This window comes from Aythya marila (assembly GCF_965140915.1).
Source record: "Aythya marila genome assembly, chromosome: 4".
Classification (NCBI taxonomy): Eukaryota; Metazoa; Chordata; class Aves; order Anseriformes; family Anatidae; genus Aythya; species Aythya marila.
The window spans coordinates 54,735,781-54,879,959 of record NC_139045.1 but is presented as its reverse complement, the minus strand read 5'-3'; positions in this window follow the sequence as shown (position 1 = coordinate 54,879,959).

Here is a 144,179-nt window from a genome sequence, read left to right as displayed (position 1 = left end):
GCTTTTCTACAGTGTCCCTCGATATACATGTTATGATTCAATTTTTATTTCTGTTATTTTATCTCTTTAGGACATCTGGCTTATGCTCTGAATACACTCTGGGAGTTTCTATTACTATTCTTGTTTCTTCAGTGAGTGATCTTCAGCTTTACTGATTGCACACCATCAAAATCTTGTTTTGAGAACTATTCTTCTCATTTTGGCTTTTCTGTGGTATTCTTCCAGTACCTTAGTGTTTTGTAAACATTACTTGATTTATCTTTATAAGACTTCTGTGAAGTAAGGTATTATCTACCTGCAGAGGAAATGGCAAGTACTCAACAATTCTACAAATTGTTGCATGTGGGTTTTCAAGTTCAGAGTTCAGGGAAAGGAAGACAAATTGACTAGAAATCTTTGTCATACATGATTTGTCATACAAGATTTGTATCATACAAGAACTTTGTCATAAGTGCTAGTACAGCATCCAGTTCTCAGGCTATTTACATCTATGAGGTCAGCCCACAGCTTTATTCATCTTTATTCTTTAACTTCGTCTTTCAAAATCCTGGTATAAATTTGGCTCTGTTCATAAACAAAGAAATGTTTTAGATCACGTGATTAAAAACTGTATTATAGTGCTAATTTAAAGAGGACGTAATTAAAACTTGCCAAGAAACTTAGATGCTGGCATTTCCAAGCCTTTGATTATATGTCTCTATAATCTCCATTTCTTTTTCATATAATCCTCAATTTCATAACCTTTATTATGCTCATGTCCAAATACTACTTAATTAATTATAAAGTAATATTTCAAAATAAGATGAACCGTTTCTCTTATGACAGAAATAGTCAAAATGTAACATAAATGAAGAGAAATTTTATAGATGTTAACAAACTTCATCAAAGCACAAATAATATATTTTATTAGAATAAATGAAAAAGATGCAGGCATTGATACTGTGAGGATTGGCATTGTAAGAAGTCATTAGTATTGTAAATATTTTTGATCTATTCCCTCAGCTGATTAAAAAGCAGCACGTTTATAATACTCATCATTGTTGAAACATGTCTCATCTATTTAGGCTGGTATAACTGCTCTATTCAGTTAAACCACCCCTCAGTTTGTACGTATTTATGATTATTATTCAAAGTGAAAAATAGTCACCTCTGCTCCCCAAAGGTCTCTTCTGAAGCAGTGAAATAGGCAAGGTAGGGGAAGGGATGGATGGAGAGTTATGACAGAGATGGCAGCACTGAAGAGAAATAGTATGTGCCACCAATTGCTCATCTTTCTCCTTTATGTATGGCACTATGTATACTGAGGTCTTCTATTTATAAGCTCTAACAAACATAGTTTCAAGTGGTACAAAACTTTACTCAACAAACTGATGGACCATTATTTTAGAAGGAAAAACAAGGTGTATGAGAAACTCTCATCCTTTTATGTACACAGAGGAATGAACTGGAAATTTAAAGTCACTATATATTTTTCATAATTGTTGGTGATTTGCCTGCACTAAAAATTGTGCCAGGCCAGTTCTAAGTTCATGTTCAATGGAATATTTAAAAATTATTTGACCTAACACTTCTCCTTTTTAGGGTCAATGAAGCTTTCACTATTAACTTTAACAGGAACAGGTTTAGGGCTTTAGAAATTCCTGCATGAGAAGTTGCACAGGAAAACTGCCTGAAGAGTTTAAGAACCTACTGTTACAAATGATGCAACACCTGGGACAAAACAATAGGATGAATTTAATGATGTTCATGAAAGTAGAAAGAGGAATGACATAACTTTTTAACTAAGCAAGGCTTTTCCTGAAATATGACTTGATTATGTATTTATTTATGTATACATTTTTAATGTTGTATGTTGCATATAAATCAAATGTAGAATGATGAGTGAAGCAAAGTACTTTTGTTACTCATCTCTTAAAAATGCTGGAGGACACTGCTGGAGACTGCTTGTTTTGACATTTTAATTCAAGAAGTTTTGGAATTGTCAACCATATAGCCAATGAGGTACAAAGACACTTCTTAAAGAAATTGGCATACTCTCGAAAGCTAAGCCATTTCTTTATAAAATGGAACATTTAGGTCTGAACAGTAAGTAAAAACATTTTTCTGGTGAAAAATGTCAGTGTTACATGCATTATATACACGGAAGTATACATGTTAAAAATCATACAATGATTAGATTTTTTTTTTTGTAGAGTGCTATAAAATCACAAAATGCATTTTGTATGGTTAGAGCACTTGCTAATAATTATATTAAAATATTTTTTGTTCATTAACAAACTGAATCCTTAATAAAACACTGACAAAACAAAACCTAGCTTTGAAACTTGGCCTATATTCAGCGAACAGAATACCCTTTGGCATCTACATGAGATATGTCATGATTAAAGATAAAAATAATTCAAGGCATTGATTTCATTGGTTAAAACTATTGAGTGGAACAGTTTTATTACTGATGGATCACAAGAATATACATTTACAGATGGATTTTTCTGCTGGGTTCAGTCTTTCTTCTTTCTCCCCTAGGGCTCCAGAGGCACCAGCATCCATGCGTAAAGAGATGGACAAGAGTCCATCTCTTTCATGCAAAGATAACAATACACAGTAAAATGCACAGTGTATGTGAACAGATGGTGAAAGACATTAAGTATCCTTGAGTGCTTAATTACTAGGAAGTTCTAAATACCATACTATCTTTGCTTTCTTCAGTTAATCACAAGTTCCCCTGTTTTTTTTTTCACTGTATCAATTATTTCCTAACAAGGATTTTTATTTTCATCCAATTTTCCTCTTCTGCTTTGTTACCCTGTTTTCCTAGATAATTACCTTAATGATTGATGCTTAATTTATAACTGTTTCTAGTGTTTCTGTAAAAGGATTTGGCAATTAATTTTCCAATTATTAATGACTCCAGATGCACATAACCTTTATAAAAATATATACAATGGCACAGGGAAAGATGCTATCAAAGAATAACAAATCAGAAAATTTAAATGAAGCTGAATAAACTAGGGATGCTTTTTGAGAGGATAACTTCTGTTTAAAGCTCTGGACTTGAAGTCATTCTATAAATTGCTATAAATTATCTTATCCTATTTAAGTTACAGAAGCAACAGAAAAAAATATATTACCATATGCATAAACCAAATTTTCATAAGTAGTAAGTGTATCCCCATAGCTTACTATTCTGTTTTACAGTGATAGAAAGTGAAACAAGTCATTTGAACGTAACTCATACTTGTTTATTAGCCTTTTGGTTTACAAAAGAATTAATATTATATTTAATACACTAATTAATACATTAAAGATATTTTTGTTACCAGAAAAAATGTCTCGATAATGAGGAATATATCAACTGAACACAATAATCTTTACTGTGTTCTTCAAAGTTCATATGTAATAGTTGTTTTTGCTAATAGTTTTGCTTGTTTTTTGTTGGTGGTGTTTTGTTTGTTTGTTTGTTTTTGACATTTCCATGAATGGATTTATGTCATTTACATGTATAAACCATCCAGCAATCACTTATAAAATTTACACTTGTTTCCCAAACAACTTTTTCAGAGTAAAAATTGACATCATAGAGTTAATGCCCACCTCAGGTTTAATTAATGCATCATGCTCCAAGTTTGTATAAAAATATTTTCAGTAATCTACAGAAAGGAGACACCATAACATAAGAACCAACATTGAAACAAATTATTTTGTATCCTATTTGACAACTTGCTGCTGCATAACATTATCTCACATGACCTGTTAGGGCCTCTCAACAGCATAAAACCTACTGATAGAAGTTTTAGTTTTCAGTTATTTTATATTCCTCTATATTCTGAAAATTATACCAGCACAGAAGCATGACAATAAGTAAAGGACAAAATAAATAAATAAATGGATAAATAGATAGAGCATTCATTTTATAAAACAAAACCAACAAACAAAGCATATCTTAAAAGTCTTAAAAATATATTAAAAAGAAAAAAAAAGTTTTTTACAAAAAAAAAAAAAAAAGAAAAAGAAAAGAAAACAAAACAACAACAACAACAACATAGTTCAGGAGCCTTAACATTATTCTTCTGAAAGATTAAAAGATTAGCATGTTTAGAAGCAAACATATCAAATTCTTCAAGGTAGAGTCTATGCTTTTATTGGTATCTTCAGTAGTGTTTCAACTATAGCACAAATATGGCAGCAGCATTACAATTGCAATATATATTGCAATATATATTGTATATATATAATTTTACAGGAAATTTAATTCACAATGGTAATAACATGTATAATGCCATTAATATATAAATAAATCTCAAATTGTCAGTTCACTTTCTTTTCAAACAGTTGATATAGAGTTTGGAAACCTAAAAATAAATCCCCAAAATTTTAACTCAAAGTTTGCATATATTTGTATATAATTTGAAGTGTCTGCAGAAAGAAATGATTTTACACTATTTGCAAACACTTCTACTTTTAAGAATACAGTAAGTTTTCGGTTCAACATTTTAAACAAAATTAAAAAGAAAAAAAATTTGCTCCCAAGGAATAGGAAAAATATGTGCAATGAAGTTGCAATTCCAGCATCTGAATTGGAAACACTAGCTTTGCTCATTTTTTTCCACTTTCCAAGCACATAAGCTTTTGTGCAATAGCCATTTATTCCTGGCATTCTAGTTTCGTATATTGTCAGAGAGAGACAGAGGATAGATAGTGGAAGTGGAAGTAACTATAATTGCCCTTATTCATAAAAAGAAATTAAATATCTGCTTTGTTCTAAAGAGGGTCTTATTTCTTCATTAAATATACATGTGAAGATCTTTATACATTTTAGAACAGTCTGAAATGAATTATTATAGTCCTTAAAAAAATTGATGATGATTATTAAAAGATTTGATTTGATGATTGATGTTTATTAAAAGATTTGTGAACAGTTTGGTATGTGAAATGATATGTGCCATGATGAAACTTTATTGTGTTATGTGTCTTTCATAGATTTGAAATACATGATTTGTATTTCTATCAGTATAAGATTTTTCTTTTGTATCCTTTTAATCAATGGATATAAACATTGGGGATGTAATTCCAAAGAGAGGCACTTTTCTGCCAAGGCAAGACCTCAAGGGTGTATCTCATTGTTTTTATGAACACTTGTAGTTTTTAATCAGTAACTTTAACACTAACAGAGTTATGATACAGCTTGTATTTTCTCAGATAAAATTTCACATGCTGTCTTTTTTATTATCTTTTTTATTAAACTACAGCGAAGGGTAAATCTAGTTGTGTTCTCCAAAAAGTATATTAGTCAACAATCAAAGAAGTCCGTATACCCTTTGCAACTCTCTACACAGCCATTCATATGCAATAGTAATGGATAAATAAGTAGAACTCCAGATGTAGAGATGTGTCCTGCAAAATGCTCTGTCCTAGGCATCATTCTGATAGACTGAAAGGAAGAATGAAACTGTTCCATTCACAGGACAAAATTGTTAAATAAAGAACTCTGGGATAAATTAATGGTAATAAACATAAAACAGACAAACTTAGAGATTTAATTTGTAGATGTACAGGTGTGAATCATAACCACTACAACTTTTACTAAGAGACATATGTTGTGCTATTTCATACATGAAGGTTTTATTTAATTGAAAGAGAAAACTCTTCATAGCTGCATTTCAGAGAAAGTGCTAGAGGAAAAAAAATAAAATCCTTAGAGAGACTCATATCAACTCTTAAAAGTCTTATCACTTACACAGAAGGTTGACAGGAGATTTCTGTTATACAAAGAAGCCTTTCTACTCAGAGAAATGCATAATATAATCAGGATAGAATTCAGTGTTATTTGATGTTGAATATGTTGAGATAATGAATTTTTAAGAATCTGTGCAAAAAGTCTTGGGTAAATACAATAAGTAAATTCCTTTTATAACTATATTACTTCTTCTGGTCAGGTAGCATCACTTTCAAGGTTAGACACAAGGAAACTCAATTGGTTGAAACAGTTCATCTACAGTTCATCTACATCAGTTCATCATCAGTTACTCAGTTCATCTACATCAACATCATTAAGTAACGCAGTATAATACAAGCAGACCATATTGTTTCTCAGGATCTGATGTGCATACTTTGTCTTTTTAATGCGGATTCTTTTGAATTCTTTGAAGAGAAACACACCTTTAATTACATTTAATCTAAAAAGAATCCAGATCCTGTTCTGTGATAGCTCCATGTGGCTAACTAAATAAGAGTCTATGAAGATAATTGGGAGATTTTCTTTAAAGGCACGTTTCAGATCATTCTGTTCATGTGGGCATAACTGAGTACTTGCACTGTGGAGGCTGATACTGTCCTAACTGATCAGGGTATGGGTGAAGACAGGGAAACTATATAACTATGATCATGCCTAGTAATGCTTTTAAGATACAGTGTATAGTGGTTTGGTCAAATTAACTGTTTTTTTGCAGCTGTTTCCTATAACGGTCAGCGACTGCACATCTAGAGCCTTTTCTTTCATGATGAAAAAAAAAAAAAAAAAAAAAAAAAAAAAGAAGAGAAAAAGAAGAGAAGGAGAATTAACTAAAGTACTGAGAGGCAGTAACATCTATTTCTGTGGAGGAAAAGATGAACAAATATGTATATGCAATAGCATACAAAGTGGTTTATCAAGAGTATTGTAATAATTAACAAACTCTTACCACTAAATATAAGGCAATTAAATAGAGACTTAAATACTCTGAAGGTAATGTCATATAACATAAAAGTAACAGGATAATATCAGTCACCACTGATATTGAGTGAGTAATTTTGTTCTATCTAATATTTGTAAACAAATGTGGAGCATGCAATAAGTAAATATGTGATTTGTTACTATGAAAGCATGAAAAGTGCAACATGAAACATCTTTTTTTACCTTCTTGTTCAAGAGTGTTATTTTACAATAGTTCATCTATATTCTTTAATTATAATCTCATAATAATGCATAACCAGAAAGTACAAGTGCTTTATATATAGCAGCAAAACATGCATCTATTTGAAAAACTCACTTTCTTGAGATTCTGAATATCAATACATTATATGTAATGAATGTATGAATGAATAAATGACAGTATAAAAGAATAATGAATTAAAAGAAAACAGCAAGAATATGTCATAGATTGCTATGGGGACTTAATGGGCTATCTCTGCTGTAGAAAAAAAAAAAAAAAAAAAAAAAAAAAGCATTACCTATTGGATATGTATAAATATAAATATAAATTCTTGAAGAAATGTGAGTAAAATAAATTAAATCTGTCACACAATGATGTTGTTCTCTATTTGTATTTCTCTGGGGCTACAGATTATTACTAGGAGTTCTGTTGTATGGATACTATTCAAGCACAAAAGAAAAACAACTTCTGCCCCTAGGAGTATGAAGTCCAATAAAACAAACAAACAAACAACACCAAAAACAACAATTTATGTGGTTGTAAATGAACAACAAAAGAAAAGAAGAAACAATACTTTTCTTCTGACAGAAGTCACAGAGCATCAATATGAACAGCTGTAAAGCTTGTGAAGACAGCATGTCCAAGAAAAATCTTGAGGAGGATGTTGTAAGAAATGGAGAGGAATTTCTTTTTGATTGTTCCTAGAAAAAGAGGTAGCTTGGGAGAAAAAAAAAATTAAAAAAAAAAATCTTGTTTGAAATATGTTCAGCTCATCAGTGGCACATGGAAACATAAGCCAAAGATTTACTTAATTCAATTGCTTGGTTTAATCACTTAATCATATTTTGCAAGTGTTTGGCTCTATATCAAAGGCCAGATTTTAATGTCTGAATTTACACAACACCAATATTCCTCAGGAAGAAAATAAATGTCAAAACTCTGGAGACAGTTGTAAAACAACTTGAGAAGAAAAAATATTTAAGATGAATTGGCTCCAGAGAAATTCTAAAAACAACTATGCTTCTGATATGAAAGGGATGCTGAGAAATGTTTCCACTTCAAAAAATCTTTCTTTTCTACAGAACACACATTTTCTACTCTAGAAGAGTTTCTCACTCATAAAAATAAAGGAGAAAAAAAAAAAAAAAAAAAGGTTCAGCCTAAATTTATGTTTCAACTAAAATAAATTAGACATATGGAGCATAAGTAATATTCTATCATGATGGAGATAACTATTAAAAAGTTATGCAAAAAGTTATGACAGATAACATGTTTTGTAGGTTTTCTAGAGAGTTGTTCTTATAGATTTTTGTATATGTATGTGTTTTGTATATGTACAAAACTTAAAAAATTCTTAAACTATTGTCTGCTGTAGGAAAATGGTAAGAATTGTAAGCTTTATTTTCTATTTGCTTATTTGCCTGTTTCATAAGGCTTGTAGAGAGATGAGAGATTCATGTAACTCAAGCAGCAACAGTGTAGTTACAGCATTCACTCAAATATCACAGTAAGACAGGGATATTAACACTATTAATCTTGATAAATTACCTAGGCTAAATATTCAAGACCCATCTTGAATATATTTAATTTTTTACCTACTAAACAAATTATATTACATGTACCATTTTTCACTTCTGTGACATAGTCTCATCCAACAGCAATGAGTGAATTTCTTTTGGAGTGTATATAACACTCATTATATAGTATTGATATATTAGATATATCAATACTATTCACCATCTATTTATAAATATTACTTAAATAAAATTAAAATTAAAAATAAAATGCAAAGGAAAAAAAATACTGAGCCTCTTTCAGAGAGGATTTAAAACAAAACAAAACAAACAAACAAACAAACAAACAAAAAACACACATTCCTGTCAGCCAGAGTATTACTGAGTGATTTTTGTATGGCTCTTTTCCAAATGAGTTTGATCATAGCCATGATCAATTTTGCAGAACAAGCAAAACCACTAAAATATTCATTTACTAGTTTTACTCAAGGCAATCTTTTACCCTGCATATTACAAATGTGAATTCACATGGTTTTCTCCAAGTGAAAAGTTGCTTTTTCCTTCTGGCAAAAACTATTTGCTTAGCAAAATGATTAGCTTTGATGTCCACTTGCTAGCAACTACCAATATTGACTAGGCCATTGGAATACAAAATAAATAATCAGTTAGCTTTTAAGGAAAATTTGGTATTATGGCTGGTAATACTTCCTCTCCTTATTTCCTCCCCAAAAGCAAATAAGCCAAGCATTACAATTGCCCCTGGTCTTTCCTTAAGTAAGCTGCACAGTTTGTGACCTATATTTTAATCAAGCCATTTGTCAAAATCTTATTGAATTATGCTTAATGTGCCTTTCTTTTTCTTCATTAAACACAGAACTTATTAAGATCTTGGTCAAAACACTAAGTTTCATGCTTCCATCTGGAATTTCCAAGAACTCCTCTTTTCTTCAGGTATGGACCTGATTGCACATGTATTTAGCTCTGAAATCAAGACTGTTTAAAATTTTAGAGATAGGCACATCTGCTGAATCACGGCCCCAAATAATTTAATTTATTACAATTTTAATTGTTTCACTTCACTGTCTTAAATCTACTACAAAAATCTTGTTGCCACGCGCTTCAGCACCATAGTTTCTCCTCAAAACTAAGAAAATATGAGTATGTAAAGTGATTTTCAGAATTTTAACTCTAGAATCCTATTGTGTTTGAAAATTTTTATTGTAGTATAAGCTACCTATTGTGTTATACACTATACATGTATAAATCATCCCCAATTGAAAAAGCAAGTGCAGTCAATTTTGCATAACTGCTTTTCAAAGCCAATTCTATTCTATTGATATCCTGGTCCTCCAGGTAGCTGAATACTCAAGGCAGTCTCTATCTTGTTAGGCTTAGCTATACAGTTTTCTATCCTTTGTGCCTTCAAAACTTCTAATCATATTTCAAATACTGTATAAAAACTTCAGAAACTCCATCATTTCATAGAATGTTTAATTTTAGCAAGAACTTCCACTGGCTATGTCCTTGTAAATTTTTCAGGCTATTTTCAATCCCAAACTAGGAAAAAGATTACTGAATCACACAAATATTCAAATGAAGGCACAACTGAAGGACAGAAGACTACATTTAAGAAACAGGATGGAGAAGTAAGGTATAAGAAATTAGGGTACCATGATAGGCAAGGAAGCAATGAGTAATCTGCAATTCATAGATAGGCAGAAGATGATACAAGGGCAAACAATAACATAATATGACAGGTAGGGAATGAACAGAGTGTTACCACATTCAGGAGAAAGAGGAATCAAAAGGATGAAATTGCATGAGTATCTGCTAAGTCATGAATGTGTCAGCACTCTGAAGGCAATAAGCATACCTGAACAAGTTGGGATGTGAAACACAGATGTAAGAAGTTTTTTGTTTGTTCGCTTGCTTGCTTTTATTTGGATTTGATTGTTTGTCTTGATTGAATGACAAAGATGGTGAAAACTAAGAAAGATTCATTTTCTCATTCTAGTGCTGGATTTTTTTCACGTGAGTGAAACTCAGATTTAACTTTTTCTTTCTTTCTTAAGTTTATTATGATTTATGTACTATTTAATTAATAAACCTCCATATTCTTGATCAATGATACATAACTGACACATTCTGGTAATCTTCTTTTCCAATACTACTGTTAAATAGTGCACTAGAAGAATTTAGTTTTATTCAGTACTTTATGCAAGCCTCCTGTGCCTTTTTGATAGATGTAGCTGCAAGGTGTAAGTAGGTCTAAAATTATTTAGATCCAATTACCTGTGCATTGGGAGCCACTTATTTTAAATTAGGAGATTCTGTTTCATCACATCCCTAATATATTGCAAGAATATTACACTAGCAAGATCAAAGACTGTTAGGAAGTTAGGTAAGAAATAACTCAAATAATGAGCAAAGCTTGGAGCTTCTATGTTCCATCCTTCAGTCTTGACTGAAATAAAATTGAGCTTCTCTTTTGATGGTAGGAACAGATTCTCAGCCACCGAGGGAAAAAATAAAAAAATTAAAAAAATAATATTTTTTGAAGGCATGTAAAATAAATGAGATAATTCAGAAAATAAAGCAAAAACAATAGACTTCTTTCAGGTTAAAGAATATATTTACAGATAACAATATCAGAAGCATAGGTAAGCTCAAACTGTATTACTTTAACAGACACTATACAAAGAAAAATGGAACAGTCTTTGCCCCAGAAATACAACATTTTACAATGTAATGTACTTCGAAATTAGATATATAAAATTATATGGCAGTGACAAGATCATGCAGCAGGCCAAAATTAAGGCCTACTGAATTGAAAAAATAGAAGCACACTAAAAAGAAAAATAAATATTAGCATGTGTTTGACTTAAATCAAAACATTAGTACTCAATAATGTAATAATCACTATATAAGCATTCTGTAACATGATAACCGCTAACCAGTGATAACTCAGTGTTAAGTAATAATAAACTATTATTATATAATACATTGTTTTTGTAGACAATAAAAACTAGAAGTAAACTATAAGTTTATATTATTAAATTTGGAATGTTCTATATGTTAATCTAATGAAAATGAAACAAACAAGAAAAAAAAAAAAAAAAAAAAAAAAAAGAAAGAAAGAAAAAGAAAAAAGAAACGAGGAGGACCAAGGATAATTAGAGTTAGTTAAAGACTTAGCTCTGCCACTGACTTTTACTTAGGGAACTATGCATCTAGCTCAGAGCTCTCCAAAATCTTCAACAGTACTGCAGAACAACATACAGATAGCACTAATGATGATTACATTGGTTATCTTTCCCACATCATATAACTCAAAGTGTCAGTACTGTTACTGTATGTAACAAATTACTTTAGGAAGTAGTAGTAAAGACAGTAGATTAAATTTCAGTATGATATAGCAACTGGTGGCCCTGTTCACAGAGAGCATGTTATTAGAAGCTAACAAAACAAAACCCAAATCATAGCGACTCATGCTTTTTATTAGCCCAGGTTACATTAAGGTGGCATACTGGTGCAGTCTATCTGCTGTTTTCACCTACAGATTTTGTCTTAACACACTTTGTTAAAGACTTATTGGTGTTATTAGTGTAATAGCTTCATAGATAACTGAATTGAATTCACTATTTACCTATAGGAATTTCAAAAACTGTAGTAGCAGTTCCATCAGTCACCATCTTACATACTCCTTTATTTGTTTGCTCTGTAACAGAATGAAAATTCCCATAGTGAAAGTAGATTCACATAGGATTAAATTTCTACTTGCTCCATGTTAAATTTCTACTTGTTCCTTGATGTTTTCATGTGCATTGCTAATTTTACCTCAGAGATTTCTCTTTCACTTTCAAGTGTTTCTGAAGTCACTGACACCTAAGGCCAGCTAATGAACATGTTCTTTACATTACTGTAGATACTATTACCAACTATATCTGTGAGATTTACATACAATTCAGTCCTGGCATACAAAAGAGTTTCAAAATGACAAACAAACGCATTCAACATTCATTCTTATGTTTAAATTAGATTAGTATTACATACTAATATACACACAGATGTTGATATGATTACATGGATGTACGTATGTAAATACATACGATGCATATGTACACGTCTATTCATGTATTAAAATGCATTTATGTATTAAAATACATGAATAGAGACGTGTTTCTATAATACATTTCAGAAATCTATTAAAAGTCATTATATTGTTACTAGCATATGTTACTAGTGGGCAAATATATATATACATACATGTAAGGAATGTAGGAGAAGATTATACAAGATACATATTTTGTGAAAAATAAAATTGATAAACCAGTATAGCTTAGAGTGATCTATATCAGTCTTCTCTGATGGAGTAGCTGTTTATTATTTGTATGCTTAAATAATGCTTAAATAATGAGATATAAATGTATTTTGTATCTTTTCTTTGACTTCAAGCTATTAATGCTGATACTGCTTCAGTCTTGCTGTGATAGTTTTTTTAATTGCCTTATAAACTATTTAAAAAATAACAAAACAAACAAAACAAGTGGTGTCTTTCTATAGTAGTAGTCATGTTATTGTCTGCTGGCTTGAACTGAAGAAAAAAACATGACTGAAGATGCCTAGAATGAATTTTAAGTATTTGTGCTTCAGAATAAGATAAAAACCGACTTCATGTCCTGCTTTCTCATCAAAAGTCAGAACTAATATTCAGAAGTCAGTGTGAACTTTGTCATGCTTTTTCTGTTTCTTTAATATCTCTTTCTTGTGTACAAAATTAAAAAAAAAAAAATAAAAATATTACTGGAGTATCGACATGGAGGAAAGACTATATTTTGAAATTAATTAAACTGTCTTTGTAAGATTTTTGTTCCCCAAACTCCAAGGTCCAATAACTTGGGAACCTGTAAGTTTATTCCTTTGTCCTGGGTCTCTGATCAACTACATTATATATATTTCAGTTCATATTTGGGCTGTCCTTCAGAGTGAACCCAACTATCACAAAGATAAAGTTTGCTGAGGTTGAGGGAAGGTTATCGAGGAACGTATTAAATCTGAACAGATTTGTGAATGAGTTTTCATCACTTTTTATGCTTTTTCCCTCAGTTCTGTCCTTCAACCCAAACCAAAAGGCTTTGTAAGCTCAGATATCTCCATATTCACTTGTGATAAACCAGGCTATCTTTTCCTCAATCCTAATACTACATCTCTACATAGTTGTATGGGAAGTGAGCATGAAGCAACAAAAAGTAATAATAACCAGAAATACAATGAATCTGTGGGAACATCAGTTTTGACAGTGATGAGTATCTAAAAACACTATTCTTCAGAAACAGCTTCTGAAAATGTTTACTTGTTATGAAATAGCTAACATTTTGAGCTAAACACAGATATTCACATTTCATAGTTCTGGACACTCTCGTTTGGGTTTTCCAAAATCTTCTAACAAAATTTCAAAAGAGTGATGACAGAGGCAATTACAATGTTAGCTAAGCTGTGAATTCTGCAGGGGAGAGAATATATATATATATGTATTTATATAAATATATATATAATAACATTTCTGGCAATAATTATATGCATCTTATATATATGTTAGATTAAAAAAAATATGAAATCACATTTTGTAATACTTTTATTAATGTTTTAGAAAAAGCTACAATGCTTTTTGAACTTTATGAACATCATGAATTTTACAAGGTATGCTAAAAGTATTATGATTTGGGAGTCTGAAACTGTAATCTTATTGCATCACAGAATACTTTCAAATGGTATATATGAAACTTGATGTGTAAAGTTCATAACTTTGGGCAGAAATATTCCTCAGAAATGACTAAACTTAATAAAATAGAATAATATTATCTAAAAATATGAAAAGGCTCATTATCTCCAAAAAGTCCAGCATTGAAATTCTTAATATAGTATGAAGTAATGAAATCAATTGTATATTATAATATAGATCTCAGAAATGGTTATATAAGCTTGGTTCCCCTATCAAATGATATTATAAACACAGAAATAATTACACTAGTATTCAAAGATTCTAGAGATGACCTAGATACTGATGAATTCGTTTTAGGCCTGTGACAAGGGATTCACATTAACTTTAAAGCATTTCAACACAAAATTGCCTAGCTACAACTGTGCTTTAGCATGTGCTATTCTGTAGCAGGTAACTCAGACTGGGAATATGGACAACATATATCATTTAGGTGAAAAGTTTCTTTTTAAAATTATGCATTATTTTATTCACAACATAGAAATGTATTCTCTAAATAGTTTCAAATGTATTATCCATTGCAAATATTTTATATTTGGGGATATGAATGAACCAGAATTGGAAAGCACTGTGCAGCCAAATAACTTCCTTTTCATTACACTGAAAATTTCAGAAGCACAAATTCTTTCTTTCAAGATGTACTAGCCCAAACTAGCCCAATCTTTTATGCTATGTATCTATATTTGTCTATATATAAATATCTTGTACCAAAAACTTTAAAATATAAGAATTCTGCCTTTTTGTATGCATGAAAGGATGACATTTTGTTGGAGAGAAACATTCAAAATATAAAAACACCATTCTCCATGAGTTGTGGAAGTGGTACATTTCTGTCTGTGCAGGGTGACCCTATGGCAAACAGAATTTGAGAAGGTCTCAGGAATGACACAGAATGCAGACGGAAAACAAACAAACAAGTAAACAAACTAACCAAATACAAACAAACAAAAAACTAATAAGAAAATTCAGACTTGTAATCATATTATATACAGTTCTGGTCATCACGAGAATGATAAGTTAAAACAGGAAGTTAGAAATGATAAAAAATGGATTATGAAATAGGAAGCAGGATGTTGATAGCTATCTAGGAGTTTTCATCTGAAAAGAAAATGGAAAGAGATGAATAAGAAGTAAGTATACACAAACAGAATTAATGAATCTTACAAAATTAGAAAAATAATCCTTCAGAGAAATTTTCAATTACCAGGCTAAAAGAAACAAAATTTATTTCTTTAATATACAATTGTAGAATTCGTTGCTGCTGGATATGAAAGGCCTAGCATATCAATGAATTCCACAGGAATTAGACAGTTTTTACAATGAAAGTCCATTAATAGCTATTCAAACAGAAAGCTATAATCCCTATAGATGAAATTATCACAGAATCACAGAATCACAGAATCACAGAATTTCTAGGTTGGAAGAGACCTCAAGATCATCGAGTCCAACCTCTGACCTAATGCTAACAGTCCCCACTAAACCATATCCCTAAGCTCTACATCTAAACGTCTTTTAAAGATTTCCAGGGATGGTGACTCCACCACTTCCCTGGCAGCCTGTTCCAATGTCTAACAACCCTTTCGGTAAAGAAGTTCTTCCTAAGATCCAACCTAAAACTACCCTGGCGCAACTTAAGCCCATTCCCCCTCATCCTGTCACCAGGCACATGGGAGAATAGACCAACCCCCACCTCACTACAGCCTCCTTTAAGGTATCTGTAAAGAGCGATAAGGTCACCCCTGAGCCTCCTTTTCTCCAGGCTGAACAAGCCCAGCTTCCTCAGCTGCTCCTCATAGGACTTGTTCTCCAGGCCCCTCACCAGCTTCATCGCCCTTCTCTGGACCCGCTCAAGCACCTCGATGTCCTTCTTGTAGTGAGGAGCCCAAAACTGAACACAGTACTCAAGGTGCGGCCTCACCAGAGCCAAATACAGGGGGACAATCACCTCCCTAGCCCTGCTGGTCACACTGTTTCTTATGCAAGACAGGATGCTGTTGGCCTTCTTGGCCACCCGAGCACACTGCTGGCTCATATTCAGCCAACTATTAACCAATGCTCGCAGGTCTTTCTCTGCCAGGCAGCTCTCCAACCACTCATCTCCCAGCCTGTAGCTCTGCTTGGGTTTATTGTGCCCCAGGTGCAGGACCCGGCACTTGGCCTTGTTAAACTTCATGCAGTTGACCTCAGCCCATCGGTGCAGCCTATCCAGATCCTTCTGCAGAGCCTTCCTACCCTCAAGCAGATTGACACACGCGCATAGCTTGGTGTCATCTGCAAACTTACTGAGGGTGCAGTCAATGCCCTCGTCCAGATCATTGATGAAGATATTAAAGAGGACTGGCCCCAGCACCAAGCCCTGGGGAACGCCACTAGTGACTGGCCTCCAACTGGACTTGACTCCATTTACCACGACTCTTTGGGCCCCATTATTAATATGTAGATTGCAAGAACATAGAAAGATACATTATGGAGAATATGTTTGCCATGAACTTCTACTCTTTTTGTTAAGTGGCAATATTCTCAGGGAAGTAAGATTCTCTAAGTGAGACTCTCTAGCTGAGCTTTCCCTTTCAGCTGAACTATAAGGACACTTACCATTTTAGAATGGCTCTGAAACAATGTTATTTAGTTTTATATTCATGATATATGACACCCAAGGATGACATTATGAGTTTTACTAATATTGTTTTTGGTATGTGACGATGACCATTTTTGGTTTATGAGTTAATATTAAAGAAACATCACACAGACATAACAAAAATAAAAATCTTAAGGTTATTTTAGGACTTAGAAGGACTTACCAGTAAAACCATGATTTAAAAAATACTGGGTTTTGACTCTTAAGCTTCAAAATATCTGTTCTGGTTATCTTTTAATGATCTACAATGACATCCTGTATTGTCTGTTTTACCTAGTTAAGGATGGGCTGCCAATAGCTCTTACAGACACAAATTTGTTTCAGACATTCATTAAGTCATTTATCTTACATTTTCTTTGTTTGTCTTCCTGTCTGGTACCTAGCAACTTTCACAAAGGAGTTCTGAAGTTTAAAGTGACTGTGAAAATTTAATGGTTTTCAATATTACATTGCATACTACTATCACAAATTTGAAGAATGTAAATTAAGATAGAACTTCAGAAAGACATGTCCCCTTTTTTCTTTTTTTTTTCTTTTTTTTTTTTCCTTTTTTTTTTTTTTTCTGTGATGTAGATTGCAAGGCAAAATTTATCTACTTTTGACATATTGCTTTTTATCTGCTTACTGGCATTATATTATTTACTTATATAATGGGTTGAGTTATTCTGTGTTTTTTTATTCCTCTTCCTGATCTGAGTTATGTGATAAATAAGTGTAAGTAATAAATCTTGTAGCTTGTAATGAAATAAGTAGTTTTCTTTCATAAAATTTAGCTGTGGTTTTGCTACATTTTCTGTTGTTTTATTTTTTAAAGTTAGATTTTCCCATTTTGACCTTTTATTTTCCCATTATCTTTTTTAAGGGTATGTGGAAAGTGAGAGCATCTGGCTCATTAAGTTACCTCTTAAAAGACTATTCTGTACAAAAGAAACAACAAAACCAAGGAAATTGATAAATTAAACACATGGACACACAGAAATTAATGATGAGGTGATAATAGAAACAATAAGAACTGAACACTTCAGCCACTGACTGATAGGTTATTAAAGGAACTACTAGACAAAGCCTTGAACAGGACCACTCTGATGTTTTATCTGATAAAAAGTGGGAATTATTATTGAAATATAATGGAATAGATGAGAGTGCTCAGGGAATTGTGAGATTACTGAATATCAGAAAGGGTACACAGGATTAGGTATGGGATGCTTAGGGAAAGGATCTAAGGTGGGGTAGGTCAGGGTGGATTGGGGAGGATAAAGGATGGGAAAATGGAGAGAGGACATAAAGCAGCCCTTTGCATGTAAGCAGATGTTGGTCAATACACTTGCTTGACTGAGCCTTGTGTTTGATACCTAGAGACTACCCAATCTTTTTCTTAACTATGTTTTATTTGTTTGTTTGTTTGCTTGTTTGTTTTTCTTTTCATTGCAATCCCTGTGCTGTGCATGAGTCCTGCAAGGTCTAAGTTCGAGCAACTGGAGAAGAGTTTGTGGGTCACAGGGCCTGTGACTCTGAGTCAGGTAGGGTATATTTGGTATATGTATACATTTTAGAGATCTGAATGCCAAAAACTGGAAAGACTTGGACATGTTTATATTTCCTCAGTGACAGTATTTTGTGCATGTATGTGCATCTTTAGCTCACTAGTAAAATTCAGGCTGACCTAACCAGCAAATAGGAGGAAACCTACATACCAGGGAGGGGAGCCCAGGCATCCCTAGTCAAAGTCAAGGGATATGTGAATGCAAGTGTGTTTGAGAAATGAGAATAAGGGTGTATGTTTATAGTAGTCTACTTTGGTCTTGATCCAGGTGGACAGGAACCAGGCTCACATGTTTCATGTGAGTTCTGGTGTTGTGTGGCACCATGTGTGTGTTTTATACTAGACATAAAACACTTGCTAAGTTAATATATCTTACTAAGTTACTGGCCTAAAAAAATACATTTTAGCAAGCTCCATAAACTAAAAATTGTGGGAAGTACAATTTAATGTTTTTTAATGTATTTTCCTTATATTGTCATGCAGAAAACAGAATCCTCTGATATACTGATTATTTTAGCATTCAGTAATTACACTTTTAAAAATAATGTCTTTATTATTTTTTTTTCTACAGGAAATAATCAAAATCTTCTTGTACTTTTCCCCCTAAACATACAGGCATATAAACATATTTACTTCACATTATTTAATCAGTCTTATCACACCTGTCTCTAAGTACGGACATGTATCTGTCTTGAATGACAAAGCTGCATTTCTATGGCCCACCAATTTTCTACAGAACTGCCTGGTCCTTAGAATAAGCAAAGAAAAACAACTTAAAAACAAAAACAAAACAAACAAAAAAAAAAAAAACCTGACTGAGCCACTTTCTCAGTATAAATTATTTCAGCACCATTTAAAGTCATTGGCAATAAAATAATTCATCCTAATTGATCTTTTTTTTTCTTTTTTTTTTTTTTACAGACTCTTATTTTATATTAATATAATAAATACATATATATAATGATCCATTGCAACATTTTTTTTCTCCTATTGAACAGTAAAAGGTTGCTAGAGATCACCTCCAAAAGTTTATATATGCATTTCCTCTTCAAAAAATGTGTTTTCATATTATCAGATGAGCTGGAAATGCATTTGTTTTCAAGCAAAATTAGATAAGCTTCCAGCTCTCCAGGCCAGAAATGGAAATTTGGGACAGACCAGATTTTGTCTTTCTTAAAAATTTCATAGCTGGAAAAAAGGGGACAAAAGAGGACGAGAAGGGGAAAAAAAAGTCCTGTATAATAAGACAGTTTTGTTCTTTGCAAGTTTTATTATTGTCATTTTATAATGTATTTAGGAGGTTTTTACTAAGTTAGGCAGAAGAGAGGGGGATAGGGGACCTCATCACTGTCTACAGCTTCCTCACAAGGGGGAGTGGAGAGGCAGGTGACCCGTTCTCTGTAAACACCAGTGATAGGACCCGTGGAAATGGTGTTAAGCTGAGGCAGGGGAAGTTTAGGCTGGACATCAGGAAGAGGTTCTTCACTGAGAGGGCTGTTGCACACAGGCTCCCCAGGGATTTAGTCACTGCACCAAGCCTGTCTGAATTTAAAATGCTATTGGACTGTGCACTTAGTCACATGGTCTAAACTTTTGGGCAGACCTATGTGGTGCCAGGAGTTGGACTTAATGATCCTTATGGGTCCCTTCCAACTCAGGATATTCTATGATTCTATGTAAAGATATTGAAACACTCTCAAGACTGAAGATAGTGAGTCAAAAGTATTATGACAGAAAACACATTTATGGAGGTGAAAAGCAACACACTCTGAAAGAGTGTTTGTTCATGATCTTAGTGCAATCAGATATATGCAACAAAAGCTATCCTAAGTTTTCAATTCTCCTTCTCAGACTTAATTACTTTTAATGACTGACAATTGTTTTCAAATTAGCCTTCAAGAAACTGTGTTAAATGAAATCTTTTTGCCCAAGTAGATACCTTGCATAAATACTATATAATTGAGCTGTTAATTATACTTGTAGTGATTATTATTGAAGAAATTGTAATAATGTGCATGATGGAGTCAAATAAGGATCATTATATTTAAATAAGTCTATTTGACAATAATTAATAATTACAATAAAATAATTGTCTTAAAATTGGCATAATTTCAAACTGATGCTCTTTAATTTAAATGAAAAAAAAAAAGTACTCCTTTTATCCCAAGATATAACCAAATATGCAATTTTTATTGTTATTTAATTAATTACAGGTGTAAAACTGCCAAACACTAAAAACGAAATAAAACAAAACAAAGAAAAAGTAATTTAATTATAATTTTAGAAAGTAAATTCACATTGTGTTACTTACAGCTTCTGCAACCTAATTTAATTGAGGATAGCTTCAGGTCCACAAGCAGGAATGTACTGAGTTCAAAATTATGGTATACAAATCTCAACCAGGAAAAAATACAGGCATTCTTTTCAAACTATTGATGAGAAATTTTATTCAGCTACTCTTAAACTCAGCATCCATATAGGGAAGAATATCCACAAGAAGTTAAAGTAAAAGAACCTTTTTGCCTCTTTGCCTCGTTGTTTCATCATACTATGTATAGCTTCAGTCCTCAAGTGTTCAAATATGACAAAAATTCCAAAAGTTTGCCCTACACTACCCTATGCACACAGAATTTCTGAAGTTTTTTTTCAGTTCCTCAACTCTAGCACATTAATCTGAATTTTGACCCTTCTGTAAACCTTGGAAAAGATTACAGGAAGCTGTGTCAGATTTAATCTCCACACCTTTGCTACAGAAATCTATCTTATATATAATCATGAAAACTAAAACATGAAAAGCTACACATATCAAAATTATTCTAAATCAATCTGCTATGTAATATTTAGCATAGAAGCAAAAAAAAAAAGTGCTATTTCTACACTTTATAAAACATTTTATCCTTTCTTTTCATATAAATTGAAGATAATTTAAAAAATAGAAAAGAAAAAGAAAGAGAGAAGAGAGAAGAAGGTGGTTTGAAATTAAGGAATTATCAGTGAAAATATTCAAACATTTTATTGTGAAAACTTATGTACTTGTAAAATATTTCATCATTCCCCAAAATAAAATAATGAATTTAAATTTGTTGAAATGTTTAAAAATTAAATTATTTTCAATATTTCCCTAATTTTTCTTGAAAGTATACAGAATAAATACTGATGTTTGCAGTATAAAATCTTGATCCCTTTTTTATTTTCACATTCCTGGCTCAAATATGTATATATGTCTATACATCTGTGTATACATATATATATATGTATACAGAGAGATACACACATAGATTTATACCTACATATATAACTCATATTTATCAACACGAAAACACATGTCATTATGAGTCTCTTTTTCACTAGAAAAACATAGCAGTAGAGAATGGAAAATCAAACCGGAATTATTTGAAGGCACATACTAAAACATAAATGCAATCTAATACCTTACTTACCAGATTCTTTTCATTTATTTATTTATTGAGAGATATTAGAGAATTTGCATTTGAAACAAAGAAAAAATATTTTCCTATTTATTTTTTTCAGCAACTCTTTGATCTTTGATATGAATTTACAACTTGAGGTTTGCAGAAATTGTTAAACAAGTATACTATCCAGTTTATTTTGGATATCAAAAATACTTACATGTCAGCAGATTTATTTTTTTTTTCCCATGTTAAATGTTAAATGTTAAATGAATAAGGCTGGCAACAATTTATTTTAGCAACAGTGGTTCGAAACACTAATAAATTTTGGATTTTCTATTTAAAAAAAAAAAAAAAAAAAAAAAAAAAAAGATTCTTTCACCTTACAGAAAGCTAAATTGTTCTATAGTTTAATTAAATAGGAACAAAGATCAAACCTGATTTTATACCTGTGTATGCTCTGCTTTGCATGTCAGTTTTCTCATAAAAGAAATTGCAGTTGAGGAATGCCACTAAATGATGTGCTTTTCAACTTGCTTGTGAATTGGAATATCTAGACAATTCCACATTTTATTCTCTGCTTTAATATACTGACCTATAGCAAGAAGCATAACTGACTGAGCAGTGTTAGAAGGCAATGTTTCGTATATTACATGCAGTCACATTGCTTCTTATTTCATTATTACCAGTGGAAAAAAAAAATAATAACATATATATATATAGGCAGTTCTAACTTAAAGTCTTTCAACACATAACAGCTTCATTTCTTGAATGAGTTCATAGATTATTCAAAAGTATATCTTGTATTATAGACTTTTATAGGATTACCAAAGGAATAAGCAATATGTTTTTTGAATGTATGTGAATCTAAATTCCTAAATTCCTAATTACCCTAAATTCTACCATTTTTTCATCATCATTATCACTCCCATCTGTCTCATTCTTTGTGTTCTCTTCCCCCACTCTGTGCACACTTAAAGGAAATTCTCTTCAGAATTCTCTCTAAGAGGTACAGCTCTACCTCTTATTAGATTTCCTGGCACTCTTGTAGTAAAGGACATGAACATATTACAAAAAGCATCAACAGACCCCAGTTAGAACATAAGAAATTCTCATGTTCTAACTCTTATGAGTACATATTCAGAGAAACCTTTTCTCCCTGATGGAGATCTAACACTGGAACAAGTTGCTCAAAGAAACTGTGGGAAGTTTGGGGATCTCCTTTTTTGAAGGTGCTCATATCTCACCTATATCTCACCCTGAGCAACCTGTTCCATCTATACCTAGTCTTAGAAGGAGGTTAGGTTATATGATTTCCACATCTCCCTTTTAAACACAAAACATTCTGTGATTCTATGACTAATAATAATAATAATAAATCCTCCTTGGTTTTTGTTCTTGCTATTTCAAGCTTTTGTCTAGATGTTTTCTGCATTCAGTAAAATCAGGGAGTTTGTCACTACTACAAAACAACATTATTTTTTGCTTCTCAGTTATTAGATTATCTTGATTCCAAGTGACTACTGTTTTCTCAGTGTATTTATCCCACACTGTCATATGACTACACAATATACAATAACTTCTCACTGATACATCTCTAGATGTAAACAAAAACTATCCTGTCTGAGCTTATCCTTCAATATTACATTCATTCTTCACTTTCAAACATCTCTTGAAAATCTAGCTCTGTTCCTATTAGATTCCTATCAGCATCGGCAAGCGCAAGGAACAAAGGATTTCAAATTCAGGAACAAAATGAAGGCAAACTGTTTAAAGCAATTTTAAAAAGAGAATGAAAGAAAAAAAAAGGATATAGTTATACCTTTTAAACAGGATAATGTTGTTGTCAGAGATTTTTCCCCCAACTTTTTGGTTATTTAAAAAAATTGGATATTTGAATTCCTGAAGGCTGATCACACCAGAAAAGACTGACTCAAAGAAGGTGTTGAGTTCCTCTCCTATTTCCATGTCCTTTATAGCAGGACAATGTTTTCCTTAGTCTTCCTTTTGCCATTGATGTACTTGTCAAATCCTGTTTGCTTTCTTTCATTTTCCTCACCAAATTCAACACCAGGTGAGATATATCTTTCCTAACACCAACTCTGCAAGATCAAACAGCAACTCTATACTCCTTCTATACTCCTTCTGGGTCATCTGACCCTGCTTCCACCCCTTGTATGCTTTGTATGTCTTATTTAAGTCAGAAGCTCCATGCTCATCCCTGCAGGCCTCCTGACGTCTTTGCTTGAATTCAAGTCATATTCTTCAAATGCCTGACAAATTTCATTCACAGCACAAGCTCTAGGAAAACTGAACTATACACTCACACAAAATGATAAACAAACAAACCAAGAAAAAACAAGTGACTGGAAAGTATTACAGTCAAAGATTTATCAGATTCAGTTAGCTGTCCATGTAACAAGTAGAACAGTCAGTAATTATAGCTTAGAAATAATGCCTCATTAATTTTCAGGAAACTGGTGAAAAACAAAACAAAACAAAACAAAACAAAAATACTATTCTTAAAATATTAAAATAATAATAATAATAATAATAATAATAAAGACATAAGCTGACTAGGTAATTCTTTTGATTGCTTTTGTTAAACTAATGTTAGAAGGGTTTCTTTAGCCTTTTTTTTTTTTAATTTTTCATGACATGGAAACATGGACTTGTATATAAAAACTCATTGTCATTGTTCACAAATTTTCTATCACTGCTATATTTTTTTCTCAGCTGTTGATTTCAGACTTGCTTATTTTTATTTTCTACTATGAATTGGCAGTACAAACTCCTTGGCACAAAAGCAGAAGAGCACTTAATGAAATTTATGCTAACAAGGTTTAGATTCGTGTGCAAAATGTTTAACATGTATATGAGGCGGATTCCGTTATTAAAGTAAATATGGTCTCTCAGTTAATTGAGTTAATTGTTCTTTTTTTTCTTTTTCTTTTTTCCAATCTAAGAGTTAGGGACATAGTCAGACTACATAAGGTCAATATTATTGTAGTAAACAGACAGTAGTAATTTAGATTATTAGCCACTTAACTGTAATAGAACTGTTTGTTCTTATTTGGTTACACATTCCACTGGATAAAACACATTGATTTATTATTCTCTCATGAGACTCTTGAATTAGGCATACAGGTACAGAATATGTAAAATTCTTTTAAACTCAGTCATAACATCAAAAAGGCTAGCAAGGCCACATACTAAACAGATGAAACAAGCTCCTGTAATTAATCCACAAAAAAATTTAACTACACACACACATACACACACGTTCACATGCATATACACACCCCCACTCCCGGAGCATTTGATGGTAATTTTCAACTCTCATTCATATCTGTTTTAGTCAACTGTTCTCTCAGTTTTGGATTTCCTTTTCACACAAACTGCACACTCACAATAGTCTCTTATATGCTCTTTTTAGTAAGGTCAGTTTTCCAATCATCAAATGAAGATCATGATTAAAAATGATCTGATTCTTATATCTACTAGCAGTGAAATGGTTATTTTGGATTTAATTAGCTCTTATGTCTTCCATATCATGGCATAACATTTTATGTGAACAATTACTTTACAGGTAGACAAGTGCAGGAGGACTATTCCCTTTTCCTTCTTTTTTCCCCCATGGTTAGACTTCTCTGCATTTTCCCCATATATAAACTTATAGGCCTACCACTGCAGCAATAGCACCGTACATATAGTGCTATGTACATATGGTGCAGCCAAGCCAGTAAAAGGAATGAGGGCTGACCTCAGATTTTGGCACTAACAGCCACGATGTGTGACTGTGGGTTTTTGCTCATCTAGACATTCTACCAATAGTCCTTTCACTGCTGTACAATGTAGAAGAAAAAGGAGAAATAGGACAAGCACCAGGTAGAAGGAAGAAACTGGGAAAAGCAAGGAATTCATATTAATATTTACCTTTATTAATAAGAGTTGAGAAAACCTACAAATTATGTTGTAAGATAAGTCAAAAAAAAAAACAACCAACCAACCACCACCTCCAACAACAACTAAATTGCATTCAGTTATTGATTTCCCTTTCATGAAAAGTCATGTCAGGATGATATTATGCCACTCTGATATAAAGTGATATGACACGAATATGTTATATTTCAGTTTTTTAATTGGCAGAATAAAGACAGAATAAAGTGAAGAAAATTGTCTCAGTGCATTTATTTTGGTAAAATTTTCTAACAATTTATCTTTGAAAAATGTTGGCTTATTATTTTAAAGCAGACAGCTTCAGAATAGTAAGTTTTCTAATAAAATTGATTCACTTTTTCCAGAACAAAATCTCATTATCTTGTTCCCTGATTTGAAAGTATCTTTTTGCAATTGCAGGAAAATAGAAGTTATTGGGGGAATAGAAGTATATTAGGGGAATTGATTGGTAATATTGGTAATAAAATATTGATAATAGTGGGATTGATTGGTAAATAAGATGTTTATACTATTAAATGACATTTGAACGTTTAATTTGTAACCTACACCTCCAAGGGTGGAACAAGTTTTCAGCCATGTTTTCAGAAATGCAAAAAAAATATATTAACTTTGGCTGGAACTAGGTGTCCCTTCTCCTCTGGGAACAAGTACAATGGAATTTTTCCAGAGTTTGTTTCTAAATAAAGCCGACACAATAAATATAAACCTCCTCCTCACATCCAACTCCCATCCCAAATATTTTCCCTTCTGCTTTCAAAAACAGGTTTCTTATGCTAGTACTTACAAACACGTAACTATCCAAGAAGTGGCAAAAAGAATGTTACCGAACATAAACAATATAAACATTTATTAATTTCAAACACTTTTACTCAAGAGTAGCTTCTGAATGACTTCAAACAGAGATTTAAGTACAGAAAAAATCTAGAGGACTAGTAACAATCACTTTTCAAGTATTAGGGAGACAAAGAACATTGGACAAAGGTCAGCATTTCAAAATAGGCTACATTTTTTGTCCTGTAATTCAAAAACCATTTCATAAATTGTCTTCAGACTTTCACCTTCCACTTTCCCTGCTTATAAAATGTTAGGAAAAAGAAAATCAGACTGTGTATTTGGAGGGAGTAGGCTTATAATAACACTGGCTGTATGCAAGCAATTCAAAATTTAAACTGCAGATAATATATCTTTTTAAAACACCTAAGGAATTATACATTGTGTGTTCAGGCTTATGCTTCTACATGTTGAAGAGATTTGTTGTTTTTTTTATTTTTTTCAATGCAGTCTTTCTTTATGGGTTGTTAACTGGCATGTAGTTGGTGAATGTTGTTAACAATTCCCACTTTAATGTAAGACTTTACATGCATAGAAGAACGTTAAGTTCCACTCAACCTAGTACAGCAAAAAGCTTTATGATATCTAAATCTTTTTTTTTTTTTTCTATATTAAGCTGATCACTGACTAGTGCAAAGCTGTGTATACGATCAAACTTTAACTTTCCAGAAATTAATTTAAGTTGATATCATTTCTTAAATATTTTTCGTTTCATGGTCTGTCATTGCCATATTAGTATACTGGCAGAAATACTGGTGTGAAGGTGGCACAAGCTGGAAAATGCAAACTAAACAGTTGTCTGTGAATACCCCAAATACAAAACAGTGTGAAGGAATCAGAAACCCACAAAACAAAACAAAACAAAACAAAACAAAACTATCATCTAGTGAAATTAGATCTTAAGGAATATGATTTTCACGTTCTGAAGAGTATGTGGGTATTTATTTCACTCAGGTGAGAAACATCTAAACTTGTCATTCATTGTTCATCATTCTATTTGGAAAAGTCTTTTTCAAATATTGTTCTAATGCATCTTTGCAAACTATAAACATGAAGCTATTTAGAAATTGACAAAATGTTTAAGACATAAAAATTTTCTGAATAAAATAATTCCTGTTTCTGAAGTTTCATAATCCATTTTCTATGAACACAAAACAGTTACAGGGGGGAAAAAATGAAATAAAAAAAATTGTTCCAAATTCTTATTAGTATATATTTGTTTGTTATTTCTTTTCAGAAAACTGCCTCACAGAATCACAGAAGTCTTTAGGTTGGAAGGGATCTCTGGAGATAATCTATTCCAACCCCCTGCTTAAGCAGGGTCACCTAGAGCATGTTGCACAGGATTACATCCAAGTGGATTTTGAATATCTCTAGATAAGGAGACTTCATAACCTCTCTGGGCAACCTGTTGCAGTGCTCTGTCACCCTCACAGTTGAGTTTTTCCTCACATTCACATGCAACTTGCTGTGTTTCAGTTTGTGACTGTTGCCTCTTGTCCTGTGCCATGCACTGGCCCCATGCTGTTGACACCCTTCTTTAAGATATTTCTGTACATTGATAAGACCCCCTTGCAGCCTTCTCTTCTCCAGCTAAAGAAGCCTCATATGAGCCTGAGTCTTTCCTCATATGAGACACTCCAGTCCCCTAATCATCTTCAAAGCTCTCCACTGGACTTGCTGAAGTATCTCCATGGCCCTCTTACACTGGAAAGCCCAGAACTGGACATAATACTCCAGGTGAGGCCTCACCAGGGCTGAGTAGAGGGGGGCCATCACCTCTCTTGACCTGCTGACAATGCTCTTCCTAATGCACCCCAGGATACCATTGGCCTTCTTGGCCACAAGGGCACATTGCTGACTTGTGGTTAACTTGATCTCCACCAGGACTCTCAGGTCCTTCTCTGCAGAGCTACTTTCCCAGTACCCAACCAGATCAGTACCCAAGCTGTACTGGTGCATGGGGTCCTCCCTAGCTGCAGGATCCTGCACTTGCTTTTGCTGAACTTCATTAGCTTCCTTTCCACCCATATCTCCATCCTGTCTAGGACTTTGAATAACAGCACAGCTTTCTGGAGTATCAGCCACTCCTCCCTGTTTTGTGTCATCAGCAAACTTGCTGAGGGTGCACTCTGTTTCATTAGTCAGGCCATTGATGAATAAGTTGAACAAGACTGGAGTTAGTACTGACCCCTGTAGGACACCGCTAGCTATGGGCCTCAAAGTAGACTGCATTGCTGAGCACAACCCACTGAGCTCTGCCATCTAGCCAGTTCTCAATCCACCTCACTGTCCACTCATCCATCCCATACTTCCTGAGCTTACCTGTGAGGATATTGTGGAAGACAATGTGAAAAGGTTTGCTAAAGGCAAGGTAGATAATATCCAGTGCTCTCCCGTCATCTATCTAGCCAATCATTACATCATAAAGGCCATCAGATTGGTTAAGCATAACTTCCCTGTGGTGAATACATGCTCACTACTCCTGATTATCTGCTTTCCATCCACATCCACCTCCAGAATGAGCTGTTCCATCACCTTTCCAGGAATGGAGATGAGGCTAACTGGCCTATAGTTCCCTGGGACCTCCTTCTTGTCCTTTTTGAGGTCTGGAACCTCTCCGTTTCTCCATGACCTTTCAAAGATGTTGGAGAGTGGCTTAACATCTGTTAGTTCCCTCAGAACATGTAGGTGCATCCCATCAGGGCCCATGGATTTGTGGGATCAAGTTTGCCCAAATAATCTCAAACTCAATCCTCCTCAACGAAGGGAAAGTCTTCATTTCTCAATTTGTGTCTCCAGGGTCTGGGATTCATGAGAGCTGGCCTTAGCAGCAATGACTGAAGCAAAGAAGGCATTCAGTAAATCTGTCTTCCCTGCAACCTTCATTAGAAGGGCACCCACCCCATCTAGCAACAGGCCCACATTTTGCCTGGTCTTCTTGCTACTGATATATTTGAAGAAACTCTTCTTGTTGTCCTCAATCACCTCACTACCAGAAGTAGCTGCACTAGTTTAGCATAAGAGTAAGTGGCTGGCTTTCCTGTTTAGGAAAGTCATCTTTGGACACCACAGGGAAATTAATGTACAAATTACTAAAAGAGAATTTAGGAAATTAAAAAAAAAAAAAAAAAGTTACATTTCAAATTTTCAAACTTCAACAACAGATGGAGACTCCACAACCTCTCTGCGTAATGTGTTCTGGTGTTTGACCACCCTCACTGTACAAAAACAACAGCGTTTTCTTATGCTGAGATAGAATTTACTGTTCTAAAGTTGTATCCATTGTCTCATTTCTTGTGTGTGCACAAGTGAGAAGAGTCTAGCTTCTCACTTGTGCATTCTATTCATGCAGTCTACTCTTCATTCCCTCCCATCAAATAGGATCCTCCTGGAGCCTCTTCTCCAAGTTGAACAGTTTTAGCTCTCTTAGCTTCTTACTCAAAAGATACACCAGTCTCCTAATCACCATTGTAGACTGGCACTCACTTTAGTAAATCCATGTCTTTCTTATACCGGGGATTCCAGAAGTAGACACAGAACTCCAGCTGTGCAGAGAAAAGCATTGGGGAATGAACAGAAGTACACTTACATTCAGTATTCTGCCCAGCGACTAAAAAACATACATATGAGACTGAGTGAATTGTATTTGCATGTCTCACAGCACTATCCTTTGTGCACTAAATCTTTTTGAGAATCTGTCCTAACAATAAAATCACTGCAATAATTCAGTTTTAAAATAACTCTCCATTAAGAGAGGGGTGATGCAGTACTCACATACTATAGAATATTACTGTGTGGCTTTGCATGTAAGTTGTGCAGAGAGTGCAAAGAGGGAGTGAGACAAACCTCCATGCTAGGTTAGGAATATGTTTTTAGAGGCTGACAACAACTGCATCATTGAAGCTCATTGTGCCTTGGAACAATGCTCTAAGGAAATATTCCTGCCTGGGAAGACTATGCCTGGAGATATAACTTATCTATGTGAGTCCCAATTCTAAAACCATCACAAATAAAATTTTCTTTCAATTGCTTGCCTTGATCAGGCTATATTATCCTATTTGCCTGTATTTCTATTTTCAAATCTGGTAAACAGTTTCTTAACAGTGCTTAAGAGACTAGGTAAAAACTGTTCTCCACTTTTCCGTGATATTATGCCTAGTAGTAAAGACCTTTTAAGGTAAATTTATATGTATTTATGAGGAATGTTAAATAAGGCTACTGAAATAAGGTCTCTAAGGATAGCTCAAACTGAGGAGACTCAAAAGCTGCTCTGCCACTAAGCTGGCAGCTGTAAGAACCATTTTGGCCCTTGACAGATGTTAAAAAGAATTTGTCTGTGACAGAGCATGAGAGGCATCCTAAGCTCACAATTTCAGCTAACTTGAAGGGTGTACCCTAGCAGAGGATATACGAATGCTGAAAAGGATCAATAGGAACCAGGTTCCAATGGAAACTCTACTTCTCTCAATGGAAAGCAGAGGCCTAAACTAGTGTTTTCCAGAACCACTGAAGCAAAATCAGGATTCAGTTACAGTTATCTAGACTGCAGTAGTGTTTATTGCTTTACAGTTACTAAACCAGGAGAATAATTGTTTGCTTATGCAAGGGGAGTCAGAGTTGGGGATAGGAAAAAAAAGGTAGATTTTCCATCAGCTCTTGAATTAATCTTGTTTTGAAAAGAAATGGGATCAGGCTTTAAATAAACAAATGCAAAACAAACAAACAAAAATCCTCCCAGATAAACAAATAAATAAAATAACCTCAGGATATACCTTTTAAGTGTAGCTCTTTCACATATAATGGGACTTTCAACTAAAGACACTAAGGCAAATAAGTAATTCTCCACTGTAGAAACAGATAGTAGGAATGATGGAATTTGTTATAAGATCCATCAAACTCAATTTTTTCAGTTTTACAATTTTTTTAATGTTTTCATTTTCCAAATAGTTCATGATGCAGAAATGTATAACCTTCTTCTCTCCGCCACTCCATTGTGTGTAACACAATCAGGCTCTGATGAAAACAAATATATATATTTGTTTTCAAATATATATACCTTTTAATATGCTGGTGTAATTATTACATGAATATGCCATGGAAATTAAAAGGACTGTATAAGAGTAGCATTTCAAACTGTTTCCCTGACCTTTACAGTACATTTCAGAAAGAACCATGGGTCAGCCTAGCAACACAGCTCCTGAGAAGCTATATTCCTCTTTAAATTCCTTGCTTTTTATTGAATTCACACAGTCACATTCAGTTTCTTTTTCATAACTAAAATGTTTGTCAACATTTTGATAGCCCTTAGCTGCCTTTGTGAAGGATGGTCAGAGCATTACTGTGGCTCAATGTATCTTGTATGTTTAAGTTTAAATGTGTCAGGTTGGGCATCTAACCATGACTGAAAGATTATTTTAGATTTTTGCAGTTTGCTATATAGCAAAATGTCAAAACGTCAGTCTCCTCCATGCATTCCTTCTGAAATAGAATCACATACATAAGGTTAATGCTGAATGAAGTCAATGGAAATTTAAGATAAATTAATGAAATATTTAAGATGTCATCAGGTGTGGGAATTTACTATCAAGAATGTTCAATCTTTTGATTTTTGAAAATGTGTTTAAATCAACAAACCAGAGTAATGAAAGTTCTTTATTAAGTTGATGAATAACACTTGCTACCACTCCAATTTAGAAGCACATTTCCTATCATCAGTAGATAAAGAGAAGGTAAAGTATCTAATCTACAACAAAATCTATTTGAATCGAGTTATTACCTGGAAACTTGTTATTGTTATACTATTATTACTATTATTATTATTTTATATTTTCTACATTTCCACAAGAAAAATCAAACAAACAAAAAACATGAAGAACACAATTAGTCAAAACAAACAACCTTGGTCTAACAGAATATACTCATCACAGCTTCATGGAGGACAAGTTTAATCCTGTGATAAGTCATTACTGCAGAGTACCTAGTAAAATCTTTATCAATTGAAGTATCGTATCACTAGTGAGATAGTGCATCATCATGCAAATATATCCCAGATTATTTTATTGTATCAAACTAATATTTGTTAACTAGGGCAACCTCCCTTACCCAAGGCGATTACCACTGAACTGATGGTTATATTACATATATATATTGTAACATTTTGAATTGGGACTGACAGAAAGATTATCATCTGGTACAAATCCACATGGGTCTAATCACATTTGTGGAATATAGATTTTAAATTTGTAACAAAATTTCAGATAATTCACATACATTTTTATGTCATAATCCACTCCACAATATCAGCCAGAAAATAGTAGCAGTTAAATTAATAGGTAACTTCAGTAGTTACCAGATATCAATGCAAATATCATTGTGTATTTTCATATGCACAAGTATGTGATTTTCTTGCAATAGGCAGTTAGCCAGTTTTTTCTTTGATGAAAAAACATGTGTCTACTGAAACCTACACTATGGTTTACAGCGACTACAAATGAAGCTCTTTTTTTTTTTTTTTTTGGATGACTGAAATTCAAAATTATTATACTTCAAATAATTTTGCATAATTAATACTCAACAGTGTTAATTATTAGTGCTATTTCATTATCTGCATGCTAGATACAGACCCATATAATGGAAACTCTTCATTAAATGTTTTAATTAGTACCTTGATGTCAATAATAATTACTAGGCTGTTACAGATCCAATGCTTGATAGATAGTCATGGTTTTTTTCTTTTTTTTTTTTTCTTTTTTTTTTTTCTGATTTAGGTCAGAAGTTACCATCATGAGCTTAATGCAGATGATCTGAAAATGAACCAGTTCAGCATGTTTATGAAAGACTAATTCTATGTACATAAAATGATCTAACATAATTTTCTTTCCTTTGTGTGAAAATAAGCATCACAACCCTTCATATAGCCTTTGCTTCAGACTTGAAAGCAAAGTATTTTTGTAATTCATAGGTACAATTTTATACCAGATGGAAAAATCTACATCTGATTGGCTACTTATTTCAATCACCTACACACTACATCGTATCTAGGAGGTTTTCTTAGCTCTTTGTCATCTCTCATATTTTAAGCTAGACTTTTTTTAAAGTGCTTGGACTATTTCTATTTAGTCACTTGGCTGCTTTTCTGAGTTTCCTACACTTTTTTCTTCTCTTTTTCATGGACTTTGTAAACAACTCTGGCTGCTTCATTTATGATGAATAACAGCTATGTCCCTCCCCCATTCCAAATCTTGTTTCCAAACTCTGTCTTTTCCTGACAGTATTTCTAATCTTCTCTCGTTTGTCAGCTTACTCCAGGTTGTCTTAGAGCTCCCCTTGCTGTTGGATGCTGTTATGAGGCAGTGAAGCTTACAGTAAAATTAATGTATGCTACATGCAGCTTTCACATAACTGTTTACAGTGCTGTGATGTAACGGTGTTACATAAGCCAGAATGATATAGTTAATTGTTTTTAATATGCGGTAACAACTATAATAATGCAAGGCTTGGTTATGCAATCTGCTAATCTTTTGAGAAAACAATTGTTTATAATAAAAATTTTCTTTATCAAAAGATCATGTGTGTGAAAAATATTGCTTTTACTTTCAAAATAACTATTTTTCCTACTAAGGGAAAATATTCTTATTAAAAATATGGAATTAAGATACTGGAATAATAAAAAATATATTTATTGATAAATTGGAAAAATGATAATTGAAAGTACAAATTTATCTGCAGACATAATGAATCAAAAATTAAAAGTCTAGATTATAACTATAATAAGTTCTCTTTAGTTCTTAAAGACTGAAATACTATTTTTCAAACAAAGAAGTGCAATTTTTCAATCATTCAGGCACCATTTTTAATCAAAAAATTACTAAAATTATAACATTTTAAGCTTTTATAGTACTTTATAGAACTGGAAAACAATTTTATTACACAAAGCCTATTCTTTAGCTTTATAAAGGTATTATAAAAGGCCATTCTTAAATCTTTTTTATTTAAACAATAGGTGTCTAAAAATACCATTAGCAACTGAGTGACTGGATACAATTTAATATTGCTGTTGGAAGTATGTTGTAAATATGAAGTTAAAAATGTTTTGTATTAAAAGATACAGCTGTTCAAATGCATTACTTTTGAAAGCGTTAGTAATATCTAAAATTATTAAAACATTTTTTTTGATATTTTGATCTGGTTATTTGTTTTGTAACTATTATCATATGCCATTTTTTAAACTATCGAAAGATGTTTTGGTTACTGCTATAATTGCTGCTCTAATACTAATGATTACAGTAGATATGTGAGGAATTTAAATTTGTGTTTCCTTATAAACAATAGTTTACATTCACATTTAGAATATGAAATACTGAGTTTTATTTTTTTAATGGAAACTGTAAGAAGGTCATTGTGATTTGGCAGAGAGAACTGCAATGAACAAAAGCTTTAAGCCTTTCTTTTTTTTTTTAAAAAAAAAAGGTATTTTTTTAAAAAAAGCTTTTAAAAAAGCTTTTTTTTTTTTTTTAACTTAAAGCTTTTTTACCTATCTTTCAGTGTCGAACCATTCAAAATTGTGGATTTTCACATAAAAGAGAAAATGGAATTTTTTCTATCAGAGATGGGAGGGAAAGAAACACAAACCCTAAAACACTGCTAATTCTGTCCATAGAAAATAAAAATCATCTCCATCTGAAGATCTGGGGCATATAGAGACAGAACACAGTACATAGTACAGATCATATAGTATATAGCCAGTAAATTGTTTTATGGTTATGGTTATATTTAAGGAATTTAACTTAATGGATGTTTTAAGCAGTGCTTTCAACCTGCTTGAGCTTTTCTCCTCCACTACTGCATTGGCACTGAACAAAAAGCAATGCAAAGAAGACCTACTCTTTCTATCCATACAAAAAAAATATATATATATCCAGTTCTAAAAAGAACCACCAATACAAAACACATGGTAACAGCACTTGTCATATTTCATTCAGATGTCATGGATATAAAAATTTTTATATCCTATTTAATTTTTCTGATCTGCAGTCACATTCAAAAGATGTTTTATTCTTTGTTGTTTTCTGGCAGGACGCTAAAGAAGCATAAGTAGAGAGGCCCTGAGGTATGAAATGTCCTGACCTTTCTAGAATGGTGATAAAAGGAGTATCTTCATTAAAGGCTGAAGAACAATGCTATCTCACTGGCACCACCAAGAATTTTGAAATGAATTGTTCTGTATTACTCAGACAAGACCCAAGTTTCATTGTACTTGGAAAACAAAAGTCTTACAACTGTAATGACAACCTCTGCCTGAGTAAATTTATGCAGCTGTATAGTTGTATACAACTATTAAAAAAGTATAAAGTATAAACATAAGTATACATAAATATACTTATGACATTTGTTTCAACATTAAACAGTTTACTTTCCTTTGTAAAGGCCTTTTCTGCACCTCACTGCAAGATGTTTGGCTTTTCTTGCTTGCTTTCTTCTGTATTTTCTTGCCTTTTTTTTTTCTTCTTTTTTTCTTTTCTTTTCTTTATTATTTTGGGCTGTCTTCATAGTCTGAAGATTAACATTTTGAAATATAAAATATTGGTAGATCTTTTGATCTTTTTAGGGAACGTGAATTTCACATAGATTCCTAGGACATTGTTATCATCATCCTTATCACTATTCTTAATTTGCTTTCTTGTTGTTGTTAAATTATTTGCATTATCTCACTAGCTGTCTATCATTCTTTCTTTGTTCAAGAAAATTTTCAGTGGTTCAGGCCTATGTAACAATGAGGATTTCCTCAACACTACTTTTTTATGTTCTGGAAAATTTAACAATTAAGCAAATAAAGTTCTACTATTTTGCACAGAAGACTAACTTATGTACAGTAAATTAACAATTCGAGATTCATTCTTGAAATTTCTTCTTGAAAAGTTGCTTTATCTTTTTTGCCTAGTTTGTCTTCTACAGCTGTTTCAACATATGCACCCTAGTTAATCTATAAATCTTCTGGAAAGTTAGACATCGATGTTTATTGCTAAAATACTTAGTTTAAAAAGATGTAGTTTATGCAGTCTTATAAAGGCATATCATGCTATTTTAGTGTAGTATAACCTCATTCCTTCTGTAGGTAATTTCATTTGTCTGGTAACTTCTTCCCACTGGTAAAAAATAAGTAAAATAAAATATGTAGATTGTAGTGTGTAGGATGGACCCATTCCTTATGTTGTGTCTGAACGCTGTCAGAATTCATTGTTCAGCATATGCTGATTCAAAATACAAAGTTAGTCAGGAGGAAGATTCTAGTGTGGGCTTTGGAGATCAGATCAGAGTGCTGAGGTGTACAGGAAACACAGCAATGCCCACACATCTAGTCTTAGTATTGCCTGTTTTAATACACAGGATCTATATCAATGGTACCATGCTAAAAGAACTTTTAGTAGCAGCCACTCCCTTGAATGTGCAGTGTAGGCATATACAGGGTGAAATGAGCAGTGCTTTAAAACTGGGCCTTCAGAAATCTTAATTCTCAGATAAAAATTATTCCAGAGTTACAAAGCTGACTTCATTATCCTAATGAAGGATAATAAGATAAGGAGCAATATTAATCTACTTTAAAGATTAGTGGAACCTAAAAAGATTTTTAGAAAATCTCATGAAAGAATCTTAACCAGCACAATCTCTATATTCAGAACTCCATTAAGACTCTTTCTTTGTCTCTCTGCAAGTCTCATTAATTTATTAGAAAACATGCATCTGTTGTAGTCCAAAACAATTTTGTTGTCTATACTGAATAGTACACCAGTCCTTCTAGGAAAAAAAAATAATTTGTTGTTTGGAGACAAACTCTGAATGTTCATATGAAAAACAAATGCAAAACATTTAAATGATCAGAAATACAATGCAAACAGTCTTCATTCATTGCCAAATGCATGCTATTGAGATTATAACTGTTTTGACCTGAAAATCTAAATTCATTAAGAACTGGAACAGGGGGAAAAAAAAATACCATTTTGTCATTTGTGTGTTAGAAACTTCTCATGCTGATTTATGTTATATTACAAGGATACATGGGATCCATGAAAGGCATTTTCCAAAATACGTTTTTTTGTTGTTGTTGTTTTTGTTTTTAAGAAAAAAAAAAATAAAAAAGACAACAGTGCTCAGTAAATTAACCCTCCAACTAGAAACAACATTATTAATTGCAGACACTCTTACATTAAACTGTTTCCACCTCCCTGCTGATGAAACCTTTTCAAATGTTTTGTTCTAGGCAGAAAATTCTACATTTGCCCTTTGGTTCAGAGGATATTCAGTTATATTTAAATGTTAGAGATTAATCTGGTTCTGTTTAGTAACTGCACTAGTTTAAAACACACACACAAAATATTAAGCTGAATAGATTAATATATTCAATAGTTAAACAAACATCATATTACTTTTGAATCTCCCTCAGCATATTATTCACTTATCTTGAATGTAATATTTTCAATATAACTCTGAGGAATACAGAAACATCAGACAGAATTTAGCCTGATGTTAGCCCAAAATTATGTTAGTAAAACAAACAAACAAACAAAAATACATAGAATTCTTTAAAAGCCACTGTCAACTCTTTAGAAGTGATTAACAACCACAATTTAATTGAGAAATAGCAAACTGTTCCATTCTTTTAAGCAATAATATTTAAAATAGAACCTAGACAGAGTATCTATGATATTCAGAATACATCACTAAAAACAAAACAAAAACACAAAACCAAATTAGACCTTATACTACAGCAGTATCTCTAGTGACAATATAGTGATACAACACCATTAATGACTCTATGTCTTTAAAACGATTTGATGTTTAAGAAACTCTTTCAAATATATGCAGGCAATTTCACATAGGAGAGGCCACAATTAATAAGTCACACATTCTGTGTAGTATGTCTATTGAGACCATTAACAATTTGGAAGTATGTAAGCAGAGAGTGAGAGCAGGTTTCTTTCCAGTGTTGTCTTTCAAGTCCCCTGGGCATCAGACATGCATGCCAGACATTGAAACTGATGAACCTTTTGCTCCTCTAACACCTACACAAAGTAATAGTCTAAGATACCACGTGAAAAACATGATTTCATCTGCCAAAGATGATCTAAGTTGAGGTATTAATTATTCCTTTGGGAACTGGTTAGAGTAATGCCATTTAAATATATATAGCTCTCTAAATGCTAACATGAATACAACTATGTGAATTTTTCATATTCAAAACTAGCACAATCCACCGTCCTAGTATAAGCAATCTTGAAGCTATGGGCAAAATTATTACTTTCAAGATACATTTTTTATTTTTGTATTTTTTAAACATAACAAAACATGAAATAAAAACTTAAATTGTTTATCATGTTTAGCATACTGTTTAGCATCTTGTGATAGACATCTTTCTTTTTTTTTTTTTCTGGTGTCTTGTAAAAGTTGAGTTCCTTCTATGCTTTCATAAAGGTATTGTGAACTTCTTTTCTTCCAGTCAAGTATTTATTTTGATGTCAGTTTTTAAATGTTTTTATTTATTTATTTATTTATTTATTTAGGCTTGGGCATCCATATTGAATTTCAGCACAAGTATGTATATTAGGGTTTATGGCAATATGGTGTATAGAGTTATAGAGTTATTTTCTTAGGGGACATGCTAAAAAAGAGAAGACTTTGCCTGAAAAAAAAAATAAATAAATAAAAAAAAATAAAAGTACAACATAGGGAAATAACTGCTGAGTAGGTAGCGGTTTCCTAAGTGCAACTTGAATGAGAAAAATAAAAAGCATTAAATTGAGCAATAAACGTTGCAAATTTATACATATATATAAATCATTTAAATATACTTGCCATTATGGATCAAGCTGGCAACTAGAAGGTTGTTCAAGGTCATGAAGAGAAGTATAACCTGAAGTCTCTATTGATGGTCAAAGATGAAGCTTAGAGCCAAGAAACTACATACTTGTGCTTTATCTAGTACAATTGTCTCCTTTGAGATAAAGTAAACTGATCTGAGAAATATGCAGCCTTCTGATATTAAAATCCTCCACAGAAAATAATTAAACATCACAGAGCATCTTAAAATATTATAAAATACTAAAACAAGGGAACAATTTGTTTACATCTCTGCCTTGTGCTTGGTATTTTGTCATGTTTGATAATACATCACAGAATCACAGAATTGTCTAGGTTGGAAGAGACCTCAAGATCATCAAGGCCAATCTCTGACCTAACACTAACAAGTCTTCCACTTAAACCATATCGCTAAGTTCAACATCTAAACATCTTTTATTGACCTCCAGGGATGGTGACTCCACCACTTCCCTGGGCAGCCTGTTCCAATGCCTCACAACCCTCTCAGTAAAGAAGTTCTTCCTAATATCCAACCTAAAACTACCCTGGCGCAACTTTAGCCTATTCCCCCTTGTCCTGTCACCAGCCACATGGGAGAATAGACCAACCGCCACCTCACTACAGCCTCCTTTAAGGTACTTATAAAGAGCGATAAGGTCGCCCCTGAGCCTCCTTTTCTCCAGGCTGAACAAACCCAGCTCCCCAAGCCGCTCCTCACAGAACTTGTTCTCCAGGCCCCTCACCAGCTTCGTCGCCCTTCTCTGGACCCACTCAAACACCTCGATGTCCTTCTTGTAGCGAGGGGCCCAAAACTGAACACAGTACTCAAGGTGTGGCCTCACCAGAGCCGAGTACAGGGGGGCGATCACTTCCCTAGCCCTGCTGGTCACACTGTTTCTTATGCAAGACAGGATGCTGTTGGCCTTCTTGGCCACCTGAGCACACTGCTAGCTCATATTCAGCCAACTATTAACCAATGCTCGCAGGTCTTTCTCTGCCAGGCAGCTCTCCAACCACTCATCTCCCAGCCTGTAGCTCTGCTTGGGTTTATTGTGCCCCAGGTGCAGGACCCAGCACTTGGCCTTGTTAAACTTCATGCAGTTGACCTCAGCCTATCGGTGCAGCCTATCCAGATCCTTCTGCAAAGCCTTCCTACCCTCAAGCAGATCAACACACGCACCTAACTTGGTGTTTTCTGCGAACTTACTGAGGGTGCACTCAATGCCCTCGTCCAGATCATCGATGAAGATATTAAAGAGGACTGGCCCCAGTACCGAGCCCTGGAGGATGCCACTAGTGACCAGCCTCTAACTGGATTTGACTCTGTTCACCACAACTCTTTGGGCCCGGCTATCAAGCCTGTTTTTAACCCAATGAAGTGTACACCAGTCCGAGCCATGAGCAGACAGTTTCTTGAGGAGAATACTGTGGGAAACAGTGTCAAAAGCCTTGCTGAAGACAAGGTAGACCACATCCACAGCATTTCCCTCATCCACCAAGCGTGTCACTTTGTCATAGAAGGAGATCAGGTTCGTCAAGCAGGACCTGCCTTTCATAAACCCATGCTGACTGGGCCTGATCACCTGGTTGCCCTGTAAGTGCTGCGTGATGACAGTCAAGATAATCTGCTCCATGAATTTCCCTGGCACTGAGGTCAAACTGACAGGCCTATAGTTTCCCAGGTCTACCCTCCGGCCCTTCTTGTAGATGGGTGTCACGTTTGCTAGCCGCCAGTCAACTGGGAAATCCCCTGATAGCCAGGACTGTTGATAAATGATGGCAAGCGGCTTGGCCAGCTCCTCTGCCAGTTCTCTCAGTATCCTCGGGTGGATCCCATCTGGCCCCATCAACTTGCTTATATATGTTCTAATATATGCAGAATCAATAAGATATAAACCTACAAAGGAAATAACTGTTGGTAATGCTTCTTCTAAAAGGAAAGCCTCATATTTACATATTAAAATTAATATTGCAAATGTTAGGAGAAAGGTTGTGAAAAAAATATCTACAAACAGCATGGAACTTTGATACAAATTACCATAAAAACAAATATATTTCTTTATAACAACTTAAATAACTTTTAAGACTTTTTTTAAACATTAAACAGTGCTTTGAAAACACCTGAAGAGTGTGTCCATCTTTTTTGACTATATGTCTATATCTATATCTATATACATGTATATATATCTGACCATGCAAACATCATGGTTATTTTAAATATATTAACACCATGTTGAGAGGGTCGAGGGGGTGCATGTATATTGAAAGGGTGTCTTCAATTCACACTGAGAAATGATTGTCAGTACTGTAAAGCTGTAATAGGGACAAGGGAAACACTGATATAGTATTTTAACGTGTGAAATCAAAAGCAACAATGCAAATTGAAAATGATCTGCCCATTCTCAGAAGAAGGGACTGTGTACAAAAGGAAATTAGTGTGAATGAAAACAAAGATATTGGCATAACTTAACCTGATGAATGATCATGTTCATTCTCAACAGACATAGAGGGAAAAAGCAGAGGGTCTATTGTACATAGGGAAAATGTACTTATAACTACATAATTACATATAACTGAAGTCAATCCTTCTGGAATCATGAAATAACAGTATACAAAACAGAATACTGTGTGGTCTTTTTTTTTTTTTTTTCTCTTTGTGGGGAAGGAGAAAAAGAAGATATAATATTGTTCATCCTCTAGTGCAATGAACTGTATTGAGGTAAATTATATATCTGAAGTTATGATCTACAAGAATACAGAAAGGTAACTTTCTGTATGGGGAACAACACAGAAAAGTGTCATGAAAGTCTCATAACTAGGGAAATTATATGAATGAAAGGGGACTTGTACAGGAAAAGAGAATCTCTTCTAGGGGTTCATGGAGTGAATAAACTATATCAGCACTTTGACATAGTGATTATCTATGTATTTACACTAATGTGCATATTACAGATGTACAAAAATGGCAGATACAATTTTTAAAGCATGTCAAATATAAAAATATTTCCTTTCTGCAAAAAAGAAAATTAAGAGGAAAGTCAGAATAAAAAACTTTGGCACTTAAAAAGGTTATCTATAGAAAGTTGCATCCACTGTTTCCGAGTGTCAAACTCATAAATATTTTCTGAAGTTAGGGAAGGGAAGGGAAGGGAAGGGAAGGGAAGGGAAGGGAAGGGAAGGGAAGGGAAGGGAAGGGAAGGGAAGGGAAGGGAAGGGAAGGGAAGGGAAGGGAAGGGAAGGGAAGGGAAGGGAAGGGAAGGGAAGGGAAGGGAAGGGAAGGGAAGGGAAGGGAAGGGAAGGGAAGGGAAGGGAAGGGAAGGGACGTACGCAATGAGTATCTGTGATAACAACTTTATGAAAACAGTAAGTCATCAGAGTTTCTGTCTGAAATAAAACTCATGATTGAATTAATTTGGTTAATTTTTACTTGGCAAATTGAAACTTCCTAAGTAGAACATAAATATTAATAGATTTTGGAATAGATTTTGATATAGACTTTGGTTGGTTGGTTTTTTAGTATGAAAAATAATTTAAAGATTAAAGGTGCTCTTGATAGCTGCACATCAGCCAGGTATCAATATAGCCCAAATTGGAAATAAACTGTGACTTTACTGAGAGAGAAATTCTTACAACAAAAACAGACTTTGTAGAGCAATTATCCTAGTCTCCAATCAGCATAAGTTCAAATTTTAAAAGCATATAGATATCATTTTTTAATACTGATGTACATAGCACTCCTGAATACTGCTTTTCTGAATAGTGCATTTTGCATGCAGAACTTAAGCATGTGGATCTTAACAATGAAACTGATAATATGGACTAAGCAATTTAATATTCCCATTTCAGTCAGATTTGAAGTAGATAAATAGTATGTGTGCTAGATACTGTTGTAGACAAAAATACTCAGTTCATGTAGGTTACACCAAATCAGAATTCAAGCAGCTTATTGACTTTTTAATGACATAAAATTAACTGGAAGTCAATGAACATATTGAATACAATGAATGTATTTGCAACCAACATCTGCAATACAGGAAGTAAGCCACAATAATAGATGCTTATGAATTGTTAATAAACACTTACAACCTTCTAAACACTTTTCTATAACTAATCCCTTAAACGTTCTGAAGAAACAAAGAGTTATGTGTGCACAACCATAGTTTTCAAGGATGTCTATGGCTTTAAAAAGAAAGCAGTTCAGCTATCAGCAAGAAGAAGATATTAGCTGAGTAGAACATTTGATACTTGTACTATTTTACAAACATTTTATGGCTTAAAAGTTAGGTGTCAGCAGAATAAGAATTTTCAAGGATATAAATGATTGAGTTCATAAAGGCAGTCAGTCAGTTCTTAAGTCCTTAGTTATGAGGGAGATCTTACTTTGAATAAGGGATGTGTTGGTATCCTTCAGTTGGGAATCTAAATGAACAATGTTAATATGAATGTCATTTGCTAATATGCTTTCTTCTTTCCAGGAGAATAATCTCCTGTTCAGAGCTCAAATTCAGACAACTGTCAATACTGGAACAACTTGGGGAGTGATTCAATTGCCTAACCTAAGCACTTTAGATTTCTTATGTTGTCTGAAACATCTGCATGGGGCAGATCACAGATCACAGAATCACAGAATAGTTGAGGTTGGCAGGGACCTCTGGAGTCCATCTGGTCCAACCCCTTCCTTAAGCAGGGACAGCAAGAGCAGGTTGCGCAGTACCATATTCAGATGGCTTTTGATGATCTTCACAACCTCTCTGGGCAGTGCTCTGTCACTCACACAGTAAAGAAGTGCTTCCCGATGCTTAGACTCGTGTTCCAGCTTGTGTCCACTGCCTCTTCTCTTGGGACTTGGCACCACTGGGCCTTGCTAGTCTTCTTTGCACCCTCCCTTTGGGTATATACATTGATAAGATCCACCTGAGATTCTTTCTTCAGCAGTGGTCAGGAGTCATTTAAAATGGCACTATACACTTCCAATAGCTGCACAAAAAATATTTTAAAAATTATTTTGTTAGGAACAGAAGATCAAAATTATAAGAATCATTACTGAGGAAGCAGTGCAGGTACAACAATCTTTTAGGTGTCAGCCATGTAAATATACACCTGTGGACCTTTGGAAAAATTTTCAAGGGACATAAATCATCAGTTCGTGGATAAAACTGCTGAATGTTTCAAATAAAGGAAAGATAAGAATAAGAGTAATTTCATGTTTGCTTGCCTATTCAGAACATTATCTGTTGCCATATTTCTAATCCCATATCTTGCCAAAACTTTAGATTTTACTAAAAATAATGCACACTTTTCTTAATATTCAGTGTCTTCCTATATAAACAATGTCCCCCTCACCCTACAGTACATGAAGTTAATAGGAGAGTTTTAAATAAATTATTTCACTTGTATGAGAGTATAATTGGATTGCTGTCTACTGAATGATTATGAAGAACAGAAAATTTGGTTTTTTAAATGGAGACTGCATTTTTTTTTATTCTATCACACCAGAATTTCACAACAATTTTCAACTTTTATCTGAGTCCTAAAAATGTACCCCATTGCAAAAGATGCCAACATGAAAGATACCCTTTTACTTCATTGTCCTTATGAGAATCAAAATTTTGACTGATTTGTAGTTTCTTTTCTGAAGAAGGGCCACTAGAGAATCCCTGTATTATCTCTTAGCAATTTTTAAGTCCTCCCCCTCATTTTGTTTCACTTTCAGGGACTATATTCCCATTTTTTATATTATATTATGACTAAATCTGCTGTTTACTATTGATTTTATTCATACCTTCTGCATGTAACAGCAATCTAACTTCAAAAAGAATATACATTTTTAATGTCTTCAAAAAAAATAAAAATCAGATCCAATGTTTAAGTATATTTCAAGATATTTTTGCTCATCTTTTAATATTTAAAGGTCAAGTAAGAAATATATTTTGGTACAGCCTCTATATATGGAGAATACTTTTCATTTCTTTAAAGTCTCAGAAAAAGAAAAAGTAATTAAATTAAAGTGAGAAGAGTCAATAGAAAATATTGAAGAGCCTGAGGAGATGTAACTTCAAAGAATAACAAGCAGCTGCAAAGAAAAGAAATGGGCTTAATAAAGGATTCCTAAGAATGAAGTGATATGAGGAATATTCAACACTTCTTAGTTATAGTAAGTACTATAGCTAAACAACAGAAAACAAAACCAGAATCAGAAACATAAAAACAAATGATTGTTCTAGAGTTTCTATTGTATGACAGCTTACTATAAAGAAAGGCCCTTTAAAGATATGTTACTGCTTATTCCCATCAGCTGTTAAATAATTTATTTTTAATCATTTATTATAGCAATGATGAGTACAAAGTTCAGTCTAGTCTCAGCTTCACAAGTAATGTAGATTGTTTTATTTTGTTTTGTTTTGTTTTCTTAAATCTGATGAAAAACACATGCTAGCTAACAGTCATGAACTTGCATCCTGAGGTGATTTTTCCTTACATGACCTTATATATTGCCTGAAGTGGGTGCTACCACTGTTTACACACTTTAGTGATTAAGACACTATAATGCAAGGGGATTAATGCCAATAGCTCACAGATTGCCAAAAAGCCTTTTACAAATTTCTTTGCCTTAGGTTCACACACATATTAACTACTTTCTAATACTCATTGTTTACTGGAAAGTACTTCTGCTGCTTTCAAGTGGCCCTCACAGTTCTGTTGAAACACACCCCGTGGAGAATGTGCTGGGAAATCAGGGCTCTAGGTAATGCACAGCAGTACTCACATTTTATATCTTTTACACTGTTACATTATAATGCCTTGAGATTTGCCAATTATTAAAAATTACCATTGACTTGAACCAAAAGAAGGTAAAATGCATGTTAAAATTTGCTACTTGTGAAACAAACAGCATTATCAGAAGTGGTTTTGAAAGAAAAATGAAAAATGAAAGGAAATCACATACAGCCAAATTTCCTTCCCAATAATTTGATGATTTGCTGTGGATTCTTTCCTTACTTACTTCATCAGACATTCTGTCTTGGTGCAGATCCTGTTTTAGATTACACTATTCAAAGATAACATGCTCGTTAAACACACAATCTTACCATCAGCTTCTTTCAGGGATGATCCAGATCTTATTTTCTAATCCAAATCTTCTCATCCTTCCTCCCAGGCAAGGATTATTTATCTTTAATCTATCTAGGATAGTTTTGATTGTCATCAAACTAAAGTAGATCATTTTAATTCAGTGAGGACTGCTTTGTCAGATCAGATACCATCTTCTGTGTTTGAGTATCAAGTTAATTATATCATTAATGAATAAAGGATAAAATGCCCCAAAACTGTCTTCAGGATTCACTGCAAATCTTCTGTGAATCCTCAAAAAAGGACGAATTGTGTCCAACTAAGGGTCTTTTATTTTTTATCAGGTGGTCTACTGGCACACATACACGTACCAAAATGTGTAAAATGAGTGTTATTTATTACAGCCTCTTAAACCTTTTACAGTAATCAAACTGGTGAGGTACAAAGTCTTTGTCATTTATGAAATGAGGACGTCTGAACTACATGCATTAAAATTCAGTAGTCAGCTGAGTTATAAAACTGTAATACTGTTACAGTGCAGTAATAATCCCCTAGCCTCAGAATCTCTCTCTCAAAAAAAAAAAAAAAAAAAAAAAATTGTAACTGAATCCCTTAAAAAATTATTGTTTCTGTCCCTTCCATCTTCCACAGGCTCAAAAACTCAGTAAATCAAATATTTTGATGTCTGGGAAAAGATAATATGAGAGGAAATACTTGGACAGAATGAGTTCTTAAGAAGCAGATGTGCTGGTGAAATAACTTAGTAGACTTATAGTAACCTAACTTCTTAAGTATTTGTACTATGGGTCCTCATGATGTGCATCAATCTGTAAGTGGTCACATGCAAGCTAATCAGTTTTGAAAAGTCTACAGAATTCTTAACAGAAAAATTTTTTAAAAATGTATTTTTTCTCTTCTTTAACATTATTTTTTGGTATTCATCATATATATTATGCTTTGTATATTACTGAATGAGTGACAAATAAGCAGCAGTAACAAAACAGCAGATGTAAGCAGATTTAAATAGTCAAAATCATGTTTCCTACACATAACTTACTTTCTAAATATGTAAGAATGAAGTTCTTCTACTGACTTAGCCAAAGTTCAAAGGCTAATTCTGAGGACCAAACCAGATAATTTTTAGAACATTTGGATTGACCCTATCTTTACGACATTTAGCCTTATCATTAAAAATACAAAGCTGTATACGAGAAGAGCGAGTGAGAAATCATTAGTTTAAGAAAGGTAAAGCATTCTACAGGCAAGTTCTACAGTTAAAAAAAAAAAAAAAAAAAAAAAAAAAAAAAGACTTGAACCGCAAGTACAGTCCTTCTTGCCCATAACCTGAGATACATAGGTGTTTCAAGTTTCTGACAAATCTCTGCTTGTCTGTCACTCCTAATTCTATTTAATCGAGGGATGCTTTTTCTTTTTCCCCATTTAATCTTTTTCCCCATTTCAGTAACGTACTTTTGCAATAGTGATTTTAATGTATTGTCTCAGAAGTTAATCCTAAATTATCATTAAAGTGTTCCATCTGCCTAATTTCACACCACTTTCATTAAACTCACAGAAATGATTTGTGGAGGAGGGATGAAGAACACAGCAATGAGATATTGGTAGAAATCTGGACATTACACTCATAGAGAAAAGTTTTCTTAATCCAAGCTAAAATGTAATTGTTGCCAGCTTGACTAATTTCATTTTGCTTTTTCAATCTTATTCATCGAAATATTAATCTCTCTTAAGATACTTCAATGATGTTGCCCTCTGATGACAAAACTTCTTAAGCTGATCTATATTATTTATTTGAACCTCAAAGTTAATGGTCTAATTTTAACTTTGATCTTAGTTTGATTACTGCCATGTTCCACCTGTAATATATATAAAGCAAGGTTTAACATTGCCTTAAGAATGTATCTGCTAAAGGGAATATTTGCTTGGTTACAATTTGTAATTATATTTTATGTGTTACCTACTCTGTCATTTTGCAATATGGGTCATTAATTCTGATAGAGCTGATAATTTGGAAGTACTTATCAGTGTTTAACAAATAAGCCTTTCATAAACCAAATTGCTTTAGATTCCTCATATACTGTTTTGGATAATCAGTGGCAAAAGTAAGCAATATGTACTTACTTTTATTATAATATTATTTTCAAGCCACTGACACTTCAGTATTTTTTGAGCTGTAAATTTATAACACATTACATCTGCATCTCATCCATATTGCTCATTTGAACAACTGAGTTGTCAATAATTATGGTAAATATGACCTTCTTTCTTTTTAACACATGTGAAATTATAAAGTTGTTTTTTGTTGTTGTTTTGTTGGGTTTTGTTGTTGTTGTTTTTGTTTGTTTGTTTGTTTTTCCCTTTAAAAAGCATTAGTCTACTTGTAGTTTGGAAAAAAAAAGACTGTATTAACATCACTAGAGGAAGGTCATTGGATCACCTACTTCTACAATGACCAGAGTTGTGGAAAGTATGTTCTTATTTCAGTCAATGCTACAGATAAACTTGCTGAATATTTTGAATATATTCTTTTTTCCCCATCCTTTTCCTCAAGAAAACAGCAAGATAATTTACAAGGCACTTGTAAATCTAAGTCTCCAGTTGCCTACAATGTGGCCACTTCCTGTTCTGTTGTATTTTTCTTTCTTCGAAAATTAAAATGTTTTTCTGCAAACTTTTTGTGTCCTCATGGACAAATTATGAAGTTAAACTTTGATATTGACAATGAGATAGAACAGCTGTGTATGTATTTGAAGGATACATATAGTGTGCTGCAATCTGTAGCATTGACTTTATAGCTGTGTTCTGAACACTGGTATTATCACTGCGCTAGCTTGCATAGCATGTGCTTAATAAGGAAATTTATTTTGAGAAACCAGTTCCTTCACTTTGTATCTGTTTATAGATGGATGAACTCAAATGTACACACATACAATAAGGAACTGCACTTTAAAATCCCAACTGAAATCCAAAACCAAGCAGAAAAATTACTCTTGCATTTATTGTTAAATTAAAAAAGGATGAAAATCTTCCAGTTTATGATGCAAAAATAAAATTCTATTGTAGTTCTACAGTTAATGCAAGTAACTTCATTATGCAAAAATATCTTAACTAATAGGAAAATATTACTTTCTGTAAAATTCTCAAAGATTTCTTTCTTTTGTGAGAATTTTTGATTTCACCCTTTCCCAAGCAAACACCACCGGAGTCTGTTCAGTAAAGGCTAAGGGGAACTTTGGAACAAGGTCCATAGAAAAAATAACCTGGGTGCTTGATTCCTGTGTTGGATTTACGTGACGAGGTTTTGGTAGCAGAGGTGGCCTATGTGAGAAGAGGCTGCCCCTTGTCAGATCAGAGCGAGTTCCAGACAGCTCCAAAGGCCACTGACCAGAGCTGAGCCAGTGAGTGACACTGGTTGGTCCTCTGGGAAAGTGGATTTAAGAAAGGAAAAAAACTGCTGTGCAACAGCAGCTGGGAGACAGATGAGTGAGAAACTGTGAGAGATCCAGCCCTGCAGACCCTAAGAACAGAAGGAGGGCAGGAGGTGCTCCAGGCGCTGGAGCTGAAGTTCCCCTGTGGCCAGTGGAGAGGCCCCTGGTGGAGCAGGCTGACCGCCTGCAGCCCATGGGTCCCACATGGAGCAGATCTCCATGCTGCAGCCTGTGGGGGAGCCCCTGGTGGAGCAGGTGGATGTGGCCTGGAGAAGGCTGTGGCCCATGGAGCGCCCCCGCAGGAGCAGGCCCTAGGCTGGAGCTGCAGCCCGTGGAGAGGAACCCACGCAGGAGCAGGGGACTGAGGGGAGCTGCTGCGTGTGGGGGACCGAGGTTGGAGCAGTCTGCCCCAGTGCTTGAAGAGCTGCTGCCTGTGGGAACCCCACACAGGATCAGTTCAGGAAGGATGGAATCCCATGGGAGGGACCCCATGTGGAGCAGAGTCAGAGTGATCATGAAGGAGCAGTGGAGACAAAGTGTTAGGGACAGGCTGCAGCCCTCTTTTCCCCGCTCCCCTGCACCGCTTGGGTGGAGAGCGTAGAAGAGAGTGCTTGGGGGGAAAGTGTTTTTAGTTTGTTTTTAGTTTTAGTTTCTCATTGCTCTAGCTTGTTAGTAATAGGCAATAAATTACATTAAATCTCCCTACACTGAGTCTGTTTTGCCCATGATGATGATTGTAGAGTGATCTCCCTGTCCTTATCTCAAACTTTGAGCCCTTTTCATCGTGTTTTCTCCCTCTTTTCCTTTGAGGAGGGGGAGTGAAACAGAGGTTGTGGTGGCGCTTAGCTGCCCAGCTGAGTAAAACCACCACAGTTCCCAAATGCAAAAGCAAAATGTTGAAGACAATAGTCTTATATTAGTTCTTAATAATGGATAAAGCAGAGAAAGAGAGATTGAAGCAGGGTCGAATCCAATCCTTTCTGTGGAAGTTGTCTAACTATTGACCTACAGAGAGTATTACACTCTCATACTTTTTCTATAACCAAAAAAATCCCCTAATTCTTGTGGGAAATACAGAAGGAATTCAATAATAGCATTTCTCTAATGCCAAAATAATCTTTAATATACTAATTGCTTCAGTGCAGGTGATTTGTAGCAAAGCCCACTTGAAAACAAAATATCATATTTGTTATATTCTTGATCATTTTATATTTGTATTATTTTTATTTATTTAGATATTTCAAAAGAGTAAAAGGAAATTAGAAACATAAGTATAATGACCTTTTTTTTTTTAAAAAAAAAAGTGGATATTTTCTTATGTTTATTATATATATGTATATGTTGTTTGTTTTTTTTTCCTTGAACGTACAGAAACTTAAACCCTCAGAGACTGTAATGGATCTTTTCCTTTCCTCCAGATGACCCTCTAATTTACATAACTGAGAAAGCAGTATACACTTTATTTGCATCACTTTCTTTCTCTCACTTTGATGCTGCTTCCACTTTCCTCCTTAACTGTATTCACACTCACAGGATGAGTGCAGCACTACAGAAGTCTGCTGCTCTTACCTTGTATCAACATTTTGCCATTGGTCACCCCTGAAATAAGGAATTTATCAGAATTCTATTTCTGCATTTTAAAAACTTTTTGTTGTGCTTTGTATCATCCTCCAAAAACCTGTTTAATGACCACATGTGAACTATTATGAATATCCTGACACTATCATGATAAATAATGATTGAAAATGAGAATATTTCTAAAGTAATCAATATCTGCATTCCAAACTAGTAATATTTAATTTTCCCTGTATAATGACTTTAACGTAGTGCTGTCAGAGAAGCTTCCCTGTCAGGATCCTGACAGAATTCAGGATTCCCCGGAGAACCGCAGTTCTAAACATTACATAAGAAAGCTCCTAAATCAATTTAGAACTGATAATATTGGAAAACAACCAACTTACTTACAAAAATCAAAGCTATTTTAAAATGATTGTTTTAAGCAGGCATGGAAAAGAGATTAATATAAAATTGTAATGTGTGGAAGTCAGACTAGACTTCACTTAGGCTGTCTTATACATGCCTGCATAATTATGCACTAGGCCATTAGTTCACTCAAACATAGAGTAAGTTTAGATTCAATAGACTGAAACATTCTGATTCAGGTTATATTTGAGCAAGTAGTTTTCCTATTAGAGCACAATAATTATGTTTTTCAGTTCAGAAAGAACAGTGGAGCAATTCTTACTGTACTGGTGTTTGTTCAATTCTCCGGATTCTAGTTCATAATTTAATTTCAGGCAAAAAATGTCAGATAAACTGTACTGAAGAGCAGATTCAATTACATGATAATTATAGATATGCAGTTAGCCAGGGTAGGAACTAACTTGTAACAGTTCCCACTCTATAGAGTGGGAACTACAGAAATCATAAAAAAAAAAAAAAAAAAAAAAAAAAAAAAAGCATATGGAATAGTTTAATAAAATAAAGAACACTAGATGTATTAGGATGAAAATGCATGGAATGATATAAAAGCATTTTTCCTCAAATACATTTCAACATTTTAGACTTTGGCTGCTAATACCATGAAGCAGGTCACGTAGGACTATCTCCAAACTGTTACAGACCTCTGTTGACTTCAGATTGCCACTGTGCAAGCAGAAGTTTCTGCTAACATGCATTACAGTGTCAAGATCAGGACTGTAATTTAGAGACTTGCACTTCTGGAAAGGCCTCAAGAAGACGCAAACCAAAATAATGAAGACGCAAACCAAACTAATGAACACTAGTAGAAAATGATGGCTGTGTTCTGTCCCAGCAGATCAAGTTTATAATCAAGTTCATGTTATACTAGGAAGTTAGAGAAATCATACTTCAGGTCTGCCTCAGACACTCCAAATAATAGTGTTGCCTGAACCTTGTCAGGCTATTTCTGCATCAATTAACTACTTTCATTAAATTAAAACACCAAGGGGGACAACTTAGCTGATATAAAATCTAAGAACCAGAGTAGCTTTTTCCCACAGTGATTTATCTAGTACAACTAAAGTAAGCTGTGTTTGCTATAGCAAGCTCAAGCAAACAGCCATTATAAAAATTACAGCTTTGAAGCTTTCTTCCATTTGCCTAGCAGGCTTGCTGTTCAAAAAAAAGAAAGAAACAAACAATCCTACCCACCCGCTCCTTCCCCACAAAAAAGTGCAAGCAAAGAAAAAACAACAACAAAATAAAAAATATATATATATTTACTGAGCATGCTAAGAAGAACAGGTCAAATATTTCAAGTGGCTCAAGTGACAAGTAGGTTGATAACAAGTGTTTTGCAATGATAATAATTAAAAATGTATCTGAAAAATGTATCTAAATGTATCTAAAGTTCTGCACTGATTTTACAACCTCATTTAAAGCTTTACATTTTTATTTATAATATGAAATCAGGTCTATTTTTTTTAATATTGAAAAGAACTCATTAAATTAATTAAAATGGCAAAACCTTTGACTTTGGCATGCCTAGATTTTAAAACTACTGAATATTAAATCCATTAATATAAAAACTGCTAAAAATCCATGGGATAACCACAGTACAACAGATAAATGTTCTAAACATAGAGAGAAAATGTTTATGATTCTAATGCTTGTGTTCCTTTTTGTTCATCCTTCCCATTCTCTTCATTTCCTACCAGTTCTTATCCTCCAGTAAATACAAGTCTGAACCTACCATTGCATTTTGGGTTTGATTTGATTGCCCAAATATGAGCATTTTCTACTAGTTTGTATTTACTAATAATTACTACTAGTAATTACTAATTTTTACGAACTAATTATTTACTAATTATTATACTATTGAGAGGGGATCTTATCAACCTTTACAAATACTTGAGAGGACAAAGTAAAGATGATGGGGATAAACTCTTGTCAGTGGTGGCCAAGGTGGTAAGACAAGGGGTAATGGGTATAAATTGAACCACAGGAGGTTTCGCCTCCGTGTGAGGAAAAACTTCTTTACAGTTTAGGTAACAGAGCAATGGAACAGGCTGTCCAGAGAGGCTGTTGAGTCTCCTTCTTTGGAGATATTCAAAACACAGTTATACATACTGACTTAATCAGCTGTTCTGGACAATAAATTGGCTTTTTATTTTATTGCTAAGCATTATTATTTTTATCATATATATTTTATTTATTTATTTATTTATTTATTTATTTATTTTGTACAAACAGATACACAAAATCCACTACTAGATTTTGAAGAACATTTCTGAGTATCTGATATGGCTTAAGTTTTTTTGTGTCATTAAAAAGCTCCTCATTTACGCATGAATATTGAGATGAGAAAGAACCAAAAAGCAATATACTAAAGAGAAGTAATAACTTTTCTCTATATATTAGGAATGAAAATGAGATTATTCCTTTTTATTTTTTTACAATAAAGATCTACATATTCCTGTGCTTACCAAGTATAAAACTTTTTTTTTTTTTTTTTTTTTTTTTGGCCTAGAATGTTGTTCTCACTTATAAGACTGCTTTTGTTACACAAATGAATTACTAAGGAATATTATTTTTTGTTGTGAAATATACCCTAAGAAATATCTATATTATAGATTAAGGGAAAAGACACAGCACTCAAAATCACATATATTTTCCTTTGAAATGATTTCAAGATTGCCAAAAAGTATCGAAAGGTCAAAATAGAAATCCCTGTCTAGAGATTTACTTTAAGTTATACTTGAAATTAATGGAAACGGGAAAGGGTAAGTCTTCTATATGCTAGAAGACTAAATTTGAGCAGCTAAAGTGTTACATTTTTAAATTTATTCTTACTCATTCAAATGTTCTAATAGGTAATTCTAATAGAATTGTTCTAATAGACAGGATTCTACAGTGAGAAGATAGTTAACACAGAAAATTAATTGTATAAATACACATTTTCCTGAAAGTCACTTTGCAATTGGCAAGAATCAGCATTTTCTTGTCAGTGTTTCAAATGATTCTACATTTGCTTCGTATTCTTAATACAGGGGAAAAACAGGAATCTTTTTCCAAATGTTGGGAATATGTTAAGGGAAAACGTGGCAATAGGTAAAAATGCTTGCTAGTTTGAGGAAATAGTATTTTTGCAAATTACTGTTGTCAAGTGTCAAATGCTGGAGCTGTCCCTGTGCAAAATTAAGCCTATCCACCAAAACACAGCTTCCAGAAAGGCAGACAGGCAGACTGAAAAATTCTCCTTGGTAGTTCATTAATGGCTGCTACATATCAAGAAAAAAAAAAAAAAAAAAAAAGTAATTCTGTATTGTGCACTCCATCATTCTAGAGCACATATAGCGACAGTGGCTAACAATGACTGATATTTTTTACTAGTCTTGTCATCTTATGTTGGTAGTTATTCTGATAAATATTAAGGTCATGCAAAAATATATATTTCACTGCAATACCAAGAAAATATGGATTTTAGGAGCAAGTTGACTATTATTTTAAATTAGATAACCAACTAAATTAATTATTATTTTGTTTTGTTTTGTTTTGTTTCTTTGTTTGTTTTCCAGAGGAAAATTTGAAAGGAGCTCACGGAACTTATGTTTTAGAATTAATGTCTTTTTAAAGAAGCAATAGTTATGCAGGTTGTTGCTAAGGAAATAAGTAATGTGCCAGTGTCAAAAAGGGCCTTTTTATTCTATCTTCATAATGCCCATTTTTAAGATGTCAATTTATTTTGATAATAGATTTTCAAGTTATCCAAAGAAGCTGAAGTTCTAATTCTAGATTAACTAAAACACAGTGAACAGAAAATTAAACCAAAAGTCTACTTTACTGACTTAAAAGTAATATACTCAAAAGGAATCCTGGCAGAAAGGGTTATTTTAAAACTCCATCTTCATCAAGTCAGCCTGAAATCAGATGACCTGTAATAGGCTTTAAGACCATATAGGCTTTCAGCTAAGACACTTTTCCATGTTACAGACAGTAAGGACTTCTGTAGATTTAAGTAGAAGGAATAAATTAATTTCATTGCTTTTCAGTGTTGTACCAGTGTTTCTTATGTGTGAATGCTATCTATAAGGAAATTTCATCACTTTTTTCCAGTATCACCTGTAATAGTTAATGATATAACTGTCCTCTGAGATTGCTTATTGAATCACACATTGGGTTGAAGCATAAACATTTTGAGCATTTAATTGTAATACAAAACAGTGTATTGAGAATATGTTCCAGGGTGCTGACAGCAGAGAGGGCTGAAGGGGTGGCCTCAGTGAGAAGAGGCCAGGGGCTACCACATTTCAGACACAGCCAATTCCAGACAGTTCTGGGTGGCTACACAACAGTCATTGCAGAACCAAGGCCATCAACCTACCTGTATGAAAACATGTTTTTAAAAGTTCAGAAAACACGAGATAGAGAGAGGAATTTGGGAACAAAAAGAGTGAGAAACAGCAGACAGAACACCAAGGTGAGAGGTGAGGGAGGTGCCTGGCACCACAGCAGATGTCCACATTGCAGGCTGTGAAGGACCCCACAATGGAGCAGATGGGTATTGGCAAAGGAGCTACAGCCTATAGAGAACCTACGCCTGAGCAGAACAAATGTGTGAGGAAGAAGGAGTGGCAATTGAAACTGGTGTATGCTGACCAAAACCCTCCCAATCCTACATACCTTGCACTGCTTGTGACTGGGAGTAAGGAGTCAAGAGTGAAGTTGAGCTTGGGAAGGGGGGAAGAATGCATTGTTTTGCTGTTTGCCCTTGTGTTTCCTGCTACTTGACTCAGTTATTAAATATCTATTTTAATTGCCAAAAAATTAATATTCCCCATGTCAAGTCTGTTTTAGCCACAGTGGTAATTTGGAATTGATCTTCCAGTCTTTACCACAACCCATGAACTTTTTGTTCCTGTTGTTTCTATCCCCCATTCTACTGAAGAAGTCCGCAAGTGGCTGGGTGGAAGTTTGGCTGTTAGACAAAAAAACACTACAAATGGGAATTAGTAAGCATAAGACATATCCAGATTATGGATATGTAGCTAACCATACACTGAAAAATGGAGGAAAGTAGATGGTATTCATGAAAACTCAAACCTTATATGCTCTATGGCACAATATAATGCCATTTGGAAAAAAAAGAAAAAAAAAAAAGAAAAAAAAAGTTGTAATTTTTATGAAATGTATGTAAATGTGAATTATCCAGATGGAAATTCTATGAGCATTTTCAACAAAAAATGTAAAAATATGTATTACAACATAAGATGAGCATTTGTACATAAACACATGTATGTCCAGTGAGTAGATGGAGGAAGAAGATCATTAGAACACAATCAACATAGTCTAGATTTTACAGAATTTGACAATATGAATCACCACCAAGATAGATTTGTTAATATATAAGAAAATAAATGTAAGTTTTTGTGTTTATCGACAATTTTTGCTTTCACAGTAATAGGGTAGAAAATATAAATGAGTTTGGTATTTTGTGTCTTTTAATAAACTTCCATCCAGAGACAAAATTTCTGGTTTTAATTGAACCTATAATGATATAGACTCAGAACAATGTCAAGGTCATCAGGCCATTGAAACTTTCAGTTGATTTTGTCCCACTGTAAATTATATCCAACTTTCAGTAGTGCTGTTTTGCTGACTGCATGTTTACACTTTGAGCTGCCATAACAGTCAGGGTCAAGAGTATATTATACAATACCATAAGGTAGTTTACTCTTGAGAAACTGTACAAGCTACAGCTGAGGAAAATGAGCAAAATGTCACATCATTCATTCTCCTACACCATCAAAATTAGTTATCTGCATCAATGCCAAATGTATCATATATTTCAATTACACTTATAGCTGTTTTGTCACATGTCAAGGATACAAATATCCTTCTGGATTGTGCATTGCTGTTCCTTAAGTTGTTCACCTATATGTGTAATTGGAAGGTCAGAACTACAGTGGCAGATAAACTTTATGTACTACATTAATTAAACATTTCAGCTGAATTGGCATTAGTTCTGTATGACATCATAGCCAAATCATCAATATTCTTTTGCCTTTTACACTGCTGGCAAGACAAGCAATCCTAAATTAAAAGCTAACAGCAATGACATGAACTAAATCTATTTCTTAGATTGCTTAAAATCACATGGAAAAAAAGAATCTGCCTAAGCTTTATAGGAAATAGCACTGTTATAATGTAAAAGATTTTGGTTTTATTTCTTTCAAGAATGCATGTATTGAATGGAGATATTTGTACTAAGAAACTTAAGAAAAACTTCAGATCTTGAAAACAAACAGGAATAACAAAGTTTAAGGGATTCGTTTATATAGCTTCTAAATTATCTATATTATGAGATAGCCTTGGGTTTCATTATATATATTTACATTTATAAGTGACTATGAGGAAGCTATTGGAATTGAAAGCTATTGGATATTGGAAGCTATTGTCCTGACCAGAGAACTATTCTGAAAAAAAAATTAATAATAAAAAAAATGGTTCTTCGTCTACTTTGAAAAGTTATTTTATAAAGATCACCAAGAATATATAGGCTTCACTTCAGAAGAGATAGAAATATTTAAGGCCCCCTAAAGCTGGATATTCTAGAGATGATTCCTTTCTAAAGCTCCTCAGTGTCATTGGAAAATATAGAATAGCAATGCCAAGAAGGTTTTAGCTTTGAACTGTGGAAGTGGTTAAACCTTATATTCCTCCAATGTTTTACATATTCCATTGCCCTCTAAGCTGCTATAAATTTGGGGACTGCAAATTTGTATAACAAGAAAATAGTTAGGCTTAAGTATTAACAAACAAGACCAAAACCAAACAAAAAGCTGACTTTGATTATTCAAAAATTTATATTATATTTTGTTGCCTGTCAGCAACAAAAATGTTTTTTAAGTCTTATATCATTCTGTCTAACAAGGAGTTAATCACCTCTGGCATTAATGGCTAAGTGACATAGTGTGTAAAAGATCTTGATCTGTGGTATAATCACTTGATATTTCATACCCTGCTTTACAGGAATACATGTTAATGCTTGAAGCCCTTCCTTTAATTGAAAATCTTTATTTGAGTCAACAACAGCTATTCTTCATCTTTGCACCTTCACAGAAATGGAAAGCTATTTACTTCTTTGCCAGTAATACTGCTATTCACATAGCAATACTGCTATTCACATGCGGGAAGATTTCATTTTCTACACTTGCTTTTGGCAACTGAAACTTCTGTTCCTCTTTTGTTCTCATGCTCCATGATACTGAATATCTTGCATCATAACCCTTTTAAAATAATTTAGTGACCCAGAAATGGTATGACTTTGACTTGTTGTTAAATGCTGAATGTAATTTTCTAAAGTCACCAACACATACTATATCTAGACAGGTTTCCAGAATCTTAGCTGGAGCACCACATTTGCACCTGTATTAATAAAACGTTCATATTCATATACGCATGGAAGCGTACTTGTTGATGACATTCCATCAGTCTGGTCTAGAGAAGAATATAAAAAAAATATATTACTTTCCATCATTTACATTTTGTTCTCACCTGAAATAATATTTTATTTAGGTCTATAAAAATAATAAACACAAATCCTCTTGCCATGTGTTTGTTGCTCTTGACTTTACTTAAAAAATAAAACATTGGTGAAAATACATCAGTAAAAACAAGTTGTCTTGTTTAGCCAAAAGGCTGCCAAATTCTGTACTAGCCTCAATTTACACATTTTTTTACAGCATTTTAATGTTGAGGGAGTAATAGACAAAAGCAGTAGACTCATATTTCAAGACCATATCATTTGTGAGAGGTAGCCCAAAAAGTCTATTTGTGAACTTTGCTTTTGTGGGTATGACCTTTACATAAGTCTCTGTGTTCAAGAACAAAAAATATTTCTAAACATAAAAACATATTATCAGTTCTTCATTTTAGTAGCGATATCTCCACGCTAGTTCCACAAACTGAGTACTTAACATCAAACCTTTTAAAATGAAACTCATTTTTACTAGGTGTGTTTAAATATTCTTTTTGATTCAGGCAATATTGCCTTCAGAAGGAACTAAATCATTCATGTTCTCACCGTTTCTAATTTGCAAGCCCTAACAACTCTCACTGTGAGAGAGGAATTTTCAGATTTTATGCCCTATTTAGTAACATGTGGAAAATCAGATGCAGGGAGGAAATGGACAGGATTGTTTCCAAACATTTGATACAAATCCAAAACCCCTCAAGCCTGTATTTATTTGGCAGGAGAGACAATAGAAAAATAACATTGCCAAAACCCTGCTGTCTATTCCCTTGTGTGCTGAATTATTTTTGGTTGTTGATTGTTATTGGGATTTTATTTTTATTTTTTTTTAGAGACAATTCACTTAAATTGTCAGTTCATTTTATGGAAAGGTAAGGATTTCTAAGGGTGAAGTTATGCTGGGCAAAAAGACCACCAATGTGTCATTTAGCAATTTCAAGTGTTAGTTTCCTAATCCATGTAAAAATGTCTTACAAAAATACATATATAATTTTTCTCCTTCAGTATTTCAGTGTGGAAAAACTGAGACCTAGATTCTCAGACATCTATTCTCTTCAACTAGGCAGCAGTTGTGGAATACCTTCAGAAACTGTCGTCAGGTGGACTAATAGAAATGGCAATGGAAGATCTTTTATTATTAAGTGACCAGAATTTAGGAAAAGCAATTGAGATTATACTATAATCTCAATGACACACACCTAGAGTTATTGTGAGTCCTTGTAGTAGAAATGCTAGACCCTGAAACAACTCTGTAAAAAACGTGGATTATTAATTGTACTGGACCCTCCGTTCTTTGTGAATGCAAAACCATTTTCAACAACTATATTCTGAACAATCTAAACAAGAACTGATCGTTGCTAATGTAGTTGCCTTTTGGTATTTTGACCTCTTATAACTGCTAACTTTACATGGAAGAAAAAAAAATCTAGTGCTCAAGTTGGCTCTATTAGCATAGGATTTACTTCGGGTTTGGAGTTTAGGAGGTCTGCATATAAACACTGTGGGCTTTTGCTTTGTTTTGTTTTTTGTTTTTCCTTCTGTGATGGTTGTTATGATGTGGTATCTACACTGAGAGAAGCTGAAGAGATAAGAAAGTACAAAGGCAATGCAGTTTCATCTGAAGAGTGATATAAGAGCAATACTATTAACCAAGAGACCAACCAACTTTATTGACAAACATGAAGCTAGATGTTCTACGCTATAACATTCTAAAACTTTTCTGGCTGTATTTTAATATTTGTGAAACGGTAAGATTTAGTTATTTCAAATAGTTTTCAGAATAAGATTTATTAGTGAGATGTGTAAATCTCTTAATGTTCATTATTTTCCTTTAGGAAAAAAAAATACACATTTACACATTTTATGAAGAACATCATAGAACATTTCTCCTTAAATCTTACAATTCTTATACTTTCTGGAAATTTAAGATTTCCTGCTGCTTAAAAAATTAGAATGTAGTAATCAGCTAAATTCAATACTCTAGTCATATCTCTTAGACTTTTCTTTATGCTGTGTACAACATTCTAATTTTATCATCAGAAACATAAGTGTGTTGGCAGTGTGTTCTGAAGTAAACAGTTATGAATATGCATTTAACATTTTAGCTTGTGAAACCCAAATTTCATTGTTCCACAAATAGGAGATTGCAATTTCTACAACAAAGATACATTATTCTGATTTAAGTAATTTACCTTGCTAAATAAGATTAGTAGATGACATTGCAATACTGCATTTTTAGAACTATTTAGAAATGGCATAACTTTGACATAAAATGATTTTATCTAATACAAATTTTTACTTCTAAGCTTATAAATTCTTTCTCAGATTTTTTTTACGTACTGTTCTTTTTAGAGATTATCTGTGGCAGCTTTGTATGTGTACGTATAGAAAAATAGGATCCGTTTGTGGAGTTCTTTAATCTTCTGAGAGAAAATAATGACAGAAATATTGAAAATTATTATATAAAAGTTGTATTTCTGTTAATCTTTGAAGTGGTGCAAATAGGAAGCAGTTAAAAAGTAGCTGAAAAAATAAGCTGCCTTATTTAAATGATTATGTTTTCATGGTGATTTTTGACATTTTAATTTCTAGATTGCATAAACTGGTATGTTCAAAGCATTTCATAATACAGCCATAGAAACAAAAAATATACTCAAACAGAAGTTGTGTAAGCCAAACCAGTACTTTTGTAGCTTTTACAAATATACTAATTTATAAAATATTAGATCCACAAATGTAAAAAGACACAGAAACAACCCGAATAAACCATTTATATGAAAGTAATTCATGTTGTGAATAAAAATATGTCTTTTATTTTTTATATCATTTTTTTTCTCTTTTCATATGTAAACAGCCCACAGAATGCTTGCTTCCTTTTGATGGGGGATTGTCTCACACGCTTCTTCTTGAAAAACACAGAGGTATTTCAGAGAAGTAAATGTGAATGAACAGAAGAACAGGGATGTAATCTACAGTTATGTAGAAATTCCTTGTAGAAGACCAGATTCATAATCCCTTGGGCTGCTTTATATAGCTTCAATAGACTGCCCTAAGTGACTGAAATCTGGAAGCCATCTGCACTTAATGCTGGCTGTGATCTTCCCTCCTCTGTGTTACAAGATATGCTACACATTTCGGTGACAGCAGTTTTATCTTATTTCAGTTTTCTTTGGGTGGAACTGGAGTGGGTAAGGCAAATGCTTGCAACCTAAACCAAGAGAAGAAAGGCTGAACACTCTCAGCAGATGCCAATCTATTGCAAGGGCCAGTGAATAATAGGTTATAATTTGTACCTATAACATGACTATATTTTATTCCTTCCAGTTTTATGAAGTGATTTGTACTTAAAATGTACTTAAAATTTTGTACTTAAAAACTGGTTGTTAAAAAACAATTTCAATTCATAAAATGTGTCATACAAAGTTAACCCTAGTAAGTAATTCCACTGTAAAGCAACGGTACCAACACAAAGAAATAAAAGTTATAAATCAAGAAGTTTAAAATGACCGATTTGACATTTATATGTCTAAATGGATGCTAAGACAAAGTTGTTAGTTGACTCCCTGCTTTTTAAGGCATGAGGCACCTACAGACTTCTTTAAATGGCACAACTCTTTTTCAAGCTGAGGTGAATACAGTTGCTGAAAATAATTCACTTTATTGACACGTTTTCAGAATGCATGTTACAACCAACCAGCACTAAACAGATTAAGAAAGCAATAAACTAGGACCATAAAACATTCACTTTATCATGGGTTTACCCACAATTTTCTAGCTCATTAAACTCACTGAAACTAAGATAAAATGTTAGATACAAGGTCCTGCACCTGGGTCAGGCAGTCTGAAGTACAAATATAGGCTGGGTGGAGAACGGATTGAAAGCAGCTCTGAAGAGAAGGATTTGAGGGTGTTGTTGCTTCACAAGAAAATCAGTTAGCCAGCAGTGTGCAGTCCAGAAAGCCAACCTAATCTTGGGCAGCATCCAAAGAAGTATGGCTAGCAGATCGAGGGAGGTGATTCTCCCTCTCTTCTCTGCTTTTGTGAGACCCCACCTGGAGTACTGCATTCAGCTCTAGGGCTGAAAAAGTCTAGAGGATGGCCACAAAGATGATCAAAGTGCTGGAGCACCAATCCTATGAAGAGAGGCTGAGGGAGTTAGGGTTGTTCAGCTTGGAGAAGAGAAGGCTCCTGGAGGAACTTATAGCAGCCTTCCAGTACCTAAACAGGGCCTACAAGAAATACGGAAAGGGATTCTCTCAGGGATTGTAGTGATAGGACAAGGGGGGATGGCTTTAAACTAAAAGATGGTGTATTTAGATTAGATCTAAGGAGGAAATTTTTCACTCTGGGGTGGTGGGGCCCTCGCACAGGCTGCCCGGAGAAGCTGTGGATGTCCCATTCTTGGAAGTGTTAAAGACCAGGCTGGATGGGGCTTTGAGCAATCTGGTGTAGTGGAAGGTCTGTGCCCATGGCATGGGCAGGGGGTGGAATTAAATGACCTTTAAGGTCCCTTCCAACCCAAACCATTCTATGATTCTATACCATATGGAGTTGAGAGGCTTTACAAACCACTGAAGAAAAAATATATATAGATAATTAATTGAGAAGGATGGTCAGATAAGCAAATCCCTCTGCCCTCCCCACCCCCCAAAAAACAGCACAAATAGGTTATGTTTGTTTTTCAAAGTAGCTACCTGTATCTTGCTTCTGTCATTTCAGACCCTGGCTCCCACTGATCTAAATCTGCAAGACTTACTGAATTTTTCAAGCTCCTTTTGAACTAACAAACTCACATACTTTTTTTATTTTTTTTTATTTTTTTTTTTATTTTAATCTCTCCTTGCAATTGACTGCCCCGGAGATACCTAGTTAGCTGGAGATTACGGTTATAGGCCAAAACACTAATTAATAGTTTAAAAGTGGGTTTCTAATAGTTTTTTTAAGTGATCATTAACTATTACAGTTAATGTAATTCCACAGTAATTCCACAACTGTATAAAACAAAATATTTATTTCCTTTCTCTTTCCCTAGAAATTTCATTTATAAGTACCAAAATTTCATTTTGAAATTTACAGGAATGATTCCATCTACATTAAAAAAAGAACTGTCTTCTAAAGCATGGTTCAAAATAAGTTCCTGCTTACTGAAACTTAAGTTGGACATGCTTTTGAAAAAATGTATACCCAGTATTCCACCATTCTTGTCAATTTTACTTCAGAAAGGTCAGTGTAAATACCTAGAAAACCAAAATTTTAATATGTTACACTATTAGAGGAGACTCATTATACAAATCACAAGGCAGTAGTATATTTTGGAGCAAATTTTTAACATTATTTTTTCATTACAGTTGTTCAATAAACTGTATATACATATATATTGGTAGTGTTTCTGTTTTCACCATTTATATTTTGACTGATTTGCCTGAAACAAAACAAAACAAAACAACAACAAAAAACAACAACAACAACAATAACAAACAACCTTCAATTTTTTTACAGTATTCGCAGAAGTTGCAGGAAGATTTAAGTGGTAAAATGGTTATGATATTTTAGCCTTTCACATGTATTTCGTTAAGATTGCAGTGCTTTATATTGCATTTTTCATTGCCAGAGGCAATCTAAAATACTTGTCCTTCCTTATCACTGATCATTTACAGACAAATGGAATAGTTTCCTCTAAAGACTCCCTTAAATTATGAATCAGATGGCACTTTTACTTGCAGTAGATTTTTAGATGCATAGGTCAGGTGGCAGGTATATTTAAATTTGAGGTACAGAAACAGCTTCTTGAAAAGATACAGAATTTAACTGGGAAGAAAGGCTGAAAGATGTCTATTATCAAACCCAGTGAAAATTATGAGAAATGATGATTCATCTTGAAACTCCTGTTTGAGTTTTATTTTTAAAGGCTACAGAGATTGTAGAAAGTAAATAAAATAGTCCACTATTAATATGTTGCTCTAATAGCTCTAAAAACCTAGAAGACAAAGTCATTAAAAAGCAAGATGTAAATTTTGTTGTCTCTTTACAAATTTCTAGGCAAAATTAAAAAAAAAAAAAAAAAAAGAAGAAGAAGAAATCAAGGCAGTCAGCACAACCTATTTTTAGTAAAATTAATTACTTTCATATAGGCCCTATATGTGGATTTTTTACAAAAAGAAATCTTATGAATTTGCATGGTATACACAAATTTTCTTAATATTGCTCTTTTCAGACCATCAAAAATATTTCTGCACATCATATATGAGAGCAAAATGTCAGCATCCACCATTTGAAGAAAGAATATTCAAGCTTTGTATTTATGGACTTACAGATTGTCGAGCTTAATGATGAATCTTTAACTAATGAGAAGAAGGAAGAAAATACATGAGTATTTTTCATATATATAGAATATTTCACACAACCTTCTAAATATAATTTATGAGCATGTGCCTGCCAAGAACTAAATGAAAAATACACATGAAATAATTAATTTAGTTTATATCTGTGAATTCATCAGAATGAGTTAGAAACTCAAAAAATGTGAGACAAACCACAGTATTCTATGAGATTATTGACAAATAATACTTCTTTCCCCTATGTTTGTTGGCTTATACTCTCAGTTTTCTAATACACCTAGTATGATTTCATTGGCTCTGAGTTTTGCAATAAAAATATGATTCTGTCATATAACTAGTTAACTAACAGTATCAGAGACTTATAATAGAATCAATTGTGAAAGAAATGTAAAAAATCTGTATACACAAAATATTCCTTTCAGTAGTCCTTTTTGTCTGACCTAAACTATTTTTTCAAAAGACAATACTTGCCAAATGTAATATAAGAATTCAAATATTTACAGTCACTGAAGATACAGTCATGGCTTTTCATTGCATTTATCAGATGTCACTATTGAGTGAAGCCCTCAAAAAATATTTGAACATTACCTAAAGATGCTTGCCCTTCACCCCTTCACCCCCCCCAAAAAAAACACAAACAACAAAACAAACAAACAAAAAAACAAACAAAACAACAACAACAACAAACCCTCAGGCTATATGAAAACTGAACTTTTTTACTCATTCTCACACTCCTGTCAGACAGCTGATAGAATTTTAACCAGATGCTTCTGCCAGCACCTTCCACCTTGGTAGGGTGAAGAAGTCATTTGACCAGCAGGCTTTGTGAACTTATATTATTAAATATCTTCAATGAATATGCTATGCTATTTCCTCCAGGATGATTCAGAATATAACTTTTTAGGTTGTTACTGAATATTTAGTAAGTAATAAAAACAAAAAAATGATTTTTAAGTGACATGAAAATATGCAGTATTAATCTTTGCAAAGTACTTTCAGAGAATGGTTATGAAAGGCTTTATGGAAATAGAAGTACTAATTGATCTTAATGGATTCTCACAGAACAGAAAGACAGCATGTACTGTAATTCAACAAATTACCTGCTGTTTTGAAGTCTGTATTGTGCTGGAGTGGATAAGCCTTTAGTGGAAACTGAGTTAAATATCATTCCTTGATTAACTATTGGAAGACAGTATGATGTTTTTTCTTGTTTGTTTGTTTGTTTGTTTGTTTCAGAGGAATATTCTGTGATGGCAAGGATACAGGCTTTCTGAACTTCATAACAATTATTGTCAGAGTATGGCAGGAATACCTATATAATCAATTTATGAATATCACTGATAAACTATAGCTACTGAAGAGACATTTTGAAATAATTTTATTTGGGGAGGACATGTGTCCAATAAACATGCTAAAAATCATTAAACTGAAAAACTTTTCTGAATCTTGTCTGATATATAATTTCTCAGACTTTGTGCTTTTCTCCTTGGAAGAAGTGACTATAGACATTATGGACAAGCTTTTCAGTCTTCTATATGCTGCTACAGTATTCCAAATTCCCATTTCAGGTACTTTATCCAAATGTTCTTCCACATAGTTCACACAGGTTTTAAAGAACAGGAGAGGTATAGATTTTGTAATTTTCAGTCCCACAGGGCAGCAGAAAAGTATAAGCACTTTTCCCAGTTGTAGCCATCTAGAAGCTGCTGCATCCTCTGATTTCTAAGATTTTAGATGTAAGATATGTAGGCCTAGCTTTAAATGGCAGGAACCTTAAAACATTCAGTTATCTTCAGCAAGATAATTTGGATTTAGAAAAGTCGTTCTGCACCTGGGTCCTGCACCTGAGTCAGGCAATCCCAGCACAAATATAGGCTGGGTAGAATATGGATTGAAAGCAGCTCTGAGGAGACTTGTGGGTGTTGCTTCACAAGAAGCTCAACATGAGCCAGCAATGTGCAGCCCAGAAAGCCAACCATATCGTGGGCTGAATCCAAAGAAACATGGTCGAGGGAGGTGATTCTCCCTCTCTTCTCTGCTTTTGTGAGACCCCGCCTGGAGTACTGCTTTCAGCTCTGGAGCTGAACAAGATCTATGATGCTATGATTCAGTAGAAAAAGACAGCTCTGGATAGGACAGGACGAGTTCTAAAATGCCTGACAAGTCTTGTGGCCTCTGTTAGCTTACTGCAGTAGTACATTTACTGGGTTGCTAGGCTACATGTGACCATGGACATATGAGCTATTATATTTTTACTGTTTTTTAAAGTAATATTTTCATACTGAACAAGCTGACATTAAAAGACAAAGGAAAAAGAACTAAGAGCGCTGATGGTCTAACCAGGTGTCAAGATAATTTTTTCTCAAGGACTAAACACTTAACCTGAAAGAACAGAATCATTTCTGAGTGGCAGTAAAGACCACTGCGCTGCTGTTTCACAAAATGTTTTATTTTGATGACTTATTTTTTTTTCTCTGTTTCAGTTTATCTCTGAATTTATCATTCTAAGATCGTCACTTGTGTAAAAAAGTAGCATAGTTTTTTGTTTCCTCTGTAAACAAAGTTTTAGAAACAGTCTTGGATTTACTGAAAAGTCTGATCTACTACAAGAGGAAATGAAATCCCTACTTCAGGAAGCCTGATGTTTGTAATGCTCTTAGCTTTTGTGTGGAATTCATACTTAGCATCTTTGATATATTTGGGAGTTAGATGTCTTTCCTCCATATACAAGTTCTTTTGTTGCAATTAAGCAAAAAGGATATTATTCCAGGCTAGTCTATGGGAACAGGCTCCCCAGGGATGTAGTCATGGCACCAAGCCTGTTGGAATTTAAGAAGCATTTGGACTGTGCTCTCAGTCATATGGTCTGAATTTTTGGGTATACCTGTGTGAAGTCAGGAGCTGGACTTGATGATCCTTGTAGGGTCCCTTCTAATTTGGGATATTGTATGATTCTATGATTTTATTAAATTTCAAGGTAGTTACACCTGTGTTTAGCTCATGACAGAAAGTCTTAGATTTGATCTGATTTTTGTTTGACTAATGAGAGAAAGTATTTTCCAGTTTCAATTACCCTTCAAAACCACAAAGATGCAAAGATACTTTAACTCTTCTGATAACATATTTGCTAACAAAATGCCCTGATGGATCTTCTCACTGCTCATCACTGGGAATTTTCTATTGAGTCTTATGGGGAGCAAACAAACTAACAAGAACCCCACCTATGTTTTGCTGAAACTATGGCAAAATCTCAAATGAAAATGAAGAGGTTTGTTTGAAAAAGTAATGACAGATAACATTTTTAAGCAATTTGAGTAACTGGTCAGTATCATAAAACAGAAAAATAATCCTACCATGACACAACACTAAAAAGTTATCAATAATTTGCACATTACCATTATTGTTGCTGTTACTATAACAAATATGACTGGTTTAATGGAACTGTAGTTTATTAAAATTTATAATTTCCAATTCTTTTATTAAAAAATAAACACATCTGCCTCAAGGGCTACATAGATCTTCTCATTAGTCTTTGTAAGTTCTTCATATGTACAAAGGACTTCCCAAAGGAGCAGAAGTATAGTGTTATAGTTAAATGATCCCATCTGGAGAGAAGGAACATTTTTATTTTTTTTAATTCATAACAAAGAATAATAACACGCAAAAGCAGCTTTTAAGAGCAGTATTATTGCTAAAGAATATGCATTACAGAAGAGGGAATGGGTGAAGTGGTCAGAAGTAGATTGATAATTACAGTGTACTTAAATACAGTGTCCTATACTTAATACCCCAAACCAAAAGAGAACAAATGGAAATATTTCCAAAGAACTGCTTTATGTACAAAAAATAACAGATTTTCAAGTAAAATGTTGATAAGAATCATGCTGATTGTGAAAGAACACGTGTATTGTGGAAAGAATTCAAGGTAGTTTAAAAAAAAAAAAAAAAAAGCAAGTGCTCAATACTGTAATTTAAAAAATATATTTTATTTTCCTAGAAATGCCTTCATTCTGAAGTCTACTGTCTCATCTAGAATATTTTAAAATGTGAAAAGAAAAATATTGGCATATATCTATTTTTTATTGATTTTGTAATCAGATATCCCCGAGCAACACAGGGGAATGTGGAATGGGAATTGCAGTCAGTCCTTTCCTTAATGCTTCATCTCTGCTGCTCCTTCACAGTCACTCTCTGCCCCTGCTCCAACACTGGGTCCCACCCATGGGATGCCATCCTTCCTGAACTGATCCTGCGTGGGTTTCCCACAGGCAGAACTGCCCCAATATGTGTCCCTCTCACAGGATCCATCCATCAGGAGCAAACTGCTCCAACACAGGTCTCCCATGGGCAGCAGCTCCTAGATCACCTGCTCCTGTATGAGCTCCTTTCCATGGCCTGGAGCTCCAAACTGTTTCTGCAGGGTCTCTCCATGGGCTCAGCCTCCTCCAGGCCCTGTTCACCTGCTACCCTGTGGGTTCCTGCACAGGCTGCAGCATGGAAATCTGCTCAGCTGTGGGACCCATGGGCTGCGCGTGGACAACCTGCTCCACCAGGGGCCTCTCCACAGGCTGAGGGGGAACTCTCACTCCTCTCTCTCCCAGCTGCTGTTGCACAGCAGTTTTTTCCCTTTCTCAGATATGCTTTCACAGAGGCACAAAGAGCATTTCCAATTGGCGCATCAATGGTGGGTCCCATTTGAAGATGGCTGAAACAGATTGTTATCTAATATAGGGCAACTTCTGGACACTACTCACAGGGGCTACCCCTGCAGTCCCCCTGTTACCAAACCCTTGCCATGTGAACCCAATACAAGAGGATAATAAGAAATCAGGGAAGCCATAAGCAAGAACATAATCAGACACAAACCTGAACAAATGATAAGGAGAAGTAAACCTGGTCAGTCATACTAATTTATGAGGGTATGCAGAATGTAGCAATGCTTATCTCTGTAAGATTATCTGAATAATGAATAAGAACCTTATCAAAATAAGGAGAAGGGGAAAGCAACATACACAGAGTTAACAGACAAATACAGCAGAGACAATAACCAGAAACAAACCTGGTCAGTCTCACTAATTGGTGGTCTATCAGAAAACTGCAGACAAACTGGGACTTTACAACTGATAAGTTTGCAGACTTGAAGGTATATGATGTCTCTCTGAATAATTTATTTCTATTCCACGTGTTTTTGAAGCCCTCTCATTTAAATTTTAGAAAATGTTCCAGCATAACATACAAGTAATGTAAGACATTAAAGGACTTCTCAAAAACTAGAATTTGAACCACAGATGGTTAACCTTTTAAACAGAATTTTTGTTAGGTCAGATATATATTAATCAATTCTTGTCATTTATAATTAGCAATTATATTTAGCTTTTGTGAAATTAAATATATTCCTGCTGTTTATATGAAAATTGTAGGTGGGAAAAAAGCTCACTTGGCATCAGTGAGGAAAATTCATTCCACAACTTATGAAGACAGTTTTGCTGTTTCCTTATTATGTTCTGTTTGAGCTCGGTAAGACACACAATGCAAAGCACAAAATCCTATATTATTTATGACATATATTCTTTCAACACTTACAGTCAATAAATTTATACCTGAAACTCCATTTCCCAGATTTTTCTCGTGTTTATGAATTTTATTTTCTTTTTCTGACTGAGTATATTATTTCAGTTTATAGTACAGCTAAACACCCCAAAAGCACTGCCCCTTTCCCTTACAAACAGAAGCAGGTCTATTTGCATTGTGCATGACCAACTGAAATATGAAATACTTCATCCATGTTCCTAATATCCAAAGTATAGCTTTCTTTCTTAGGTCTTAAACAATGGCACAGGAGTTTCATTAAAATTTTGTGCTTTCAAAGTGACAAAGACTTTTTCCAGTACAAAAAAAAAAAAAAAAAAAAAAAAAAAAAAAAGACAGGGATCTCCTGGAAAGAGTCCAGCAGAGGGCCACAAAGATGATACAGGACCTGGAGCACCTTCCCTATGAGGAAAGGCTTGAGAGACCTGGGTCTGTTCAGCTTGGAGAAAAGAAGACTGAGGAGGGATCTTATCAATGTCTACAAATATATTAAGTGTGGGAGACAGAGGGATGTGGCCAACCTCTCTTCAGTGGTTTGTGGGGACAGGACAAGGGGCAATGGCCACAAAATGGAGCACAGGAAGTTCCGCACCAATGTGCAAAAGAACTTCTTCACAATAAGGGTGATGGACCACTGGAGCAGGCTGCCCAGGGAGGTTGTGGAGTCTTCTTCTCTGGAGATATTCAAGATCCGTCTGGACGCCTACCTGGGCAACCTGCTATAGTGAACCTGCTTTGGCAGGGTGCTTGGACCCAATGATCTCTTGAGGTCCCTTCCAACCCCTATAATTCTGTGATACAATTCTGTGATACAAATCCCTCAAGAATACAAAAAGAATAGTTGAACCTAAACTAATGGAGTTTCACTGAAACTATAAGGGATGTTGTTTTAGAAACAATAAAAAATAATATGTATGAAAGTTATATTAAAATACACAGTTTCATCGATAACGAGCAGAACAGTTTTGAACATTTCTTACCAACTGTCCCCTTTTTGCTGTATTTTTTTCTTCTTTTCAGTTGGCAATTGCATAGATTCCATTTCCCTTTTCCATTGCAATTGATAACTTATGACAGCTGCAAAGACTGCATAATCAGTAAAAATAAAATAGAAATCATTGTAGGAAAGTACTTCAATGTTTGCATTTCTCTACTGAGATATGTACTTTTGTCTTCTGCACAATATATTTATCATTATTCCTACTTTTCTACTGCATTTTTTCTCCATTTCTTCCTTCCCCATACAACTAGGAAAGGAATAATAATAACTAAGAACAAGAAGAAGAAGAAGAAGAAGAAGAAGAAGAAGAAGAAGAAGAAGAAGAAGAAGAAGAAGAAGAAGAAGAAGAAGAAGAAGAAGAAGAAGAAGAAGAAGAAGAAGAAGAAGAAGAAGAAGAAGAAGAAGAAGATGGGCAGCTGTGTGCAACCACACACCTCACAGGCTATATCTCAGCTTGTGAAATCTGGAGTATTTCCAAGCTTTGGAGCTCCAGTACAGATGCTCCTTCATGGCTTTACATCAACACTGGAACAAAGCCTGCATGCACAGAAGTTGGGAAATAGCCATCTTATGTTTCACAGGTGAACCAAAATCCTGTGACTGTAAGAAGTATTGTCCTCCTAGATTACATCAATTTCAGTGAACTTTCAGCAAAGACATTAAGATTAAGATTAAGACCACAGTTTCAGAAACTCTAACTTAAAATGCTGTGGAGCCTATGAAAGATGAAAAGTTGGAAACATGAGTGAAAAATATAGCTGTACAAGTCTCAAAGTAGAGGAAATACCAAACTTTATGTAGAGGAAGTATCAGACTTTATCCACTAAGAATTTGCTGATTCTGTTTCCTTTGTTGCTGAAAATCTAGTATGCAGTACATTTTATTTGTTTGTTTGACATCAGTTCTGCTACTCCAGTTCATTTGCTGGCAAGGGCACAGGAATGGGCTTCCATACACATACTGCCAGCTAACTCACTCATGAAAGGGTAAGACCACCAAAGATACTTCAACTTAGCAAGTAAAGGATTGACAAAGTATTTACCGGTGCTAAGGCATGCTAAAGCTGAAAGGTAGTTTGCTTGCTTTTTAGGAGAAGGGTTTTTAAGAAAGAAAGAAAAGAATCTTCGGTGGAACTATTCTAACAGATGTACTTTATCCCCAGAAGTGTTACATTCAGAGCTCCAAATGACTAACATAGTCATAGGGAATTTATAAGAATAATTTTTACTATTAGTAATTTCTGAATTTTGAAAAATTTCAGAGACAAGCAGAATAGCTTTTTTTTCCTTTTTTTTTTTTTTTTTTTTTTTTTTTAGTGTACAATTGCTCTTCCCTTCCTTCCAGTTACATATCCAATTACTGCCACTACCCTCTAAAATTCACTGTATCTCACCTATACATTTAGCATTCTGTGTATCCCAGCACAAACTAAGAAAGTTGTGCCAAAGGAAACCTTTCTTTTTTGTTTGTTTTTTGTTTGTTTGTTTGTTTTCTCCACAAAATATGGTTAAACATTTTGTCCAAACTATTTTTTAAATGAAATACTATCACATGAAACTTTCCTTCCAAAATTTTGGGATATTTCTGTCACAAAAATGCACGGATGCAGTAAATTTGGGCAGCATTTCCAAGTTCCACAGATTCAAGAATGATTCAGTCTTTGTAAGATCTGAACAATGATCTGGAAGTGTGCATTTTTGTACTTTTCATCCATTGACAACAGACAGAGTCCAGTGTTTCCTGGTTTAGGTATTGCATCTGAATGTTTTAACTTGAATCTCTGACCTTGCCATCTATGTGTTTTGTGAGAGAAGAAAATGACATATCAAGAAAACCTAGTCTAATATCAAAACTTGATCTACTAAAAAAAAATGCAAACATTAAATAACAGTTTCATTTCTTGTAAGTCTTAAAATAGACTCATGTTAAATGCCTGTATATTTGATGTTCTACTGAAGATTTTTCCATTGTTTCACTTGTCAAATCAGTTTGAAGTTCCTGCAAAACTGATACTCAGCACACATTATAGGATTCCAGAATTAACTTTATTTGTTGTTGTTGTTGTTGTTGTTGTTTTTATGTCTGACGATTAATTAGTTTCCATCTAAATTAAAATTCTCTAACAGTTTTAAAAATACATCCCTTTATTATACAATTTTTGCTTATTCTTATCATTATTACATTTTCATTACCTCAGAGATATGCTAAGATTTCACCAGCTATTTATGAATGTACAGGTATTTTAGTAATGAAATTTCACTTGATAGAATAGGAAAAATAAATAAGCAGTTCTAAGTACAGTATTTTTATTAAAAAGGTAATAAATGCATCACAACTTACAGAAAAAAAAATAAAAGGAACAAAATCTCTATGTCTATATAATAAGCTATTCTGCATAACTGTTACAGTGAATAGATTAATGAAGTGAAAGAAAAACATTTTCCTGTATAGCATTGTAGACTGAACATTGCTGGGAAGGTGTACATGTCACATAAGACAATGCAAAGAAGGAATAATTCATAGCACAAGGCAAAGTGTGTGAAATCAGTGTAAACTGTAAACTGACCTTGGGGAATAATGACTGAGCCACTCTGCATCACTTTGTGAATAAAAGAAAATACTACTTGAAGTTAAATAACTGCAAGGATATTTAACAGAACAGATCCATGAAAGGATGTTAGCAGAGACAAAAAAAGTTTCTTGACCTGGAAAACCGTTGCAGTTCTCTGCATAGAAAAACAAAAACAAATGAAAACAACAATAACAACGGAAGAAGAAAAAACAAACAAACAAACAAACAAAAACCTTATGCTTAGATTTCTGACAGATAGGACAGTATAGTACAGCTCCCTGATTTTTTAGAATCCATTACAGTAACAGTAATAACATTTTTTTGTGCATTTAATCTTTTATTCTATATGTACTAAGATCTCATCTGTCTTCTGTCAACCTTCCTAGACAGAGACAAAGAAACGTGTAAGGAAAGAGCCTGTCAATCTGTGGCATTAACCTTTCTCATCATTTAATCCTCTTCTTAATGTTTCATTTTCTGCCCTCTTTTGCTTTGCTTTCTACCCTCTTCCACACCAGCCTATGAAAAAAAAAAAAAAAAAAAAAAAAAATCTGACATATTTGGAGGTCAGTAAATAAGCAGACTTTTTTTAAGTCTGTACTTTCCATCACTAAATAAAACTTAAAACTATTTTGGTATATTTCATTTTTCCCTGCATGCTACAGGAAATAAAGACAGAAGATTTAGCTTTCTCTGTAGTTATTAAGAAGGAAGATCATGAAAAGAACAATGACAATTTACCACTAGACCTTAAATTACCTAAATAATCTGTACTCAACCAATAAATCACATCAGTCTTTTCTTGATACAAGTACCTTAAAGTGAGTGTAAAATGTTGATTTCAAAATGTGCTTCAAAATTTCATTGTATATCACACAGATTGACAAGGTTCATCAAAATGCAAAGTTTTTAAGTAATTCTTTTACAGTTTATTTCCACTTTTCTTTCAAGAAATCTGAATTTTAGGATTCAGCTGCTCAAAATAGAAACAGAAGGGCACTATGGACTTACATTATATAGTGTAATTGTAATGTAAGTGTAAGAAGAAAGCTCACCAATTTACTTGATTTATCTCAGGTAAAGGCTTGCCAGAATCAAAACAGAAGTCAGAAGTGGATAACAACTTAATGTTTAAAATACTGTCTGTTCCTAACCATAGTTAAAATGACATGGATTATTACTTTACAGCAAGCTGAAGGCTGAGTTACTGTTACTATGCTACTAAGCATTATGTGGTTCTGAATATAGTGAATTTCTTAGTAAAGAAGTGGTGTTATTTTAGTGGACATTTTTACATAAGAAGAAGAAAGTATACATATCTTAATGTAAATATTATGTAATTTTTTGTTTTCTAAGATTAGCATGGGTCTTGAACTAAAATTCGGATATCCCATATACACAACATAGAGTCAGCTGTAGTAATTGTTCTTAAAGCATGGAACAGAAGAAAACAATGATAGCTCTACGCATGAGAAATCTTTTAGCAATCTTTACAATAGTAAGTTTTATAAAAGAAGGTTCACATGTGGCTTTGTTAAAACTAGATGATGCACCAGCATTTCCATGCCACCATGTCCAAATGCAGTCTATGATTGTTCCTCACCCCACATGCTTTGTTCGTCTTGCTTTCCGCTAACAACAGCTTCCATTCACAAGAATCTAAGGACTAGGTTAGATGAGACCCATATTGCACACTGACCAGGACCTTGGGATACACTAAAGTATGCATTGCAAAATAAGGTTAGAGGAGGTTATGAATATGAAGATTAGAAGACTTTTGTGAATTTCCCAAGTTGTGGAACTATGTGGAACTATGAAACTATGTTTTATGTTTACAATATTTACTCCATACTGAAGAGTGACAAGATGCTTGGTCTCCAGTGTTAATCTTGTTTTACCATAACTTTAACACCTTTGTATGTTTGGCTTCTCTCCAGCTATCCTCATGGAGAAAGAATAATACAGAAAGTCTCTTCTCAGTAAATCACTAGCAAGTTGAGTCCCAGAACACATCTGAATAAAAATACAGTCCATGGGCACTGCAAGCAAGCTTGGAAATCAGAGAAAAATTAGTTGAAAAGAATTGGCTATCTGACAGGACTACCAGGAGTGCTCTTCCGAAGCGCAGGTTATGCTTCATCTTATGTGGAAAGAACTCTTGGAGTACAGGACAACTTGCCATTTCTGACAGAATTGCCCTTCTACTTAGGATGAACATTTCAAAGCCAAAATTAAGATGTTGATTAGTGAATACCCACATAAGCTGCAAAGTCTTTTCAACACATTTTAGTGTAAATATCAATTCATAAAATCCAGATTTACTGAAGTAATGAAGCAATTTATATCACCTTTCTCTAAGAGGTAGAGTTTATTAAATGTAATAGGCCAATGTAAAATTAATATGTTGGGTTTGAGTGATTGTGTAGTCTAGTGCGTAGCATGCAGAATAAGGAAGCATCTGCAGTTGTCCTTGAATTTAGCAATTCATCTTTTTAAATCTCTATTTTGAATAATACTCCCTCTCATCAATATCCTGACTGTTTGTGGCCCCTCTTTGGTGCAAGAAGTTCAATGTTAAGTACATCCTCAAGCCCAGGGATTGCCATGGTCCGGTTTTTATGTTTTGAAGTTATAGTCTGCTTCCTTCTCTTTGATGCCCAGCTGAAGTATGAAAGTTTCACAGGATCCTCCCCCAGCCTCAGCTGAAAAAAGGGTGATTGTTTCTTTTGCCATGACTCTTGTTCAGATACTGATTACAGATGGCATTCACAGATCTTCAGCTAAATAAAACAGGGGAGTCAGTGATCACTTGGCCAATCATAAAAGCAAACTAAACTCAGTTCATTTGAAGGTAAGATTAGGCAAGTGCTGAGGTTGTGATTTCATGTCAATCTAATAGTTATGACCATGAAATAGAAATGGCAAAAAAATTAATTCACTGGAATGCCTTAGAAAAGAGAGCGAGTGTATTTTCAATATGTTCAAGTTCTGTATTTCAGAAATCTGGATCTCCAATGAAGAAGAACTATTGGCTAGGAAAAGGCTTGCGGAGTATATATATTATTTATAAATGATCAAATCCAAGCAAATCTAAATGTGGTTCTTGGGAATTATGCTTCTAATATTAGGATATTAGCTTCTAATATTAAGATAGAGTATTAGTACACATATGGTCATGTTCTAAAGGTAGTCACAATGCAATGCCCTGGGTAAAAACATCCTACATAGTTTGTTTAGTAATGGATCTATTTTATGACTACTTCTGCTAGTGTGGCAAATGAACGATCAAACAAATAAACAATCAAATAATTACATAATTGAGATTTGCCAGTTAAGGCAAAAGTATCTCAACTAAAAGTATAAAGAAAAAAACCCATGTCCATTAGCTTAGCAGATGAAACACTAGCTTTTCATTCTTGTGGCTTTTGCTTATTGAATCACCATTGTATTTCTGCTAGATATTTACTTAATTACTTGTATTTCTGCAGGCATCATTGTAAGAGAAAACTAATGCCTCTTTTTCTTTTTATGTCAGAGTAGACTTTTGCATCTTTGAACTCATTGGTTTATATTTCAAATACAATATGGGTATTATCTCCCTATTAAAAAAATAATAATCCATAATTACAGCTAATTAATAATTATATTAATAACATATACTTTCATTTTTCATGAGAACTACACACTCTAAAAATTGAGTATGAATTGAATATATTATACTCAGTCCTACAGGTGCTTTGGAATCAATACGATACCGCATACTTTTTGCATAAATACTCCTAGTCTCTTTCTTCATGTGTCTCCACTTACAGAATCTTCAACTGCCAAAAGATATGGCAAAAGAGAGAAGAAACACTTTATATTCTATGTTCTTCTCTAATATGTGCATTATACCCAATCTACTCTCACTGTCAAAAGAAGTAGATATATGTAAACCGTCTCTGGCACAATTTTGAATAAGAACTGGGAGCTTCAGGCCATGGAGACAAGAGTTTATCCCCAATGCCTAATTATTAGCTTGATGAGATAGCTTCTGGTACACCCAAAAGCATATGAATGTTTAATGCTGTTATGAATAATATGGATAACTGAATACTGTAATAAGCATATACATATATCTTCACATCATAGCATGAGTAACAAATTATATATGAATCATAAATTTGTGTGTGGATTTGTGTAAATTATACAAATTGTGATGTACACATTATGGCACTGAAGATTAAAATTCCTAAAGCTATTTTTAACAACTGAGAGAGCCAGCCTCAAATGTAAAATCTGGGTAAAGTTAATAAAGCACAAAAATGTGGACAATGGATGATAAGAGAATCCATTCAGCACTGGAGCAGGTTCCTTGAAGTTTTGCTACTTTGCTGTAGAGCAACTAAGAGGAAGGAAACTATTAAAAGGTCAAGGCTATTTTTTCCCTACGTAATATGATTACAGGTATATACAGGCCTATAGAATAAACCATGTTAAATTACCATGAATGTATCTAAAAGTAAGATTTTGTAAACATTCATTCAAAATCAGTAACATAACATTTAAAAGATTGCAGTGTGTGAATGTTTATCTACACTGTAGAACCAGTCCTTAATAGCTGTAACTTATTTTAAACCATATATAATTTGAAAACATAATAATTTTCTTCTTTGTTCCTCCTGGTAAAGACAATTCAGTTCCTCCACTCAGATATTCCACCTTGACCTCAAAAGTACTAAAGCATATTTCCTTTTCATGTGATGGGAGATATTTTCCATACCTGAAGGATAACCAAAATCCAGCTGGTCCAGGATAAAAGCATCCTGCTGTAAGCTGAACTATGTACTATGAACTACCAGTAAGTAGTTGGACAACATGACTTCAGAGGCCCCTTCTAACTTGTACCATTCTATGGATATCCGTTTTTGTAGGGAATGCCTACAAGAATGTCCATCTATTCTGATGGAGAAAGTCCTAAGGGCATTCTGCTTGCTATGGGAAAAACAAACAAACAAACAGACAAACAAAACTCTGCCAGCACAAAGAAAGCTATATTACTGGACACTAGCAGAAGAACCAAACGTGGTCACTGCTAGAAGTACTAGTGTCCAAAGGACTTTGATATGACACAGTACTGCAATCTTCTATTGGACTGTGTCATTCATGGAACATCATATATATAGTATAATAATATTATATTTCAGTAGGCACTCTTCATTGTCTTTGATGTGGTATCACTTCCTGGAAATACAAATAACTTTCAGAGACCAGATTCATGTCCTGCATTTGACTGATGGTTTGCCTCATCAAAAAGAGAATATTTTGTTACTTACTTTTGCTGACGATGTTTCTTCCATAGAAAACAAACACTCCTTTTCTGAATCTACAGTTATAATAAATTATATATTCTTTATCTTCCTAAATTTACTTAGTATGAACATCTAGTGCAGGGAGCTGATCACTGGCTCTTTACTGAATTCAGTAGTTAGAACACCATTTAACCATGTGGATCATGAATATTTCATAATCAGAAATCAAACTGACAAAATAGTCTGATTTTGAGAAACATCATGTGTAAATTCAGTCCAGCTCAATAATTCGCCTTTAAGATTCCTTAGCAACTTCCTTGCAGGAAGTCAAAACTGTCAAAGTAATTTGAAAAAATTCTGTTTATGATTTATTAGCATAAATATGTATGTAAAGCATCAAAAAAATTCACTCTGTAATGCAAAAGTCTCACCTAGAATACCATGCTTAACTTTGAGCACTGTGTTTCAGAAAAGGTGAGCACTAATTACAGAAATTCAGAATAGAACAGCAAAAGTGATAAGCAAACTATTTACATGTATATTGTATATAATATAATATATATATATTTATTATACATATATTTATATATATATATATATGCTGAAGGTTGTCACAAAATAATAGGTCTCCGTATCTATTGGAAACAGAACAACAACAAACTAACTAAAAAGTAACAAGAAAATATAAATGACCTATAAAGCACTGGAATATACTTTAATGGACTGGAGTATGTTAAGGCAAATACCTACCATAAAATCATACAATCATAGAATCATTAGGGTTGGAAAAGACCTCCAAGATCTTTTGGTCCAACCATCACCGTGCTACCAATGTCACCCGCTAAACCATGTCCCTAAACACCACATCCCACTTTTCCTTAAGCAGCCCCAGGGATGGTGACGCCACCACTTCCCTGGGCAACCTGTTCCAATGCCTTACTACTCTTTCTGAGAAGAAATGTCTCCTAATTTCCAACCTAAACCTCCCCTGGCACAACTTGATGCCATTCCCTCTAGTCCTATCACTAGTTACATGTGAGAAGAGGCTGACCCCCAGTTCCCCACACCTTCCTTTCAGGTAGTTGTAGAGAGCAATAAGGCTGAAGAGGATGCCGTGAGCCTCCTCTTCTCCAGACTAAACTATCCCAGTTCCCTCAGCCACTCCTCATGAGACTTGTGTTCCAGGCCCTTCACCAGCTTCATAGCCCTTCTCCGGACACATTCCAGGGCCTTGATGACCTTCTGGTACTGAGGAGCCCAAAGCTGAACTAGTACTCAAGGTTCGGCCTCACCAGAGCCGAGTACAAGGGGACAATCACCTCCCTGGTCCTGCTGGCTACGCTATTCCTGATACAATCCAGGATGCAGTTGGCCTTCTTGGCCACCTGGTCACACTGCCGGCTCATGTTCAGGTGAGCATCAACCAGCACCACCAGATCCTTTTCCTCTGCACAGCTCTCTAGCCACTCTCCCCCAAGCCTGTAGTGCTTCATGGGATTGTTGTAGCTAAAGTGCAGGACCTGGCACTTAGCCATGTTGAACCTCATCCCATTGGCCTCCGCCCATTAATCCAACCTGTCCAAGTCCCTCTGCAGGGCCTTCCTACCCTCTGGCAGATCAACACTTCCCCCCAGCTTGGTGTTGTCTGCAAACTTACTGAGGGTGCACTCAATTCCCTCATCCAAATCATCAATAAAGATATTCAATGGGATGGGCCCCAGGTCTGACCCCTGGGGAACACCACTGGTGACTGGTCGCCAGCTGTATTTCACTTTGTTCACCACCACTGCCTGGACCCAGCCATCCAGTCAGTTTTTTAACCCAACAAAGAGTGTACCTGTCCAAGCCATAGAAAATACTATGGGAGACCATGTCAAAGGCCTTGCTCAAGTCTAGGTAGATATCAATAGGCTTTCCCTTCTCCACTAAGTGGGTCACCAGGTCAAGGAAGGAGGTTGATCAGGCAGGACTTGCCTTTCATGAAGCCATGCGGACTCGGCCTGATCCCCTGGCTGCCCCGCATAATGCGTGATTGCATTCAAGAGGACCTGTTCCATCACCTTTCCTGGCACCGAGGTCAGACTGACATGCCTGTAGTTTCCCTGGTCCTCCTTGCAATCCTTCTTCTAGATGGGTGTCACATTAGCAAGTCTTGAGTCATCTGTGACCTCTCCAGATGACCATGACTACTGATAGATGATGGAAAGCGGCCCAGCAATCACATCCACCAACTTCCTCAGCACCCTGGGGTGGATCCCATCTGGCCCCATGGATTTGTGAAAATAAAACTACCAGTTTTGGTTTCTATGTTTAGGAGAAGCAAGCTGAGCTAGATAAACCTATGGGGTGTTCCCATTAATTATTTTCTATTTGTTTATGACTTTGGAGGCAATTGTGCCTTCTGCTTTACTAAGATTTAATGCATAAGACTTATAAATATATTAATGTATAAGTATTCAAAAGTACTTAGCAGAAGATTCCAAAGTATGTAAGACAAATTAAATCAATTAATAAATAACATAATGAAATTAAAGATTTAAATGGGTTGAATATTATTTAAAAATCCTTAATAATTTTTAGAAAATGTGGATAATTACTATGCAAGATAAGAAAGCAACTGGTTTATCATCTGGACCTAGTCCATTTATTTCCCTTCAAGTAAAGCTTCCCAGAGAACAGGAATGGTCCACATCAGTGGACAGAATGCCAAGCAAGAACAGAAGGCAAAAACAGATGAACATGGAGCTCCTGACTGAACTCAGACAGAAAAAGGATGTACACAGATGATGGAAACAGGGACATGGGAGGAATGCAAAGATATTGCCCGCTCGTATAGGAATGGAGCGAGGAAAGCAAATGCTCAGCTGCAGCTAATGCTAGTAAAGGAGCTAAATAGCTCCTCTGGCTGTGTGTATCTCTGCAAAGTAGCACCTGAGTGTCCTGCTGAAGGACAAGTTGAATATGAACCAGCAGTGTGCCCTTGCAGCAAAGGCAACCAACTGCATCCTGGGGTGTGTTAACATGAGTGTAGCCATCAGGGACAGTGATTCTTCCCTCCATTTGGCACTTGTGACACCATATATGGAGTACTACAACCAATTTTGGACTCCCCAGTGCAAGAAAAATATTTATCTGCTGCAGTGAGTTCAGGAGAGTCCACCAAGATAGCTGAGGACTGAAGCACAGGGTGAGTGGGGAGAAGCTGGGGAATTCGGTTTGTTCAGCCACAAGGAGTGAAGGCTAAGAGGAGACCTGATTGCTGCCTACAGCCTCTCTATATGATACTCGTTTCAGAGCTTAGTCATTTCCAAGATAAAGATTTTTTTTTTTTTCATTTATATCTATTTAGTATTTTCTTTGCTGCAAATCATGACCATTGTCTTTTGTTGTGTGCTTCTGGAAACAGTCCTTTTCATGTCCTTTCTTTAGAGTGGAAGACTGCAGTTAGGTGCCTCTTCTCTCTTTAGTTCTGTAGTCTAAATCTAAGCTCCCTCAGCCTCTTGTACATTGATCCTCCCCCCTCACTGGCTTTAACCCTCTCCTCAGCTTGTTTCAGTGTGTTACTATACCTTTCATAATAGAAGGACCCAAAACTGAGCGTGGTATTCTACATGCAGTTTCACAGGTGTTGAATAGAGAATTAAATCTTTCCTTAACCAGTTGCCTGCATTCCTACATTACAGCCCAAAAACTGGTGAGCTTTCATTACCACAATGGTGCACAGTTATCTCACGTTCATCTTGTTCTCCACCAGAACACCTAGACCCCTTCTTTTTTTTTTTTTGCAGATTTGCTCTATAACTAGTGGTCATCAATACGTGTGAATGCAGGATAAGTTTTTCTTTGCTGAATTTGGAAATGAATTATACATCCTTCCTTGAGTAATTTCAAAATGCCTGGATGTCAACCAACATCTTGGAAGCCAAGAAGAGAGGAAACAACCTCTTACAAAATACTGTCAAATGCATAGTTAAATAAGTAACACTTCCTGAATGTTTATCACTAAATGCCTAAACTTTGCTTACATAAAAGTACATAAAAAAATAGAAATCAGAATTTAGGTTCAAGTACCTAGCACTGTCAGTTCAAATATGGTTCAAATAGATGTTCCCTTTTCTACAGGATTGTTAAGATGCAGTAGCATATGCAAGCTGGGTAAATTGTACCAGCATTTTCCTCAATTAGCAAATTAAATCATATTAAAGTCACTGGCAAACTGCCTTTATAATATTTTTGTTATCTTGTCTTTTTCCCTTTTCTTTGTAAATGTTTTTAGTGTGAAGCTATATTGTTTTGTGCCAGCACAGTAGTTCCCTCAGTCCTCAAAAATCAGACATATGTTGGCATTTATCCATCTCTAATTTTGTCAGAGTACTACACTTTCTCTCACAGTGTTTTTCCTGGCACAGCTCTTCGCCAGAAACTGACAAAAAATATACAAACAACTGGAAATGAAAAAAAAAAAAAAAAAAAAAGACTTTACTTTCAGGGGCAATCCCTGAATCCCTGTCAGCAGCTTTACTATGATCTTTGCCAGAGATTGCTTCTGCTGCCTGACGACAACTACATGGCAAACCTGTTGTTTCTCTTTGATGCTGCTTTTAATATCAAGGCCCCAGTCACCCTTTAAAGTATATCATTTGGAGCCAATTGTCTGTATTAAGTTAAGTTACAAAAAGCAACACTGCTGCAATCAAAATGGTTCTGACTTAATTTTCAAGGTTTTAAGCAGGTATGTGTGCTATTTCAGATGTAGTATAAAGGTTTGTAAAAGATACCATAATTGCAGTAAAAAAAAATACCATGTAAAGTGTCCATGTATACAGCACAAGAGAAATGTTATTCACAAATTATAGCAAAGAAAAAACAACTAAATATCCAATGACTCACCATAATGATGTTCTGCTATAACAATATTAAAGTTATTATCTTCAGAAGAAGATTTTTCCTGCTTTTATTTGAAATAGCTTTGCTTTAAATATTCAGATGGCATTTATGTCAATTTTCTGTTTAACCATTCTTCTGAGTTTGGAGGTGGCTTATGTTGTTACACTAATATTTTAAGAAACAGAAATTAAAGTACATCAAATGGTTCTATTTTCAGTCAGCAGCATACAGTGATACAACAATTTGTTCTGGTCTCTTGATTGAGGTATAGTTGAATAACTATGTGAATAACATCCTTTGGAGTGCAATGAAATGGTCCTGAACTTGGTGAAACAGATTTCTATATTCAACAAACTGAAGCACTCTAAAAACCACGGGTTTGTTTACACATGTTTGATAATTAAAAATGTATGTGTCTACACTGGCTTTAGTCATTTCTACCTATGTTTTTTCCTAATTTAAAATGAAAATGATGCAAAAGATAAAATACAGATGAAACAGTACATGTATCTGTATTTCAGCCTAAATATGCTGCCTAAATACAAAGTATTATCTATAATTCTAAATAAATATATCTCATAATGACTTTAATTAAAAAAAAAAAAAAAAAAAAAAAAAAAAGATTAAATAGCACCAAATAAATCTTATGAAAAAAGTAATAATGTAAACATTTTTTGGCATGTGGAATGTTTCATCTGTCATGATCTTGCATTAACACATATACTGTTTATATGAGGAGGTAGTATATATATCTACATATATATACGAGTGATGTGTTGTGTTTTATATACAAATTCATTGTAAATTTTCTTTTTCTAAGCTGTTTTTCCCCATTTGTATCTAGGCAATCAGAGAAAACCATAAGTATGTCTTACATGCATAAACAGCAATAACTATATAAGTGTACTTGAAATGTCAATCCAAAAACACCATTGAAAAATAAGATCAATTTGGTCTGGTTCTAAGCCACTGTCTGGAAATAGAATTTCCAGAATTTCCTTTCATAGAATCACAGAATGGCAAGGTTGGAAGGACCTTCTGGAGGTCATCTGGTCAAATCCTCCTGATCAACCCAGAGCATGTCGCCGAGGACCACATCCAGGTAGCTTCTGAAGATCTCCGAGGAGAGATGCTAAAACTTTTCTAGGCAACTTTTACCAGTGCTCCATCACCTGCACAGTGAAAAAGTTTCCTGATGTTCAGATGGAACATCCTATGTTTCAGTTTGTGCTCACTGCTCCTTGACCTGGCACTGAGTACCACTGAGTCTGGCTCTGTCTTCCTTACTCCCTCTTATTATATGTTATCATATATCTTATCATACTTATGTTAAGATCACACATCCCAAGCCATCTCTCTTTGTATGACAAACACTTCAACTCTTTCATCTGCTTTTGGACCCCTCGCTGAACTCACTCCAGTTTGTCTGTGTCTTTCTTGTGTTGGGGAGCCCATGCTTGGACACAGCACTGCATGAGTGTCACTCCAATGCTGCTGGCAATGCTCTGCCTAATGCAGCCCAGATGCCATTGGCCTTCCTTGCCATATGGGCACACTGCTAGCTCATTTTCAGCTTGTCTGTTAGGGTACCCAGGAGCTTCCCTGAAAAGTTGCTTTCCACCCAATTTTCCCCTGTGCTGTAATCTAGTTATTACTCTTGTTAAAGCTGAGTTGTTTACATTTTCTTCAGCATCACTGAGAAGTGACAAATCTTTCTTTATAGCAGGAATGGTATATATACATATACTCTACAACCGTTTCTGTTAGACATCTTTAGAATGTCTGATAACTTGAAAACTTCAGCTAAAGGATGAGGCACTGACATTTACTTGAACTACAGCTCTTGTATATGCCAAGTGGTTTTCAAAATAGTGATAAATTATTTTGGGGTATAGATGTTTGGGTATATATGACATCCAAGGAATATTTTATGCTAATATAAACAGCCTACACAGAATCTGGAGGGATAAAAACAAACAAAACAAAACAAAACAAAAAATCAGCTAACCCAATTTGGAGTGTAAAAGGGGATTAATGTGTCATGTTTTGCAAAATCTCCAATTTCTTATTGCAAAAAGACATTTTTACTGACCTATGCTTATCAAAATTAAATTGTATTTTCACCATTAAGAGAGTCTCATGGCACTGAAAGAGCATGCAATTAGCTAGTGTGTTCTTGAATACTTACGAATTTGATTTTATATGTTGTAGGGATTTTTTAATGCAAATTTCAGTACCTGAAAAGTTTGCTTTAGAGAGTATCACTTGCAGTCAGCTGCCTACTTGTTACTTACTATGCAGCTGCCTATCTACTTGTATTAAAAATCTTGTGAGCATACATGTATTTCAGTGCTCACAAAGAAGCAGATGTCAGAGTTCCCCCGAACTATTATTACACTTTCCAAACACACTGAGGAAAAGGAGGAAGGGAGGGAGGCTGATGAAAAATTTAGATATCTGAATGAAAGTATCTGGCACCAAGGAATTAAGAAGTTTAAAAAGCATGTATTTTAGCAAATATTTCAAATCACTACTTACACTATCAGAGAGATTTTCAAATACTTAATTTTGCATTACAGTTGAAGGAAAAAGTCAATATTCTTAAAACTATGATGCACAGATTAGTTAAATAACCTGTTAAATGACCTACTAGAGATCTCTTTCTTTACTCTTGTTTTTCAATAAAGGCTTTGAGTAAATCATACATGTGTTTACATTCAAATTAGAATGAGTGTTATAATTTGCATAATGGTGTTACATAAAATAATATTCTGTGTTTTTTTTCAGTTGCATTTCAGTCAAGGATAAAAACAAAACAACAAAAATACACAAGTATGACAGCTCTATGAGACGTTATACTCCAACTCTCATCAAAAATATCAATGTTGCATGCTGGTATCCTTACTCATAAATAGTCCTTATTTATATGTTGCTGATGCAGGCTTGATCATTTTGCAAACTTTAAAAAGACTTCAGCTCTCTTTGTATTCAGAGGTAGTCAGAATGTAGTATATATTATGCAATTGTACAAACACTTTCAATTTCTTCTTTGATAACAGTGCTTTTGAGTTAGACATTTTGGACAATAAGTTCTCAGCAGATATGAAAAACTCTGGTAGACATTGAATTCAGAAATGCTGAAGATATCATCCGTAGCAAATGTCTCCAGAAGCATGTAATTTGTAATGTTCCCAGACAGTTCCTCCCTGTGGGTGTTTTATTACTTTCACATTTATTTTATCTAAACCTTGTTGATTATAGATCAATGAGACTCCTGAAGCATTTCAAGAAACAGGTACTTTAAGTGTCTCTTTTCCCTCAAGAATATTATTATATTATAATAAACACATCTCTTGCAGTCCTCTTCTTACTAATAGAAAAGGGTCTTTACAAATAAAAGCAAATTACTGTATTCATTGAAAACTGCCAGATAAAGTTAGAATATTTCATGAGACATCAGCAAAGACTAATTTAAAACATTCATGCATCAGTCTAGTGTACTCAGAATGTCTTTTGAGTCTGAGCAGCTTTATTTTATATTTTAAGTATTCAGTCTAGAGACAAAAAACACTACTTTTGATTTTGTATCTGCACAATACATCAGTATGCCCTCAAAAGTCTTTTTACTGTCTTTTTCTAAAAACAGTACATAATTTTTAGAATGTATGTCTTCTTAGAAAATTATTTAACTAATGTAATCAATTTTATAACACAAAATGTAGGGTAAACTTCCATAGCTATAAATATGCATTTGAAAAAATTGTCTTGAAACATGGATAATGTAAGTTAAAAGTACAATCTCCATTTTGCATCAAGTAAGTAATGCAAGAAAATTTAATATGTTACTCTGTTTTGGTTTGTATTGTTTTGGTTTTTGTATCTTTTTATTTTAAATACTGAGTCAAGTCCTCAAAGTCAATGGAATGATTTTACTATCTGAAAATTTGTCTTAAAGTACTATCAGCCCTGTGCCAGCTAGATTTTTGTTTATTTGTTTGATTTTGTAATAATAGATGAAAAGAGAAGCATCCTTAATAGTTAAAGTTTATTTTAAACACTACAACATAAGGCTCCTTCCCTGCAATCAGATAAAGTAAGCAATCCAAGTAAGTAGAACACACAATTAAGTCACTATATTGCATTGTAGGTGCCAAAGGTTACTTTTGTAAAACACTGGACTTTCAAACAAAATATTTAAGGATCAGGGAGGATGAAATACAGCAGAAGGTTTTTTTGTCTATGTTTAAGAAAACCTCCAAGATATAAAATAAACTCCACATTACAGAGTATGGAAGCAGCATTTTAAAAGACTTTTATTTAGAATAAAAGAATTTTAAAAGAAATAAAGAAATCAAAAGCTGGATTATCTAAAACTTTTAAGAGATTAATAACATTTTAGGCATTAATAGGCAATAGGCAATAAATACTTCCTATTAATAGGAAGTCATACATCCAATTTTTAAACTTCTGGACAGATCTCTGTCTAAAATGTTGTATTAGCAGATATAAATATTTTCTGATATTTGTCCTAAAAGCCTTCAGATTTTCAGGACATTAATCATCAGAAGGAATTGCCAACACATCTGAAAAGATGTGTAAGATCCAGTTCTACTGCTAACCTTATGTTAGGGTAATTTAATGCAATAGTCAAGAGAATTATGACAATATTATACTGGAAATGTGAATATCCAGATATGGGAGGAAGAAAACCCCTAAGAACTGCTGAGACCACCACCACTGAGTTACCATGGGAAACCCAAACAGCTCAGCCCCACCACCATTTCCAGCCTATGAACTTTCCTCAGATCCTCTGCCCATAGTGTCAGAAAAAAGCAGCTAGGGTTTTATGGCTCTTGGTTATGTAGATATTTTATTATATTGTTCACTGGGTCCAGAAGTAAAGGCATCTTCGTATTCCAAGACAGATGAATGTGCATGTACTACATCATGAGTTGCCCTCTACCAATTCTAGAGGAATATTTAATATTTAATATTTAATATATTAAATATTAAATTTAATTAAATTCCTTAAAAAAGGAATTTTTTAAGTACTCAAATATACAAACTTCTAAAAATATAATGTTTACTTTTATACTTTTAGATACTTTTAGGTACTGTCAGTTTGGATAGTCTAGCAATTTCTTGGCAATAGCATTCACAGAAGAAATATAACTACAGATGTTTATTAACTATGCTTTTCACAGTATTCTAAACTTGTTATTTTGCTAATACAAAGTAAAAAACAGATTTTGGATTTTCTTTCAATATTCAGTTATGTATCTGCAGTATATACATTAATTGAAAAAAAAAGTATGTTAAGTTTCTGTGATCTTAAATCACTGTAATTCTAACATACTTATCAAAGCGCTATTTCAATGTAATCTTACTTTGCATATGGTACTTTGAGATTGGTAATCCTTTAGCTTTCTTCAAAAAATAATTCTTAAAAGATCTCTCTCATTTTCTGGTATATATAAAATTGGATTATTTTTTTCCCATTTGATATTTGCCATAGATTTCCCTTTTAAATAATTGAACTTTCTCAGATGAACACCAGCTTGTGTCCAAATGTAGTAAGTTATTTTAGAGCCATCTGTGTTCTTTTAATTTAATTTAAAATATCTGAAAGAGCATTCCAAAGTAATCAGACTTAACACCCCAGCTAAGTCACCAACCAACCCCCAAAAGCAGAATTAGCTAATCACATTTTTGCAAAAAGATTAGCTTAAATGCACATTGCACAGTCTTTTTTTTTTTTTTTTTTTTTTTTTTTTTTTTTTCATGATTTCTTTTAATCACTTTGATATAGGTTAAGCTTTTCTCTGGAAACTTTTGAGCATATTTTTTTCTTCTTTCATGAACAAAATACCATACATAATGCACCATCTCTCCTTGTCTAAACAGTGAAATGAACCATTTAAAAACTTTTTATCTTATGAAAATTCTAGTTTTCTATTCCTAATAGATTATAAAGTTCACTTTATCTCTTCTGTTACTGTTGATACCTAATGAATAAAGTATGATCTCTCAAGAGAGTATATTATAAAAGCACAAAATATCATTTTTTTTCTGTCTCCAGAGTATAAAAAATACTAACTTCTGGTGATGGCATTATATCTGTTTGTACAGCTCAACCAAAGTAGCAGCAGCTACAGGAGTAAAATAAGCTTCCTCCTAATGTATTTAATTTCCAATAGCTAAAACAAACCCTAAGGACAATCCAGACTGAAAAATAACTCTCTTCTGAGTGGATGGAATTCTATTGTAACAGTGAGAAAGTAGGCAGAATTCATAGTACAAAATATTACAATGAGCTGAACCAAGATCTCTTACAGATGGACCAGACCAGATCACATTCCCCATCTCTTCAAATAAGGTAAGATAACTGTGTAGAAGATTAAATAGTTTAGGTTTAATGCCTTATAAAGGAGTAATAGAATTAAATGGCAGGACTCATAATTTATTTAAAACACTTTGTATCCTAGAACATCTTTTGCCTTATACCTAGATGCAGGTTTCATGCCATTAACCCACAGTCAAAAAGCAATAATTTTCATAAATGCCAGTTAGAGATCATGTTATGGTAAAAGAAAAAAAAAAAAAAAGAAAAAAATCACTGTGAAACTTTAGACCAATCTTCCCTATCTAATATTTACTAAACAAAACTACTTTGGGATATGTTTGCAATAGTAGTTTTATCACTTTACAAGATATTATTAGACCCTTGTGAATGTAGAAAATTATGGATGTACCATCCACTGTCTGTACAGAAATATCTGTTACATTTGATAGCAGCATGTTTCTCATTCTTCTAACTGAAACTACATCTGTAGTGTATACAATGATTATCAATCTGTTTGGCATCTAAGAGACATGGAGGTTTAGTAATTTATACTGATGACTATGTGTCCCAAAATCTTTTTAGTAAATGTTATGTAAAGGAAACATGATTATTTGCCTTTGCATGGGATTTTTTTAATTTATTTTTTTGTATTTTGGGGTGATTTGGTCTGTTTTAATTGCAGTTTTAGTTACCCCTGAGCACTGCAGTAGTGTTTGTTTTTATTTTTATTCACTACAGGAATGTAGAAAAATTTTCCTCTCTTTAAAAACATTTTACATTATTTCTGCATGAATCCTATTTGTTTCATTTGAATCTTTCACTGTCAAAAGATTTATTTCAATTTGTTAAATAACAGATGATCATAACATTTGCATATGCAGCAAAAAATGTATCCTTGGAAACTGTAATGAGCATAAATTAAACATAGCTGAAAGCAAAAGACAGCTACTTTGTATAATTCTGGTAGCACTATAAAATGATGGTTTGGTTAATCAATGCTGAGTTACAGTGCAAATCTTATTTTAATACTTGTGACAAATATTAATAACTAATCGGAAACTTGTGATGAATGTTATAACAATAAATACCATGAATTAACAAACAAGACTTTTTTTTTCCCATTTCTGACCAAATGATTGATTTTATTGATTAAACAATCTGATAATCCTTCAATGTCATGGACTATCAAGCTGAAAGCTGCACTTTGGCCACAACAATCCCATGAAGCACTACAGGCTTGGGGGAGAGTGGCCTGAAAGCTTTGCAGAGGAAAAAGATCTGGGGGTGCTGGTTGATGCTTGCCTGAACGTTAGCCGGCTGTGTGACCAGGTGGCCAAGAAGGCCAACTGCATCCTGGATTGTATCAGGAATAGCGTAGCCAGCAGGACCAGGGAGGTGACTGTTCCCCCTGTACTATGCTCTGGTGAGGCCGAACTTCGAGTACTGTGTTCAGCTTTGGGCCCCTCAGTACCAGAAGGTCATCAAGGCCCTGGAATGTGTCCGGAGAAGGGCTATGAAGCTGGTGAAGGGCCTGGAACACAAGTCTCATGAGGAGTGGCTGAGGGAACTGGGATAGTTTAGTCTGGAGAAGAGGAGGCTCACGGCCTCCTCTTCATCCTTATTGCTCTCTACAACTACCTGAAAGGAAGGTGTGGGGTACTGGGGGTCAGCCTCTTCTCACATGTAACTAGTGATAGGACTAGAGGGAATGGCATCAAGTTGTGCCAGGGGAGGTTTAGGTTGGAAATTAGGAGACATTTCTTCTCAGAAAGAGTAGTAAGGCATTGGAACAGGTTGCCCAGGGAAGTGGTGGCGTTACCATCCCTGGGGCTGCTTAAGGAAAAGTTGGATGTGATGTTTAGGGACATGGTTTAGCGGGTGACATTGGTAGTAGAGTGATGGTTGGACCAATTGAACCTGAAGGTCTCTTCCAGCTTTAATGATTCTAATCTATGAATATTTCCAACGTGTAATGTTGGTCTTGACGGAACTGAAACTGAGTTAGCTCCTAAGCATGGACTCTCCAAACTAGAAATTTGGGATAAGTGGATGTTAATCACAATGCCACAGCACAAAGATACAATTCCTGTACAATGAAGTGTGGTAAAAGAATGGCAAGGTTTGTACTGAGCAAGACTTATTTCAAGGAAGTAAGTGTAGTCAGTAACCACACTTTAATTTTATTTTAATCTGATTTAATTGTTTTTAAGCAATTAAATATTGGGCAGTGTTAATCCTTCAGCTAGTTCTTTCTCCCATAGGAAAGGAAAAGAGGAAGGGGAAGAGAAAAGGGCAGGGGGAGGGGAAGAGGAATCACCTTATTTTTCACCTTATTTTTTTCAAAACAACTTCAAAGGAACTTTATTAAAGAACACCGTGGATTTTATTTCCTAAAAAAAATAAGTATAAACTTCTACCAAAATTCTTTTTTTTTTTTTTTCTGATATGAATATATTATAAATACACTTCACTCTCTGATTTACACATTCATCTGAGAATGACAGATTGAAATCTTATAAGCAGTACAGTCTGAAACTATTTATATGTAGCAAGGTGGAGAGAGCATCCTAAGAATAAAAGATGGTAACAATAAGGCATGGTCATGAATGATGTGTCCTCAGAATCTCCTCAAAGGACATGTCTGCCAACCCTTTTTTAGTACAGCTGAACATAACATCAGATTACAAAGTTAGGTCTTCCTGCCCCCCTCTACAACTGCCTGAACTGCAGTTCTCACTTTGGTTCAGTTCTGGAGAAAACAACTCAGGCAGGAAAACTCAGGCAATGGAAGGAGAAAATTGGAAAAGACTGACTCAAACAGAGAGGATGTACAGATCCAACCTCTTCAACCAGATGTTGCACTGGAAATTTATTGTTGTCTGGCATGACTAATAAAAATTAACTAGACATAACTCTATGGATCTCTTTTGTTGTTGCTGTTCAATGAAAAGTTAAAAAAGAAAAGAGCTGTTGTTATTTACACATGTATTTTGTGCATTTTTTTTCCTTTTTGTATATGACAAGATGCTTTAATATAAACCTTCCTGGGAAAATATCCCATCGTCTCTCATAAACCTAATCAAATACCCATAAAAGATTGATAAACAAGATGCTGTCATGTTCCAGCTGTCAGCTCCAGCACATTATTGCTGTGCGACTTGTTAAAGGGTAAAAGAGTTAAATTAACTGAATCACTAGATAGCCAAGAAAAGTGGTGGTGTTTTTGTTTGGATGTTTGTTTTTCCTAGATATTACAAGTAAAGACTTTAAGGACTTCCTCAATCAAACAAAAATTCTTATTGCAACCTGCTAAAGGTCTGAGACTCAATCTTTCCCAAATTCGGAAAATTACAGCCATGCAAGTTTCTATTTTAAAACCAATCAAAAGAAGCAAGTTTCTAGAAAGAATTTCAAAAAGCTGTCAGAAAGCAACACCACTGCAATTGGATATTTTCTCATTTCTTATTCATACTGGATAATTCTCAAAAGAATCACAGGGTGCTGTGCAGCACCCCTATGTTTCTGCTGTTTGCCAAGCTTGTCTTCTTACAAGCTTTTGGCACAATGTAGAATGCAAATAAATCTCTAGAAAATAATAAGAAAAGTTATATATAAATTCAACTTTCTCTAGAAAATAAAGGGAAAAAGTATATAAAAGCTCATGCTTCAAAGACTAAGTCCACATAGACCAATTAATATGTGGGCTATCTTAAATATGTACAAGAGCAACTTGTCTAAAAAGGCTGGGCTAATGATCTCTCCACACTAAACATTAACCTTTTGGAGTGCCTCTCAAAGGGACTTCTTAGTAACAGCCATTAGAGAATTATATACTGAGTCCTTGAAATGCCGTCTAATGATGAGTTATACATATTAATTAGTTAATGCTTGTAAAGTGCTTTGAAAAGGAAAAGAATAATGTATCAGTCAGTGCTAAGTACATTATACTATATTTTTTGCACTATGTGTTCTTAAATAGATCTCTGATGCAATGTAGTTATGGCTTGCTTGTGATCACTGGTATTTTGAATTCCAATGCTGTACTATTCAGCTTTTGCAAATGAATGAACAAATGGAGTCAGGAATAGACCAAGAACCATTCTTTCTGATGTAACACATTTATGTACTTGGCTATCTATAGAAATGCATGGGTCTATTCTTACACTAAGCACATGACACGAACAATAATGACTTCCTAAAAATTGAAATGCCTGTGTATTTGAGGGCATGGCTTTTGAGATTAATTCATTTTGGTACCTAGGCCAAAGATGCCCGAGACATTGGAACTGTTGAAGTCACGGAGAAGTAAGAAATTGAACCTCCACAAAACGATGCTTTTCCCTGACTTGTTTATGGAAACCAAGTTTTTTGCTAGGTCTCCCAAGTCATAGCAAGCAATAGTGGGCAATAATGAGTGTTGGCCAGACATTGTTGAGAATAGCTACAGAAGATTTTTCTGCATTGAACAGCTGATTTTACTAGCATGGTTTTGGTGTTATCTGTGTATGACGCAAAAATGGTCATGTAATCTTCAAACACATGCTAAATACTCCAAACTTTGAAAACATTTAAAAGTTTTGTTTTGTTTTTCCATTTTTGTAACAGAACTCCATACACAAAAAATTGTATTAACATTCTGAGAAGACTGATTTTACTCTTGTAAGATCTCACTTTCTCTGATTTGCTTACAGTTTATTACTTGGCCATTATTATCCAGTTTTTTCAGTCTGGGTTCAATTTTTCCATCTCAGAGATGGAGAAAGAGACTTTAACTCTAGACTTTAACATAGTCTAAATCCTTTGACTCTAATATTCTCTTAGAAACAGTTTTTCACAACTATTCTTTTCCCAATATACTTCTATTCTCCTCAACTCTTTTTTCCTCTTTGTTTCCCTGGACTGCTAACCCATGACCTAATTAAATAGATTTTACACTAATAAAAAAATATGTGTAAGTATCATATATCTGAGTGCATATTACTTTTATGGAAAATTCTAGGGAAGCAGAAACTTGTAGTAAACAGAAGAGAAATGGAAAAAACAAAACAAAACAAAACAAAACAAAAAAAAAGCTTATGGTTAATTTATTGCAAATAGTTGCTATTCAAAACCTGCTTACCTTAATAAAAGAGCAAACATAAAATGTACCAGTAGAAAAATATGACTGCAATTAACCATTGTAAAGTACTAAGTACATCTGTCAGTTTTTTACTGAACTATTACAGAATTCCAAGGGGATATTGGCAGTAACTAAGTAAATATATATATATATATATATGTATATATATATTTTTTTTTTTTCCTAAGATTTTATGAAACTAAACACTATGTTCTTCAAAATTATGCAGCTTTTAGAACAATGATTTACAAAAAATATTACAGAAATAATTAAATTTCACAAAAGCTTTAGATTTCAATATCACGTCGTTACTTCTGTAACTTCCTTTTAATTTTTACCTTTCATTTTCTACTCTGGTATAAAAACTACATGCTGAGCTATCATAATAAGTATATTCATGTAACACCATAAGATGCAAATTGCTTTAGAAATAGAGGGTAATAATGGAACTGGACATGGTGAAAATATATTGCAAATTTTGAAAAAATTGGAAAAATTTACAGTCTCCTTTTTCTGGAAGTCCTTGTTCATTATTACTTTTGATTTAGGGTGGATCTCTTTCAGTATTCACATGGAAATTTATCTAAAACTATTTACTGGACTTATGACCAAACAAAAGATGATTCCTACAGGTAAAGGTTTGTGAAATACTTGTACTTTGCACTGGTAACAGTTTCAGTGGCCAAAATCAACGTGAAAATGAAGTTAAACAAACTGTGTTAAAAAGAAAAGAATATCAAATCTAAGGAGAAAAAAAAAAATGTTGAAAAGATTTATCTTACAGATAAGAACAATATAACACAATAAAGTTTACCAAGAACTTCAGGGACACCAAGACATATGTAACCTGAAAAGGAATCTAATCTTAAACATCATTGTAAGTTTTTAAGCAAATAAGATTTCAGTAAAAGGCAGACTTGCCTGCATGCAGGTATTCAAACAGCCTAAGGACTCATTTACATATCACAGAATCACAGAATATCCTGAGTTGGGAGGGACCCATAAGGATCATTAAGTCGCACTCCTGACTCCACACAAGACCACCTAAAAAGCAAACCCAATGTCTGACAGTGCTGTCTAAATGCTTCTAGAGCTCCAATAGGCTCAGCGCTGTGACCACTGCCCTGGGCAGCCTGTCCCAGTGCCCGACCACCCTCTGGGTGCAGAACCTTTCCCTAACCCCCAGCCTGACCCTCCCCTGTCCAAGCCCCATGCCATTCCCTTGGGTCCTGTCACTGTCCCTAGAGAGCAGAGCTCAGCGCCTGTCCCTCTGCTCCCCTTGTGAGGGAGCTGCAGGCTGCTATGAGGTCTCCTCTTGGCCTGCTCTTCTCTGGGCTGGACAAACTAACGGACTTCAGCTGCTCCTCATACATCTTCCCCTCCAGACCCTTTACCTTCTTTGTAGGCCTCCTTTGAACACTCTCTAATAGTTTTATATTATTCTTACATCATGGCAACCATCACTGCGCACAGTGCTCAAGGTGAGGCAGCAGCAGAGCAGAGCTGTCAATGCCTTCCCTTAGCCCGCTGGCAGTACCATGCCCGATGCACCCCAGGACATGGCGGGCCCTCCTGGCTGCCAGCACAGCTGGAATGGAGTTGGAAGGGGGAGAAATATAGATGCAGCAGAAGCTAGAAGGAGGTAATAACTGAAGTCAATAACGTGCACTAACAGTGTGTAAATCATATACGCATACTTGCTGGCTACCAAGTAGTTACGCAGATCCAAAAGCTTAATGGAAAGATCAGTAACAGAAACCAAAATGGTGATATACATATGCCAAAGGGAGAAGAAAACAAATATGCCTTTCTATTTCCTGGTCTTAATAAATTCTTCTCTTGAACTCTTGTAGGTTAGATATGTACTTCTTATATGCCAGAAAAAAGGCGGAATTTAGAGCCAGCGCTTCTTCCTTTAAGCCACATTTTTTTCCTTCATCAGTTTCAGTGATAATTGGTTTACTGTTATTTTCTGATGTTTCTTCAAATGATATTTTCAGGAAGCGTCAAAATAAAGAGACTAATTGACACTATCCTACTTACATCTAAATGTTTCTTCTTACCTTTAGTCTGTCTGGATTATTTGCGTAGACATTACCACTCATGTCAGCAAATAATCTAATGCAGTACATAGAGCAAAAATATTATTTTGCTGTGGCTTGATTTCTGCCAATTAAGAGCTCTGTGGTTTCAGTAGCATTACAAGCTAATGGTGGAAAAATAGGTAGTAAGACATGATTTGGAAAATCTCATCAACCACAGCTCTGTTGAGTGTGACTAGTGAGGTCTCATAAAATGTTATTTTAGTGGTGAACATTTGCTTTAATATGAAACTTGTCAGAAGAAATACATCATACTTATTGTTGTATTTTCTTTATTAGAATTTATTCTTAAGTTTAAAGTTCCATTTATCAGTGTGTGAATCACTGTACACACAGGTATGAGCAGGCCAGCAAGAACAAAAAGTTTGACTAAAACATCATTCCATTAAAAAAGGATTTCAAGACAAATATTCTTCATTTTGGATTTTTCCAAAGGGGGAAAAAAAAAAAAAAAAAAAAAAAGAAACAAACAAACAAACAAACAAAAACATTTGAAGAGCATTTCAAGAAGAAGTGAGATATGTAAAAAGCTTCTGCTGTTGTATTGGCTGTTCAGATACTCGATGAGAAGATGTGAAATCCCCAAAGTACTTAAAAATGTTAACCAAATGGCCCCACATAGAGCAGAAACAAAGTAGCTGTCTGTCAAAAGACTCCTTAGTCTGGAAATGCAGATATACATAGAAGTTTAGATATTTTCTGCCACTACGATAAACAGAAACCTTTGAGCAAAAAGTCTTGTCTTTACTTTAATACCCATAGGTTTGCACTCAATTGAGTATCACCTTTCAGGAAATAAAGCCCATTTTAAGATTCACTGAAACAGATTTCTTAATAGAGAAAGCAGCATTACAGATGACAGCTGGTTGCTTTAATACTGTTACTAAATCTGGCTCTAATGTCTGTCTTATGTTCTTCCAGAGAACATTATGATAAGCCCTATTGCAAACAGTTACCTGTTCACCTACACTATAATTCATGGCTTTGCATAGACAGGATAGATTTCAATGATGGGTCATATCTGGTAGGATTAATTTAAACTTGTCCTGAAATGTTGGTTTTTCTCTCTGCACAGTTAAAAAAGAATGCAAAAGTGAAGAGAATACTCTTGTTAGATTACTGTTACATTTCTTCCCTTAGCTTTAGATTCCATTTAAAAAAAAAAAAAATAATAATACTGAAAGACAAATGCTATAATAAGTTAGGGTGATCTGTATGCAAGACTATTTTTAATTTCATATTGTATTATCCCTTGCCAAAGCAACACTATTTTTTCACGGTCCTTGTAAGCATGATTCAATCTCTTGGGAAGAGAGACTCATTTATTGTAATTCATTCCTTACAGGACTTTTGAATTGCTTGTGGCTTGCTCAGAATGCACTAGCATAGTTGTCAGTGGTTGGAAGAGGCATTGTGCTTGCTGTGCATTCTTTACATTGCTACCTACAGACTGATGGATTGATCTGAAAACGCCGCAGGCAGCTTTAAAATCCCTTACTGGGATTGGCGTGGGACTGGCCTTAGCGAAATGTGAGGCTTACTGACTGAAACTTGTGCTGATGCCTATCAGTGCTCAAACACAACTACTATTTAGTGTTTCCAGTCGCATGCCCAAAGTCAGCAGGCAATCACACTTTTGCTGCATTGGACCATATGGTACAGAAGACTGTGTCCTCTAAAAATCCATTTAATTTGTCCCTCATCCTTTTCTATGGGAATCCAAAATCTTTTCCTCTATTCAAATTGCCATCAGTCCCCTGTTTCCCACTCCCTCCAGCATGGATCAGACTCTTAAAACCATCCTGGTAAGTCCCCTGCTGTCTCCAGTTTCAGATTCTTTCAGTGAGCCCATTTCTGCCAGTATTGCTTTTGTGAACCTTGTTACAGTGTGCAGAAATATCTTCTGTTGCTCCTTCTCTTTGTGTGTTTTTCTCATGTTTTTGAACCAATTGGAATTTCAGATTTCACTGTGTGTAAAAAGAAAAAAAAAAAAAACAAGTACAGCTGCCGACAAGGAAATCTGGTTTAGCATGATTTGGTGGCCACATTTTTCTTATCCTTATTTACTTTTAGTAGTTGATGCTTAAGCATGTCATATGTTGTTAGTGTTTTATTATGGGTATACATATGCACTTGTAATAATGGGCAAGTGCCATTGCTAAGCAAAATGAACAAACAAACAAAAACCACCAAGAATAGAATTATTAACCACAGTTAGTTACTATAACATCTTACATTATCATTCCTCTATTAACAGGAATTTTTACTATGCAGTCGGTATTGATGGGAATCTTACATTCAGGAGAAGAACTTTTTTAGAGCATCTGTATACTTGTTTTTTGATATGAAGATAAGTTTCTGCAAGGATATGTGACTGGTAGGATCTGAGTTTACCTCTAAGTATTAACCTGTCAAGGACCTACTTTTCCGAAGCACTTGCACTAGACCTCAGACCAGATAGGGGTTCCCAAGCAGAAGCGACACTTGTATCAGAAGAGTGGAAGCCAGCAGGGATATCCTGAAGAATAACTCCCACCTCCACTTCATCAGCTGCCACCACCATATGCCACAAGGTCTTTCTCTCTTTCTCTCAGTGTGAGCTACTGGAAGGACTCTGCCAGATGAAGTTATTCATATAGTTTTCTCTTTCAGAGTGCTGTATGCTGTTATTACCAGGGAAAAAAAGAATTTATATTCTAGAAAGTATAATCTGCTTAGAATAGCTAGATCTGATTGAAGACATAACCAGATCAAACAAACAAGGAATTTTTGTTCTTTTTAGTCAATGTCTTGGTTTTAATAACATGGACACTGAGATCAGTTTTATAAACACAACACGCTAAAATATTAACTTACCCACTCTACATTACAACAGGCTTAATAAATCTGAATTCCTGGCAGCTTCATTTCATGGTGCTGCAATGTTTGAGTCCTCAGAGGATGCTGAAGGTAAAACTTTGTAATTTCAACGTGTTCTAAGGTCCAAACACCTAGCTAATTCCAGAAGGCAACAAAATAGCAATCACAACCACCAGTTCTAATATTATACAAATAGTACCAAGAGAAAGAAATGTGTTAAACAAACAGAGAATATGCATAAAACTGTGTTGTATTCTTTTCACACACAGAACAGCTGATAAAGTGTTTACATTCTATTTTATGCTGCAACATTTCTCACAGGTAATGAAGAATACATGCTTCAGTTTACGTTCTTTATTTTTTTACCCATTTTGAAGTTTCGTCATAGTCACATTGAAATCAGTTGTTAGTCTCTTAACAGTATTTTAGTGTTTGTTTAACTTTGACTATGCAGCAGAGTGACACCAGATAAACAGAGCAAAAGCTTCCTCTAATTTGTTTTGCTGGCTGTTTTTTCCTGATGATTATCCAGTGCCTCACAAAAAAAAAAAAAAAAAAAAAAAAAAAAAGCATAAGCTGATTTAAATAGGAAGGCATCTAAAATCATCTTGAAATATATTCAAGGAACAGAAAAGCAGTGGGGTCTGGTATATGTTATTTATCTAGATGCCTTTGTAGATAATAAAATAGACTACGCCAGAGAACAATTCCTCCCATCCTATAGGGGTGAGTGAGTCAGTCCACAGACTGCACTAGTTTCTCTTGTGACTGTAGATTGACTGTAGATTAAAGTGTCTTCCTAATAAAGAAAGTATTTCAGCCTTTACAGTGAAATCTCGATAGTTTAGTGAAATGAAAGTGTTAGCTTGACATTAAATTGTTTACAAATTAAGACACCAAGGTGCATAATGAAGCCACTATAGTTCAGTGATAATGTAAATAGCAAGTAAGTCTCACAAAATTATACTGTTCCATACTGACAATTTGAATACCAAGGAGAAAAATACTAGGAAATGTAAAATAATGTACAATCTCCTGTCCCTGAACTAAAACAACTGCAAAAATGACATTATTCATTATAACAAAGAGAAAAATAATCTTACTAACCAAATAGTAGAAAAGATGCTTGAACTTAAATGATTCCATGATTCTTATACAAATCAGAAAAAAAAAAAAAAAAAAAAAAAAAAAAGTATTTAACCAAAGCCAGGAAAGGTTGTTCTGTACTAATCATCAACAAGCTCAATTCATACAATTTCTAAGTCTACTTGTTATGATTTTATTTAAACCTGGCTAAAACATGGAAATAATCAGAGACAGCTGTCCAGAATTTTAGGAAAAAAATATTTTAAAAAATAAATAAAAATAAAAATAAAAATAAAAATAAAAATAAAAATAAAAATAAAAATAAAAATAAACCTCTGTAAAAGACTTGCAAAAGCTTTTATTATTATTTTCCCTAGGTACATTTTTTCCCTCTATGTATTCATATAGAGTATTAATATTAAAAGTCTTAAGTATTAAAAGTATTAATATTAAAAGGTAGTAACAATTTATAAGAAAAATTCTATAAATAATTCAGAACCACGACAACCACATACACATCTTAAATGCTATGTTAGTTTTTATCTTTATAATATTTACTTTCTTAGAAGCTGTCACCACTCTCAAGGGTATGCTATGAAATAAAATTAAATTTGCAAAATATTTTGAGGTTCTGTGATGAAAGTTCCACAGTACACACCAAATATGAAGTCTATTATTAAAGATTTAATCTGTACTAAAGGTGAAATTTTCTATTTCTATTTTTGATACCTTCTTCAATAGTGAATACATATGAACAAACAGACTAAAGGTCACAGCTGTAAAGTTTTTAATTTATATGTTTGTCACTGTGTCACTAAAATCAAGAGGTCCATATTTTATTAATGCAGCTTATTTTTGAGTATTCATGTTAGAGGTAAGATTTTGAAGAATGGCATTGTCAGCTAACATGCTGAATATAGGAGCAACTGAAATTCCTCCACTGGGCCCTGACTCAGACATATACTGTAGCTACAGCTATTGTAATATATTGTTGTATAACATTTGAAACAGGACAGAAAACTACTTCACAGGGCATCAAAGCCAATCCTTTGAATAAATTTCACAATCTTTTTTGAAGATATGATGTTTCTTGTCTCACATTGGGTCTAAAATGTTGTTTCTGCTCACATTGATATTCCCCTATGTCTACTACAGGTAGACTAGGTATATTATAGGACAACATCTGTTCTTGTCATGGCTTTATAGCTTTGGTGGGTTATAGTCTGGGTTATAGTCACTTTAATAACTGAATGTCAACTAGATGTTGTTCCCTTTACGCAGCTCTGAAGATTGTGAGGGTGCTGGAAATCATACAGACACCAATTTGTCAGCACTTGCACACTGCCATATGTTTTCACAAGATCTTTCAGTATTCTCTTTTACTTTTCCACTAGCTTTCCTGTAGTTTTTTTTTCATGATGCCATTTCTGTCTAACACCACTACTTAAAAATAAATAAATAAATAAATAATATTTTCTTAATAGGTGTCATCCCTGTCTATGGCAGAGGCACTGGAGTTAGATGATCTTTAAGTTCCCTTCCAAACCAAGCCATTCTATGATTCTATGAAAGGACCATAAAGAACATAAAGGAAGATCAGAAAATGAAAAATTAATCTGCAGGGAATAAAAGTTCTAAGTTCAAACTAAGGAACTAAAAATGTCCTGATAATGCTGAATCAGTAATTTAAGACAGCACCTTCAGCACCTTTTGTTCTTCACACCAGTTTGTTGTTCTCGTTTGTTCGTATTCCTCAACAAAGCTCTACATCTGCTAATAGTCACATTTACATAAACACATTATTCTCTCTGATCTATAGTGATTTTAGAAGAATTATGTTAAAAGGCATTTTCCCATTAATTTTTTGCATTGATCTTTACCAGGATTTTCATTGGAAAGCACCAGCCCTGCATTCAAAGATTCCGCTTTACTCTTACATTTATGAGTCTACAAAGATTCATACAGTGAAAGTAAACAAAAGCATCTCTTTTGTACATAATCATTATTAATGGTGAATTGTTAATCAGTGTTTGAGTTATAAAAAGTAATATATAATATTTTTGGCACTTTCTGGTTGCAAACGCAAACATTATCTGACCAGCCTAGAATTTTAGTATGTCATCATGAAATCTTGCCGTAAGTCCTTAAGCTTACAAATTTATAAACTAAATTCCAGTGTTCTGATTAGAGATAACCTTCTTCTTGCATGAGATTGGTCCATGGAATTGTCTTATCTGTGTGTAAATTTGTTTGGGATAAGCAGGAAATCTATATTATTTCTGAGTTCTAAGGTCATATGCTTCAATATTTTCTTCACAAATGAGACAACTGCAAGTAGATCAAAAGTAAACTCAAGTTCTATGTAGTCAAATACTGGAAAATCAAGCCAGCATTTCTGGTGATGCTACAAGTCATTAAAGATGTAAATTAAAAATACTAACCAACATAGAGACTTGCTCAACCTTTTACCAGTATGCAAATTCTTAATATGATCCTTATACATGTACAAGGTTGGTTGATTTATTACAAAGTTCAGTAAAGAAGACTCTTGAGGCTTTAAAACTGGAAGTTCACTGTCAGAGGCATTACTTCAGTACCATAGCTTAGGACTAGTTTCAGAGTTGGTTGTAGGAGCATTATCTATTTTACTTCCAAATAGAGATATTGAATATGTTCATAGATGGTTGTGCACAATATTCATAGGTGTTTAATTGTAGAATTTAACTTTGAGGAAAAATCTCTTATAGATACTTCTACTGGTCAAAAACTATGTTCTCTCACTTTTTGGATGCACCTGGTTCTTTCTTGTCTTATAAGATTTAAGAATACACCAAATTTCCAACAGAAATTTCCGAAGAAAACTACTGAGTTTCTTGGTCTGCTAATTCTATCCCAAATCTTATAGTATTTAGATCAATGTTTAAATTTCCATTTTGTTTTCTTCATAGTGATGTCACTTGTAACTGAAAGTATGAATAAAATGTTTAGATTATGTTCATTCTCATATACTCATTTTTTCTGCAATCCATCCTTTAAACAAAAAAATCTATCCTTCATGGTTACAGAAAAAAAAAAAAAAAAAAAAAGTTGAATGTACTAACAAGGAAAACGTCATAGTATATATCTTCCTCGAGTACTGATTAAAAGAATAAGCCAGGGTTGTACAACACAAAATTAGGTATATGATCAGTCTGAGCTATTGTGCATTGGGTGAAAGACTTTACTAATGTAATTAAACACAAAAGCTGAGGGTTAGTATTTAGTGTGTAGAAACTTTTTCAATATTTGTTTATTAGCATAATGCAAAAAGCTGAGCATATGGCTGGCAATAGAAAATATCTCTCTCATATCTTACACTAACATTCTGTTCCAATCTCAGTTTCAAAAGCTGTGAGTAGCAACTGTTGGTCCTAGATTTTCCTTCCAATTTTTACCAGAAATTGTCTAAGTTATAACATTTTCCTGATAGCCTGTGCTTCAGCAGAAGTTGAAAAGATATGTAAAATCCTGTGTTCCAAAGTAAATACTGAATATTAATAAAAAAAAAAAAAAAAAAAAAAAAAAAAAGTTAAAGCTTTATATTCAATTTATTAATTGCTTTACAGATACACTAGTCAGTATGGCAGCAGCATCATATACACAGCAGAACAAAGAGCCCTCTGCACTTCTCTGGGTTTATCTTTACAGCTTCCATTGAAATTCCACTAACACAACACTGTAATTACTCCAGCCTTGCCGCAGTTGAAGTAACTCAGAGAGTACAGTTTGGAATCACTTTGTCACATGCCAAACAGCAGGCAGTAAATCTCTGACAATGTAAATTAGTCACTTACTGAAATAAGGAGTAACAATTAATCACCTCAGAGAATACCTAGCAGAATTCCGTGCCCCTGGGACTACTATTACTTACTGGCAAACACTACCATAGATCCAGCATATGCTGCATCACCTCACATAGCTGAAGATATAATCCTTATGAACTGAAAGAAAGTAAAGTATCCCTAATGTTCACCCTGTTTGTAACAAGAGAAGAAAAATCCCCTGCCATTGTAGGCCTGTGAAAAGAAAATTTTATTCATGATATACAGTACATATGAGTTGCTTGATCAAGCAATACTAGCTTTTATTTATAAAAATTATTTTATTTTAAATTAATAAAATCATTTGCAAAGTCAAAATTCTCAGCTTTTTTTTTTTGCTTTTTTTTTTTTTTACATTTTTCCCCCCAGATACTATATTGTTGTGTTTTACGGTAACAATATTCTTTAATTAAATTTCTATTCCTTACACATAAAAAATTACAGTTTTTTATACCTATGTATTTGCAGAACACTTTATAGTACACAATCAAGATATCCTGCTGTGAAGAATATGACACGTGTTGATGCATCTCGGAATGCCAGGAAGCTGAAATAACCTCAGCTCTAAAAGCTGTTCTGTTAGGAAAAGCACAACTTTGTAAGCATCCATTCAACATAAACAACATTTTTGACCTCCATATTTTACAGGAAAAAAAAGGGATGTAAACCTACTATTATGTGCATTTTAACTGTGCTACTCCCACCAAGCCTGAAACTGCATGTCCAGAAGTTAAAGTGATAGAAGAAAATAATTTAAAATAATGATTTAGCTCGGATCTTGGAATAAGAATAGTGTGTGGATGTGTCCAATCCTGCCTTGATCCTGTATGCAGAATGTGCACAGAATTATAATCTCAGACTCAGTTCCACTCTCTCCAGTTTGTCCTAGAAAACTGTTCCCCTTCATTGATCCACATCCATGAAATGCATGATTTTCCTTAGGTATAAATGCCATAGTTTCTTCACTCTCTCAACATACTCTTAACTGATAATTAGCATGTTTTGTTCAAATTTCAGCCTGCATTGCATACAATTTCATCATACTTTTTTTTTTTTTTTTTAATACAACTTTAACAGAGTATTACCAAGAAATGAGAACATTAATTCTTTGCAATTAAAAATAGCTATGACAATTACAGTGGTGACAAAGTTTCAGATTTGCTTGTTGTGGGGAAAAGTGCTCACTCATCTACCTTACACACATTTTAATGTAAAACATCTCAGTTTTAATTTTATAGAATCCAGTTAGTCATACAATTGGACAAACCACTTAGAGTCTCTAGATGTTATGTGAACAAAATACAGTGTGCAGAAAACAGGCATCTTTCTCATTTGTATTTATTGTGCTGGAGCTAAATCAACAAATAAAGGTACTGAACTTCAGATTTTGCCTCTACCCATCAGGATGGCACCTTCTGATGGTAATGGATTTTTTTTTCTTTGGCCTGCCCAGAAAGAACGTAAAAGAGTTACTTACCATAAGATCTTTCAGTAGTAAAACTGCTTGTAAAACTCAATAATCTATTCTTCTAGGATGTTTAGGTTAGAAATTATATGGTATGTCAAAAGTCTCATCCTATTTTTATCATCTGTGACAACAGAGCACTGGTCCTGTAGGACAGAAATAAATAGGATTTTGATGTCACTTTCCTATAATCCTTATCTTAACAGAGAAAATTATGTATGCAAAAAATGCAAGTACGAGCATATTTGTTTCACCATCACAGACTCTTTACCACCATTAGCAAAAAGACTTGACTAGGGATCATATTTGTTCTTTGACTAGGGATGCATATTTGTTCAATAATTTGAAACTCTGTGTGCTCTGCTGAGTAATGTTACAAAGTCGTTGCTCCAAGACAGGTGCCACTGCCTTTGATGTTAAGTAGTGACCCGTCACTGCTTTCAGCAACTGATCCACATCAGAGTATAATCCAGGTAGAACCGGATTATTTACCTGGAACCATTTGTAGAAAGCTGTGAATGGAAGCAAGTGATTTGCAAGAATATGAAACATTTTGGTTAGGTAACAGACAACTAAAATGCTAAGCATCACCATTCAAATTCACTGGGTTACTGAAAAGCTGGTAATGTGTCATGGTGAGTTAATATTTAATTTATCAAGTAATTTCAATCAGTTGATAATTCCTGAAATATTTAGAACTTCAGAACTAGTTATTTAATTATAAATTTTGGAATAAAGTGGGTAATTTTTTTCATGTTGTCTTTAGAAGTCTAGTAAATATAAATGCCTTTGAAATAGGTATCAGTATTGTATCAAGAACCCAGAAAGAAAAATATTTGTTTTTTTCTATCATAAATTTAAAAGAAGTAAGAGCTTGTAACTTTTGCCATAGTACTACTTTAATTTCTTTGTAGTTCTATTAACCTCATTAGCTTTTCATCTGTTCAGCAGCTACATCTGGAAGGACATTTCCTTTTTTGTATTTTTTTAAAACCATTTATGTTCAAACATAAATGTTTTTTTCACATTTTTTCCTTATTTTTGTCACTTCACTTGGATGTATAGTCCAATCACTGTTTTGATTTTTAAATCTGAAAACCAATCAGGAAATTAGCATAACTGCAACATATAGGATGTGACAGGGATACATTTTAGAGGTCTCTTGAAAAATCAGTACAAGTAAATGCTTTGTCGAAACACTCACATAATGCAGATCAGTTTGATCAGTTTCTCACACTGTTGTTTGTTAATACTAATCGTTTCCCTGTTCTGTTTACACCTGAAATAAATCTACACCTCTAGCTAATGACTAAGTAAAAATGAAATTTCTCACTATTTTAGCTGTCATAGACATCTCCATCTTACATAACATTGATAGCTTAATTTGTGCTGCAATTTTATCTTCATATATGTCTTCCATGACACTTCTTAACAGGATGACTGACTCTTCACAGGATATGAATTAGACATGTATGGATACTTCAAAAAACATTAAAATGATATAGAATGGAAAGTCTAGTTTAAAGCCACTATATTTTTACACATACTAGAGATATCCACCTATTAAAAATTTTGATTCCCTTAGCAAGCAGCTAATAAAAAATACAAACACAAAAAATATAGAGGCCTTTGTCATTTTCAATAAGGCAAAAGACAATGAGTGATGAATGGACTACACCTTTTTATTTCATGTCGTTGGAGATTCTTTCCTTGCTGCTGCAAAATATTGAGTCTCTCTCTCCATTCCAATGCATTAAATACAAAGCCAAATTTTCATCTAATTTTCAAAAAGGTAAGGACCTTAGTAGGTCCTTTAATTTTACCTGAAATATACCAAAATAAGTACTGGGCATATACACTAAATAAGGACAAAAATTTATGGTCTCATCAGTACAGAATATCCATACTAGTTTTACTTTGAAAACAGAAGCCAATCGAGGCCACTTCGGTGAATGGAACACTGGGTGTTGTGGTTCAATGGTTTCTGAGAAGAGAGTAAATACACTGTTGAAATGCATAATTGGTAGCTGTTCTCAGAATTGTTCTTTTTTTCCACAGTGATACAAGTGATTGTAAATAATGAATGTTTATTTCAATGCATATAGAATTAATAAACCTATTGTGTTTCTATTGATGTATACACTGTTGTAGAAATTCAGTTATCAGGTTACCAGAAAGAAAATTTGAAAAACATGTTGTCTAAGACTAGTTTATACTAAAGAAGAGCACTTCACAATGTACTACATACCCCCATTAACAATTAACACCAGAGGAAGTGAAAATATTTAGCACTTCGCAGATTTAACGTTTTGCTCTGTCAGTTGATGAAATAGCTTTATCTGTTTTGTTTCATGTTACTGCAATTACAATAACGAAAATGTTTTGCATTGGAATTCAGCATAAATAACCTGCACTATCGTATTAATTTTACTTGTTTTCCATCTCATTGGTGATAATCCAGTAGCCAGAACTAGTAGGTAAATATTTGGTAAGCATGGTAAGCAATACTTTTACATTACTGAAATTTATAATTATAGTTCTTTTCCTCTGCAATAATTGAATATATCTAATTGCTCTTCCCTTTAACTTTAATGTTTGGTTTCCAACTGGTGAATGGACAGGAAAGCAACATTAGAGACATTATTCTAGTGTTGCTTTCCCTCCTCTACAATGATTTGAACTCAAGCAATAAAGTTAAATGGAAAAGGCACTATACTAGATTTTCAATTACAGCAGAGGCAGGGAGCCACAATTATCCCTTTCATTACTGAAATACTTCTCATAGCTATACAGGCAGAATCCCTGCTGCTGCTACTTCTGCTATTCCTGTTGCTGTTACTGCTGCTCTTAAATTGAAGTGCCCTTGAAAAGAGATGAGGTTACAGGTCACCAAGTAGAATTTAAAATTGTGAAAAATGTATATTTAAAGGATAATGAAAAAAAATAGAGCAGGAACACAGAGGCATTCAGAGACCTTATCTCTGCTGCAAAGATACGATATTTCTACAGATCTGTAATAAATTACAGTAATAGGAACTGCGCCATCATGTTGTCAATGTGTGAGAAATACGAGCATGAGCCCTGTCTGTCTTAAGAGTGTTTAAATCCAGAGATACTTTGCACCAAGTATTCACTGGCTGTTAACAACCAGGTGCATTCCATCTCCAGTGCACCTTTTTAATGTATTACAAATTACCATAAAAAATATTATTTTTTAAAAATCATTTTGAACATCTTTACATGAAGGATATCATATCTCAGGAGCAGTTCTTTATTTCCCCTGTCTACTTCACTTCACTTTGGAAGTTGATACCTTTTCTCCCAAGGACATAAAACTAACCAAGCACTTTTAAGACTGGAACTGCTAATCACAAATATCTGCATAGCCTTGAAAGCGGTTTACCTTAGCCTTTTGTGAGGTGGACCAGCAATTCACACCTTGCCTATTAGCCTCCTATGTCAGAATGGACTCGTCACCAGATTGTAAGATCTAAGGAGGCAAAAAATAGCAAGATAGGCTCCTATGTCATCTTTTCTTCAGTACAGGATAAAATCATAACCTATGCTACTAATATTGATGAGGATGGCAAACAGTCAAGCTTCTGTTTCATGTTAATGAGCACTGGAGAAGATGCTGCATACAGGAAGCATCTGCCCACCTGAGAAGGCCATTACAACTTTTTTTTTTAAGGAAAAAAAATATCTCCGTATGTTATTGCACTATACTTTTCAAAGTACTTTAAAAATGTTACAGTTTTGTTAGGGGAAAAAAAAAAAAAAAAAAAAAAAAAGAAGAAAGCCTTCTGAAATACCCAAACTCCCTTTTTCTCTTCCTTCTTCTAATATTTGACAAGGAAAGTCGAAGGCTTGTTTTGTTTTGTTTTATTTTGGTGGTGGTTGTGGTGGTTTTTTTATGGACACAATTAAGGCACTCTTAATTATGAGTGAAATAATTTATGTCTTGTCTCACACTGACTGCACAAATAAAATCACATGCAGTTACATGAACAGGCCATATCTTACTCATGCCAGAAATTAACTGCCAGATTTTCATTTTAAAATATCAGAAGGGGGTGGGGTAGGTGGAGGGCTAGCATGTCAAAGACTTTCTTATGATGGTGTCATAATGCCAAACACCACTTTCAGCAGTGTATAAGCCTTTTCTGACTTTTATCATTTAGAGATATTAGAGCCTCAGAATCACTGGCCTCTGTCTCCGTGGAGAATGGTCTTTCTTAGCTCTAAAAATCTTTCTTGATATCCTGGCAATTTACACTCTTTCTGAACTATTACTCTGCAGTGGAGTGCAAGGCACTCTTTCTGTCACTGTGTGATAGTTCCAGTCAGATCTGGAAGAGCAATTGTTATGTTCTTACACTATTTTAACATGCGAAGTATAAGGCTTATTCTTAATCACACCAAAGGGATTAATTTCAGTATCTGCTTAAATACTTTCCTGCCCTCTTATTCTTAAAACAAGCATCAGTAGCCAAAACTAGAGGACACTGACAATCATTTGGGAATCAGAAATGTTTCTAACTCATACAATGGCTTGCTAACTGAGTTCATAATGAATATTCAGAGAAAAAATATTCTAATCCAGGCATTTGATAGTCAAGTTTTCCCATGAAAGGAAAAAGACATTAAAAACATGAAAAAATATGTATTTTATTCATTATTGAAATATTTGCTTCTGGAATTGATGCTGTTTAGCAGATTCTATGCATTTCAGAGCTGAAATAACATCCCTGAAATTATTTCTCTAAAGTATACTAAAGGGACAAGCCATAAATCCAAAAGATAGAAAAAGCATTAATGAAAAAAAAAAAAAAAAAAAAAAACCAAACAAATAAATAAATAAATAAAAATGGACAAATACTAGACTGCAGTTTAAAAAATACTGCAAATTGCTAGACATGTTAAAATATTTCTTTTTCCTCCCTCAGTATGCATATCTTTAGTGGATTTGCTGTGTAGATGTTAAATATGAATATAAGCTGAAAAATGAGAGCATCAACTTATTGCTTTCATGAATACTAATTAAGGAAGATAACAAATATAAGAAAACACCACCTAAGAATCCTTTCCAAATAAATCCCTTTTCCTTTACCATTTTTGATCTCCCTGTCTTTGGAAGACCTTTGCAGAGAGTAATTGTCCTCCTCTGCAGTTACGAAGAAGAGTCTTTGCACCCCCGAGATTTTCAGAAACATCCTTCTCTTTCGCACCCTCTGTCTTTGATTTCCACCTAGTTACTATTTGCTCTCTCCTTCTTTGCCTTTTCTCCAGGATCTTAACTTATCCTGAGTTTTCTATACATACATTTCCAACATCCATGGCAGTTGCCTACTACATTGAGTCACTGCAGAGCTAGAGAAAGATGCAAAGGAGTCTTTGAGCCAGCTGCCTCTTATCAGCGCAGCCAAAGTACGGCTGAACGCCAGGAAAACAAGAAGCAGGAGGTAGGCAGGATAAAATACTGAAAGTATGGGCAGAATGCTAAATATCTGCAGTCAGGAATGAAAAGCTACTAGAACTACTACTTTCCATGCTACCTTCACTTTTCACATTTCTGCTACTTTCACATTTTCCCATAACAACTTGGCTTTTTTTCCCTAATTTTTATTCCTATCCAATGTAAGGTGATAAGCCAAGAATTGATGTTGTTCTGTAGGACTGCAATTGTAAGACTGAAATTTCCAAAAGAATCACTGCTTTTCTTTCTTTTCCCTTTCCCTTTCCCTTTCCCTTTCCCTTTCCTTTTCTCTTTCCCTTTTCCTTTCTTCTACTACCCATAGGTCAGAAAAGAAAGTATTACAATTTGTAGCAAAGGGTAAAAAGAAATCTAGCTATGTTACTTGGGAGCAAAATCAACAGTCCACAGTTTAAGGACAGTAATTCAAGAACCTTTGTTTCAAAGCAATGACATAGATATACTTCCATCTTTTTGATGGCTCTTCAGTGTTACACTGCATAATTTGAAAAGCCTGTAAACAGAATCTGATCTTAATTTGAACAAACTGAATTCAGGTTGAATTAAAGCTTGAATGAAACTCAGTATCCCTAGCTTCTGACCTCAGATGCCTGTAATTCATAGAAACAGAGCTCTTAAAACTTTAGATTCTTTATGTTGTTAGTAGGAGCAATGATCCATAACATATGATCACATTGCAAGGATGATGACATTGCAAAGATTCATTCTAACAATTCCATTTTGTCAGAAAATTTATTTTATGGGTTTTCTCCAAGTCTCTTCTCTTTGTCTGCATGGAACTCCTACCTCTGTTATAATAGATCACATCACACACTGCATTCAGGTGTTGAAACAAAATTAAAAAAAAATACTTCAGGTTTATTCCTAAGCCTGTTATAAACTACATAGGGAATATACATCTCCGTAAACAGGACCAGAAGTTATTAAAACTGTTTCTGTATTTTTGAAAGCATATTTAAAAACATAACTCATATGTGTTTTTAGCATTACTTTACAAAGTACAATACAGTGTCCTTCAGTGTCTGCTAAAACATCAGGATTGTCCTGTCATGCATACACACACAAACTTTTCCTCATGGTTTGCTGTGGGGATGCTCTGAAAAAATACTAAGCAAACATATGTGACCAGGTGTACGCTACAGGAAAGAGTTGCAGAGTCAGAATGATAACAATCATGCTTTCATCAACCCTTGTTATTTTAAGGTGTGCTGCCTCCCCTCCCGGTAAGATGTATTTCAACAGAAAATCAGAAACATCTTGGAGGTTTCCCAAAGCAGATAAAAGATTGACTGCAATTCTGTCTAGCTGATATGCAGAAATACAGAGCACTGCTGACTGGACTGAATGGCCTGCCTGGAGAATGCAGAGCTGTATTTGTCATTAAAATTATCCAATAAATCACTTATTAAATGTGAAGTGTGCCTAGGCACTTATAAATATCATCCATACATTTGATCCAAAATGGAAATGTAGTGTCTGTTTTTCCCTGAGCATTTCCTTTCTATACAGAGATTATAGTAAACAACACTCTAAAGACAAGTAAACACATCCTTTTTCACTGTCAGAAATTTAATTTTCATTTAAGTACAGCACATGTAAATCTAGAAAACTGGAGAAAAATGATTAATGTCATATTAGTTGTAGAACTATTTTCTGAAAGAGTAGCTTTCATTCTCTTCCAAAACTATGAACATACATTTTATATGTCCTTAACCAGTTGTTTATCAAATTAAAAGCATGTGTGTGAAAATCTAATTCAGTGACTACCATTTTTTTTTTCCAGCTTAGAAATGATTCATCATCAGGATCTATCAGAGCACAACTTTCAAGTCCCCCAGGGGAGCCCCACTCTTTCCACTGGCAGAATCCAGTTATCATTGTACTGAACTTCTCATTTACAAAAATGTGCAGGATGTGCTTTTTAGGAATAAAAGGATTCGTACCAAGTGTAAATTTGGGGCATAAGGAGTTAACACGTCACTTTCATAAGATGTAATAAAAACTTTAAAGAATAAAATTAGCGCAAAGAAAAGTGTGTAAGGGATGCACAATTGTCATAAAACCTCTGCTTTCACTTTTCCAAAAAGTAAAATACTAAAGAGTGAAATTTTATGACACACCACTGAGAGATACAGAACAGAATCTTTCCATCAATGGCTTTAAATTATTTCTGAAGTTTTCTGAAGATGAAAAGTTACGGATATGGGACCCCAACCTAACTTAATAGACAGTCTGTTTTGATGGAAGATTGGAATGTTTGGAATCAACTGCACTTTTATACAAAGATTGAAATTTTAAAAGGCCCCCTTATCCCCAGCAGCAGTCCCGATATTATCTTTCTGTTCCTAATGCATACCTGACACCTACCTGCATCAGTCATCAACAACTCCTGTAAAGGAAAAATATTCAGTGAAGTAGATAACTAAGCATTTTAGAAATTTCACACCTGTGTGTCTCTCTTATCCAATGTAAGCATAACAGAATAGCACAAGAATTTCACCCGTAAACCTTAGCTTCAATGAATAGCTTAAAAGTATCACTTGAGTGTAGCCTGCCCATCTGCAGACAGCCTACAATAATATTTCTAAAAGGAGAGATTGTTCCAGGACCTCAGTGGAGTACTGGGACGTAGGAATATTCTGGTGGTTCCAGAATTGTAAGGACACAAGTAACAATCTGACAGTAACTAAAAGTTTGGCCCAGGCAACCAAACAGAGCATTTGATTCTTACTGTCTCTGACAGAAATATCCCTATGGGAAGAAAAATGAGCATGTGTCCTGGTTTCAGTTAGAACAGAGTTAATTTTCTTCCTAGTAGCTGGTAGAATGCTATGTTTTGGCTTAGGATGAGAAGAGTGCTGATAACACCCTGATGTTTTACTTGTTGCAGAGTAGTGCTTATACTAAGCCAAGGACGTCTCAGCTTCTTGCTCTGTCCTGCCAATGGGCAGGCTGGGGGTGCAGTAAGAGCTGGGAGGGGACAGACCCAGGACAGGTGACCCAAACTAGCCAAAGGGGTATTCCATACCATCTGACATCATGCTAAACTATATATAGGGGTGGCTAGCCGGGGGAGGGGAACGGACTGCTTGGGGTTAGGCTGGACATTGGTCAGCGGGTGGTGAGCAATTGCATTGTGCATCACTTGTTTGTACATATTATTAGTAGTAGCACTATTATCATCATTGTATTATTATTATTGTTATTGTTATTGTTATTATTATTTTCCTGTCTTATTAAACTGTCTTTATCTCAACTCACGGGCTTCACTTTGCATTTCTCTCCCCCGTCCCAGAGAGGGAGGGGGGAGGTTGAGCAAACGGCTGTGTGGTGTTTAGCTGCTGGCCGGGTTAAACCACGACAATAATAGCTGCTGGCCGGGTTAAACCACGACAATAATTTAAGAGAAACGTGAAACATGAATTTCCTACCTAATGGTGAATGCCATTACCATTTTGCATAATCTGTAGTTGTTCTTTTATTTTCTCTTTTTTTTTTTTTTTTTTTTTTGAAAAGAAACAATTCCATCCTGGCATAAGTATTCCTCTAGTTATACATTGCTGTAAGATGGTCATTTCAATAATTATCCTTTAGCCCAAGGAATCAACATATTGCTTCAGGAATTTATTTCTATAAAACACCTGCAAAGAAAATATTCCCAAAAGATGTCTAACTGTACAGGCTGAATTCTTCTCCCCAACTCAAGATAAAAGAGCATTTTTTTCCCCAAACTCTTTTTTTCTGTTCCTAATCAAGCTGAGTCCTTCAAAGTATTCCTCACTTGATCTCTTAAAATAATTTCTAAGCTTTTCCTCACAACTGATGTTCAAGGTAACATAAATAGCCTACCGCCCATGTAAGACTTATCTGCAGTTAATTCTTTACGCTGGTTTTGTTTGAATCTATAGCACATGTTCCTACCAGTGAATACCTGCAAGAACTCTTTTTAAAACTTTTCCAATATTTCCTTTCATGTATTTCTGTTCAAAATTAGTTTTAAGGAATAAAAAACGTTTTTCACTACACGGTCAATTAGCACTTTTCCTAGCATATAATAAGTAACACAGGGACTTTGAGCCCACACTATGGGTAACCACCCTCACCCTTTCAATACTTTATGGTGTACTCTCTGTCTCCCTCTTCATTTGCCTTCATTTTTTTATTCTTCTTCATGACAAAATATCAGTATTTTACAGGTAGAGAAGAAAAATGTCAAAATATTCCAAATATTACTGGCAAAAGAAAACTATTCCTTCCCAGCTCAAACTAAAATACTTGAAAAGCTGTTAATATTTTCTCCTTTGCTACAACCAATCCAATATAGCTTTGAAAGAGTCATTTAGATCCAGAATAAAAACAAGCTACAAGTTAAGTAGGTTCAAGTAAATATTCACACTCTATATACTTGCCTAAATCAAACTTCCAAAGCCTTTCAAGTTTGTTCAACATAGACTTCATTCCAGTTTGTAAACTGTTTCCTAAATAGGTCTGTAAGATTGCCTCAGATCATTTTGGTCATTCAAGACACTTTGTGCTGTGAAACAAAATAATATATATATATATATATATATATATATATATATATATACATATATATATATAATACATATATATCATTAAATCTAAGACTGACAGACACAGAAGCTGATTTATTTATTCTGTAATTCTTATTCCAGTCAGCGATTGTCACCATAACTCACATCTGCCAAAAACTATACTTTTGGGCATAGTTTATCAACTTAAATATTTTCATTTCATTTCTCATCTTATATACATTTATGCACTATTCCAGTCTTCCACAAAGTGACTTCAGAGTAATAGCTGTCTTTATAGAACATGCCATTTTCTGACTTCTAACTAAGATAAAAAAAGTCACTTTTTCATCTATATTCACTACCAGTTACAAAAGCCATCCTTAATTTCAGCTCTTTATATTTAAGGATGTTGGAGAGTGGGATTTGGAGCACTAATGATACTTTTCCTCAGTTCTCTCACTTGTGACACCGACACCCATTAACACCACATGAAATATTTATTTTGTTATCATAAGTTTAATAGAAGCCCATGGTGAAGAATATTTACATACCTCAATCTCTACAGAATTAATGCTACTGATTCTGTCTAGGGAGCAAAGAACTCTGGAATAGAAGTTAAAGATTATCTCTTACAGATGAAATTTTACTTGCACTAAAGGTTTGGCAGGGACCAAAGCTGGAAAGCAGCTTTGCAGAAAAGGCCTTGTAGGTCCCAATGGAAACCATGCAGAACATGAGTCAGCAATGTGCCCTTGTGACAATGAATGGTAGTGGTATCCTGGGCTGCATTAGGAAAAGCACTGCCAGCAGCTCAAAAGAAGTGATCCTTAACCTCTACTCAGAATTGGTAAAATACATCTGGAATACTGGGTCCAGTTCTGAGCTCCCCAGTACAAGAGAGGTATGGACATACTGAAGAGAGTCCAATGAAGGGCCACATATATGGTGAAGAGTCTGGAACATTCTTCCTATCAGGAAAAGCTGAGAGAGCTGGGACTATTCAGCCTGGAATTTTGTCAATGTACATAGATACTTGAAGGGAAGGTACACAGAAGATAGAGACAGGCTCCTTTCAGAAAAAAAGGACATGACAAGAGGCAATGGGCACAAACTGAAACAAAGGAGGAAACTTTACTACATGAGCACTGACATAGGCTCCCCAGGGATGTTGTCAAGTCTTCCTCCTTGCAGTTATTCAAAAGCCATCTGGACATGGTCTTGGGCAACCGTCCTGCTTGGTGGTCTTGCTTAAACAGGGGACTCAAAATGAGCTGTCAGTGTGTGTTTGCAGCCCAGAAAGTCAACCGCATCCTGAACTGCATTAAAAGAAGTGTGACCAGCAAATTGTAGGATGTGATTCTCCCCATGTACTCCGCTCTTGTGAGACCCCTTACTTACTTGCTTACTATTTTAGGCAACTTAACATTAATGAGGGAATTGTTTATTGTGAATTCCATCATTAAAGTCCTGACTGTCTCCTGTGTCATGTATTAAGGCTGTTGATTCCACCAGGGGATATACACCAGATCTTTTTGAGGTCTACTCTTCATTTGACGACATTGTTTGCTTTCATTTCTCGCCCCTCTTCCAGTTTTAATCCATTTTAATAATGCAGCCCTTCACCTTGAAATAAAGTGATAATGTCTTTGCAGTAAGTCTCTTTTCTTACACAAGTAACACAGGAACTGAATGATTCACTTTTGTGTTAAACTTGAGAAGTAATGATGAGTACAAGTTGACATATCTATATGCTACTCACAGTATTAATCTGAATATGTATATTAAAGGATTGACTCTGACTATATAGTTACTGTTTCTGAAACCTACATTTGTACATTTTCCATGAAGAACAACCATCATGATACAAATTCTCTCACATCATTTGGAGCTATTATAGTTTTAATAAGATGCATTAATAATTTATGCATTAATATTTTCAAGCATCAGCTCATTTAATAAGTACTGCTGCTCTTTTAAACTCTCAATTTACAATTTGTCACTGAACATCTTGTTCTTTTGACAATATTTCAGACAGTATTTCTTTTTTTTTTTTTTTTTTTTTTTTGTAAAAGCTTTGAGAAAATATTTGGTAGCATGTACAATAGCCAATTTCTACTATTTATAGTTAGGCTATGAGGAAACCTTATTTTGTGGCATTATAATTTACTGCCTTTTTTTGTTGTAGTTACTGAACAATATTATATTGTTGTATTTCTGTATTTTGTGACAAAATATTTTAAAATATATTTGGCAACATTATTGTCATATCACTAAATTTTTACTTGCATGCATTTTAGAGCAAGACATTCTATTCTTTTGTATCTTAACAAATGTTGCTAAAAGGGGGAGACATAAGGTGAAAAACAGTTGCTGAACTGTGCTTATGCAATACATCTAATTTTATTTATGTAAAAATATTTTCTATTAGAAATAATAAATTTCCATTACTCATGATAATGAAAAATCTATTTTAAAATAGATTTTACATAAGTTACAGATGGTTTGGCAGATTTTTCCTCTATTGTGTGTTTAAAATCAAAAGGTTGAGTTATCTCAAAATATTTGTTTTAATTGTGCAGCAAAGGATGTTGATAAAAAGGAAAATAAAAGAAACTACTGGCATTTCTGGATACAGAAGGACAACTCTGAGTCGGTGATTCAAGCCATTAATCTGACTAAAGAGAACTCTACCATCAATTTCTGCAGGAAGTCACCTTCCTTGTCACCTCCTCAAGCTTCACCTTTATCCAGATGCTCAATGGGGTAACACTTGAAGTGAAAATATAACCTTAGGAGTGAAAGATGAGCTTTTCACCTTGGTGGTTCTATAACTGTTCCAAAGTAAATGGCCCAAGGCCATTTTCCAAAGAGGCAGTTAATTATATTGAGTTTAAGGTAACTTAATTATCTTATATTTCTTTGTTCAACTGTTCCATTATTTCCTTATGAAAGGACACAATGATTTAAATATAGAAAGATAACTCCTCATTCCTCTTCATAATAATAAAACTCATAGTAAAATAACAAAAGATATTCATATAGGTGGAGGGAAAAGTGCAAAATATTTGTTGTTTTGATTTGGGATTTGGAGTGTAAGACCTATTTTCTCCCGCCACCCCTTCCAATTATAATAATATTTTCACTCTCAGTTTTGATGCCTATCATTATCAATATCACATTAACAGTAACAATGAAACTTATCTGGTAAAAACAGAATAAGGCTACAGAAGAATATTATTATGATCATAAACTTTGTTTCACTATCAACAATAGTAGCTAGAAATATGAGGGGGTATATTCAAAACATTTCTAAGAAAAAAAATAAATAGCAGAGAGTAGCACGAATATTTTCACAAACTGGTCATATGCATTATTTCAATTAATGTTTCAAAATTAAGCATTTTTATTTTCTGTGTGAAACAGCTTCTTAGAACCTCTTTATTTTTATTTTCTTTTAAATGGTTCACTCACTCAGCCATTCCCAGCAAAACATCACATGCAATGGTTTCTTGAGAAGACAAATACCACCATTCCAAACGTCCCCTTCCTCCTCCTTTTCTCCAGCTGCTATTGCTGAGAATGATTTAGTGTGGGTCAGCTGTCCTGGCTGTGTCCCCTCCCAGCTCCTGGTGCACCCCCAGCCTCCTTGCTTTTTCAGCACCAGGAGCTGAAAAGTCATTGTCTCTGTGTGAGCACTGTAAAAACATTGGTGTGTTATCACCATATTTTTGTCAAAAATCCAAAACACAGCTTCTATGAAAAAATTAACTCTGTCCCAGCCAAATGGTCATAACAAATGGAATCAGATTGGAACAAATAATTTATTTGTTTCCTAAATGATTTAAGAGCTACTCAGCAGGTAAGAGAGGAGCTTTTACAAAACTTCATTAACTGTATAGTGACAGTCCTAGATATAGAAAAGATTAATAGAAGGGGTACTACAAAAAATGAAATGAAATGAAATGAAAAAATAAAATAAAATAAAATAAAATAAAATAAAATAAAATAAAATAAAATAAAATAAAATAAAATAAAATAAAATAAAATAAAATAAAATAAAAAACTTAAAGGTTTATAAGCTCTGATTGTTGTTAATGGAGGCCCATTCCTGATCTTTATATTTGCAGAAACACCGTAGAACAATCAATGGGGAAAATATAGAAGATAAGTAGTAGGGGCAGCCTAACATGATCCTTTTGTAACCTACTGGAAGTCAGTGGCATATATGACACACAAGCAAATACAGACATAAAGACATTTTGTTCACCTCCTCTTATCAGTACTGTTGTCACAGAATAACCACTTGCCTGTTCAACTCTGCAGCAGGAATTCATGTGTATCTGAGAACGTAATGCGGTTGTCAAAATGACAACAATCTTGTGTTTGGCGCTTCAACATCTGAACAAAGAGCTAGCGGAAAATGTGTGAAATATGTTTAAAAAAAAGCTCTTTGGATGTTAAAGTAAAATTCCCTCTGGACTTTAAAGAACAGCAGGGGGTCAGTAAAGAAAAAATATTGGTGTTGCAAGGCTTTTGAATAAATATCAGTAACATCAGACGTGATCGGTTGACTTGAATTTGATATTACAGCCTACATGCCAGCCAAATCAGTTCTACTTTGAACTAAAATTAAACGAGGCACCTGCTGCAATGTATCAGTGCATACTGCAAAGAGTTTTCTTATCAAAGATACTGGTCCAAATCCTCAGCAGGCATAAATTGAAAAAGCTAAATTGAAATTGAGACAGTGGAAATATGCCAATAACACCAATATTGCTTGACCACCATCTCTGTTTTGACCTACACTACCTTTTAAAGTAAGCAAAGTACTTAAAAAAAGTTTTTATTTTCTTTTCAATCTTTTTATAGAAAGATTTATAGAAGATTTCTCTGTATCTCCCCCATCAATCCTGTAATTCTGAGAGTTGGGATATATTCCCAGGACAACTCTAAATTGCTTAAACAAATGTCAACTGCAAAAATACCTAACTTAGACACAAGGCATCCAAGTGAAGAAAATCTGTGAAGTAGGGAATATGTGACAGCAGTTTTCTTATTGACACAACATGACTACACTGATGATAGCTTGTTCAAAAGAAGTCTCAATCCACCTGCTGTAGGTCTTCTGCCAAATATGAACTGTAATGGCAGGAAGAGTCATTATAACCTTATTAGCTAAAATGATGATTGCTCTTTTGGGCCAATACAATACCAGCTAACATCAGTTTTTGGCAAGTAGCACTTTGTCAACTGCTAAGCCTGTGTATGATAAAGAGAACTGGAAGGAAATGGGTTTAGAATAATTCTGGCTCTGTGTCTTTTGAAATTTCTTGGTAAGATATGAAAACAGTAGGTGATTACAGCTTCCATATTATTCGTTCAATTCATTAATAACTTCCAGCCCTATGATAAGGGGAAGTCTGTTGTTAAATAACGACTTCCGTTTTCCCTCTTTTGAAATGCCCATGTCTAAGTAGTTAGGGAAGTGTTCTCCAGTCCTGGGCCAAATGTTTCTCTCGTGTAACTTCAGTGATATGGTATAAAATCTCCTTCTCATTGCAGGAGGAATGTCATCCAAGTAATTAAATGCAGCAGTGTACTGGGTCTGGCTGGAATGTTAACTTTCCCGGCAGCAGCCCATACAGTGCCGTACTCTGTACTTGTAGCTGGAACAGCAGTGTTATCACACCAGTGTTGTGTCTACTGCTGAGCAGCAGTGGCACAGCATTGGGCCTTTCTCTAACCCTCCTAGGGGGTGGGCAAAAAAGTGAGGAGAGAAACATCACTAGGGCAGCTGACCTAAACCAATCAAAGGGATATTCCATACCATGTGGTGTCACACTCAGCAATAAAAGGTGGAAACAGGAAGAAGAGGGGAGGGGTGGGCTCTCGTTGAGAAGACGTCGGTCCTCCTCTCGAACACCGGCTGCGTGCGTTGAGGCCTTGCTTCAAGGACGTGGTCAATCATCGCTCATTTGTGGGAAGTAGAGAGTAATTTCTTTCCTCTGCACTTCCATATAGCTTTCATTTATTTTGTTTGTTTGTTTTCCTCCCTTTTTCCCCTTTCCCTTTTATTTCCCCTTAGTTAAATTGTTTAGTTCATGGTAGTCTTTATTTAATTATTATAATTATTTCCCTTTAATTAAATTATCCTTATCTCAACCCGTGAGTTGTTCTTTGCTTTACTTCTCCCCCTCCTTATCTAAAGGAGGGGGAGTGAGAGAGCGGTTGTGGGGTTTAGCTGCCCAGCACGGTAAAACCACCACAAGCAGTTACAAAAGGATAGTAAAATGCAATCTACAACAGTTCCCTTAGTATTGCAGCAGGCTGTATTACTTCTGTCCATTACCATAATGCAGTCATTTTTATATATCTGTTTCTGTGGTCAAAGTGAACCATAACACAAGAGACTTGCTGTTAAAGGTTTTCTGTCCTGCCATAAGATTAGGCTATACCACTTTGATTATACAACACTATGAAGGAAGGGAAGAGAAATAAATTACTTCTTAAGCATAAGGTGAAAAGCACTGAAGGTACTGATATGATATTTTCCAATGGTTAGTTTTTCTTCTATTTCTTTGCTTAGATTGCATTTAGAAACAGATAACATTAGCATACTTTGCTTCAGACATTACCATATGCATTACTAGCACTTTCACTATATCCATGTATTTTTATTTATTTATTTTTGTGTGCCATGCTGCCTATAGAGAACCAAGCTAACCAATTTCTTTCTTTAGTTCTCTTAATAATTTTACTATAAAGAACACTTTAGCTTTTGAATCTGCTAGAAATGTAGCTGCTCTCGTTGTTATTTGAAAGTTCTCATCCTATAAAGAGCACTATCATAAATACGCGGATAATAGAAAGAAGAATAGAAATAGAGAAATTTATAGAAATAAAAGCAGATGCTGAAGGTGTTATTAGAAGACAAAGTGTTGCTAGCCATTCTTTGGTGAGTTTTGTCAATGAAAACAAATACATTTTCTACATAACAAAGTTTTTGTCTTATCTGTTCCTTTCAGCTTACATTTTTATAGCCTGTATAATATTCTAATGAATTTGAAATTGAGTGATCTACCTTACTGCTAAAATGAAAACTACTCAGTTGTTAGCATAAGCCAACTAGCAGATACGGAGAAATCCAGAAGCACTTGCTAGATCATAAATTCAAGTTTGCCATTTTCTTCCATTTCATTTGGACTAAGAGCTGGGATGAGAGCCACATGTACTACTTAAGTCAGAAGCACAGTGTCTAAACCTGGCCTCTGTACTCTTATTAGAATTGCCTGAATAAAGTTAGACAACTGAGTTCAATGTCAGGCTCTTTTTGCAGCTCCTTTTTTTTTCTATCAGAGCTTGCTGTACATGTGTTTTCTATATTGTAAGAAATATACATTCACCCCAACAGATCCACTTAGCTTTTCCAACTTTAGACATATTTTCTTTCTGGTTCTTCTGAGGCACTCATCCATCCTTTCTCTCACATTATGGTAGAAATAGAGGACAGCTACTATGCTGTTACTTCCCCTGTACCTTTTATTTGGATGAATAGATATGACTCTGTTCTCCAGGGCTGTCAAACCAGAACATTTCAGAAGCTATACGTTCATTCAGGGATTATGTTTGTTTTTAATAAATTCTACCTTCTGAAGAATTTTTCTAGGCTTTGATCTGCTCAGTGTTAGCTCACCAGGACTTAAGAGAACTCTGTTCATTACACAGAACTTCAATGAACTCTGGTGGGTTGATAGTCTAATTCTAAATTTCTTCTCATCCCCAAAAGAGTCTGTCTTTTTCTAGTACATCCGAAAGGTATCACAAAGAAACGAGATGATATTTTGAGTATTGAATTGATTAAAATGTACATTTTTCCCCTTAATGGAAGCTGCAGCTGTTTCCCTGTCCTAGAATTGCACAAAATCTGTTCAACATAGAAAAGCTTCTGAGTTTCTTTTTCATTTGATCCACATACAACAATTAAATAATTGGCCTTCAGGTAAGAAGTCAATTCCCCTTAGAATGCTACTGCACCTCAGATGTTACAGCATTTCTGCACACCAGCAGATCATTAAGATATAGAGAAAAAGAAATGGGAAGTGATGGTAAATATTTATTTCTGGTTTCACTTAGAAGATCACTGGACAGCTGTTGCATAAATGCATTTTGAAATTGTTTGGTTGCTGGACGCTACCAAAGTTGGAAGCTAGGGACAGTTTGGGATGTTGAAGAATTTGATCTTTCAAGCATCTTATCAAAAGAATTTTAAAGCAAATTAAGAGAGAACTTAAATATTGGCTGTAAACTTTTCCTAAATTCTTTGATAGATAATACTGACTAGGAAGTGGAAAGCTGGTTTTACCCAGCTGGGCAGCTGAACTCCTCTGCAACCACTCTCGCACTACCCGTCCTCAAAGGGAAAGGGCGAGAAAATGTGATAGAAAGGGCTCAAGGGTTGAGATAAGGACATGGAGATCACTTAACAATTATCATCATAAGCAAAACAGACTCAGTGTAGGGACATTATATATAATTTATTGCCTACCACTGACAGACTAGAGCAGTGAGAAACTAAAAGCAAACTAAATACACCTTCCCCTCATCCACTCTCTTCTACGCCCTCTCCCTGAGCAGTGCAGGGGAATGGGGAAGAGGTCCGTAGTACTTTGTCTCCACCACTCCTTCCCAGTCACTCTCCGCCTCTGCCCCAGCGTGGAGTCCCTCCCACAGGATGCCGCCCTTCCCAAACTGATCCTATGTGGGCTTCCCACAGGCAGCAGCTCTTCAAGAACTGCTCCAAATATGGATCTGTACCACAGAGTACATCCATCAGGAGCAAACTCCTCCAACACAGAATCACAGAATCATAGAATATCTGAGTTGAAAGGAACCCACAAAGATTGAATCCAACTCCTGGGTGCCCAGGAAGAACACTGACAATTACTACACAGTCAGTCCTTTGTGCTCTGGAAAACTCTATGAATAAAATGAAGAACAAGCTTCATGAAATTTACCTGCCACAACTTTCAATACTGTAGCATCTGAGGTATCTGCAGACCTAACTGGAAATCCTAGACTCTGCTGATACATTGTCTGTATTCTTGGCCATGTGAGCAAAATCCTGCATAACATACAGCATGTCCCACATTCAGCCATGTAAGCCCACAGAATATATAAAAAGCCTATGAAAATGGTTACTATGGGTCCTCGACAGGCAGCAGCTCCCCCCAGACCCCCTGCTCCTGCGTGGGCTCCTCTCACGGGCTCCAGCTCCAGCCTGAGGCCTGCTCCTGCAGGGGCTCTCCATGGGCTGCAGCCTCCTCCAGGCCACATCCACCTGCTCCACCAGTGGCTCCTCCATGGGTTGCAGTGTGGAGATGTGCTCCATGTGGGACCCATGGGCTGCAGGGGGACAGCAGAATACTAGAATACCATGTATAAAAATAGGATTCTAGCTCCTGATTCCCCACCAAGGGCCTCTCCACAGTCAGCAGGGGAACTTCTGCACTGTGCCTGGAGCACCTCCTGCCCTCCTTCTCCACTGACCTTGGGGGCTGCAGGGCTGTTTCTCACTCCTCACTGTCCCAGCTGCTCTTGTGCATATTTTTTTTTCCCTTTCTTAAATCTGCTCTCACAGAGACGCAAACAACATCACCTCAGCTCTGGCCAGCAGAGGGTCTCTTTGAAGCCAGCTAGAACTGGCTACTATCTAACATGGGGCAGCTGCTGGGCTCTTCTCACAGAGGCCACCCCTGCAGCCCCCACTACCAAAACCTTGCCATGTAAGCCCAACACAAAAGCCTGTGTATGTTATGTAATGTTAATCAGTCAACATATGTCCAGGAAATATATGAATTATGAACCAGAAGGATTCTTTTAAAAATGAAAATTTTAATTTTGATTAATCAGATGAGGTCTAAATCTGATTAATTTCTGATTAAATTGAATTAATAACATGTTTAAATTCAATGTTAAATAAGTAGCTATTAGCTTTCTCAGAAATAATAAGGATATGAATTTTGTATTCTCCACCAGTTAGGCTGTCTATTAAGAGTTGTTATTTCTATGGGGCATGTAGTCACCTAGTACTCTGAAAAACTGGAGTGAAAACTTGACTTAAAATGAAGCACCCTCAGAATCAACTTGGGAGTGAATCTGTAATCCCTTGCTGTCTGATATGGGGAAACAAACAAACAAACAAGAACCTTCAGGAAAAAAAAAAAAAAAAAAGAGGAAAATTAGCAGTAACCCACATAAAAGCTGAGTATTCTCCATTAAGAGGCATAGAGCCTTCCATCAAGTAGGAATTACTAAAAAAGGGATTATGAACTGCACTAAATAGTAAATTATTGCAAGGGGTTCCCAAAAGAATTACCTTAATGAAACTGCTACCTAATTAAATAGCATCTCTCCCTCTTTGCTTTTTTTCCATGTGACTGCAATAAACATTAATTTTGTACAAGATACTTTTTTTTTTTTTCATAACTTACTAATTCTAATATATCTACAAGCTGGTTTTGTTGTTGTTGTTGTTGTTTTTGTTGTTTTGTTGTTTTGTGTTTTTTTTGCACCTGGTATTTATTTGCATTGAATGCACACATGCAAAGCTGTTACTTCAACTAATCTTTAGAAGTTTTACATTCCCCTGTGATAGGTTATGCTGAATCTCTTTATCCCCTGATAAGGTGAAGGTGTACTTTTGCTCTTGGAGGACAGTATGGTTGTTATGTTTTACATATTGTTTGGTTTTGCTTGTTGCTTAAGAAGATGTGTTTTTTACTAGAATACCATGTATAAAAATAGGATTCTAGCTCCTGATTCCTTTGTGGAATCAGCTAAGTTTAAATATTTCACTATTATGTTCTTTTCCGCAGAATATAAAGCAAGAGAAGTATCTTAATTATACATATATATACATTCTATGAACCAGTCAGAAAGAAAACAGGAAAAATGATAATTCAATTTTGTTTTTAAATGGACTGTTAAGGTCAGAACTAATGTAATGTGATCTATATTTTGTGACCACAGAAGTTCTACCCAAGGAAACTTATTCAAAATTAAGTTTGTATTTTCATAATATTTTTCATGTTTCAGATAAACTACTATAATACCATACTTCTGTGATACTGGGAGTGATTATTATATTCTTCAGTCATTAACATAACTTAAATATCTAGGGGTAAAATTTAGAGTAAATTTTCGTTCATTTGTGTACTGCTCTGCTGTAATAAATGTTTGTATTGTTTTTTTGGCAAGAGGAAATTCTAAAACTCAGCAACCTGGATGTTTAGGGAAGTGTCTTTGTATGAGTTTGTTGTTACTACATTATTCTTTCTAAAATGATTTATGGCCACTATTTTGTAGATAAAATATTGTATTTGTTGGTTCTTCAATACAATACAGCTATTCTTATTTTATGATGTCTCATGGACACATCTATAGTTCAAAGATAAACTGTATCTTTACAAACTATAAAACTTAATGTTGTTCTTCTTAACAGCTTAATAACTCTCTCCTATTTATTTTTTAAAATGGGATTAAAATTTATTTGAAGAATATTTTATTTATGCAGGACAAACCTTACGCTAGTGGACTAATATGTAAAACAACTATGCTATTTTGAAAGCTCTTTGAAGAACCTGAGTTTACAAATAACTTAGCAGAAGACAATTCAAAAATTAAACAATTCATGTCAGGTATGATTTTTAAACATACATTTTCTAAGGATATTTCACCTACTTAAGGCTCTGGATCTTTTCAAACAAAAGCTGCAACTATTTCTTTTACACATTGCATATCTTATCTAACTTTCCAGAGATCCTCAGTAATTATCCAGCACAAGTTAATAGCAATGGCATTTTGCTAAAGCAAAGGAGAACAGTCAGCATTATTTAAAAAAAAAAAAAAAAAAAGCAACCAACAAAAAATTCAATAACGACCAACAACTCATACTTTATACAATTAAGTCCTTAAAATATAGCTGTGCTAATAGCTGGAGAAAAATGTGTTGTAGGATACTGCTGTCCACCAAAATGTTATATAGTATCTGTGAATATGCAATTAAGGACAAGATTAGCTTGCACACTGTGCATCTACTCAGTGATCGTAACTATCTAATCCTCTAGTATCATGGTAACAAGCAGTTCGTTTTTTAACAGTCTGTGCTTCTTGCTCTTCTTACCATTGCCATGTCTATGCCTAAAGTTGACTCCTCTAGTTATGATCATAAAATAAAAGCAGTATCTTAAGTGTAAATGCTTATAATTGAAATATGGTCTAATGTCTCCACCTACAGACCTGCCTCCCTGGAAAAATAAATTTCTACATAGTTGTTTTTTAATCTTCCCTGGAAAAACAACCAACCAACCAACCAACCAACCAACAACAAAAAACACACACACCAAAACAAAAACAAAAACACACATATTTCTAAATCTATCACAAACTGAGAATAAATCATTGAACATTCACACTTAGACTTACCTGACAGCACCTTTTACATTTGGATTTTCATTATGAACAGAAGAAGCAATACAGGCCACTGCCTCTCTTATATTGCACCATCCAAGGAAAGAGATCAGAAAGTGCCACAAGAATTACTGTCTCCTGACAGACCTCACAGCAAATAGGTAAGTACTGTCCATATTTCATATATGATAAATTGAAGTGTTTTAAAGATGAGTGACATGAAAAACAAACAAACAAACAAAAAATAGGGAAGTGGAATGTAATGTTTCAGTTCTGGTAATATTTCTTGTGCTTACCTTCATACTTGAATTACAAGTGTAAACTGAATAGCAGTCATCTGAGATGAGGTTATTGTTCCAATTCTTTTTGGAAATAAAGAAAGCAAAGACAATCCTGCTTATTTCTTAGCATTTTTACGTTCCTATTTCATATCTTGTTGTGGTTTTGATTTCTAGCTGAATCAAATACAATCACAGTCAATGAAGAAGGTGACCTCTGTACCACAAAAAGTCAGGGCCAGAATTGCAAGTTATTAAGTAAAGATTTATTGCTTTCTTTAATAAACACCTTTCACCTTCTGTATCATGAAAAAGACTCCTAACAACAATACCTCACTTGGGTGCCAACATAACATGCTGTGTAAGAAATAGGAAAATGCACTCAAGGAAGTGATAACAAAGTGAGTTATAATTACAGTTTAATTTTGTATCTACAGCTACCATAGAATCATAGAACAGCTTGTGTTGGAGGGGACCCTAAAATCACCTAGTTCCAACATCCCTGCCATGGGCAGGGACACCTCCCACTAGACCAGGTTGCTCAAAGCCCCGTCCAGCCTGGCTTTGGCACTTCCAGGGATGGGGCATTCACAAATTCTCTTGGAAGTGGTTCCAGTGCTTCACCACTCTCTGAGTCAGGGATTTCTTCTGAGTATCTCATCTAAATCTATGCTTTTTGCAGTTTAAAACCATTCCTCCTTGTCCTATCACTGTCTGCCTGAGCAAAAAGTTGCTCTTCATCTTTTTTTATAAGTCCCCTTTAAGTACTGAAAAGCTGCAATTAGGTCTCCCTGGAGCCTCTTCTTCTCCAGGCTGAACATCCCCATCTCTCTCAGCCTTTCTTCACAGCAGAGGTGCTCCAGCCCTCTGAGCATCTTTGCAGCCCACCTCTGGACCTGCTCTAACAGGTCCTCATCCTTCTTGTGCTGGGGACCCCAGACGTGGATGCAGAACTCCAGGTGAGGCCTCACAAGGGCCGAGTAGAGGGGGACAATCACCTCCCTTGACCTGCTGGCCACTCCTCTTTTGATGCAGCCCAGGATGCAGTTGGCCTTCTGGCCTGCAAGCATGCACTGCTGGCTCATGCCAAGCCTTTCATCCACCAGATGAAAGTCCTTCTCTGCAAGGCTGCTGTCAATGAGTCCCACTCTTTACACATGTCTGGGATTGCCTTGACCCAGGTGCAGCACCTTGCACTTGGATTTGTTGAACCTCATTACGTTCATACAGGCCCACTTCTCAAGCTTGTCCAGGTCCCTTTGGATGACATCCCTTCCTTTGTTGTATCAACTGTATTGACTGTAATGCAGTTTGTCACCAAAAGGGTAAACTAATGTAAAATTACACTTAAATTTTATTCTATTTTTTTTCTCTTTCATCAGAATTTTTCCAGATATGACATATAAATTGATGAATGAGGACATTAACATATATGTTCTCCTAATGGTAGAACATTGTTGATTAATTATGCTATACAATAATAAAATTAATAAGACTAGAATATATTGTCAAATTAATTTCTTGCTGAACTAACTTCACTTATTTTCTGTTTGTGGAACATTCACCAGACACTTACTGTAAGTAAAAATGATTTGATGCCAGGCTTCCATGCTTCCATTTTTCCCTTCTAGATTTTTAAGGTGTAAAAAAAAAAAAAAAAAAAAAAAAAAACACCTAGCTTCCAGGATTATTTAGGTAGTCAGGTGATTCTGTACCCAGATCAAACTGTAAACATTTTTTTTAAAAACAGTAAACAGGTAAAGATACAAAATCACAGTCTAAAGAAAGAATATAGTAAAGCTGTATACCTTTAGCTAGATTTCTGCATGGTGTTTTAAAGATTTGATATTAAAAAGGGCAGTGTGTTCTCTTTTTTTGATTTATTAGGGGATGAAACTAGAGGAGAAGCAGCAGAAAGCCCTCTGTAAACAGTGACTTTAGAAAATGCATGTAGAACCAAGCTTACACATGTGCATGCATGCATACATATACATAAAATAAAGCTATTGTACCTTTGGGAACAGAAATAATTATCTGTAACATACCGAGAATGTTTGTAAAGAGAAAGATTTCTTAAAGTAGTCTCACTCTGGAGAATTAATGAAGATACTACTCAACATCCCAGCTTTCTAAAAGAAAACGTAATAGAAGCTGGGTCTGTGAAACAGCTAGATACTAATGGTATTCTGGGTTAATTGGCATGGGAGTCATATAATCATTGTGGAAGTGTTTATCTTCTGACCGAAGTTGTGGTTGGCTGAAGTCTTTGATTCCTTTCTTCTAATCTGACTCTGTATCAGTAAATTGTTTGGCATCATGAGGTTTTCTTGTATTTTGTTAACCTAATAAAAACAAGTCTTAAAACTCTACCGTGATCTTCTTCACAGTGATATGAGCTTTGACAATGTAAGATACTGAAATATGAACTAACATCTACTATGAAGATTGCATTCACAAAAGCTACCAGAAGACAGCTCTGAAGCTGGTATTCCAAAAAATGAGGTGAAGCACACATCAGTGCTGTAAATGAAAAGCATGTTCCTCCCCCATGTCTCACCGGAGATGAGTCAAAAGCCTTCAGCATTAGATACACTCAGTTTTTGATCACTTAGCCAAGAAAGGAATCAGTCATGTTCATTTTCCCTCCTTATATTTGCCTTACTGCTCCTCAGGATTGGGGGGTAAGGGGAGGTTACCTGCTTTCTATTTTTTTCCTATAAGCTCCATAATCTTTGAAAGTTCTTGTCTCAAACTTTTGCTAAATTTATTTCAATCAAATCTGGATTGACATAAAAACTATAGCATAAAAATTAGAGCTTTAAGTCACATGACCCATGGATGAAAAACCCTGGAAATAAACTGTAGTGAGTAGCGCTAATGTAGTTTTAGGTTATCTGTTAAATGTCCCATTTTTTCCAGACAAATAAAATCATAAAAAATAATATCACTTTTACCATGTTACTATATTTACCAGTCAGTAACAGGCACAGTTTCCAGTGTTATATGTTAATTGGATAATAACTTCAAAATAGGAAAGAAACTTATTGGCAAAATGACATTTCCTCAAACCCAATCATGATATTAAAACAAGCATTGAATACTCTTTCAATCCCCATTTAGATGAGCAGCCAAACTCTCTTTGGTCAAACCAACATTAAGCCAATAATTTAAGAGAAGAATTAGAAAAAACAACATTCGGAATTTTCACTGTCTTACTACTTTTGGCCAGTACTTGAGGCATCTGAAGCTTTCCTTCAATAATTCTCTTTAGTTCTTTCATTTTATTGCTTGGAAGCTAGGAATAATGTCAGTTTTGAAAAAATGTATTCTTACGAACAGTCAGATTTATTCCATAATGTCACAGACCTATTTAGGGTTAACAGGAATCAGGCAAGTTACTTTGTGCACATCTCAATAGCTTTAATTGAAACATTTATCATTCAAAAGCTGAAGCTGGCAGGAAGGAACTGACATTAAGAGAATATGCAGCTTCCCATTGGGATTTTATTATCAAACATCATGGTACACCTGCCACACAGTGGTCACTGTCACCACAAGCATCTCTGAGCAACATAATAACATGTTTGCTAGAGGCAAAGAGTGAAATTTCCTTGTATTATGTGCAGATTTGTTGTTGAGCACAAGTGCTGCACTAAACTTTTTATGAAAGCTTGCCAGAAGAAAAGCTATTGTGAATCATAAAGGTTTTAGACTATACTGAGGCCTCAAATCATAGTTATTACTTTAAGTAAGCATGCTTTTAAGGGAATATATTAAAGAGAATAAGAAAAATAGGGGGAAAAAAAGCTACAGTGGTATTCCATGTACACTGTAAATAAGCTGAAGCTTATTCAGTAGTATTCCATCAAGTGGTAATATAGTATTGTGCTGTTGCTTTACTAGTTTTTATGACCTCAGATAAGGGGAGGCAAGGGGAGTCAGTGAGGTATGTGGGTCACACGCAATTTGTGCAGAAGTTTAAAAAACCTAGAATGAAGCTCAATCCTATAAGTATTGTATTGGTGGGATGAATGGCTTTGCTGGAGCAAGAGAATTATACCTTAGAGATACCAGATCAAAAAAAAAAAAATCTTTATAGCCCTAGGGAATCTGGAACTAATGTCCATACCAAGTGAAAACAGTATGTCTCAACTGAAATTTGTCCATATTATTCTATCTTGATAACAGTCTTTCAATTTTTTGTTGTTGTAGGTTTTTTTGTTTGTTTTTGATTTTTTTTATTTTTTTTTCAGGTTGGTTGGTTGGTTGGTTGGTTGGTTCAGTTCGGTTCAGTTTGGTTTGGTTTGGTTGGTTGGTTGTTTTGAGCATATTTTGTATTCCATCTCTACAGCAAGGCTGTCCACCAAGCCCCAGAGGAAGCACTGCTTTTCCACCAAGACACCAGTTCTGACTTTTGACATACCAGATATTGGTCTGACTAATTAAACACACAGTTTTTCAATAAAAATATTTAGAATAGAAGTGCCAGATTAATCTTGACATGACCATTAAAGAAGTACAAAGGCATATAAAAATATTTCCATTTTGTTGTGTCTGCCTGGCCTACTGATTTTCCTTCTTAGGCTTTTTTTTTTTTAATAATGATAACATTATTATTATTTTTAAAGAACCATGGCTTAAAGCATGTGCAGTTTAAATAGGCATTGACTAATTTTTTAAGCTTTAGTTTATGGATAGAATGGGTCACAAAAATTCTGATTTAGGAATATGGAGATCTTTAAATTTTTTCATTGTCCATCAACTATCTTTCAAATTATTACCAAATTGTGGAGTTAGTGGTTTTAATGTTATTTAAAACTAACTCATGGGAGCTCTTAGGAGATAAAAAGAGCAAAACCAAAACAAAAGCTTGATTGTTGAGATCCTTCCTTTCTCTCTTTTTTCCTTTTCAGAGCTCTTTCCCCTGCCTGCATAGAGATTGAGTTAGAAAAATGGAAAATAGAAGAAGTAACAAAAGAAATGAAAATGTTTAAAGTCAAGCATTATGTTAGATCTAGAAAGCTTTAGATTTGATTTATACATTTTTTTTTTATATAAATCTAAATAAAACAAGAGCCATGAGATATTGTCACTATTAAAATCATTCTCATAAATTATAAGTTATCTTTTCCTTATCTTATTTTTGGAAGAATCCATTTTTTCTGAATTTCAGAACACTGATCAAACTGTAATAATCAGGATTTGACATAGATAAGTGAATAAAATCTATGGGGTATGCAATAAAGGCATTTCTTTTGTCTGTTACCAGGTAAAGAGTAGGGTGCAGTGAGCTTTGGTACTGTTTGTGAAGATGATCAGCTTACAGCAGAAAAATATAAACCTTATTTCTCTGCATGCTTCTGATAATACCATCTAAACCTGAAAATAAACAAATAAATAAAAGACTGGATCATCTGACTCTAGGAAATATTTGCATATGGCACAATTATTTCCAGACTAAGTATTCCAAGTATATTGTTCACCAGTTTCCATGCAGCTACTAATTATGCACCATGAACATTTAGCTGCCTAGATGTTTTGTAAATACTTTTTCTGTACAGTACTTGAAAATGTGCAGCACAGAAATGGAAATTGAAAACACTTGCAAGTCTACACTTAATACTTGCATGGTTCTTCAAAGCATGACATTTTTAAAATGCTGAGAGTTACTAAAAAAAAGAGGTGTTTAATCCAATTATTGTTACTGAGATTATAGCATGTGCCTCTCTGCCTTCCACATGATTTAGCACACAGAGAAAAGAATTGCATAGCGAATGAAAAAATGACAGCACAGTGGTTCTGAAGATTATTTGATCAATTCATTTCCAGTGTTTGTAAAAGTCACTGAGCTCAAGACTCTCAAAAGCATTCTGCAGAAAGGAGATGGAATAACTTTTTTTTAATTATGCAGCTAGTGACAGAGTCACACATTACTCAGTAAGCCTACAAATCCTTATGACAGTGTATAATGCATACCCTTAAAACTCTTTATCCAGAACTAGATGTACTTTTTTTCCCCCCAAGAAAATCTGAATTTATGCTAATTTTATTCTATTCAGGTTTTCCAGTATACAGATTATATTTTACAGAATAAAATATAGGCTCCTCCAGCTGCATAGAATTACCAGATTTTTCAAGTATTTTATTGTTTTTGTACGGCATTTTTATTGCTGAAAATGCAGCTCCAATATATTCACAAATGAATGTTGATTATCTTAGACTGCCTTCCAGTGATTTTTAAACATCCAAATTTGCAAATCTGTAGTTAAACATACACAAAATAATTTAGCAAGTTTGCTAAAAAAATTTTTGTATGCTATCAATCTGTACAGACATCACTATGTAATATGCTAAAGGGACAGAATTGTTTTATACTACTTCTAATTATGTGTCTTTACATAACCGATGAACTAGTTTCTTACCCCTATACAAAGAATGACACTTCAGTTCTTTTCAATAACCCTTTTTATCATTTCTAGGTCTCCCACAGTTCTTTACATGGACTCAACCTCATCAGGCTTTCCTATGAAAAATACTGAAGGAATAACAACACTTCCATAGGATGGGTCAAGAACTCTCTATTCTTGCAGCAGAGAGAGAAAAACTGCATCATCCTACTAGAACACTCCAAGAAGAATCATACCTTGCTTTTCTGCACAATACTGACCAATCTTGTGTGGATGCACCAGCTTTCTGACAGCCTGCTAAGGTAGCCCTCCAGCAGTTTTATCCTGCTTTGTATATAATTCGAGTAATTTTGCATTGCTGATAGAACTAAAAGCAAAAGGCATAAAGGTCTGTAAATTAGAGGTATGTCTAGTCTCACAAAATTCAGGGACTATTTTCATCCAGAAGCTTTTAATAATAGGCGAACATTTCAACTTTTCTTATAAAAGAACGAATAGAAGTAGATAGTGAAGATGTATTCTCTTCTACTACCTTTTCCATTCATAGATATATGGGGATTTTCCAGTAAATTTCCCAAACAAAACATATTGTGAAAGTATGATCTAGTCTTTTAGTTTTGGCTGCACATGTCTTTCTTGATATAAATTTTTGTTAAATCAGAAGTTACAGCATTTGAGTAATAGGCAAAATTTCGCTTGAAAGTAACAGTAAGATTTCTTTTTCATTTCTTGTTTTTAAATGGAATACCCTAGGTATTCCAATGACTCAAGCAATTTTTGCTTTCTACCACTCATTTCAATGATAAATAAAATTAAACTTCATTAAAATATGTAATAAAAAATCTTTAAAAACAAAATACCAAGAAGGTGTAGACTATGTAACCCTATGGTTGCATATCCTGTGTACTTGATTTATTTTTGATGCTTACTATTGATTAAAGGCATCATTTATCTTTCTGTTTAAAAAAGTAAGTGGTCTACCACTAATTTTAGAGCACCTTTGATATAAAAATATTGCTTTGAAGAGGAGTAGTTTGGCTTTTTATTCATGATTAAAAAGCACCCATCTTACAGGTCATTTCTATACTAATCCACTTCCTGAAGCTCATTTTAAGGGAAAATTGCCTTCTTAACAAAAATCTCAAGTTATAAACACTGAGGCTGATATCCCTTAGTAGTACTGCTTAATAGAGCAAAAGAAAAATAGTTATTTCTGAAATGGGCAAGCAGTATTATAAAAACATTTATATCATATCCTTAATAGAAGGAGAGAAGGAAAGCAAGCAAGAAAGAAAACTCCAGTCAGTGGTGCTCGTTCAACAGCCACTCTTAGACGACTATATTTACAATACATATATTTTACTTAACTCAAATTAAATGAATACATCTTGTAATCTTGTGAACAAATCTGCAAAGAATTTGGGCTGGCTGGTGTAGTCGCACATGAAATAATACAGTCAATAATGTAGTCAACTGAAATAATACATCATTTATTTTCTCATTTATTTCTTTATTCAAATATCTAGAGAATCTCTTAAATCTCTTTTTTTTTTTTAAAGACAAAAATATAGTCTGTTTTCAGGAACAAAATACAGGCAATCACAACTTCTTTGAAGCTGACTCTTGTATAAATTCCATTGCTCTGAGCACAAAATCATGCATCTTGAAAAAAAACCTTCATCTTCTCTTTTAGAAAGTAGGCTAACAATATATTTTGATATAAATAAAAATACATAAATAAGCGTGCACTTTGTTGGACTGAAAAGATGAAATGTATATTCTGCTGTAAATGCTCTTGTGAATGATTAAAATAACTAAATCAGTCTTCATTTTGAGTCTTCTTGATAAGGTAAACAAATTCTTTCTAAGCTAGAGAAACAAACAGCCAATTAGTGATCAAACACTTGTTTTCAGATTTAATGCAAACCTCTTTTGAATAGAATGTTTTTTTTCTCACCATACTTCGATAAAAACATGTCTCATAAGACACATCCCATTTTAGAGACCATGAAGCAAAATATAAAATGATACTTGTGTGCAAAGTATCATATTTTTTCTGGTTCATTTTCAAGATCTGTGGTATTTACATATGACCTTTCCATTTTTATTAACAGTTTATTGGATTTTTGCATTCCAGCCAGCAGAAGAGAAAGGTAATTTACACAGAGATTTGACAGTTATACACACAGCTATAAACTTCAGTCCATTAACTTATTTCTCATGTAACCTTTACCTGATTCTACCCAAATGCCCAAAGGAGCAGTATATCTTGTTTTTCTTTATGTTAAAAAGCTCTTATTGTAAGTCCCTATTTAGAGAACATCAAGTAGAAGAAAAAGCTCTGTATAAGGTTTTATCACAGCTTTCCTTGGCTCTTAGTATGTATAGATCTCAATTTAAATGTTACAATTCAACAACAGAGTTGTTTATATACTGCTAGGATTTGTGTCTCACCTTACAACATGTTAACAACATGGTAACATTTTCTTTTTCTTTTTTTATTTTTTATTTTTAACACCAGACATCAACAGAGCTACCTATTGTACAGATATCTTATCACATGTAATCTAATAGGTATATATTTTGCATGTGAACTTTGTCAGATACTACATAAACATATGTATACATAACATGCAGACAGGAAAGGAAATAGGTTCCCTAGAAAATTCTAGATCGTGCATATAAAAAGGCTTTCTTCTAGATTTTCTGATTTCATCTCCACAACATGGATGTCCCTCAGCAAAGCCATCATATAGCTTAATTACTTCAGATAAAGGATGAGACCTTGTGAGCAAATCTATCAAGAATTTGGGGCGGCTGATCACATAGTGACAGGTAGTCACACAGTGATTTAAGTAAAATAATTCATCATTTATTTTCTCATTTATTTCTTACATTTTTCCTATTTGTATGAAGCTTCCTCACAATGTACTTAAAAATTTCAAGATGGCACCTTCACAAAAGTGCCTCTATTATAAAAGCGTTCTTAGCATTTTACAGCTCCAAATATAAGTATATATACAAAAATCAATGGTAAAATTCTTATTAGACTTCAGTAGGTAGGATTTATCTCTAATTTCTAACATTAAAGTTTTTCTCTTGGCAATTGTAAATTCATAGTATATAAAGTGGCATTGGACCATTACAATCATTTTCTCTGATTCCTGGATAGCAACCCCTGGATATGTATCCAATCATTTGGCACAGCTATACCTAGCAGTTTAAGCTGTGGTTGGCATTTTCTGTAAATAAAAAAATATATATACAAAAAAAAATAGATTAATACTTGAGAATAGTCAAGAATACTTGATTTCCCAAGAAAAATGTATTTTTTTATTTACCTTTTACATAATTAGCATCAATTTATAACCAACATAGGCACTTTATCTTGGTCTCCTCAGTCAAAAATCGAAATATCTCTTCTTGTGGAAATAATTTTAAAATATAACTAACTTACTTTTCTCGGAGTAAGCTAAAAAGGCAAAGCTTTGAAACAAATAGGGCAGAAAAACATACTGGAATTACTAGATCAAAGATCACTCATTTCTGTATCCTTTCAATTTTTTCAGTCTATTGTTCTGTAGAAAAAGAGAGAAGGCTGCATGAGTGCTGATTCTGCAGACTGAATAAAAAGATGCAGCAGAGCAGGATTCAGTTCCTGCATTTGTTATCATGTTCACTTGTTCACTTATTTTTGTTAGTAATTCATTCAGAGTTAGTTTTTCACTGATAATATGAAGCCAGTGGTTTTCTCCTCACCTCTAAGCCTGATTTAGTCTTACCAGTCAGTTTTAAATTTTACAGCACTTAGTGAAGGCACTCCAATCATGATCAAGTACAAATAATGTTATAATATTTTTTAAAAGAATAACTGTGGACATGCTGAGCACCTCTTTTTCTGGCTGCTTAGCTCCTAAATCCAAGAAATTTAAGTTCCTCATAGATTCCTACATAGAGTTGTTTAAAATGTATTGTATTTAATAAAAATGTTTATATAATAAATAATAGCATCTAATTATATACTGTAATATACTATAATTAGTATATAATAGTTGCATATAGTAATTAGTATATAATAATTAGTATATAATAATTAGAATATAATAGTTGTTTTAGTCTATTTGATACTCATTCAGTGAGGAAACACAGATGTTAGTTTCATCATCAGCAAAAACAAAAAAAAAAATGAATTTTAGGATATATCTAAAACACAGCAATAAGTTTGAATACAAAGTAATATATTTTTGCTTTTGCTTACTCCATCAGTAAAAGATTCATCCTTTTTAACAACATGGAGTCTTCGAAAAAAGACTAAGATTCAAATCTTTTAATGATCAAATGAAACAGTGCATGTACTACCTTCTTGATTTGGCAGATGAAGGTGACAAGTAACAGTTCTTTAATCCTTAGAGAGTATGCTGGGTACAAGAGGGACAGGATGGAGGCAGAACACGTCCTCATTCAGTTTGAAACTCTAAGGGAAATTCACTCTTCTGGAAGTGTCCATCATCCATAAAGTGTAAAATGAAAAGACAGATACCTATAGAGATTACACCACTCTAAATTTTCAGTTTGTCCTTTATGGTAACGTACACTGGATTCACTATCCTCATTAAGTTAAAGTAGCAAAGTCGAAGAGTATTTTACTTGTGTGTATGCATGGCATGGGCATGATTCATTAAGATAAAATTTAGTAGCAGTGACTGTTTCTAGCAGAACAGCAAATGTAAGCAGTAATAAAAGGCCGCCTTTCAAGTGATATAATCTATCATTATATAGAAAAGAGAATTACAGTCAGGACTAAAAATTGTGAGTAATCATTTTTAGATGCTGGCCTTATATTTTATTTTTAATATTAAAGAAAATATGTACACAGTTTGGTCTATCTTGCTATTATTGCTATGATTCTATGAAGGCACAAACCAAACAAAATGGCTCCTATGCTGTGCTTTATCAAAGCCTCAATAAATATGCTTTGTCTTTGGAATAATTATGCCAAATCATCCTTGATAAAGAAAAATGAAGAATAAAAAAATGTAAATTTCTTTTAGACAGAAGGTCCTAGAAAAGATACTTGATTTGTGGGCAGTTCTAGGGCTAGGAAGTGAGATAAATATTCAAAGATGTGAATTAAATTGCTGTCAAGGAGAAATCAGGATTCAGAATACAGTATACTTTAAAACATGAGTCCCTAAATTAGGTGGACAGGTAGACTATCTCATCACTACAACCACTGGAAAATTAAGCTTCTGGTTTACACTACTTAGATAACACCTGTCAACAGTTGAGCATTAACACCTGACAAAGATACACAAGAATGCCTCTAAAACATAACAAATGAATCATACGACTAGCAAAATACATTTTAATCAGAAACCCTCCAGATCAAAAATAAATGAAACTAATGTTTTTGATCCACAAGGTAATATCAATTGTTACCATAAACCTAACAAAAATGTAAGTTATTGGGAATGAGAATAAGAATTAAAATATATATATAAAAAATAAAAGAAAGCATAGTAGTTGAATTTAAGTCTTTCAAGGAAGTGGATACTCATGCTAGTCTCAAATAACCTCATCTAACACCACAGCAAAACGCGTTGCCAGCAGGGATACTAACCCAAGCCCCAGAAACACTTTAGCCATGGCAGCTATTCTATTTCTCCTGACAGCTTATTAAGAGCATTGCACTGGACATTTCTGTAAAGCACCAAATTGAACAAAGGAGACATATGAAAGTTCACACATGAAGTGCTGAATTACAGTTGTAAGCGCATTGCTGGAGTTCTCATGCTCTCCTGTTACATTAACTACTGCTCAGCCACTATGGCATACTGCTCTCACAGAATATTGTCAGATTAGTAAGAAATGGGAAGGATCTCTCATTGTTGCTCTTGAAGGACCATGTCAATTTTGTATCTTTTTTTTCTCCAGTACACTTCTGCTTATTTCTGAAATTATTCCTATTCACGTGTTATTTCCAGTGACAAAAAAAAAAATAAAACAAAATAAAAAAATCAGAATGAGCATGAACTCTGATTTATACTCTCCTATAAATTACCAGTTCCTGGAAATGCAGACACATTTATGTTTATCTATGATAAAGCAAAATTTATATTTATCTATGATAAGGGAACATTTATGTTTATCTATGATAAAGTGCACTAGAGAGCTCCACAATTAACCTTTTACTCAGTGTTAGCTATTGTATTGCTAGAAAAGTCAGGTGGATCAGATATACCAGCATATATGCCTAATGCACTGCAAAACCAGTGTGTCTGGAGAGAAGCATGGTAGATTCACAATGGGAATGCAGGTTCTGAAAAGTAAGCTAAGGCAGCTCAGGTTTGTCCCTCAACTAGGGTGAGACTAAGTTGTATTCTTAAAAGGCAAATACCAGAAAAATGGCTAAGATATGGAGTCTGTCTTGTCACATCTCAAAAGTACAGGAAAACTCTTTTACTCTTTAACTTTGTTATTAGTAGCTAGTAGATAGTTTCTTCATCAACATTCTGACTGTTCAAAATATCATAGAAACACAGAATCATAGGATATCCCAAGCTGGAAGGAACCCACAGGGATCACAGACTACAACTTCTGGCTCCACACAGGACTACTTAAAAATTAAGCCACATGTCTGAGAACACTGTCCAAATGCTTCTTGAGTTTGGACAGGCTCAGTGCTGTGAAACTCTATCCTGGGCACCCTGACCACCCTCTGGGTGCAGAACCTTTCCCTGACACCCAGCCTGACCCTCCCCTGTCCCAGCTCCATGCCGTTCCCTCAGGTCCTGTCGCTGTCCCCAGAGAGCAGAGCTCAGCACCTGCCCCTCCGCTCCCCTCGTGAGGGAGCTGCAGGCCGCCATGAGGCCTCCTCTCAGCCTGCTCTGCTCTGGGCTGAGCAAACCAAGGGGCCTCAGCTGGTACATCTTCCCCTCTAGACCCTTCACCAGATTTGTTGTGTAATATATCTGGTTATTAGTTTCATATGAATTTCATAAAGGCCTTTACACAGCACAACCTAAAAGTTTAGAAGTT